Below are 125,890 nucleotides of genomic sequence, written 5' to 3'. Positions count from 1 at the left end.
TAATTAAAAATTTAAAAAATATACATATATTAAAACTATTGGGTTGGGTCGGATACTCGATTATAAAACAATTTCGACCCAGACCCGACCCAACCTGAAAAAAAAACACGGATTGAATAACTTTATTTTAAAAAATTACCCGATTTTTTAGTATTAGGGTGACGAACTAATGGATTAGGTATTTTTGAGCACCACTACTTTTGGCGCAACGTCATCTCGGTGGGATGACGATTCTCCTAGTTGTATCTCAAATGTTCTCGTGACTGATGCCGTTAATGACTAACTATTATCTTCAACATTTCCTCAAATAAATTATTTTAAGTTTTAATAAAATTTTAGTCTTACCTTAATAGTAATTATTAATTTTATAAATCCAAATTTATTATTTTTAATTATGATTTAGCTTTTGTTTTCTAATCGAGTCATTTTATGAATAGAACTGAAAATTTAAAACTCAAAAAAGTATAAAAAAATAAAACTTAATTTGATTAGAATATATAGATTGAATTCATAAGTTATGTATAAGATAGTGACTAATAACAGAAATTTAACCATTTCTCCAACCATTGCTATTCCAGGGGTATTAAAAAATTTATTCAAGGGATGATTAGCATCTGAAAAATAATTAGTAATAATCCTAATTAAAATTGGATTTTTAGTTCTAATTGAAAATTTGGGTAATTTCTTTGTAATCTATTTTTTGCATTTTGGGGTGTTTTTATATGTATTGTTTTTCTTTTCTTTTTCCTTTTAAATTGTAGGGTTTTAAGAATAATTAGTGCAAATCGTAAGCTGTAATTGATGAATGCTAAAGTGATTATAAACGGTAGTATTTGAAATGCAGCTACTTGAACCTAAGACCTCTAGGAACAAGTTCATGTCTATGTAAATATACTCATGCAGCATGGAGAACTTCTTTTGAGTTTTCTGAGTACCCCCTTCACATCTTCTAAGCATTTGTCAAGGATACCCCTGATAGAAACGGAAGTGCCGCACGAATTAAGTGATTTGGTGTTAAATGAATTATTGTTATTTATTGTATTTACCCCATATTAATCAAAACAAAAAAATATGCCCCATCTTTTCTCTTGCTTGGTTCTTTATGTGAACTAAAATGACTCTAATTGGTGGTGGCATTTTGTGAAGTAAATGTATCCTCAAAGACATTATCTAGTTTAAAGAGAAGGTTATAGTTCGAAACTGAAATAAAACAGTATCCCAAAAAAATATTTAGTTATTACCTGGTTTTCTACTGTGAATATAATGTTGTGAGAGACTTTAGTTATTACATGTGTTGCTATTCTCTAAATGGTGGGGGTCTTCAACAACCTTTTTTCAAATTGGATTTTTCAATGCTTCTTAGACTGTTTTTTGAATCTGCAGGCTATCACATGATAAGTACACACAAGTTGTACTTCAAGGTCTGTTTTGTCACGGGGCTAGACTGTCGGTTAGCTGGTCCGTGCGGCCCTTAGATGTTTCCTCCTTTAGTCCTAATTTTTTTTGAAATCCAATATTGCTGTGGCATATTTGTTTCGGTATCTCGATTTGCAATACCTTCCAAAAAGCTGTTGAAGAAGAGATTAAGGACTTGGAGAGTAATGAGACATGGGTACTCACTTAACTATCACAAGGAAAGAAAACAATGGGCTGCAAATGTATATTCAATGTCAAATACAAAGCAAGGTTAATGGCAAATGAGTTCACTCAGTCATATGGAATTGATTAACCTTTGCACCCGTTGTGAAGCTATGCACAGTTTGAGTACTGTTATCGCTTATAATGAATTAAGAATGTTCTATTCATCAGTTAGATATTGAAAATGCATTCTTAAATGAGGATCTTGGGGATATGTACATGGAGATATCTCCATGTTTAGATCATTCCTCATATGACTACAAAGAATACATATTGAATAAGTCATTGTATGACCTAAAATTGTCTTCTCGTGCATGGTTTGACAGGTTTATCAAAGTTTTAATTTAATGTGTGTCCGAGTGATCCTTAAGCTCAAACGATTCTCGATTTTTTATTTTTAGAAAAAGTATAAATCTGAAATCTCAGATTAAATTGAAAAATTAAATTTGAAAATATGGAGTCATGATCGATCATTTAGGGCTAGGTCGGACAAATAACCTATAAAATTATCTTTTCAAAAGGAAAATTTTAAAACCCTTTTTTAAAAGATAATTTTGAGATTCACATTCACCATAAATCCCAAAAGATTGGTTCGGAGATCTATTATATGTGGAGAAAGATAAGTGCCTATACAATACTCAAAATCGATACCTAATAGATTACATGTCTAAATATTGAAATTTGTAAAATTGAATGTAAATTTAGTCCTCTTGCGACTAGTGCTACATTTTATTGTTTATATGCTAAATTAAGTATGATTTACTTTTTATTAGATTGCCTTGGGTCCGAGACAACTTATGTATATACTATTGTGTTGTATGGTTTTTGTCTGCAAGAATGATTTATTTATTTTTATTACACGTTATGCTAGCATACTTAATTCCTAAATAGTAATATAATTGTCGACACTGTTTTTTGCCCTGGCGGGGAAAGATCGATACCGACTTGGGGTTTTCTCTTTGAAAATATTTCAAAATGTGAGGAGTCTCCACCAATCATTTAAGGTGCGATTGGGACAACATAAAAACCAGATTATTTTAATAAAACATTTTATTTTTATCAAAATATCGAGTTTTAGCGTCTACGAAAATCCAGAAATCAAGTTCGGGAGTCAGTTACGCGTGAGGAAGGATTAGCACCCCATAAGCGCCCAAATATTTGTACCTAGTTGATTACCCTATATTTAAAATCGGAAATTTTGAGTTCGATCTTTATTTAATTTAAAAATCATTAGGTATGCAAAGTTGAAAAGGATATTCGTTTATCGAGACCGATAGCATTCGCTCCCAAGCGTAAATGCGGGATATCAACTATTGTAACCAAATATTCCCTGGTTTCTAGAAAACATGATGTAGTTTTGAAAAGGATGTTGACTTATTTCGGGAATAACCAGTGGTCACACCCGGAGCATGATTGCGAGAGATGTACCATTAATTCCTTAATAAGTGAACATTGCCTTAGATTTATAAATAAGATACAATAAGACAAAATTTTATTAATCCTAATTAAACTAAAAGTAAATTAAGACTTTTTTCTAACTTAAGGTGTCAAATTATGAAAGTTAAAGGACATAAAGACACAAACCTAGATGTGTAGGTTCTAATATTAATCCTATCTAATTTTAATCAATTATTGAATCGAATAATCGAGATGGTCCTTCGAGCATTTAGGCGAAGACCAACTCGAATTATTTCCTAAATTAAAAGACTAGTTTGAAATCTAACTAAAATTGGAGGCTATATTTAACTTATTTAATTATATCAATATTAAAGGTCTAATCAAAGTTCGGGTACTAAATGTTAAGGTCTAAAAATACCGAGTTCTAAAAGATTTAAAAGTTTTGGACCTAAACTTATAATTTCCAAAGTTGAGGACTAATTAAAAATCTAATTTTTATATAAATTATTAAACCTATAGTTTTTTTGAAAATATTAATTATTAATAAATTTTAAAAAGTCGAGCAATCGATTCAAGTAATCGGAGATCTTATGCGAAAACTTAACTCGAATCGCTCCTTAATTAAAACTAATGTGAAATCCTAATTTCTAAGCTTGATTCGAATATTAATCTAATTTAAAACTAAATCTAATAAATAAATTATGAAATAAAACAATTAATAATAAATTTAATTAAAATAACAAAAACAAAAAGTAATAATAAAAAACAGTAAAAATAAACAACATAAATAAAAAATAAAAATAAAATAAATACAAGGACTAAATTGCATAAAATCTAATTAGATTGAATAAAATACAAGAAAATAAAAGTTATTAGTTAAATAAGAAATTAAAAAATGACTAAAATGAATAAATTACAAATATCACATCCAAATCATAATAAAATAAGAAGCAAAATCTAAATAGTGGCTAAAATGAATAAAAGTAAAAATCAGTGACTAAATTCAAACAAATCAGAAAAATAATAGTGACTAAATTAAAATAAAATAAAACAGAATGATAAAAGTGCAATAAATCAGAAATGAAAGGTCCAATGATTAAAATGCAACAAATAATAAAATAACAGCTAAATTATAACGAATAAAATAGCAAAAATAATGAGCAAATTGAAAGTTAATAAAATCATTATACATATTCAAAACAAATAATAAAGTAAATGACCAGAGTGCAAAAGAAGCTAAAATACGGGGAGCTTAAACATGATTTTACCCTGATAGTGACCAAAGCATAAAACACTGAAGATTAGAGGACCTGGATTGCGATTTGACCCTCTAGAATAAGTGAACAAAACAGAAAAATCCTAAAAACAAGGGATCTGATATGCGAGTTAACTATTTTTCATAAAAACAAAATATTCCCCCTGTTTCACGTACCTCAACCGAAGCTTGCAAGCTTCACAAACGACTCACTCAGCCACCGCTCACCTGCCCTCACACGCCAGCCACTGGGCCGGTGACCGACCTACACCCACCGGTGACCTCGACCGAGACCGGAAGAGGGCCGACCAACTCTTTGAACGACCGAAAAACCTCCCGTTATCTCCCTCTCTCGCTCTTTCTCTTCACAACGCCGAGAAACTTAAAACCGACCCCTAATGCCGACCACCAAGACTTTGTGACCCCCTCACTCCCTTACGATCGGACTCAATAGACCAGTGAAGCTCTAAATGACGTAAACAACCCCCACCCTTCACTCATCACTCACACAACCGAACCCCAAAAACTAACTCTCCAAACATCGACCTCTCGGTCGAAACTTCCAAAGCTCCTCCGACCACCAACAACAGGTGCCTCCTAGCCATGAGATGGCCTCTATCTCGCACGCCAGCCACCACTCAATGGTGGCCAAAACTATGCAATGTGAACCCCCTAAACCGAAACAAAAACCAAGTGAAAAAGAAAAAAAAAAGAAAGTAAAAAGGAAAAACAATATTAGAGAGAAAAAAGTCAAAAGAAACTGTCTTTTATTTCAATATTTTTGGGGACAAAGGCTGAGTGATTTTACAAGGGTGGTTGGGGTATTAATAACCCTAATTGTAATATTATAATATTAATTTTTTACAAATAAAATAATGATAAAATAAAAAATGGTGTTTACAACTGCCCCTCTTTGCTCATTAATGTGGAACAGAAATAGAACAAAGATAGTAAGCACCATTTTTATCTGGCCTAAACTTCTAAAATCTTGAGCTCCAATTTCTTCTGATCGGACGTGTTCTTTTCATTATGAACTCTTCGCTGGGGATGTCAATCTACTTCTTTTTGTGATGAAATCTAGCAAAAATGACAATATTGACCCACCTCCTTCTGTGATGGAATCAAACATAATGTCAGTGCTGATCTACCTCCTTATGTGATAGAATCAAGTAAAATGTTGAAAAATCTCTTCATTATGAATTCTCTTCTGGCAATGTTGGTCCCTCGAGTGAGGTGTTGTTGATTCAACTCCATATGTGATGAATCGAGTACCGAAAATGTTGAAAACATCCTACCCGAAGGTCTTATGGATGGCCCGAATGTCTTATCATCTTGCTCGAAAGACTTATAGATGACCCGAAGGATTTAAGCATCATGCTCGAAAGACTTACTAATGGCTCGAAGGACTTACTCATCAAGAAAACCTTGAAAATCAAACTTAGTTTCTTATAAAAATTCATTGAAAATCGTCATCAATAAACCCCTGAAAATCAGGCTTAGTTTCTTTAAAAATTATTTTGAAAATATAATGTTATTTGGGTAACATGCCCCCACATCAAAGTAATGATTCTTCTTGGATTGGGCTCCTCAATTCTTGAGGTTTTGCCAATTGGAATATGACTCCCTTCATTTAAGGCTTGAGTTATGTCTTTTCCTTCTCTTATTTTCTTGTAAAATCTATAAAAATATGTTTTGATGCATGAAATGTGAATGCAACATGTATCTAAATGTAATGCATGACTTTATTATATGCAGAAATGTTTATCAGTAATCCTCTTTTGACTTCAAAATAGAGATCTCGGTCTTCCTTCACTTGATCACTCTTGTATGAAGTCTGCCCCCGATATCAGCATGGTCAAACTAATCACCCGGAACAATCATGCCTCTCTCATCTTCTATCTTTTGTCTTTCTTCTTCAACATGATTCTAGAAGAAGTGTTTCCTCCTTTGAATTCTTGTTTCAATCAGGTAGATGATTGAGCACCTTACACGTCTTTGACTCGATTTTTCAATCAAAATTGTTTCTTAAGAGTCCTTGGCTAACTGCAGTGTGAATGGTTCAACTCAGGGTAAGCTCTTTTTTTGTTCATCTTTCGACCCTGACACTCCAATCGACGGGGGTCATTCACCATGTCTGTTTGGTTTGAATCTTGTGATCTTAATGACATATGATTTAGGTAACGCCCTAATGTGGGTACTCGTGGCTCTCTTCGTGCCAAAATATTAATCTCAAATGATCTCGATCTTGTATCGCTAATCAGTAATGTTAACGAATAGTTTGAGGGCTTCTCTTCATAATGCTACAATCAGATGGACACTTAAAAAGTGATCATAAATGTCTTTCATTTTTTTCATGAGCTGGGATATGTGACATCCTCAACTAAGGCGATCATCTACTTCTGAAAACGTCACAAATAAGTGTTAGAAGTTTTGTCCTCTAGTCCTTATGATCTCTCGGACTATTTGCTTTCAAGAAATGTTTCATTGTTCTGGCATCGTTTGCTCTTTTTTCTTCGATAGAGGCAGAATGAGCCTCATCAGCTTCAATGACCTTTTTCACTTGAGATTGTCCTGTTTGAAAATGTTTCTCTTCTTTATTTTATTTTAGAAATGTGAAAAAAAATGTTGAATAAAATTCAAAAATGTTGTCATTTTCTTCCTGCTCACAATCAAAACAAATTGTAAAACAAGAGTTTATTGAATATCAAATAAGTCAAAATTTTCTTTTAATCATTCAAAAATTATATACATTTGAAAAGTGTAAAGATTAATGCTGATAAAAGGCTTACGCTGACTTGGGAAGGTAATGTGTTTCAGGTTAATTTGGGGAGGTAATGTGTTTCAGGTTGGCTTCTTTGGTTGAAATCTTGTATCCTTGATTCTGGTGTTGATGAAGTAGTTGTCATGCTTCTCTTCTGGAAATGTTTACTAGTTCTCGACCCTCATGAGCGCCTTTGGACTGTGCAATGCTTTATCAAAAATGTATAAGATCGTCTTTTATGCAATGGTTGACAATCTTTGTATTCGAGCCGCCTTTTCAGGTTTTCAACTCGAATTCTCCTTTGATTTCAAGACATTATCTAAAATTTTACGTCTTGAACCCTCCTTTTATTATTTTCCCCTATCATGCATTAAAGATTTTAGAAAATATTTACAAATAAAATTAACCCTTAGGGGCGGAATGAAATCTGAAGATAGTCTCTCCACTTAGAAATCCATGTATGATTAGAAAGAACTTTCCAGGCACGTAACGTAGGTCGGGGCTCATGGTTATGAAAGAAATGGATAAATAGGCCCAAATAAGTGTTTAAGGGTTATTGAACCAAGGATCGATTCGTTTTGTTGTCTTCAATCTTGTCTTGCTCGACTTAAATCTTCTCACGTGTCTTTTATTCACTTTTTATTTGGTTTTGGTGTTCTCTGATCTTCTGGCGAATTGATTCTAGATCTTTGAATCGCTCGTCTTGAAGTGTTGGATCTATCTATTTTTCTTTCTTATTTTTTCTTTTTAATTTTTTCTCTCTTTTTTTCTTTTTTTTTCTTTTTCTCATTTTCTTCTATTTTTTCCTTTCTTTTTTCTCTTCTTTTTCTTTCTTGTGGCTTTTTTGTTGCTATATATTTCCTTTTTTCTCTCTGTGTCGTCAAAACGATTTGATCTTCGAGCTCTTCATATTTGGTCTTCCTCGTGGTATCTTGTTATTTCTCACTTTATTTCCTCATGACTTGCTTCTGTAGCAAAATCTGAATTGATTATTTTCACTTATGCGAGCATATCTTCTTCACCTTTTCCCCCCAGTGTGAATGGTGATCCTTGGTTAGGGTTGAATCTAAAGAAACAATATTATAGGCTCAAAAGGGGACAACAAGGGATATAAATATATATATATATATATATATATTTTGAAAGGATAAATGAAACAAAGTCGTGCATCATCTCATACATGGAAGTCTTTGTAAAAGAGGTATCCCCAGGGGGACTAGTATTCAGGATTAACCTTATTTACATGAAAACAATGTAATTAATGCATGATATAATTATTTCAATGATTCTCTTTATTTCGTCTTCTTCTATTTGCCCCTAGTAAGCCCCAATTATTCGAATTCTCTTGCAAAAACTTGATCTGCAACACTCCCTCTTGTCTTTCTCTTAAGAAAGGTCCTCGTCATGCCCCCAGGATTATCGAGGATGGGAAATAAATGTTGGTTATATGTATGGGAAGGGAAATGTGTGACTTTAAAGTAATAATTCTGAAAAAGGTAATTTTATGGGAAGGTTATTTCTGTATGGGAAGGTAAAATTACAGATGTTGGTGCCTTGGGGAGGATAGGGGTATGACTTTATTGTTTTGAAGGGAGGTGATGTCAAAGTGTGGTCATGTGTTATTTTGGGTAAGGAAACCAGTAGTGGTTCTTTCGGCTTTGGATGGGGTATGGAAGGTCTAATCTTGCCACTTGTCAAAGATCCATAATCAATGTAGTAAAAAACCTTTAATTCATTTGATATTCAAAGAACTACAAGGTTAAACTTTATTTATTGCTCATAACCTAGAAAAAGCCATAAGTTCAATCAAAATATTTATTGAGAAAACAAAGAAAGAACAAAAACACGTTCAAACATGACAAAGCCAGTGCCATAAGGTTTCACAGTGGATGAAAGAATTTTTTAATTCGCACCAGGATGTCTCCGTATTAAAGGTTTATGCTCCTGGGTCAAACAAAATATGGGCCTTGCTTCTTAGTGCCCCACGGATCTCGATGATGTGCCTCGAACTTCATACGATACTAACATCACGTCCATAGCTCTTAATTTTTTTCTAGGTACGAATAAGGTGACTTTATTTTACCTCAAAGCTTTTATCCTGATATTCTCTGCAAGTTACTCCCAGGATCCACGATTAATGCATGTTGAGATGCAATATACATCGTGTAATGTACAATATGTATATGTTAATGCAAAGATGCATATGCAAATGCGAAATGGGTGTGCAAAATGCGAGATGCAAATGAAACAAAGAATTGATCCCAAAAATAATTGTTTCTTGAACAATTCTTGAAAAACTGACAATGTCTCGATACACTGGGGTAGTGAAAATCTGGTTCATCTGTAAGTTGTGTAGCTCCTGCGAGCATCTGGGTACTCCATCCTCTTCAAAGCTTCTAATTCATCTCCTACTTCCAGAAATATTTCAAGCTGGTTCGTGATCTTCAACTATTGGCTACAATGTTGAATCATCTCGAGTCCAACTTGTTACCTCAGCAAGCAAATGTCTAGTTTGTCTACTTGGTAGGTAGACTCCTTCTTGACACTACTCGATCTACGTAGAGCATCTTTGAAATCCTAACGATCCATGTGAAAGGCATTGTTGTGGCATTATTTTTCAAGAACCTTCTAAATGACCAATTATTTAGGGATCAATACCTTTGAATGATACGTCATGTTCATGAAAAAATACAACAAGACCAGACGAAAAGAAATCAATGTTAATAAAAACAAGAAAAAAAATAATCAAGTTAGTTGAAATTATTAGTCAAAAAATGTAATCTTAGCATAAATAATTAAATTCGACTCAAAGTCGAGACTGAAAAATAAATCATATAAAAGAAATTAATAATCCTAACCGCATGCGTTCTAGTTCTCCTAGGTTATCCGCAGGCTCTAGCAGGGTAGGTTTACTAAATTCTCTATATAAGGTTGGGTTCTAGCAACGGGTTCCCAAGACATCTTTACAACCTACTATGGATGACTCCGATTCTGGCCCATTACAAACTTAGGAATCGGGTTAAGCTCAGGGGATCACACCATTAAAAGCGTATCTAAAAACTGATATCCGGGTATGCAACTTAGGATGTTTTCCAGAGATACTTGATCGCTTGTAAATGTACATGCTAAGGTAAGCAAATCTATGCAAGTATACACAATCGATGCAAGTAATATAGTAGTGAGTGAGTATCGTCTTCACAGGGATTGGATTAGAAATATATTTTCACCACAACTAGAACTAATGTCACAAACTAAATCCTACTGTGTATTCGAACTAAGAACTAATACGCATAAACTAAGAAGAATGATTCAATGATTTCAGAATAATGTATTCAAGACAAAGGAAATATGAAAACAGATAAAACAAAACAAAACAAGTATTGGTTTAAATATAATGCAAACAACCTCTCATATTCATACGTGTCACAGAGCACTGATGCTAAACTATTGTCTTGATAACAATTATTCTAAGTTTTGAATGAATTATTATGCCTCACTAAGCTGCCCGATAGGATTACTAGGTATTCTTGGACGATTGCTATGGTAATACCTCTCTGCGTTAACTATAGACGTTGTCTTAACCTACTCTAGCAATTATCCCTTTTAGTCACTTGAAACTCACTCATTATCTCTAAGATAGACAAGTTAGAACTTCACCATCCCGGATTCATTCCTTTGCTCACATTGATCTATCTTAATTCTCTCAAATCTAAGAATCACTATCTAAATAAAAGGCTATCTCTCGATGCTCTCACAATGCCAAGACATGTTTTACCTAAACCCCATGCAATCTCTCGATACTCTTACAGTGTTAAGGTAAAATATTTAAACTATGAGCAACAGTCATAAGCAAACATAATTCATCATTCATAAACATAAAAATATTGTTTAGGCAAAACAAAGTTTAACACCAAGTAAAGAATTCATGGTGTTATCAAATATCATCCAAGATTTAACCGTTTAATACAACCCCAAATAAAATAAGAATTAAGAATAAAGGAAGAACGAATCCCAAAACCAGGGGATCTGTCGCGACAATCCTGATCAGCACCACGCCTGCCTTGATGATCACCCTCTCTCGAGGCCTGATCACCGCTCTGCTATCGTCTGGCTATGGAGGAAACCAAGGAAGATTGGTAGGTAGACGGTGGGAAAGCACTGCAGTTGCTTGCTCACGCCTTAGGTAAAGCTCTTCTCTCTTCTTCTTCCTTGCCTACTCTCTTTTGCAGCTACGGCTGAATATTTATAAGGAAAAATATCCTAGGGCTTTGCATTCTTTTGGAGTTTCCTTAATTAGTCGTTATTAATTTTCCAAGCTTAAAAAGGAAAGGCGGCTAGCGGCTGTCAGAATAATCAAGGCTTGCTTGCACGTGAAGTAGTTCATCCAGCTGGCATGTGACATAGGCAGTTTCGCCACACCTGCTTCAGACTTCTTCAGATAAATCTTGCCTCGGCGAGATAAATCTGCTCTTCACGTTCTCTTCTGTTCCGTTGACCTTTGCAACTTTTCATTGTCACGAGTGAAATTTTCTTCCTCTGTAGAATTCCTGCACAAACACAACTCAAACAACATTTTCTCCTCAGCAACATCAATCAAGCCAAATAAATCTTGCCTAAGCAAAACTTATCCACCACAAGCTAATATAACCTATATGCAACTAAAATTACAGTGCATACTTTGGTTAGACAAGCAATAACTTAAGTGAAAAGACTAGAAATTAAGTCTTTTTACGGTGTTATCAATACTTTATCAGACCCACACAAGGAAGCCCAATACTCCTCGTGAGGTGTGACGTTTCTCTCTACTTAGGTAAACCGGGTTTGAGCTCGGGTTTAGAGCTATGATATGCAACAATCCTAAATATTCACATAAGTGTAAGCATTAACCAAAGAGAAAATCTATATAATTGTTTTTTGAAATAACATAATGAACTGTAAATTAAATAAGATCGAACTCGTAATTTCCAAAATCAGAAATACAAGGTAACCAACTCATGGCTCGACTCTCAATTTATTTTAAAAACAAAAGTCCCCAGAATAGTCGCCAAGCTTTCGACATCGTTTTCGCCCGGGCGAGGAAAGACTGATGCCAACTCGAGGGTTTACTCTTTGAAAATATTTTGAAATGTGAGGAGTCGCCACCAATCATTTAAGGTGAGATGGGGACACCATAAAAACCGTGTTATTTTAATAAAACATTTATTTTTATCAAAATATCGAGTTTTAGGGTTTACAAAAATCCAGAAATCAGGTTTGGGAGTCAGTTACGTGTGGGGAAGGGTTAGCACCCCCATAAGCGCCCAAAAATTGGTACCTAGTTGATTACCCTATATTTAAAATTGAAAATTTTGAGTTCGATCTTTATTTAATTTAAAAATCATTAGGTATGAAAAGTTGAAAAGGATATTCGTTTATCGAGACCGATAACATTCGCTCCCAATCATAAATGTGTGAGATCAACTATTGTGTCTAATAATCGAATATTGCCTCGTTTTTAGAAAACATGATGCAGTTTTGAAAAAGATGTCGACTTATTTCGGGAATTACCAGTAGTCACACCCGGAGCATGATTGCGGTAGATGTACCATTAATTCCCTAATAAGTGAACATTGCCTTAGATTTATAAATAAGATGCAACCAGACAAAATTTTATTCATCCTAATTAAACTAAAAGTAAATTAAGACTTTTTTCTAACTTAAGTTGTCAAATTATGAAAGTTAAAGGACTTAAAGGCACAAACCTAGATGTGTAGGTTCTAATATTAGTCCTATTTAATTTTAATCAATTATTGAATCGAATAATCGAGATGGCCCCTCGAGCATTTAGGTGAAGGCCAACGCAAATTATTCCCTAAATTAAAAGACTAATTTGAAATCTAACTAAAATTGGAGGCTATTTAACCTATTTAATTATATCAATATTAAAGCTCTAATAGAAGTTCGGGGACTAAATGTTAAGGTCTAAAAATACCGAGTTCTAAAAGATTTAAAAGTTTTGGACCTAAACTTATAACTTCCAAAGTTCAGGACTAATTAAAAATCTAATTTTTATCTAAATCATTAAACCTAGAGTTTTTAGAAAATATTAATTATTATTAAATTTTAAAAGTTAAGCAATCGATTCGAGTAATCGAACATTTTATGTGAAAACTCGACTCGAATTGCTCCTTAATTAAAACTAATGTGAAATCCTAATTTCTAAGCTTGATTCGAATATTAATCTAATTTAAAACTAAATCTAATAAATAAATCATGAAATAAAACAATTAATAATAAATTTAATTAAAATAACTAAAACAACAAGTAATAATAAAAAAGTAAAAAAAAAACAACATAAATAACAAATAAAAATAAAATAAATACGATAACTAAATTGCATAAAAATAATTACATTGACTAAAATGTAAGAAAATAAAAGTTATTAGTTAAATAAGAAATTAAAAAGTGACTAAAATGAATAAATTGCAAATATCACATCCAAATCATAATAAAATAAGAAGCAGCATCTTAACAGTGGCTAAAATGAATAAAAGTAAAAGTCAGTGACTAAATTCAAATAAATCAGAAATATAAAAGTGGCTAAATTAAAATAAAATAGAATGATAAAAGTGCAATAAATCAGAAACGAAATGTCCAGTGACCAAAATGCAACAAATAATAAAGCAACAGCTAAATTATAACGAATAAAATAGCAAAAATAATGAGCAAATCAAAAGTTAATAAAATCATTATGCATATTCGAAACAAATAATAAAGTAAATGACCAGAGTGCAAAAGAAGCTAAAATACGGGGAGCTTAAAGATGATTTTTCCCTGATAGTGACCAAAGCGTAAAACGCTGAAGATGGGAAGACTTGGACTGCGATTTGACCCTCTAAATAAGTGAACAAAACAGAAAACAACTAAAAATAGGGGACCTGATATGCAATTTAACTATTTTTAATAAAACAAAATATTCCCCCTGTTTCACGTATCTCAGCCGAAGCTTGCAAGCTTCACAAACGACTCACTCGGCCACCGCTCACCGGCCCTTATACGCCGGCCACCGCTCATGGCCCTTATACGCCGGCCACCGCTCATGGCCCTCACACGCCAGCCACCGGGTCGGTGACCGACCTACACCCATTGGCGACCTCGATCGAGATCGGAGGAGGGTCAGCCAACTCCTTGAACGACCGAGAAACCTCCCCGTTATCTCCCTCTCTCGTTCTTTCCCTTTACAACACCAAGAGACTTAAAACCGACTCCAACACCCGCCGCCAAGACTTTATGACCCCCTCACTCCCTCACGATCGGCGTCAACCAACCGATGAAGCTCTAAACGACGTAAACAACCCCTACCCTTCACTCATCACTCACATAACTGAACCCCAAAAACCAACTCTCCAAATATCAAACTCTCAGTCGAAACTTCCGAAGCTCCTTCGACGACCAACAACAAGTGCCTCATGGCCGTGAGATGACCTCTATCTCGCACGTCGGTCACCGCTCAACGGTGGCCAAAACTATGCAACGTGAACCCCCGAAATCGAAGCAAAAACCAATTGAGAAAGCAAAAAAAAGAAAGGAAAAAGGAAAAGCAATATTGGGGAAAAAAGTCAAAATAAGCTGTCTTTTATTTCAACTTTTGTGGGGACAAAGGCTGAGTGATTTTACAAGGGTGGTTGTGGTATTAATAACCTCAATTGCAACATTATAATATTTATTTTTTATAAATAAAATAATGATAAAATAATAAAAATGGTGTTTACAATAATTATATATAACTCAAGCCTTATTAATGTTTTTGGGGTTTGAGATAATTTGGTTGAAGATTCGTCTATTGAGTTCTTCTTTGGAGGTTAACTTAAGTTCCTCTTCAAAGAGTAAGTTCCCTATCATGTTTCTTGTATTAAGTTTCTTTTTGGAGGTTAACTCGAGTTTATCTTTAAAGGGTAAGGTCTCCATTTTGTTTTCTATTTTGAGTTCCTCTTTAGTAGGGATGGCAACGGGCCGGGTATTGATCCCCCCGTCCCTGTCCCCATTTAAAAAATCCGTACCCATCCCCGCTTAAAAAATCGTGAGAATTTAAATGGGGATCCCCATCGGGTAATCGGGAAAATCGTGGGGAAACGAGTATCACCGTTTAGCATAAACGGTTATTTAAACGGGTATCGGGCTGGATATCGGGTCGGGTATATATATTTAAATTAAATATATAAATATTATATATATATATATATATTTTTTTTAATTTAATTTAAATTTATTAATATTATATATATATATATATATAAAATAATTATTTTTAATATTTATCGGGTCGGGTATCGGGCCGAGTAATCGGGGCGGGGATTACTAAACTCGTCCCCGTCCCCGTCCCCATTTAACATAAACGGTTTTTCCCCATCCTCGTCCTCGTTTAGCATAAATGGTTTTTCTCCGTCCCCGTTTAATTCAGTTTTCGGTTTTCCCCATCAGGTTCGGGTTTTTTTGCCATCCCTACTCTTTAGAGGGTGAAATCATCATTCTCTTTCTTATTTGAGTTCTTCAAAGTGTTAGTTCACATCCTACTTTATTTTTTGGGTTTCATCTTCGGAGGTCTCAGGTTCTTTTCGAAGGGTAAGGTCTTCATCTTGTATGATTGTAAGGAGACACGAGGTTATAAGAACCTCATGATATGATGTTCAATTGATAGGTAGTTATGTCTATTAATTTTCCTAATTACTATGTTGTTTGATATGTCATGTTAATTCATGATTTATAATATTCAAAACTAAATGTTACTGTCTGATTGTATTCTGATGATACACTAAACTTTATAGCTCACTCTTTTTTTCTCTTTTTCTCCCTTTTAGATTATCTAAATAAGGCAATTGAAGGTTTGGTCTCCATTTTATATTGCTCAATGGTTAAATATTGATTTTCAATCTTCTTTTAACTATGACATGAGTTTATTTTTACTACTTTATTTGATAATAGTTTTTAAACAATTTTTTTATGTTTTTCTTTCAAGGGTCATTTCGATGACTAATGTAATATTTACGATATGGTCGTGATTTCTATGTCGTGTCTTGAAAGTGACAATTCTCTTCTATTGATTTTTTTGTTTTTTATCGTTGTTTGCTTCTTCTTCTTCTTATTATTATTATTCTTTTTTTTGGGTCCTTGGTCTTTTGACGCTTTTCTTTTTATTTGTGTAGGTTCTTTAAAGAATTTCTTTCGTCCTGTAGCATTATGGGAGTACGAAGGGGAAAGGACCCTAAATTTTGATTTTATACCCTTTTTTTCCTTTTCTAGAATCCACTGCTATGTAGAGGTGGGTATATGGGCTAAGGCCCGCGGCCCGTGCGGGTTTTGGACATCAAAAACTAAAGCTCGTTTAAATTGCGGGCTTTTTAGCCCCGACCGTTAAACCTGCGAGTTTAATGGGTATAACTGCGGGTAGCCCGCAATAGCCCTCTTAATTTAAAATTATAAACTTTTAGAGAAATAAACTTAAAGAATTTTATAGAAAAAGAAAATAAATTACCTATAAATATGATGTTACTTACAACTATTGTAGTTCTTAAATTTATTAGGGTGTTTGTCATAATTCTACTGTTGCTTGATATATTTTTTCATTTAAATATACATCATTAATGTATCAAATTATTCTTCATTTTAAAAAATAAAAATTAAAAGATTTATATAGTATTTTAGTCTTATAAAATTTACATCATTATCACTTTGGTATTTAAAGATTTTTTAATTTAATTTTGACCTTTATTTTTTTCATGAAGTATGTTATCCATTTCGTTCTTTAATTATAAAAAGTCACGTGATATTCTAATAATATATCACATGACACGTAATATTTGGATTAAAAATAAGAAAGAAAAGTAAAAGAAAAAATTGAAAACATACTTTTCAACTTTTAAAGACTTTTAAAGGCTTTCACAAAATAAATATATTTTAACAAATTAATGACTTATATTTTATCAATTTTAATATAACCATATCTTTTAAATTTACTCTTATACTGTAAGTATTTTATTTTATATTTTCATATTATGTTTTAGTCTTTCTCTAAAGTATCCATAAAATACAATTATTAGGACCACTTGACAACTTTCTTGTTAGATTTGTATAATGTTTAATTTTGTTGAATTTTTTATGTTTTAATTTATGATTGAAGACACTTCTGTGTCTTCATATTATAGCCTTGAATAATCGTGTTTTATAAAAGTATAATGTGGTTATTGTTTTATTTGTTTTTCAATTTGGTGATATAAGTGAATATTTTTTTTTAATTTGAGTTTAAGTAATTATTCATTATATATATATTAATGATTAAAAAATTAAAAAAAAATTATTTTATAATCATTTCCGGCTATTTAAAATAAAATTTAAATATTATTTATTATTTTGACGGTGCTACCTTCCTTTTCAAGTTGCTAGATCATTTTTAAAGGTATAGCAAGTTAGAACATTATTTTTTATTGCATTTAAAGCATTTAAAATTGTTGTTATTTAACGGGCCGCGGGTAAGCCCGTTTAGCCCGCAGGTTAAATGGACGGGCCGCGGGCCTTAAAATTCAAAACCGTTTATGAATGCGGGCTTTTTAAACCACTCCGTTTAAGCCCGCACCATCAAAACCCGCGGGCTAATTGGGCGGGTAGCTCGTATACCTACCTCTACTGCTATGTAGTGTGTGGGATGGGGACCAACAAAAGGGTGCACATCAGCGGTCGAGAGTGAGGAGGGGGCCTAGGGTCCTTGATGATGTGGGCAATTTTTCTCATTTTGAGATGATCCTGAGAGGGGGGAAAAACATTTGCATTAAAACACTATTCATCCTCTTAGCGTTTTTTCATATTATTTTCAAGTTTTAATTCTGAGTTTTGAGAGAATCATAGTATCGTCAAAGTCCGAAATTTAAAGAGCCGTACTAATCTCAGGGGTCATTTGTCCATTGTAACAATTATACATATCGGGACGAATTCGTATCAAGACAATGGATTATCACGACACGACTATCATTCCAGTTGATTATTTTATTTAATATTTTACAATCAGTACTAGTGTCTCATTTTGCAACAATCTTTTTTCCCATAAAAAGGTCTACATGATTTATTATGTGTATATATATAATATTAATATTAATTTCAAATTTAAAAGAAAATGATCTCAATGATTTACTTAAAAATAAAGGCTCTAAAAACTTAAAAAATAAAACTTGTCATTAAGGTTCAGACGAAAATAAATGTTAACTTTTTATCTTAGACGTAGAATGAAAATAGACAGTTTGAATCTAAATATGTATGTCTTTATTATTTTGATCTAATTGCTATAATAATAAATCTTATTATTACTTTTAATTTTTAACCTCGTGAAAACCAATCTCATCAATCATCCAAAGGTACCTTAGGGCACCCAAAGTTGATAGAATGGTGCTTGAATGGCCTTTTATAAGATATATAGATTGGGTACTTGCGTACGAAGGTTCAATGTCGTTATACACAAGTTTTGACAGAAAAATATGTTATTTTTGTATCTTATGAATTAGTATGGACACCGATCCAAACAAGATCCATATCTATTAGAAACATGAACATACATACTCAATGCTCAAGTTATAATATTTAAAGTTTTTTTTTACTAATTCTAAATCTAATCCTAATTTTATCTTGTGATGACCATTTTTTCATTTTCATTATAATCGGGCCTCAAGGCCCAAACCGAACCCAACCTGGACATCTCCAAACCAGACCAGACCCGGCCCGAACCAAGACTCGACCTTAATCTAACCTAACCTTGTAGCTGCCCAAACACCCCAATCAGTGGCCACCATCCACTTCCCCCAACCAGAGGTTGCTGGTCTTTGCACCAACCAGAGGAAAGTCACTCCAGCACTCCACGCCACTGCACAACAACAAAACAAGACAAAGTTATCATTTCCTTTTTTCTTTTTTTCTCTGTAAAAGGGTATAAAACCCAAACCAACAGACATTGTATGAGACTATCAGATATTAAAAAAAAAAGCTCTATAATTTGGGTTCTTTTCAAAGCAATAAACCACAAGCATTCAAGGTTACTTTTTTCCTCTCTTTTTTTTAGTTCGAATCGCTTTTAGCCTTTTTATTTTTTAATTTTTATTTGTATTGCTTTCGGTTCTAAATATCAATAAAAAAAAGAGATAGTTTTTTTAGTTTTCGAAATAAAACACCACCCTTTTCTCTAGTTTCGTTTCATACACTAATAGAATTTCGAAATAAAACAAACAAAAATAGCATTTTTTAATCGAACAATAACAAAAACCTAGGCTTTTTTTAAATAGTGATAATCGACCATTTTACGTAAAAAATACAAAAAATAAAAGAGTGGTAGATCGGAACTTACCTGGGTCGTTGGAGACCAAGAAAACCAAATAGTCTCGACCATTTTCATGGCGATGGAGGATGTTTCGCGCGAAACCAAGCCCAGATTTGCGACGATGATCCCGAGACGAGCCTCCCCATAAATTTTGGTGGCCAACGCCAACCAGATACGGCGGCGACGGGGCGGACGGAGGCGCTACGGTTGGCGGCTACCGGGACGGCGACCAGCGAGGGATAGGCGGCCGGCGGCGACCGGTTTTCTAGAGAGGGGAGAGCTTCTCTCTCTAACATTTTTTGAAAAAATGAAAAATTATATAAAAAAGAAAAAATTGTTATTTATAGAAAAGTTTCGGGGGAAATAACGTAGAGGACCCTGGAGTTCTCCCGCGTTTTTGCAAAGAAGTCACAGGTAGCGGTCGTTTTTATAATTTATCCGTTTTTAGTTTGTGCTTTATATTTTTTGGTGAAATTTTGTTTAGTCCTCTTACGTTTAGCGTGTTTTTGTATTTTAGTCATGTGTAGTGACCTTTTAATTTTTTAAAATTTTTTATGGATTGATTCTGTAATTTATACTTTTTAATTTAATAGATTATTTATAGGCTTAAATAAATTAGAAAATTTCCATTTAGCCCCTGTAACTTTAGCATATTTTTAAATTTTAGTCCCTAATCTTTTTTATTTTATTTCTATTTAGCCTTTGAATTTTGATTAGTTTTAATTTAGCCCCATTATATGTTTAATTTATTCCCTTTTAGTCTAGTAATTTATATTTATGGAATTAGGTCCTTGTATGTATGTTTATTTTATTTATTTTATGTTGTGTTTTTTATTATTATTATTTATTAGTTTAATTAGGTTTATTAATTGTTTTGATATTTCATAGTTTAAGTTCTTAGATTTAGTTTTAAATTATATTAACATTAGAATCAAGCTTAGAAATTAGGACGACACTCTAGTTTAATTAGGGAGCAATTCGAGTCGAGTTTTCACAAAAGATGCCCGATTACTCGAATCAATTGCTCGACTTTTAAAATTTATTAGTAATCAATATTTTCTAAAAAAACTTTAGGCTTTGTTCTTTAAATAGGTTAATTTAGATAATAATTAGGCTTTTAGTTTGTTATTTAGTCATCAACTTTAGAAATTATCAATTTAGGTCCTTAAGCTTTTAAATCTTTTAGAAATTGATATTTTTAGATCTTAACCTTTTAGTCCCCGAATTTTAATTAGACCTTTAAGATTGACATAATTAAATAAGTTAAATAGAGTCTCCATTTTAGGTTAGATTTCAAATTAGTCTTTAAATTTAGGGAATAATATGAGTTGGCTCTCGCCTAAATGCTCGAGGGACCATCTCGGTTATTCGATTTTATAATTGGTTTAATAATCAAATAGGGTTAATATTATAACCTACACTTCTAGGTTTGTGCCTTTTGGTTCTTTAACTTTCATAATTCGACACTTTAGGACAGAGAAAGCCTTTAATTTACCTTAGCTTAATTAGGATTGATAAAAAATTTATTTGATTGCATTTTATTTTTAAACCTAAGGCAATGTTAACTTATTGGGAAATTAATGGTATATCTCCCGCAAGTATGCTCAGGGGGTGACTACTGGTGATTCCCGAAATAGATCGATATCCTTTTCAAAGACCGCATCATGATTTCTAAAATTAAGGCAATGTTCAGTTCTTAGGCACAATAGTTGATCTCCCACATTTATGCTAGGGGACAAATGTTATCGGTCTTAATAAACAGATATCCTTTTCAACTTTGCATCCGTAATAATTTTCAAATTAAATAAAGATCGAACTCAAAAAATTCTGATTTTAAATATAGGGTAATCAACTAGGTACCAATTTTTGGGCCTTGTAGGGGTGCTAATCCTTCCCCACGCGTAATTGACTCCCGAACCTGATTTCTGGATTTTTGCAGACCTTAAAACTCGATATTTTGATAAAAAAAAATAAAATGTTTTATTAAAATCACCTATTTTTTATGTAACACTACAATTTAGGGGCTAAATTATAGAAATTATAAGTGGTGGATTTAATTGGTAGTTTGGAAGAAAATTGAGGATTAAATTATAAAATCGTAAAGTTGGAATACCATTTTAAGAAGTCCATGAAGTTCAGTGGCTAAACTCATAGTTTACCCATTTTTCTTTAGGAATGAATTATAACCCCCCCTTCCGTATGTTTTTTCTAATGATTTTATCATTTTCCTCTTCTCCTCAACCCTCCTTTGAACTCCGATCTACTCACCGTCTGACCTCCAATCGACGAACCAAAACCACCATCGTGTTCGTTGTCGACCGAGGAACAAAACCCCTCAAACCTTTCGTCGTGAATCGTCGCTGTTCGTCGTTAATTTCAATCGAAAGTATCATCGGTAATAACTCGATCTTAGTTGGTTTTTCACTGATTCACGATGATCCGACAATCCGTTTTCGACCCCTCCCGCACCATCGTGTTCCTTGCATCGTTCCGAGTCCACTAGTATTCTCTGTTTCTCCGTCGTTCAAAATTGTGAATCGAGCTTTGTAAGTGTCTCAAAATCACTTAAAATAATTTTTAGGAATTTTTCTGGGAATTTTCTGACACCGTATTACTGTTCACACGCCGCACGTGCCACCCCCCCGAGAGTTTTGTAATTAATTTCTATTTGGGTGCTATTTATGTAAAATTTGGGTGTTAGTTTCGTAAATAATTTCATAAAGTGTCTAATTTTGTAATTAATATCTGTTAGGGTGATATTTGTGTAAATTGGTCAACTGTTGACCGTTGACCGACGTTGACCACAGTTGACCAAAACTTTGACCGGCGTTGACCGGGCATTAAACGACCTTTGACTTTGACCGAGTATACCTATCCTGACATTTTTTGACGTTCCAATTCTGATTCCGCAGTCCGTTTTTTGAAATTTGAACCCGAAGGCCTCGAAATATCTAGTCAAACCCGTTGACTTTGACTGGAAATTCAAAATTTTTGAAAAGTCATATTTTATGTTTTTGACGTCCCGAATCCGTTTTTGGGGTCCGTCTTGCCAAACTCGAACCCGATAAGCTGTTTTTGACTACTTTATCACCTGATTTGATATGTTTTTCGGAATTAAGCTTCGTTTTTTATGTAATTTTTTATTGATATGCATCAGAGGAATTATTAGAAGTTGATTTCAAGATCAAGGGCGTTCAAATGGAATTTTTATGGTCAATCAGTATGGCACAAAAATCGAGGTAATATATTACTACCTCTTTATGCTTTATAGAACATGTTGGTATTGGTAAATGTATGAATGGAAATTTTTGGTCTCATATGTGTAAGTAATGAAGTTCTACATTTGATACGAATGCGGTAGAAATTAGGTAACTGAATATGGCTCAGATGACTATTATAAGAAATTGGAGGACACTTAGAATTAAATTACAAGTTCTAGAATTAAGTGATAAAGGAATCAACCATGGATATGTAGATTATAATTTATCTCATTAAAGGTACTTAGATGATAAATTATGAGAATATTTCGATTAGGTAAAATTAGAAAAATTACCCTATGTTGGAAAATGACAAGAATTGTCCTTGGAAGTGGATTAATAAATCTGAAAAGACATATTGATTTGGTAAAACTATTGATGTTAATAAGAAATATTAGTTTTACTTGGAAATTCTGGATAACCGGTTTTTAACCCCAAGAGGGTTTATGCAAGATACTAGAAGTCTGTTAAGGAATCATTTCAAGATCAGAGAATGTTCGAGGAACCATAGGATCTCTAAATTGTAAGTATGTTCGTTAAGTGTTAATACCGAAGTTATCTGGTTAAGAAATTATGAAACTGTCCTTGAGAGGTAAAAATAGTTTGAGTTGATCGTGAATGAGAAAGTACTTTGAGGATTCATACTTAACACGATAAATTACGGATTTAGTTGTTAAGATCCTGTCATTGCATAGAAAAATTCATGATAATTCATTTGTAAAATCTTAAAAGGCACTTGACCCAAAAATATCCGAGTTATGAGTAAATACATGAAGAACAATTTATCGGAGGGTACTCTTTTATCAGAATTATTCGAAGGGACTGGAATAGATGATAAATTGGAATTAAATAAAAATACCGGATTGAGGGAAAATATTGAAATACTATAGATCTGTAAAATGACCAAAATACCCCTGTAATGGAAATGACTCAAGAATATCACCAAGCTCAGGAATGCTTGGATATCCTCGAGCTCTGAAAAGAATGGAATGAAACTGAGCACCAGAATGACCAAAATACCTTTATGACCTAAACTAAGTAGAGGTATTGGATTAATTAAGGAATCTAAATAAACATGGATGAGGTACTGCTATTCAAAGTTATGGATCACATATTAACCCGAGCAACCAATGCTAGTGTTATATCAGTACCTAAACGACATAGATGTCACTTGAATGCATGTTTGTATTCTCAAGTGTGGCTTGATGATAATTTTGGAAGTATTCAGCTCAGCTAAACTCTAGATCGCATTCAATATTAAGAAGTATCTATTCATTTGGAGTTGTTCGATAATCGGATTAATCGTCAAAGATTGAAAAGATTCTGAATACCCTTCAGATTTCGTAGAGCTTCTGAAAATGATCCGAATAAGATGATCCTAATAAATTATATTCTGAATAACTGATGATTCTGTCAGTTATTGAACTCTTCCAATAGTGATTCTAAATTCTGATATTCTATCGGTATATGAAAGATCCTTGTTTCTTCTGCCTGATAAGATTATCCAGTACCTCTGAATAATATATGTAAACTTTGGTGTGTTCCCTAAACATATAAATATTTTAACTGATTTCCGACTTGAATTCTGTTCTAATACATTACCTGAATTTTGTTCTGATTTCTGATCCGATTATGTCCTGATATATGTTCTGAATTCTGTTCTGATATATGTTTTGAATTCTGTTTTGATTTCTGATATCTCCGTTTACTGACGGAAAAATGTTTTAATTGGGGGGTATTGTTTAAGGAAGTATTTCCGCAGGTTCCTCGGCTTTGTGCTCAGGGCCTTACAAGTTGTGTGGGTTGGGTGTATGGTTCTGGGAAACCTACACATTATGTTGTGTTGGGATGGGGTATATATATATATATATATATATATATATATATATATTTTAAAATGATCTGAAAAGTTACATGGTTTTTGTGAACACACTAGATAACCTATTCTGATCTCCTGAACTCAGTCATTTGAAATATTTCTCTGAACTGAAAGCTCATTGTCTGTTACCACCTAAAATATCAGTAGGATCTCTGCTCAACATAAAAATCTGTAAATGTTCGGAAACAATAAGGAAATATATGTTTATATGTATCTGCACGTTCATCAACATCATTTGGTAGTTCTGTATTACTGAGTTTTCCGAAGCTCACTCTATTACTCACCAATGCATGTTAAAAGAATTGTACTAGTGCAGCTATCGACATCAGTAAGGGAGTTCTTCCAGCGTTGTTTCAGAGTATGGTACATGTGATTAGGGGGACATGTAATTGTATTTTGTTTTATATACGAGTCTGAAAATCTGTTTTATTTTTTAATAGTGACAAATGATTTTATAAGTTTACAAGTTTTAATAAAAGTTTTAAATTTTCCGCTATTTTTATAGTGGGTCGCTCCAGTGACCCTAATGTGATACTCCAGATCGGGTCGGGCTACCCGCATTGGTCTGAGGGGGTTAAATTTAGTAGTATCAGAACTATGGTTTGAGTCAAAATTTTCAAGATAGATCGACCGGACAAATTTCAAAATATATCTGATCAGTATATGCCCCTAGACTACAATTGTACTTCTCTGAGTCGGAACTCCAAGGTTGAGTCCTAATCTGTAATGAGCAAACCTAAGTTTTCATATGTTAGGACTCTATCATTCTATAAAGGAATACCAGTAACGTTTATTTGAATTTTGTAAAGTACCACATGAGCCATGTGAGAGTTATTCATCTGAGAAATTCTGACTAGACTCCAGAAATGAAATTTAGATATGCTACTGCTCTATAAGCCTATTTTCATGACCAAGACTGAATTGATTACTTAAGGAAATTTTCGTTCAGATTCTTTTGTTGAAATGAGGAAAAGTTTTGATAAGAATGTGTTCTCAGCTGGTTAAGGATTAGTGGAGGATCCGTAGTTTTGTAAAAGCTACTTAAAGATATGAAAGAACTGATAGAAGTTTCATTTCTGCAATAATGTGACATGAATGAATTTTGAAGACGAAATTCTTTTAAGGAGGGGAGAATTGTAACACCCTAATTTAGGCGCTAAATTTTAGAAATTATAAAGTGGTGGACTTAATTGGTATTTTGGAAGAAAATTGAGGATTAAATTATAAAATCATAAAGTTGGCAAACCATTTTAAGAAGTGCAGGAAGTTCAGTGGCTAAACTCATAGTTTACCCATTTTTCTTTTGGAATGAATTATAACCCCCTTCCGTATGTTTTTTTTTTGCAGATTTTATCATTTTCCTCTTCTCCTCAACCCTCCTTTGAACTCCGATCTACTCGCTGTCTGATCTCATATCGACGAACCAAAACCACCATCGTGTTCGTTGTCGACCGAGAAACAAAACCCCTCAAACCTTTCGTCGTGAATCATCACCGTTCATCGTTAATTTCAGTCGAAAGTATCACAAGTAATAACTCGATTTCAGTTGGTTTTTCATCGATTCACGACGATCCGACAATCCATTTTCGACACCTCCCGCACCATCGTGTTCCTTGCATCATTTTGAGTCCACCGGTGTTCTCCGTTTCTCCGTCGTCGCCGGTGCGTGGAGGGGTGAGACCGTTAAAGTTTCTGACGTTTCGGAATCGAGCTCTCCGCCGTTCAAAATTCTGAACTGAGCTTTGTAAGTACCTCAAAATCGCTTAAAATAATTTTTAGAAATTTTTCTGGGAATTTTCCGACACCGTGTTACAGTTCACACGCCGCACGCGCCACCCCCCGAGAGTGGGCATCGTCTGGGTGTTAATTTTATAATGAATTTAAGTTTGGGTGCTATTTGTGTAAAATTTGGGAGTTAGTTTCGTAAATATTTGCAGAATGTGGCTAATTTTGTAATTAATTTATGTTAGGGTGATATTTGTGTAAAATGGTCGACTGTTGACCGTTAACTTGCGTTGACTGTTGACCGACATTGACCACAGTTGGCCAAAACTTTGACCGGCGTTGATCGGGCATTAAACGACCTTTGACTTTGACCGAGTATACCTATCCTAACATTTTTCGACGTTTCAAATCCAATTTTGTAGTCCGCTTTTCAAAATTCGGACCCGAAGGCCTCGAAATTTCCAGTCAAACCCGTTGACTTTGACCGGAAATTCAAAATTTTCGAAAAGTCATATTTTATATTTTTGACGTCTCGAATCTATTTTTGGGGTTCATTTCGCCAAACTCGAACCCGGTAAGCTGTTTTTGACTGCATTATCACCCGATTTGATATGTTTTTCGGAATTAAGCTCCGTTTTTTATGTAATTTCTATTAATATGCATATGAGGAATTATTGGAAGTTGATTTCAAGATCGAGGGCAGTTAAATGGAATTTTTATGGTCGATCAGTATGGCACAAAAATCGAGGTAATACATTACTACCTCTTTATGCTTTATAGAACATGTTGGTAATTGTAAATGCATGAATGGAAATGTTTGGTCTCATATGTGTAAGTAATGAAGTTCTACACTTGATACGAATGCGGAAGAAATTAGGTAACTGAATATGGCTCAGATGACTATTATAAGAAATTGGAGGACACTTAGAATTAAATTACAAGTTTTGGAATTAAGTGATAACGGAATCAACCATGGATATGTAGATTATAATTTATCTCATTAAAGGCACTTAGATGATAAATTATGAGAATATTTCGATTAGGTAAAATTACGAAATTACCCTTATATTGGAAAATGACAAGAATTATCCCTGGAAGTGGATTAATTAATCTAAAAGGACATATTGATCTGGTAAAACTATTGATGTGAATAAGAAATATTAGTTTTACTTGGAAATTTTGGATAATCGGATTTTAACCCCAAGAGGGTTTATGCAAGATACTAGAAGTGTGTTAAGGAATCATTTCAAGATCAGAGAATGTACGAGGAAGCAATTAACCATAGGATCTCTAAATTATAAGTATTTTCGTTAAGAGTTAATACCGAAGTTATCTGGTTAAGAAATTATGAAAATGGCCTTGAGAGGTAAAAGCAGTCCGAGTTGACCCTGAATGAGAATGTACTTTGAGGATTCGTACTTAACTCGATAAATTACGGATTTAGTTGTTAAGATCCTGTATTTGTACAGAAAAATTCATGATAATCCGTTTGTAAAATCTGAGAAGACACTTGATCCGAAAATATCCGAGTTATGAGTAAATACCTGAAGAACAATTTATCGAAGGGTGCTCTTTTATCAGAATTATTCGAAGGGACTGGAATAGATGATAAATTGGAATTAAATAATAAGACCGAATGGAGGGAAAAGATTGAAATACTGTAGATCTATAAAATGACCAAAATACCCCTGTAATAGAAATGACTCAAGAATATCACCAAGCTCAGAAATGATTGGATATCCTCGAGCTCTGAAAAGAATGGAATAAAACTGAGCACCAGAATGACCAAAATACCTTTATGACCTAAATTAAGTAGAGGTGTTGGATTAATTAAGGAATCTAAATAAACATGAATGAAATACTGCTCTTAAAAGTTATGGATCACATATTAAGCCGAGCAACCAATGCTAGTGTTATATCAGTACCTGAACGACATAGATATCACTTGAATGCATGTTTGTATTCTCAAGTGTGGCTTGATGATAATTTTGGAAGTATTCAACTCAGCTAAACTCTAGATCTCATTCAATATTAATAAGTAGATATTCATTTGACAAATCAACTACTACTACCAAATTGAATTGAACGGAAGTACAATATGTATCAGAAATTCAGAAACGTCTGAATTATTATAGAGAACCCTAAAGTAACTATAAAGGACTTTCCTGCTAAATGAACCAAGTAACCTCAAGGATTGAGGATTAAGTAAGAGATTGGAATAAGTTTGGAAACTCGGATAAGCTTATGTGATGTATCATCCCTATGGATTATGAACCACAAATCAAGTACGTCAGCATTTCCTGGTATAGTTGAAACTTGAAAATGGAATAAAGACCATTAGAATATTTGTTCGTCTCCTTAAGATCTATTCAGTGATGACTCAGAAGTTGATCCATGGATAAGAATATTTGGTATTAAAAAGTGAATAACCTGGAAGGTTAATGAATTGACAAGTTGATAAGTATTGGTTCTGGAAGCTATTCATCTGAAGTTGTTCGATAATAGGATTAATCGTCATAGATTGTAAAGATTCTGAATACCCTTCAGATTTCGTAGAGCTTCCGAAAAGTATCCGAATAAGATGATGCTAATAAATTATATTCTGAATAACTAATGATTATGTCAGTTATTGAACTCTTCCAATAGTGATTCTAAATTCTGATATTCTATCGGTATATGAAAGATCATTGTTTCTTCTGCCTGATAAGATTATCCAGTACCTCTAAATAATATCTGTAAACTTTGGTGTGTTCCCTAAACATATAAATATTTTATCTGATTTCTAACTTGAATTCTATTCTAATACATTACCTGAATTATGTTCAGATTTCTGATCTGGATTCTGTTCTGATATATGTTCTGAATTCTGTTTTGATTTCTGATATCTCCGTTTACTGACGGAAAAATGTTTTAATTGGGAGGTATTATTGAAGGAAGTATTTCCGCAGGTTCCTCGGCTTTGTGCTCAGGGCCTTACAAGTTGTGTGGGTTGGGTGTATGGTTCTGGGGAACCTACACATTATGTTGTGTTGGGATGGGGGTATATATATATATGTTTTAAAATGATCTGAAAAGTTACATGGTTTTTGGGAACACACTAGATAACCTATTCTGATCTCCTGAACTCAGTCATCTGAAATATTTCTCTGAAATGAAAGCTCATTGTCTGTTACCACCAAAAATATCAGTAGGATCTCTACTCAGCATAAAAATCTGTAAATAATCGGAAACAATAAGGAAATATATGTTTATCTGTATCTGCACGTTCATCAGCATCATATGGTAGTTCTGTATTACTGAGCTTTCCGAAGCTCACTCTATTACTTACCATTGCAGGTTAAAAGAATTGTATCAGTGCAGCTATCGACATCAGTAAGGGAGTTCTTCCAGCGTTGTTTCAGAGTATGGTACATGTGATTAGGGGGCATGTAATTGTATTTTGTTTTATATACGAGTCTGCAAATTTGTTTTATTTTTTAATAGTGACAAATGATTTTATGAGTTTAAATGTTTTAATAAAAGTTTTAAATTTTTTGCTATTTTTACAGTAGATCGCTCCGGTGACCCTAATGTGATACTCCATATCGGGTCGGGCTACCCGCATCGGTCTGAGGGGGTTACATTTAGTGGTATATGAGCTATGGTTTGAGTCAAAATTTTCAAGATAGATCGGCCGGTCAAATTTCAAAATATGTCTGATCAGTACATGCCCTAGACTACAATTGTACTTCTCTGAGTCGGAACTCTAAGGTTAAGTCCCTATCTGTAATGAGCGAACCTAAGTTTTCATCCATTAGGACTCTATCGTTCTATAAAGGAATACCAGTAACGTTTATTTGAATTCTGTAAAGTACCACATGAGCCATCTGAGAGTTATTCATCTGAGAAATTTTGACTAGACTCCGAAAATGAAATTTGAATATGCTACTGCTCTATGAGCCTATTTTCATGACCAAGACTGAATTGATTACTTAAGGAAATTTTCGTTCGGATCCTTTTATTGAAATGAGGAAAAGTTCTGATAAGAATGTGTGCTCAGCTGGTTAAGGATTAGTGGAGGATCCATACTTTTGTAAAAGCTACTTAAAGATATGAAAGAATTGATGGAAGTTTCATTTCTGCAATAATGTGACATGAATAAATTTCGAGGACGAAATTCTTTTAAGGAGGGGAGAATTGTAACTCCCCAATTTATGGGCTAAATTTTAGAAATTATAAAGTGGTGGATTTAATTGATATTTTGGAAGAAAATTGAGGATTAAATTATAAAATCGTAAAGTTGGCAGACCATTTTAAGAAATACAGGAAGTTCAGTGGCTAAACTCATAGTTTACCCATTTTTCTTTTAGAATGAATTATAACCCCCTTCCGTATGTTTTTTCTACAAATTTTATCATTTTCCTATTCTCTTCAACCCTCTTTTAAACTCCGATCTACTCGCCGTCCGACCTCCGATCGACGAACCAAAACCACCATCGTGTTCATTGTTGACTGAGGAACAAAACCCCTCAAACCTTTCGTCGTGAATCATCACCTTTCATCATTAATTTCAGTCGAAAGTATCGTTGGTAATAACTCGATTTCAGTTGGTTTTTCGTCGATTCACGACGATCCGACAATCCGTTTTCGAAACCTCCCACACCATCATGTTCCTTGCATCGTTCCGAGTCTACCTGTGTTCTCCGTTTCTCCGTTGTCACCGGAGCATGGAGGGGTGAGACCGTTAAAGTTTCCGACGTTTCAAAATCGAGCTCTCCGCCGTTCAAAATTGTGAACCGAGCTTTGTAATTACCTCAAAATCGCTTAAAATAATTTTTAGGAATTTTTCTGAGAATTTTCCAACACCTTGTTACAGTTCATACGCCGCACGCGCCACCCCCTGATAGTGGGCATCGTCTGGGTGTTAATTTTGTAATTAATTTCTATTTGGGTGCTATTTGTGTAAAATTTTGTTGTTAGTTTTTGTATATACTTGTAGAAGGTAACTAATTTTGTAATTAATTTCTGTTAGGGTGATATTTGTGTAAAATGGTCGACTGTTGACCGTTCAGCTGCGTTGACTGTTGACCACAGTTGACCAAAAACTTTGACCGGCGTTGACCGGGCGTTAAACGACCATTGACTTTGACCAAGTGTACCTATCCTGATGTTTTTAGACGTTCCAATTCCGATTCTACAGTCCGTTTTTCAAAATTAGGACCCAAAGGCCTCGAAATTGCTAGTCAAACCTGTTGACTTTGACTTTGACCAGAAATTTTAAATTTTCAAAAAGTCATATTTTATTTTTTGACGTCTCGAATCTGTTTTTGGGTATGTTTCGCCAAACTCGAACCCGATAAGCTGTTTTTGACTGCTTTATCACCCGATTTGATATTTTTACGGAATTAAGCTCCGTTTTTTATGTAATTTCTATTTTTATGTAATTTCTGTTGATATGCATCTGAGGAATTATTGAAAGTTGATTTCAAGATCGAGGACGTTCAAATGAAATTTTTATGGTCGATCAGTATGGCACAAAAATTGAGGTAATACATTACTACCTCTTTATGCTTTATAGAACATGTTGGTATTGGTAAATGCATGAATGGAAATGTTTGGTCTCATATGTATAAGTAATGAAGTTCTACACTTGATACGAATGCGGTATAAATTAGGTAACTGAATATGGCTCAGATGACTATTATAAGAAATTGGAGGACATTTAGAATTAAATTACAAGCTTTGGAATTAAGTGATAAAGGAATCAACCATTGATATGTAGATTATAATCTATCTCATTAAAGGCACTTTAGATGACAAATTATGAGAATATTTCGATTAGGTTAAATTACGAAATTATCCTTATGTTGGAAAATGATAAGAATTGTCCCTGGAAGTGGATTAATAAATCTGAAAAGACATATTGATCTAGTTTTATTTGGAAATTCTGGATAATCGATTTTTAACCCCAATAGGGTTTATGCAAGATACTAGAAGTATTCTAGGGAATCATTTCAAGATCAGAGAATGTGCGAGGAAGCAATTAACCATGGGATCTCTAAATTATAAGTATGTTCGTTAAGAGTTAATACCGAAGTTATCTGCTTAAGAAATTATGAAAATGTCCTTGAGAGGTAAAAATAGTCTGAGTTGACTCTGAATGAGAATGTATTTTGAGGATTCATACTTTACTCGATAAATTATGGATTTAGTTGTTAAGATCATGTCTTTGTACAGAAAAATTCATGATAATCCGTTTGTAAAATCTGAGAAGGCACTTGACCCGAAAATATCCGAGTTATGAGTAAATATCTGAAGAACAATTTATCGGAGGGTGCTCTTTTATCGGAATTATTTGAAGGGACTGGAATAGATGATAAATTGGAATTAAATAATAAGACTGAATGGAGGGAAAAGATTGAAATACCATAGATCTGTAAAATGACCAAAATACCCCTATAATGGAAATGACTCAAGAATATCACCAAGCTCAGAAATGATTGGATATCCTCGAGCTCTGAAAAGAATGGAATAACACTGAGCTCCAGAATGACCAAAATACCTTTATGACCTAAACTAAGTAGAGGTGTTGGATTAATTAAGGAATCTAAATAAACATGAATGAAATACTGCTTTTAAAAGTTATGGATCGCATATTAAGCCGAGCAACCAATGCTAGTGTTATATCAGTACCTGAACGACATAGATGTCACTTGAATGCATGTTTGTATTCTCAAGTGTGGCTTGGTGATAATTTTGGAAGTATTCAACTCAGCTAAACTCTAGATCGCATTCAATATTAAGAAGTAGATATTCATTTGAAAAATCAAATACTACTACCAAATTGAATTGAACGGAAGTACAATATGTATTTGAAATTCAGAAACGTCTGAATTACTATAGAAAACCCCAAAGTAACTATAAAAGACTTGCCTGCTACATGAACCAAGTAACCTCAAGGACTGAGGATTAAGTAAGAGATTGGAATAAGTTTGGAAACTCGGATGAACTTATGTGATGTATCATCCCTATGGATTATGAACCACAAATCAATTACGTCAGCATTTCCTGGTATAGTTAAAACATGAAAATGGAATAAAGACCATTGGAATATTTGTTCGTCTCCTTAAGATCTATTCAGTAATGACTCAAAAGATGATCTATGGATAAGAATATTTGGTATTAAGGAGTGAATAACCTGGAAGGTTAATGAATTGACAAGTTGATAAGTATTATTTCTGGAAGTTATTCATCTGGAGTTGTTCGATAATCGGATTAATTGTCATAGATTGTAAAGATTCTGAATACCCTTCAGATTTCATAGAGCTTCTAAAAATTATCCTAATAAGATGATCCTAATAAATTATATTCTAAATAACTGATGATTCTGTCAGTTATTGAACTCTTCCAATAGTGATTCTAAATTCCAATATTCTATCGGTATATGAAAGATCATTGTTTCTTCTTCCTGATAAGATTATCCAGTGCCTCTGAATAATATCTGTAAACTTTGGTGTGTTCCCTAAACATATAAATATTTTATCTGATTTTTGACTTGAATTATGTTCTGATACATAACCTGAATTATGTTCTGATTTCTGATCTGGATTCTGTTTTGATATATGTTCTGAATTCTGTTTTGATTTCTGATATATCTGTTTACTAGCGGAAAAATGTTTTAATTGGGGGGTATTGTTGAAGGAAGTATTTCCGTAGGTTCCTTGGCTTTGTGCTCAGGGCCTTACAAGTTGTGTGGGTTGGTTGTATGGTTCTGGGGAACCTACACATTATGTTGTGTTGGGATGGGATGGGGGTATATATATATATATGTTTTAAAAAGCTCTAAAAAGTTACATGGTTTTTGGGAACACACTAGATAACCTATTCTGATCTCCTGAACTCAGTCATCTGAAATATTTCTCTGAACTGAAAACTCATTGTCTGTTACCACCTAAAATATCAGTAGGATCTCTGCTCAGCATAAAAATCTGTAAATTTTCGGAAACAATAAGGAAATATATGTTTATCTATATCTGCACGTTCATCAGCATCATCTGGTAGTTCTGTATTACTGAGCTTTCTGAAGCTCACTCTATTACTCACCATTGCAGGTTAAAAGAATTGTACTAGTGCAACTATCGACATCAGTAAGGGAGTTCTTCTAGCCTTGTTTCAGAGTACGGTACATGTGATTAGGGGGTATGTAATTGTATTTGTGTTTTATATACGAGTATGAAAATCTATTTTATTTTTTAATAGTGACAAATGATTTTATGAGTTTACAAGTTTTAATAGAAGTTTCAAATTTTTCGCTATTTTTACAGTGAGTCGCTCCGGTGACCCTAATGTGGCACTCCAGATCGGGTTGGGCTACCCGCATCAGTCTGAGGGGTTACATTTTATGGTGTCCCAATCGCACCTTAAATGAATGGTGACAACTCCTCACATTTCAAAAAATCTTTTCAAATAAGAAAACCCTCGAGTCGGGAATGGTCTTCCCCTGTCCGGGCGAAAAAAACAGTGTCGACAGCATGACAATTCCGCTGGGGACGTTTTGTTTTAAAAATGACTTGAGAGTCAAGCCACGAGTTGGTTACCCTATATTTAGGATTTGATAAATTATGAGTTCGATTTTGTTTTATTTTATAGTTCATTATGTTATTTCAAAAGAAAAAAAAAAGATTTTCTCTCTGATTAATGCTTACACTTCTGTGAATATATAGGATTGTAGCATATCATACCTGTAAACCCGAGCTCAAACCTGATTTACCTAAGTAGGGAGAAACGTCACACCTCACGAAGAGCATTAGGCTTCCTTGTGTGGGTCTGATAAAGTATCTCTGGAAAGCATACTAAGTTGCTTATTCGGATATCATATCCGAGGTACGCTTTTAGTGGTGTGATCCCCTGAGCCGAATCTGATTCGTAAGTCTGTAATGAGCCAGAATCGGAGTCAACCTTAGCAGGTTGTAAAGATGGCTTGGGAACCCTTTGCTAGAACCCAGCCTCATGTAGAAAATTTAATAAACCTACCCCGCTGAGCCATGTAGATAACTTAGGAGAACTAGAACGCTTGCGGTTAGGACTATTAATTTTCTTTGTATGCTTTATTTTTCAGTCTCAATTTTGAGTCGAATTTAATTATTTTTGCTAAGATTACATTTATTTGACTATTCATTTCAACTAGTTCGATTCTTTTTATTTTGTTTTTACTAACATTATTTTCCTTTTGTTTGGTCTTGTTGCATTCTTGCATTAACATGACATATCTTTCAAAGGTGTTGATCCCTTAAATAACTGATCTTTTATAAGGTTATTGAAAAACAATGCCCACAACAATGCCTTTCACTGGGAGCGGTAGAATTTCGAAGATGCTCCACGTAGATCGAGTAGCATCAAGAGAGAGTCTACCTACTAAGGAGACGAGCCAAACGTATGCATGCTGAGGTAACAAGTTGGACTCGAGATGATTCAATTTTGAAGCCAACAGTTGAAGATCACGAACCAGCTCGAAAGATTTATAAAAATAGGAGATGAAGTGGAAGCATTGAAGACGATGCAATACCCAGATGCTCGCAGGAGTTGTTTAAGGAACAATTATTTTAGGATCAATTCCTTGTTGCATTTGCATCTCGCATTTTGAACTTCCATTTTTTCATCTTTGCATTTACATGTACATCTTTACACCTTTGCATTAGTATATATACATTGTATACATGTTATACATTGCATCTTAACATGCATTAATCATAGATCTCAAAAGTGACTCGCGGAGAGTCTTGTGATAAAAGTTTTGAGGTAAGATGAAGTCACCCAATTCGTTCCAAAAAAGGATTGAGAGTTATGGACGTGATCACCGTATGAAGTCCAAGGCATATCACTAAGAATGGTGGGGTATTGAAGTGCAAGGTCCAGAATTTATTTGATTCGAGGGTATAGACATTCGATTAATGATGGGGCATTCTGATGCAAATCGAGAAAACTCATTGCAGCCACTATGAACTTTTGATGCACTCGCATATTGTCTTGTTTGAATTTATTTTCTTTCTCTTTTCGTTAAAAATTTTATAAGTCACTTGACAATCGAACATTTAAAATAAAATGTTACCTACTCAGGTTATAAGCAATGAGTAATTTTCAGACTCGAAATTCTTTAAATATCCACTAGATTAAAAGCCCTTTTAAGAATCAAATTTATAGATCTTTGACAAAATGGCAAGATTGAAAACTGATAAAACAAAGTCCCTTGACCTTACCATAGATGATATATTCGAACACCATACCCTTCTCTTGCAGGGACCAATATAGTCTTCTCCTCTCATGAGGAAATGATTAAGAGGATTGGCGTTCAGGTATGAATATGAGCGGACAACATGGGGTATCTCTTATGTATGACATTGCAAAATTGCCTAGACTACACTCCTGTTGAAGAGGTTCAATGATTATCCTAATCTTCACAGATGGAATAGTGGAGTAGACGAATTTAGTTTAGATCAATTGTTTGGGAATTGAACTCTAAATGTGGGATTTCCTGACCATCAAGGACACCTAGATTATAACAGGTTTTTCTCGATGAGCTTAAGAAATTCTAAATCTGAATACTCAAAAGGATAATAAATTATTATTATAGATTATACAATAAAGCTTAGCTATTCCACTAAAGCAATTGGTTATAGAGGAAACTCAAAAGTCGTGGCTTTATGAATAGATTGCATTCAATCCATGACATTACTCAGATACTCGGTAGTTCGGTGTTTGCTCCACTCCAATTGTCAAGTCGAAGATCTTATGATGAGAGGAACCCTTCAGCTAGCCCAATGAAGGCGATTATAAAGTTGAATTCAGCTAGCCAAACAATGGCAAATTAAATCAAGTTGATCTAATAATGAGTTCCAATGAAAATGGACTAAGGGAATTGAGGAACACCTGTTATAGTTAACTTCACACAAGCACTCAGGAATCATATGTTTAGACTGATGTCCCTACAATACCTCTTCTAAAGGAAGTCTATGAAGCTTGAACAAATGAAAGATTTTAAAGAACCGAAATAGAAGCGTTCTAGAGGTCTAGTAATTGATTGTGCTAGTTATATCATTTTGTCTACATCTGATTAAAGTCCCAAGCTAAATAAGAGGGTCATGTCGCATGGATCATAGGGACCAAAAAAGAAAGGACATATTTGATGACGGAAACATTAGAAGGTTTAAGGATCTAACCTTAAACCAACCCCTCAATTTTGACACTTGTCAAAGAGATATAACTTTAAAAGATTAAAAGAGTTGTTCATTCTTTTGATATTTCATGAACTCATGTTTTGTGATTTGCTCCAATTGTGAGCCTAAAAGAAAGACATTTTTCTTAAATGAACTTTCCATATTTTGAAAATAAAAAAGAAAGAAAACATTTTCAAGCAGGACAATCTCTCTGGATAGAGTATATCGGAAGTTGAAAAAGGTCCCTCAGACCTAGAAGCTCAGAATTAGAAATTTGGGTAAAGAATTTGAATGTTAGGGAGTAAAGAAAGAAGAGTTTTGCCAAGAAATGCAATGGTACACTTCGGTGTGGGAAAAGAATGAAGATGAACAAAGCAAAAAGAGAACCAAGTTTGCTTGAGCACCTCTTCACTGCTATTAATCAAGAAAACCATGCATTACACCTACATGAATTTGCATCTTTGCATCAAACATCTATCATCATGTACGATAAAAGCTTTAATTTTCCCCTTAATCACATGCACCGTACTCCGTAAGTAACGTCGGTGAAACTCCCCCACTGAAGTCGATAGGTGCACAAATACTATTCTTTTAACCTGAAATGGTGAGTAACAGAGTGAGTGTTTGAAAGCTCAGTAATACAATACTACCAGATGATGCTACATGACATGCATATAAATGTAGAACAATAAAATTTTCTTATTGAATCAGTTATATATAGGTTTTTGGGATAAGTTGGGGTTCCACTGGTAGTTCACGAGTAGAAGCCATGAAGATCTCAGTTCATAGGAAACATTCATAGTATCAAGTTTTCAGGAGATCGAATAGGATGTCTAGTGTATACCAATCAAAACCAGTAAAAATATATAAATCTTTTAAAATAATAGTGAAACCCTCCAACCAAACTCCATTATGTAGTTCCTCAGAACTGCATCCATAAGGGCTTACCCTAGGCACACATCAAAGGGGCCAACCTAAGGGAATGCCTTGGGGCCTAAAAGCCTACCCAAGGTATCCTTAGGTCTGTAAGGATTTACCAACTAGATATGAGTTGTACCTCCATACTCCAGAATCCTACCCATATAAAATTCCCGTAGAAATCAGTTTTAACAGTAAATCGTAATATATGGATCGTGATCCAGTCATACTTCATAACCGTGATAATGAAATAAATCGTATAACCGATCTCCACCTATACACCATAAGTAGTTTCATGTGAGTTCATAACCATAAAAACAGGAAACCATAGTTCATAAACCATAAATTTCCATGATTCCAAAAATCAAGAACAATTCATATTTTTCGGTGAAAACTGAAATCAAACAATATATACCATGTTGTCATAGTTGATAAACCAGTAAATCAATAATTTCGTTAAAACTTACTTCAAAACATATAAAACCATCATGTGGTACATGTAGAACACACTAGAGAATCCAAGTATTTTTCAGAGGTGCTTGGTAGTTTATCTACAATGAAAAACATGAAACTGATGTAATTTGATCAGATTACAGGAACAAGGTCCTATTGAAAGTGACCGATTACTAATGGATCTAATCAGACATTTAGAGTTGATACTTTAAAATCCCGCTATGATCCAGGTGCATCAAGAATGTGTTTAGGAACCTTTATATGGAATAAATTCTAGATTCAAATTTACAGAGAGTGATTCCATTACTCAAACAATCTGGGGTATTCAGGATTTTATTTTGAATTATCAGGATTTAAGTCCAATGAACCAAATGGGGCTATTTAGTATCCTTGCATCTGAGTTACTTGTGTTTTTCAGATATGACCGGAGTAATTAGAGCTAATAAAGGAGAAACGAAGATTCAAGACATTTGCAATATGCATCGATCTATCGAATTATTAAAATAACTCGAACTGAACAACTCCCAGAACTAATGTATGTTGATCGATTAATTTGCTGCCCTTCCAAGGTATTCACTCTTTTATACCAACAATTCTTGTCCATAGATCACCTTCAGAATCATTGCTAAATATATCTTAAGGAGACAAATAGATATTACAATGGTCTTTAATTCATTCTCACGTTGTAACACTATCAGGAAAATGTTAACATATTTGATTCGTGGTTCATAACCCATGGGGACAGTGCATCATGTAAGCTCATTAGTGTTTCCAGACTTATCCAAGTCACTCACTTAGTCCTAAGTCATTGAGGTTACTTAGGTCATTTAGTATTTGAGGTTGATTTATTCTTTTTATAGCTGAAAGTGTTATTTATTATAGGGCTTAGACGTTCCTCGAGTCATTTTACATTTTAGAGGCATTCCAATAGATCTGAAATTTATTTCGATGATTCCAAAGTTCAAATGAATCAAGATATACGTTCTTAGATCGTCTCCAATATCATAGCCATCCATTATGCTTGACACTTAAGTGTATCATCCTCATTTCATTCAAATCTATCACTGACATAATTTCTGATAAACTAAGCTTAAATGCTTTATAGTTCATTTAGGGTTCAGGGTATTTTGCTCCTTTGATCATTATAGGTTATTATAGTTATTACGAAGCTCGAGGACCTTTCAGTAATTACTTTCAATTGGATCATATGCAATTTCTTTATAATTAATCAAATTTATCCTTTCAGAGTTATTTTTTGCCATCCGGAGAAGTCTTGTTCTTTTTCCATTACAATGGCATTTTCGTAATTTTATCTCATTTTTCTCTTTTCAGTAACTTCATATCCAGTTAATCCCGGTATTTAACTTTTTAAGAGAATTTACCAAATTTCATGGATCTTAAAACCAATTCATTTATTATTGGATCACTCAACTTATAATTATTTTCGATTGATCTTCAAATTTCTCTTTATCTAGCCGTCTGAGTCTTATACCATTTTATGTCCTTATTCGAATTTTACGTTTGATTCCACTGATAACTAAATACATCTAATATATGAATCAATTCTATTCATACAATTACCATCCATCAATGAGTCCGATAAGCATAAAAAAGTAGTAGAGTAATACCTCAATTTTTGTGCCATATGGATCGACCATTTAAATTCCATTCGATCGCCCTCGAACTTGAATTCAACGTCCAATAATTCCTCGGATACAAAGCAAATAAATTTACGTCAGAAACTGAACTAATTGAAAAACCACATTGAATTCCGAAGGTAAAACATTGAAAAAGAGCTTATCGGTTGCGAATTTAGCAAAACGGACTTCAGATTCTGACTCAAGACGTCAAAAAACATAAAATAGGGTTTTTCAAAAAATTTAACTTTATGGTCAAAGTCAACGGATCAAAGTCAACAAGTTGACTCGGACGGGTTGACTCGGACCGAGTTGACTCGGTGACTGGACTAGACCAGGCGGGTCGGGCAGACGTGTCAGGTCAAACAAACCCGGTTCTAGAAATTTCTCCAAGCCAAGACAAGCACATGTGCACCGCTGGCGCGTGACGACGCGTGCGACGGAGCTAGGTTTGATCTGCCGAGTACTCACTGCTTCAACAAACACCAATATCAACTCCAATCAACATCAAAACTCATCTAAAACCAATTAAAATAATTAAGGGAGCGATCGGAGGTAATTACCAATGGTGATCAGAGAGAATCACATCAATCCGGGACACCACCGACTGGGTCCTGACCGCGACAGAATGACAAGTTCGTTGGTAAGGGCGGTGTAACACAACGGAAGCATAATCGACGTAAATTTGAATAAATTAAAGGCGGTGGCTTGGTTTCCATCGAACACTTCAAATGTCGATTCACGACGACTGCCACCGTATCACGAAAAGGATGATAGGGTTTTGCTCACACGTGACTGGCGCTTCACCTGGTGCTAGCGGTGTAAGCCACCTTTGACTGGTTATTGCTGGTCATAGATGAATTGTTCGACAATGCTTCCTCCATTCCTCGCGGTAAATTGACGATTGATTCGATAATTACAGAGTCGGGAATGGGTCAATGGCTACTGGTGGCGTCTGAACACTGCAACGACGGCCGGAGGTAGACGTATCGACGATCGAATGATTGAGGATGACGAGGGGGAGAAGTTTGATTAATTTAGGATTATTGGAGCCGAAACACAACATAGGGAAAAGGGGTTATTTTCCATAATTCTAAAATTTTGGTGAATTTCAAGGTTTAACTCATGAACTCCCTAAAAGTTCATATCTAGGCTACAATGTTCCAAAATGTTCAATTTAGTCCCTAATTTCTTAAATAGGGGTATTACACTTGAGATAGTTTCACTCAAAATAGAAGATTTCATCTCGCTTGATATAGTTTCACTCGAAACATAAGATTTTTTATCTCGTTTAAGATAGTTTCACTCGAAACAGAAAATTTTATCTCGCTTAAGATAGTTTCACTCGAAACAAAAGATTTTTTTCTCGCTTGAGATAGTTTCACTCGAAACAGAAGATTTTATCTCGCTTGAGATAGTTTCACTCAAAATAGAAGATTTTATCTCGCTTCAGATAGTTTCACTTGAAACAGAAGATTTTATCTCTTTTAAGATAGTTTCACTCAAAACAGAAGATTTTATCTCGTTTGAGATAGTTTCACTTGAAACTAAAGATTTTGTCTCGCTTGAAATAGTTTCACTCGAAACAGAAGATTTTATCTCGCTTGAGATAGTTTCACTCGAAACATAAGATTTTATCTCGCTTGAGATAGTTTCACTCGAAACAAAAGATTCTATCTCTCTTGAGATAGTTTCACTCGAAACATAAGATTTTATCTCGCTTGAGATAGTTTCACTTGAAACAGAAGATTTTATCTCGCTTTAGATAGTTTCACTCGAAATAGAAGATTTTATCTCGCTTGAGATAGTTTCACTCGAAACAAAAGATTTTATCTCGCTGGAGATAATTCACTAGAAACAGAAGATTTATCTCACTTGAGATTATTTTTCTTAAAACAAACTACGCCTCACTTGAGGGATTAACATTTCCTTTGCTAGATTCACAACACTTCGAATCAGCAACACCCCACCAGAGGGGTTAACATTTCCTATTGCTCGATTCACAATATTTTGAATCATCTTAAGTCCTTTAGGCCATCAGTAAGTCTTTCGAGCATGATGCTTAAATCCTTTGGGTCATCTATAAGGCTTTCGAGCAAGATGATAAGTCCTTCGGGCCATCCATAAGACCTTCGGGCATAATATTTTCACATTTCCTTTGCTTGATTCACAACACTTCGAATCAGTGACGCCTCACATAAGGGACCAACATTTCCAGTAGAGAATTCATAATGAATAAGTTGTTTGACCTATTACTTGATTCACAACATTTTGAATCAACGACGCCTCACTCGAGGGATCAACATTTCTAGTGCAAAGATCATGATGAGAAGAACCCGTAGCTTGAAGAACTTGAGATGGAGACTCAGCCAACATAACGAAGCAAAATGACATCATTTGTAGCAAGGACTCGACGATTTCACATAAAGAGATGAATTGACATTCCCAGCGAAGAGTTCACAGTGTGACAAGAAGAGACCAAGATGAAAATAGTGTTTTTTATCATTGCTTCATTCCCTTTTCACTGCAATAAGCAAAGAGGGGCAGCTGTGATCACCATTTTTACCATTTTCATTACAATCAGGCCTCAAGGCCCAAACTGAACCCAAATCGGGCAGCCCCAAACCAGACCTGACCTAAATCTAACCTAGCCCTATAGTTGTCCAAACACCCCAATTAGTGGCCACTATCCACTTCCCCCAACCAGAGGTTGTCGGCCTCTACACCAACCAGAGGAAAACCACTCCAGCACTCCATGCCATTGCACAACAACAAAACAAGACAGAGTTATCATTTCTTTTCTCTTTTTTTCTCAGTAAAAGGGCATAAGAACCGAACAAACAAACACTACAGGAGACTCGCTAATATTCAGAAAAAAAATAGCTTTGTAATTTGGGTTCTTTTCAAAGAAAAAAACCATAAGCATTCAAGGTTACTTTTTCTGTTTTTTTAGTTTGAATCGCTTTTAGCCTTTTTTATTTTTATTTGTACTACTTTCAATTCTAAATATCAGTAAAAAAAAGATAGTTTTTAGTTTTTGAAATAAAACACCACCCTTTTCTCTAGTTTCGTTTCATATGCCAATGGTTTCGAAAAAATAAACAAAAATAGCATTTTTTTAATCGAACAATAACAAAAATTGTGGCTTTTTTAAACACTGATATTCAACCATTTTACGCAAAAAATACAAAATATTAAAAGAGTTGTAGATCGTAACTTACCTGGGTTGTCGGAAGAGTTACCGGAGCCCAGGAAAGCTGAACGGTCTCGGCCATTTTCTTTGCAATGGAGGTAGTTTTGTGCGAAACTGTGCCCAGATCTGCAACAAGGAACCCGAGATGAGCCTCCCCGTAAATTTTGGTGGCAAACGGCCATCAGAGACGACAGTGACTGGCGAGGGCCAGGTGGCCGGCGGCAATCGATTTTCTAGAGAGAGGGGAGAGCCTCTCTCTCTAACTTTTTTAAAAAATGAAAAAAATTGTTATTTATAGAAAATTTTCGGGGGAAATCGCATAGAGGTCCCCCGAGTTCTCCTGTGTTTTTGCAAAAAATTCACTAGCAGGGATCGTTTTTATAATTTATCCATTTTCAGTTTGTACTTTATATTTTTTGGTGAAATTTATGTTTAGTCCCCTTACTTTTAGCGTGTTTTTGTATTTTAATCATGTGTAGTGACCTTTTAATTTTTTTAAATTTTTCGTGGACTGATTCTGTAATTTATCCTTTTTAGTTTAACATATTGTATATAGGCTTAAATAAATTGGAAAATTTCCTTTTAGTCCTTGTAACTTCCGTGTATTTTTACATTTTAGTCCATAATCTGTTTTTTTATTTTATTTCGATTTAGCCTTCAAATTTCGATTAGTTTTAATTTAGCCCCATTTTATGTTTAATTATTCCCTTTCAGTTTAGTAATTTTATATTTATGCAATTAGGTTCTTGTATGTATGTTTATTTTATTTATTTTATGTTGTGTTTTTTTGTTTATTATTTATTATTTTAATTATGTTTATTAATTGTTTTGATATTTCATAGTATAATTCTTAGATTTAGTTTTAAATTAGATTAACATTAGAATCAAGCTTAGAAATTAGGACGACACTCTAGTTTAATTAGGGAGCAATTCGAGTCGAGTTTTCACATAAGATGCCCGATTACTCGAATCAATTGCTCGACTTTTAAAATTTATTAATAATCAATATTTTCTAAAAAAAACTTTAGGCTTTGTTCTTTAAATAGGTTAATTTAGATAATAATTAAGCTTTTAGTTTGTTATTTAGTCATCAACTTTAGAAATTATCAATTTAGGTCCTTAAGCTTTTAAATCTTTTAGAAATCGATATTTTTAGATCTTGACCTTTTAGTCCCCGAATTTCGATTAGACCTTTAAGATTGACATAATTAAATAGGTTAAATAGAGTCTCCATTTTAGGTTAGATTTCAAATTAGTCTTTAAATTTAGGGAATAATACGAGTTGGCCCTCGCCTAAAAGCTCGAGGGACCATCTCGGTTATTCGATTCAATAATTGGTTTAATAATCAAATAGGGTTAATATTATAACCTACACTTCTAGGTTTGTGCCTTTAGGTTCTTTAACTTTCATAATTCGACATTTTAGGACAGAGAAAGCCTTTAATTTACCTTAGCTTAATTAGGATTGATAAAAAATTTATTTGATTGCATTTTATTTTTAAACCTAAGGCAATGTTGACTTATTGAGAAATTAATGATATATCTCCCGCAAGTATGCTCAGGGGGTAACTACTGGTGATTCCCGAAATAGGTCGGCATCCTTTTCAAAGACCGCATCATGATTTCTAAAATTAAGGCAATGTTCGGTTCTTAGGCTCAATAGTTGATCTCCCGCATTTATGCTAGGGGACGAATGCTATCGGTCTTAATAAACAGATACCCTTTTCAACTTTGCATCCGTAATGATTTTCAAATTAAATAAAGATCGAACTCAAAAATTTCTGATTTTAAATATAGGGTAATCAACTAGGTACCAATTTTTGGGCGCTTTTAGGGGTGCTAATCCTTCCCCACGCATAATTGACTCCCGAACCTTATTTCTGGATTTTTGCAAACCTTAAAACTCGGTATTTTGATAAAAATAAAATGTTTTATTAAAATCACCCGGTTTTTATGGTGTCCCAATCACACCTTAAATTATTGGTGGTGACTCCTTACATTTCGAAAAATCTTTTCAAAAAAGAAAACCCCCGAGTCGGTATCGGTCTTTCCCCGCATGGGCGAAAATTGGTGTCGACACATCTGAAGGGAAAGGGAAGAGGAAGATGATATCCTAGGAAAAGGAATGAGAATGCTCATAGTGAGTTTAGAACTCATGACCTAAGGGAATATGAGGGAACAAAGATGAACAATTTGACCAACCGAACATATGTACTAGCTCTAATATTTTACTTCTTAGATATCGATATTTGATAACATAAAAAAAATGCTTGTTTTTAGAAAGGGTATAGTATCCATACCCGGAGAGTGCGTACATATGCATTAATAATACAAAATTTTCACGAGATGAGCACAAATAAAATCTCAAAATAGACACAATTAATAAAATAAATAAATAATCGAAGAAAAGTGTGATTTTTTCCTAATTTTTCTTTTTCTAGAAGATTGACAATCATTTCTCGATGTGCCCTTGGGTGCAGTTGTTGTACAAGCCTTTCTTTTATTTGCAACACTCTAAACAACAGATACAACTTCAGTTCCAACATAAGGTGGCTGCAAATATAAACAAATAGAAGTCGTAATAACAAAATTAGTACTCAATATTTGTATAAATGTTCACTTTGACCTATATTTTTTTAGTATTTTAACTCTTAACATTTTAATTTTTGGTCAGAATAATTCATGTTGGATGGAAACTATTAGTTGACTAACGATCAACGCATATTGTTAGTGTGTCATTTTCATATGTTTTAATTGATGATGTGGCACAATTGATGATGTGGCACAAAAGATGATGTGGTACATGTTACGTCGTCAAAATGATGATGTAACATGTGTCACGCTACCAAAATGATGACGTAATATGTGTCACACCACCTAAAATGATGACGTGATATGTGTCACACAATCAATTAAACACGTGTGAAAATACTGGGGCTAAAATGTTACCAAAAAAAGAATAAATATCAAAGTGACAATTTAAGTAAACATTTGTTTCAATCCAACATTGACTATTTTGACCAAAAATTAAAACATTGGGGTTTCAAATGCTTTAAAAATAAAAATGACCATTTAAATTATCGTTGTGCTAATTTTTCTACTATGCCTGATAGAAATCATACCTTTAAGTAAACGTCTGGCGTCATGGGGCATCTGGTTCTGTTATGGCCTTCCTTGTGGCAAAAGCTACACCTTAATATGCTTCCAACCCTAGACATTGTCATCTTCTTTGGACCCTCTAAGCCATTTCTCCTCCTCTCTTTCTTTGGAATCTCATTGGGAGTGGTAAACAAGCATCTCTGAAGATTTGCCCAACAAAGAAACTTCGATCACCAACAGACCCTTCGAGCATCATTGGCATCCGATCCATCAGATGTGGTTATATGACTACCTGTATGATCCAAATCGATGAAGAAAGCTTTTGGCAATGGATTGTCGCCAGATTTCTCAGTTCCATCACCAAATTTTTTAAAATGATTTGACAACTTGAGCACACTTTTGTCGTCAAACAACAACTTCAAGCCATCGTCTAAACTCTTTCCCGGTTCCAAAAAATACAACTGCTTAACCTGGTCGAAACCATACTCGAGTTGATGCACCACCATCGATAACAAACTCCAATAACATATCTCTTCAACATCATAATGCTCCATAAGTTGTACTTATTCATATACGATGATTTTGGGTTCCCTTTGAAAGTTCCACCATGATGAACTCTTATATTAACTTTTTTATGAAAAATCCAGCTTGACCTAAAACATTTCAAATAACACTTGTTTCAGAAAATATATACAGTACGGCTTGTATAACAACATAATACTATCCACAAAGTACACCAACACATTTCAAATAACTGAGGTCAGTAAAGCCTTGTGGTATTCATAAAATCTTCATAAAGCATATAAAACTTCAAATAACAATTCATAGCAAACCTAAACCAAATAGTTTATATAACACTTCAACCATTAACCAAACGACCCCGGTGGTTAAGGGATTTTTTTTAAAGTCTCAGGTTCGAGTACCGCATATACCAAGTGTAGAAAAGATTTGACATGGGATAATCAACAGTCCTATGGAATATTAACTCTTTCCACCTAAGAATGACTAGGTGAATTGATTGAGCTCAAGTTAGCTAGAGAGGGATAAGAAGAGATGCAGATATTGTCCCGAAGGCATTCTATTTCCTCATCTCAATGTAAATTCATTGCTCCAGAAAAAAAGATAAAAAATTTAACAGCAATATATCATCCCACAGCAATCACAAACAAAATTTGAGATCCTAATAATGGAGGTAAATATGTGTTGCTTATACAAAACTGAATCCATGAATCTCTATCTAGTCTTCAAGAAGATTCTGCTTCTTGATGGCATTCAGTAGTTTCACTGCTTACAGCGGTTTCATTGCTCTCAACGGTTTCGCTGGTCTCGGTGTTTTCACCTACACCTGTACCTTCTGATGACTCCCCTTGTTCGGGCTTCGAAGGCCCTGGACCAGCTGATACTTTAACCATTGACGGTCGCAACAGCCTGTCTCCAAGCTTGAACCCCTTGCGAAATTCTTGAAGAATGATACCTTCTTCGAATTCAGTGGAATCCTCGCGCATGATCGCTTCATGCAGCTTTACAAGACAATCAGAAAGCATTTTGTAAGAAAGTTATTGAAGTATGTATGAACATAAAAGAAGCTCCTGTGAAGTTTCTTCTTATCTTGTATTTGTATTTACCTGCCTGAGGAAATAAAAAGGTTTCATGCCACAACTAAAATATCATACATATCATATCATTACTCATAAACACGCCGAGTCAGCTCGAATCAATCAAGACTTGGTTTGTATTAAAAGCATATCCAGGTCTTCACAAAACCTGAACAAACTTGTCTAACTTTTTGAGAAAGCTCATCAAGTACTTGACTGAATATCGAGCCAACTCGGTACTTCACCTGCATTAAGCCAATAATCACTATGCCAAATAACAAACCAATGAAACCAGTCACCTAATATACAAATGTAGTGTCCATAATTTGAAGATTAACTTGAATATGCTAAATTATTTGTATAAATTTCCATGATTATTTCATAGTCAGTCTAATTCTTCTCATGAGTAACCAAATGCATAATGTACTGGAGGTGTTAAAGCAATTTGTTCACGAACCGCCTCCTCAGCAGATGGATGGTGAGGACAAGAACAAGGTAAGTGAAAATTTGATGGAGGCTTAGACACACATAATGCAACAAATCATTATTTATCATGTCAACGAAAAGTGGGACAGAAAGGAGTAATAAGTGTTAACTTACCATTGGATCAAAAGGATTTCCCACTGTGTCCACAGGTTCAACGCCGACCAAACCCAAAATCTCCACGAACTGCTTGTATATGCTCTGATAGCTGTTATTGATCTTCTCTTCTCCCTCTGTCTCGACCTTAATTTGGGCTTTAGCTCTCTCAAAATTATCCAAAACAGGCAACAAATTTTCCAAAACCTCTCCTTGGGCATTCGATACCAATGAAAGGCGCTCTCTCTCGGTCCTCTTGCGAAAGTTGTCAAAGTCCGCACTAATCCTAAGAACCCGTTCCTTCTCCGTTGACAATTCTTCTAACAGAAAAGCCATTTTCTTTTCAAGATCAACCTTCTCATCTTCAACGGATTTTAAAGATGTTTCTATGTCAGCAACTTTTGACTCATCATTACTTGCCAAAGCTTCTTTGTATGATTGAAGTAACGATGAAATGGCCGAAGAAGATATTTCTTCAGCATCACTACTCTCATCTGCAGCAGCAGCGTCTTCCGCAGCGACAACACCATCTGAGGAGTCCTGTTACATATATCCATGATGATGAAAAAAGCAGCCACAAATGTCTGACAATGCAATAAAAAAATATCTATGTAAAGAAAAATATCGAGTAGAAAAGGTGAAACCACTTAATTCAAAGAACAATGTAGCATAGTGACTTAAGCTAAAAAGGGTCATGGAATAGAAATATATACCAAGGACTGACAGCAAAAAAAAACTGACACCAAAAATTCCTTCTATGGAAGGTTATACTAGTCGTCTATTTGAGTAAAAATACTCCTTTTCCATCATTCAAGGCTTCTACAGAAATTTTTGATAACATCTCATATCGCATATCGAACAAACCAGCAGCCTAAAACATACCAAATGGAATGTAAAACAAGAAGCAACCATTGAAGATCTTAAAGTTTTTTATTGGCTTAATATACAACTTCAGACATAAAAAAATTGTTAAAACCAATAATTGTGTACAGCAGAATTGTTATTTGCAAACTTGGGCGATGAGTAAAGATTTATCATGATTGATAAACAAGAAGACGGATTGTTAACATCAATTATAAGGTCTTAAAAATTACAACCCACTTTTATATTATCTTGCAATGGATCACCTACAATGACAATAAGTTGCATAGGGGCTGAGTTGGTTCTCACTTAGTGAAAAGTATTCCAACTCAATTACCTTAACTATATTATGTTCATGTGGAAGAAAAGTATTCACGAAGAGTGAAACTTTTTGAGACATAAAATAAAAGTCTCTCTACCGAACATAAACAAGTAAATATAAAGTCCAGAACAATAAAGAAAACAAAGGATTAAATATTAATTAACACTTCCAAACATAGCAATCTAAATTTGCAGGAAGTCTTTTTTATAGATATGCATAGGCAACTTTGAAGTAGGTGATTAATATATCAAAGTTCAGCTGTAAAATTATGGCTCAAATAACTGAAGCCAGGTTACATTCATCTCCAAAAAGGATCCAACCACCAGATTTGGCTATAAATTTCTATCATACAAGGTTTCACTTTCAAGATGGATAGCATAGAACCAAGTATAAAGTTGGCCTCTGTAAATTCGGGTTATAACCTGCCAAGCAACGGTGCAATAATTCTAACAAAGATCAATGCATTCAAAACTCAAGTCCCAATTCCCCTTTTCAACCAAATCCTCATCAGTTTCAGTTTGACCTCATCTCCATGGCCCAAAAGACAATAACCTCTTAGTTCATTGCTAGGCTTCACTAATTCTCCTAATTCAATCAATACAAATTGTGCATTTTCTCCTCCATGTATTTTTTTCAAATAATTTTATTGGCTTCCATTAAAGATCGCGTTAAACTCTCATAACCATAGAAAGCTATGATAGCTAAGAAATAACAAAAAGCATTCACGTTTATAGTCAATGATGACTGGAAAATGCTAAAGTGAACTACATCTTTTATCCAATATTGTATGAGTAACCTCAAAAAGAAAAAGAAATCGTTCAACAAGGTGTAGAACTGGACAACTCATACTAAATAGTAAATGTGGAAAAAGAAGTACCCTAATTGTAAAGTTAGTAAGTAAAGCATATCCAATCCACAAAGCTACAAAGAAAAGAAGATTCTCGACAAGAAAATTCCTTGATATGGCTAAATTCTACACATTATCAAAGTATCTATCTTTTGCCTCATTTCTAGCAAGCTTCACAGTTAATTTCCAAAACCCATATATGTTTATGTCAACTATACAAGAAAAGTATAAACTAGGACAAAATTTCACACCCAGAAAAACTAAACAATTAAAAAAAGGAACTTGGAACCATTGTATGTTACCTCAATTTGGGTTTCTTGAACTTCTTGTTGGGTATCAGTAGTTCCGGTTTCACCAGCAAAAGGAACCAACTTGACGAACCGAAGAGAGGGAGTGAAGCTGAACCGGAGGGGACGGCTCGAACGAGGAAGTCTTTGTTTGAAGCAGACATGGAAGGCCTTTGAAGAGTTTAAGGTAGTAACACGTGGATTTAGAGCAGGAGGAGACTTAAACGGCAGCGTTTTGAGGAGGGTAGCCATGGGAGATGAAAGCTATCCTTGAGAATGCGAGAGTGAGAGAAGGAGAGGTGTAGAGAAGAGTAGAAAACGGTGTGTGACGGACAGATAAAAGAGAAGCAGCTGAGGTTTGATTTCGACCGTGGATGATTGTTTGCTAAGCAGACCTAAGCGACCGTTGGATGATATCCCAATTACTATTTTGGTGCCTGAGCTTTCTATTTTGTACATATTTATCCCCTAACTTTATATTTTTCGAGATTTGATTCTTGAATTTGAATTGTTGTCTTGATTTGGTACTACGAGATTTTTTCCTATCACCACTTGAAAATTTTAGGTAAAAAGGTATTTAAGGCCCTTCTACTTTAAAAGAAATAAATGCGGCCCTCGAATTATTATTGCACCTAATGTAGCTTTTCAACTTATAAAACAAATTCAACGTGATCTTTTCACCAGTGTTTTTCAACGATGATCATCATGGTGTTGATGTGGAAATTCAAGATGATGACGTAGCAGTTCACAGTGTTGGCGTGACGGTCCATGGTAGATGATGACGTGACAGATGACATGGTAGATGGGTTAAATTGATTTTTTGATCTTGTTCGAGGGTCAAAATGATTTTTTAAAAAAAGTTTAGGGGCTTATTTATTTTTTCTAAAAATAAAAAAAAATATTTTTAAATTTTAAATACAAAATATTCAAGTATTAAAAAATGAAATATAAAATACTAAAAAATTAAATATATATATATATATATATTAAAAATACTAAAAATATTATTTATATATATATATATATTAAAAATAATAACCAACAGGAGTTGGTTCAAGTGATAAGGAACTTGATATCACTTATGTAGGTCTCAAGTTTGAGCCCTTGTGTATGTAAAAAATATTTGCTAAGAGACTCACTCACCAAATCAATGTATACGACATTGATCGGTCCGAGTTAATCAGGATAAAGCTCTGAAAATCGAGAGGGCAACCAAAAATTACACTAAAAATATTATTAAAAATTATATATATATATCATAAGCTATAAAATGATAACTTATAAATTATTAAAAAATTAAAAAAATATTTTTAAAAATATTATATTATACATAATATATACTTGTAATATATAGTCATATCATCAACACTTATACAAAGTATTCTTATTAGATTAGTCAAGATTTATAAATTTTATATCTAAAAATAAATAGAAAACAATCAACAATCTCTAGAATAAGTGATTAAAAGCTCTCAGTTGACACCTCCCCTCTTTCCTAAGTTGTGGTTTCAGACGAAGTCAGAACTAAATATTGACAGGGACCAAAATATTAGACCATTTAAAAAAATATCAAGACTTAGTAGATATTTAAACTCAAAATTCAATACGAACTAAGTAATCTTATTGAATGTATTGTTGTTATCTTTGAGGTCTCGAGTTCGAGCATTGAGTATGTAAGAGCATGAGTGTTTATTGTCAAATAGTTAATAGTCTCTGTACATATATTACCTTGTATTCACCCTAGATTTATTTTTTTTTAAAACTCGAAATTCACAAAATAACACTTAATTTGTCTAATTTTTAAACTTATAATTACCTAAATTGTTATTAGATCAAAAATTTTAAAAATATGAGGTTATCCTTCTTTAATTCGATCCTTACTTGATTAAATATTTAATAAATTCTTATATTTTTAAATTAAATATTCATTTTTACATGAATCAAAATACTATTAGACTAAAATTATATCGAATATACAAATTTTAACAATGGACCTCACTAAGCTCCGTCCCTATTCAATATTCAATACCATAGAAGCAAAATTCCTCTTCCCCTCCCATAGGTAGAAATTGTTAATATATATATATATATATATATATATATAATTAAGAAACATGGTAAGTTTTTTGTATCAATACACACAATTAATCATATTGAGGACTATTTGTAACACTTGTACATTGTATAATAAGCTATTATATAAAATGACACTTAAAATTTGTTTGAAATATGATTAGATTTGTGTATTGATGCGAGTAACTTACGATGTTCTCTAACTATATCTATATATATATAACTTGTGGATTTATTTTTTATTTTTTTTATTTTTAAATGATTATTAATTATTTATTAACATATATAAAATATTATTACGTTGACATCACATGTTTGTAGCATAATTTCTAAACTCGTCCCAGACAATAAAATCGAATATAAAATGTCACATTAATTACTGAATCGGCTTAAACTATTATTCAAAAGTAAACATAATATGAAAGCAAAGAATAACAACGAAAAATCAACATAATCAATATGCATATTAAATTAACAGAATATAACAGAATATATGGTTGAATAAAATTAATTAAAAATATCATTGGTTGTTGTTGAAAAAAATAATAATACGAAACTATGAAAAATATCATGTAAGTATCTTCATTTTTTAACAATGATGACTAAAATAAAAATATAATATAATATTAGATTTATAATTCTGAAAAGAAATAGTTAGATGACTAAATTAAAAATGCTGAAATAGATGGATGATCAAATATTATAATATTAAATTTACGTTTTATATCATTATACTTTATTTAATCGTTAAATTTATATTTCATGAATTTGAATATTTATTACTTTTTACATTTGTTATACATATATAATGGTCGTGCTAAAGATTATTTTATATATAATTTACATTTTTAAATTTATTTTACTTTCTCATTTAACATTAAAATCTCTTATTAACTTTTTTTATTAATAAGAATTTTAATATAATTATATTAATTACTAATATTTAGTTAAAACAAGATTTTTAGATTTTAATCGGATTTATCTTAAACTCGAGCTCGGATTAATCTCATGTTCAAACATTTCCAAGATCAAATTCTTAGATTTAAACTATTATGAACTTGTATCGAAGTAAACATACTTTTGAGCTCGAACATATTTCACTAATTTTGAGTGTATGCACGTCGTCAATGAATTACGAAAACTCTAAATAGATACTATCTTATAATAAATAAATAATAATAAAAACTTACCCAACATAAAATCAATTAATTCCACATAATTCCCCTCTCATTTCCTTAAAATGCCATCACTTACTCTTTCCATCGTGTCTTCCGAGAGATTCTCTCCTTTTCTAGGTTTTTGTTTTTATTTTTCTTCCTTTTCAGTTTAATCACCAAATAATGAATTGAGATGTCATGTTTTACAACCACTTTTCTTTTTGGAGATGGACCAAAATTAGAGATAAACATAAAATTTTATGAGTTGAATATGTTTTATTCGAGGACCACATTTTATGCTAGGGGACGAAAATAGATTTTTTATTTTCTTTTCAATAGATTTTTTTGTCGGGTACTGAATTTTACTCTTTCTCCTATTTCACTCATTGTATTTTAAATCTTTTCAATTTCCTCATTGGACTTAATACATTGGGTTTTTTGTCACTTAGCCGTTTTCTCACTAAGTGTGTTATAAATGGACTGTTATATAGATGCAAAACGATGTCGTTTTGGTGAAAATTTTATTTTTTAAAATAATGTTGTTTTAATGTCGTTAACTATTTAACTGTCGAGTGACCAAAAAACTCAATGTTTAAGTTCAGTGAAAAAAATGAAAACTTTTAAAGTTCAGTGAGGAAAACATGAGAGAAATAAATTAAAATTCATTGATGAAATTTGTAATTTATCCTTATTTTAAATGAAGATTTATTTTTCATAAAATTTTAATTATTATTAACTATAACATTTAATTGTATAATGTCAACGCTTCACAAGAATTAAATGTAGGTGTATTAAATAAAAGTGTTGAATTATATAATAGATTTTAGGTTCTAATTTTTATTTTACTATGAATAAAATTTTAAATTTATATATATATATATATATATATATATATATATATATATTACCGTATTCAATTTTTATTATATCTTGTTGCTCTGGAGCACTAGTTTTACTTCTTTTCTTTTTTTTATGTCGCTGTTAGTTATTTTTCTTTTTTAACTTTGTAATTAATGAAGACATTAACTTTAGCGTTGGTCGATGACCATTTATATTTATTGTTTTTCTTTATTTTATTATATCATATATTTTTTCTTTTTTTTAAATTTTTAAATAATTTTACTTTTATGACACGATTTTTTCTTCCTTTATAGCATGTTTCTCTTTGTCCTTTGGTACATTTTCAGTTGTTTGCTTGTTATTTTTGTTTATACTTTTTATCAGAGTTGGATTTGACATTATCACGAATAATCAAGATGGTGCTTTTGTAATAATGTTTATCTTCCCTGCTTTGGACCTTCGGATAAGATTTTGGATACGTGATTTACGTTCGTTGATAGTTTTCTCATGTTGCTCGATTCTGATTTACATTTTACCAGTAGTCTTTCAATAACTTGATCTCCTTTTCTGATTCGTTTACTGATACAATTAGATCTGTTCGTGTCAATCTTTTAATCAAGTTTATTGTATTAGGTTTTTTAACCTACTCATTATATATGGTCTTTGTGTGATATTAAATGACTAGTTTCTTGTGTTAATGATTATAGGAAAATGTCCTTATTATGTGTTTAGTTTACGGTTGTAGTTGTAAACTTTCATTCTAATTTGAATACTTTTTTATTTTTAATAAAACTAGCGGTTTTTATCTTGTCAAAAAAAGTTAATTATATCTCGAGAGATATATAATATCATCTTAAACTTTATTTGTAAAATATTAACATATCTACTACTTACAATCTTCTTATTTAATTTTTTTACGACTTTCACACGAATCAAGCAACTTTGGTGATAAAGAAATTGTTGTTATTCAACGTCAACTGGTTGAGAGTTGTCTTGGAACAAATATTATCTAATATTTATCCCAAATTAATTAAAAACTGTGATATTCAAATATTTAATCTAATATAAAAAAATTAAATCATTTTTATCATGTTTTCTTTCAATTATGAAAAATAAGGTGGAGTTTTCTTCTCCACAACCTTCCACCTAAATGTGAATTAAGACTTAAAAGAAACTTCGCCGTCAATTACTAAATAATAATTATAGTATATCCTTTGTACGCACCAAATTTTTATCTGATAAATAAAAAATATAAATTTACATTTAAAAAAAAACTAGGAGTTGCCACCAATTAGGTGTAATTAAGTAAAAAAAATGTTTAGGTATGTGAAAATAAAAATTGAGTTTTAGGGCATGATTACGTATGAGTAAGGATTAACACTCTTATAACGTCTGTAAAAAACGACTCTTATTTGATCACAAATATTTTTATTTAGAATCATGAATGCAATTAATGCTTTTGTATTAATCAAAATTTTTAAATTCTCAAACATAATCTTGAATTCTCTAACGACTAAGGGAACCAAAATTAAACTTGAATATTCTAAAAATTCATATGTTAATCTATATTAAAATTTCGAAAGCGACATCTTTCATGAGCAATCTCGAACATTCTCCAGCATCTTGGATAATATCGAGAACTTTGCCTCATTAGAAAAACGCTTCAATCTTTATGAATCATGTTAAAAGTCGAGATTTACATGTAACACCCCCGACCCGTACCAGACCCGAATACGAATCTGAGGTGTCACATTGACTTTTTAAAGCTTTGACTTCTCGAAAATATGTTTAAAATTTGAACTTTTTTTTTATTTTAGTGGTAAAGCCCTCATACAAAAGTTAATATCAAAAATATATATTTCACAATGAACATAAATACTTAATATTTTTACATAAACTTTAATTAGTATAATTACAAAACAAATCAAAGCATTTGCGATTTAAACCTTTGTAGTACATTTATGTTACATGACAACAAAATTTCAAAATAACAAGAAGCACATACTGTTCAAATCGTTCTGATATGATCTTCTTCAAAGTGTATGTTGTCATTTCCTAGCTTTACTCTTCGGATCTATTTGACCCTACGTGTGAAAACACTCACACGCTAAGTCGTTAACTTAGTGAGGCATAAATGAGCATAATAAAACATTAAAAACACTTGCTTAAACATTTCAGGAAAAAAATTGAATATGGAAACCAATATATACTTCATAAATATAATTTATGCTATTATACATTGTTCAATTCATATCAATTTGTTTTATTAGCCCAATGCTTGTTACTGAGAACTCAAGGTATGTGAGTACTTTGAGGTTGTGCACTATAATTGCAGTCAAAACTGCTGCATAGAATTTGCACTGAAGTGTTACGTAGAATATGCACCGAAGTGCCACATAGATTTATCCCGAATGACCGCGTAGAATTGTCCCGAAGGACAACATAGAATTGTCCCGAAGGACCGCGTAAAACCATCGACTCTTGGCATGCCAATTATACCTCCAATTCTCATAGTACATACTTTGGGCTTTAACATAAATATTCACATATCCTTCTTCAAATTATCATTCATTCACATAGAACATATATACTCATAATAACGAAATCAAAACAATGCATATGAAATACAATTTAGGTAAAACAATAAAATTTAACATAAAATAATTAAAATAGTTTTCGATCGAAAACCTTTGAGGTTGGTTATCGCAAGCCGTCCTCATATCAAATATAAAATAAGTAAGTTGTACTCACCTTTGCCTCACTTAAGTCCTAAGTAAAATACTTTTTCACTTTTGCTTAATCTCTTTACTACTTCTAGTCGATCGGTACTTGTTCTTGATTGAAGTCTACATAAGAACATAACCAAAATGAATATCGGATCTCAAATAACTGATAACCAATCGACATTTACTTAAACGAAATAAAACACCTAATTCAAAATTTTAAACTGAACAGTATCGGTACTCTACACCCAGTACCGATACTTACCTTCTATGGTACCGATACCCACCTCAGTATCGATACTTATTTTGCATTATGGAATTTCCTTTTCAATTATGGTATCGATACCTTACTATTAGTATCGATACCCCAATATCGATACTACCCCTTTAGTACTGATGTTGTTCATCCGATTCATATAGTATCGATATTGTTCTTCCAGTATCGATACTCTTACCCATAATTCACTTATTTCATTTCAAATTTAGCCCAAACTTCACCTAAATCTCATATTTTTAACTCCATTCATACGCTTAAACTCAATAACACTTATCCCAACCAATTTACATCAAATAAATCCCCTTTAACATCAATTCTCCATAGAACATTTAAAACTAAATTTTACACCCATTCTTCAAACATGTTTCCAATCCTTTCTAATACTTCAAATACCTTATTCAAACCTTTGATAAGTCAAATATGCCTTTAAAATCAAATTACTAATCAAATTTCATCAATGCCCTTAAAAACCCATTTTACCAAATTACCATTAATTCTTCAATCCCAAAGTTTCTAATCATCTTTAAGCTTTCTTAAGATTCTATACCAACCCAAGATTCAAAACAAACTCAAAAATAAAATGAACAACCAACTTCAAATCTCTTACCTTAGCAATTGGGAGCTCACGGTGGAATGAAGAAGATAAGAGGAAGATATAACTCTCTAGGCTTTTCCTTACCTTTTCTATTTCATCACATGTTATATTAAAATAAAATGAATTTTAAATCCATTTCATGCCAAAATAACATTTTCCCTTCAATTCTTACATCTTTGATTAGATATCCTAAAAAAATTTCCAAATCAATCCTTGAACATTTTAATTTATCAAAATCAAACCACTAATTTTAAATCCTTACTCTTTAGTCACTAACCTGATGTTTGGGGTATTACAATTCTCCCCCTTAAGAAAATTCGTCCTCGAATTTTTACTGCACAAAGAGATGAGGAAATTGTCTTCTCATGACATCTTCACGCTCTTATGTCGTCTCTTCCACTTTGTGATTTTTTTAATGAACTTTAACTAATAGAATCGTCTTGTTCCTTAGTTGTTTGACTTCATGTGCTAAAATATGCATTGGTTCTTCCTCATAGGTCAGATCAGATTGGACTCCTATCTCTTCCTGTGCCATGATGTGAGAATGATCTGATCGATATCTTCTAAGCATAGAAACATGAAAATCATCGTGGATCTTCTCCATTTCTGGTGGTAATGCTAACTGATATGCTATTGGTCTAACTCTTTTTAAGATCTCATAGGGCCCAATGAATCGTGGACTTAGTTTACCTTTGCGTCCAAAACGGAGAATCTTCTTCTTGGGCGATACTTTGAGAAATACTTTATAACATACTTGGTATTCAATTTCCTTTCTCTTCAAGTCTAAGTAAGACTTCTGTCGATCAACGACTATCTTAAGGTTATCTTGAATAATCTTCATTTTCTCTTCGACTTCTTTGATCAAATATGACCCCACTATGTATCGATATTTAATTTTAAACCAATTTAATGGTGTTCGACACTTTCTTTCATATAAATCTTCATAGGGCGCCGTCTTGATACTCGATTGATAACTATTATTATAAGAAAATACTGCCAAAGACAAATACTTTTCCCAAAATCCATTGAATTCTATTACACATGCCCTTAGCATATCTCCTAAAACTTGAATAGTCCGATCAGATGAAAAGTTGTTCTAAAGTTCAATCGGGTACCCAAGGCTCTATGTAAAAACTTCCAAAACCTCAAAGTGAACCTTGGATATATGTCAGATATTATTGAAACCAGTACTCCATGTAGTTGAACTATCTATTTGATGTATAATTCAACATATTTATTCATTGAATAATCAGTCTGAATAGTAATGAATTGCAATGTCTTCGTTAACATATCAACAATTACCTAAATTGAATTTTTTTTTTATTTGATGTTAATGGTAGCCCCGTTATGAAATCCATTGAAATTCTTTCCCATTTCCATTGAGGTATGTAGATCGGTTGTAAAATTCCTTAAGGTACCTGATGTTCAGCTTTTACTTATTGACAGGTTAAACACTTTGCAACAAACTTTGCAATAGCTCTTTTTATACATGGCCATCAGTATCTCCCTTTTAAATCTTGATACATCTTGTTCCCTCCTAGATGCATAGTAAACGGGCTACAATGCGCTTCATAAAGTATATTTTTCTTCAAATCTTCATCATTTGGAAAACAAACTCATCTCTGTAGTACAAACATCCATCAGACTTTACTTCAAAATCCTTGATTTCATATTTTTCCACTTATTCTATTCTTGCCAAACACTTATCATCTCTCTTTTACAAGTCCTTTATTCGCTCCAACAATAAAGGCTTTAGCTTAAAGTAGCCACTAGAGCACCACTATCATTTAAAGAAAATTGGGCATCTAACATGCGTAAAGCTACAAAGTCTTTCTGCTAAGTGCATCAACTACAACATTAACCTTTCCTGGGTAATACTATATTATTGCATCATAGTCTTTAAGTAACTCGATCCATCTCCTTTGTATCAAGTTTAGCTCCTTTTGAGTTAGCAAATACTTTAAACTTTTGTGATAAGTGTAAATATAACATCGCTCACCATATAATAGTGGCGCCATATCTTCAGTGCAAACACTATTGCTGTTAACTCAAGATCATGTGTCGGTTAATTCATTTCATGTGGCTTAAGTTATCTCGAAGCATAGGCTATTACCTTTCCATCTTGCATCAAAACACATCCTAGACCATTATAGGGAAGCATCAGTATAAATTGTATAAACTTTGCCCGATTCTGGTTGTACTAGCACTGAAGCCTCTATTAGAACCTTCTTTAAAGATTCAAAGATCTCTTGGCATTTATTCGTCCAAATGAATGACACATCTATCCTTAACAGTTTTGTCAATGAGGAGACAATCATCGAAAAGTCCCTTACAAATATTCTATAATATCCAGCTAATCCCAAGAAACTCCATACTTCAGAAACATTTCTTGGAACTTCTCAATCTATAATAGCTTTAACTTTCTGAGGATCCACTCGAATCCCTTCTGCAGATACTATATGTCCAAAGAATGCCACTTCAGGTAACCAAAATTCACATTTAGACAATTTAGCATAAAACTTCTTATCTCAAATTGTTTGAAGAATCACTGGAAGATGGGTGTCATGTTCTTCATTCATCTTTGAATAAACCAATATATCATCAATGAAGACGAAAATGAACTGATTGAGGTACGATTGAAATACCCTATTTATAAGATCCATAAATACTGCTGGTGCATTAGTTAATCCAAAACGACATTACTACGAACTCATAATGGCCATACCCGATCCTAAAATTCATTTTTGGAATATCATCTTCTTGTATCTCCAGCTGGTGATAGCCAGAGCGCAAATCAATTTCGGAGAACACCGAAGCTCCTTTGAGTTGATCAAATAAATTGTTGATTCTTGGGAGATGATACTTATTCTTTATTGTCACCTTGTTGAGTTGCCGATAATAAATATATAGACGCATAAAACCATCTTTCTTTTTTACAAATATCACTGGTGCACCCCAAGGTGATACACTAGGTCTGATGAATCCTTTCTCTAATAGCTATTGTAACTGAGCCTTTAACTTCTTCAATTTTTTCGGGGCCATTCTATAAGGAGCTATCAAAATTGGTGTCGTTCCAGGCATTACCTCAATTTGAAATTCAACCTCTCTAACTGGAGGTAATCTCGGTAACTTATATGGGATCACGTCTAGAAATTCTCGGACCGTCGAAATATCCTCCAATCTCATCTTCGTGGCTCGAGTATCAATCATATTGGCGATGAAAGCTTGACATCCTTACAGCATTATCTTATTAGCCGGCATTACCGATATCACATTAGATAATGAATTAATTATATCACTGACCACAATTACCTCTGATCCATCAGAACTTCTCAAAACTACCCGCTTTAATCGATAGCCAACATTAGCATGGTAACGATACAACCAATCCATTCCCAATATGACCTTAAACTCGTCAAAGGGTAATTCCATTATATTAGCAGGGAATTCAATTCCCTGAATCCTTATAGTACACCCTCGAAAATCCTGGTTTACCCGAGCACTATGGCCTAGCGAGTTAGTCACAATCACATCATTAATTATAGCTTCTAACTAGATTATGAAATCTCTCACTAGTTTACTACATATATAGAAATAAGTTGATCCCATGTCAATCAATACCAAAACAAGTTTATTGATTAATTGTAAAGTACATACAATGATCTCTGGATCATCACGATCTTCATTAGTCTTAAGGTTGTATACTCGAGTAGTCGCACACATTTCAGGTTGAGTGGCCAATTCATACTGATTCATTCCCCTCCTCGTCATCTACCTCTCTGAAAAATAGTATCAAATCTCTCTGATTGTGCATGCTCTCCGGTCATTAACGGGCAATCCCAAATAAAATGTCTAGTGTCCCCACATCTAAAACATGCTCCGGAGACCACTGGACATACACCACTATGATGTTTTCCACAATGTTGACATTGAATTGGCCTTCCAGCTCCTGATTCAGTTGATTGAGTTTGCTTAGCTCTCATAGGATTTGATCCTCTGTCTGAGGATGCAGCTGACTCAGATCTAGATTAAGGTCGAAAACCTGAAACTTGAATTTTCTACGATTGTGATGCACTCGACGAGGCACCTGATCTCTTACTCAACTGGATATTTTTCTCCCCAAATATTTCATTTTGTGCTCGCTCCAAGGATTTAGCTCGATTCACTACCTCTTGAAATGTAGAAAGATTCAGTGCTATCAGTAACTCATTCAGTCTAGGGCGTAAACCTTCTATGAACCAATCACATGAATCTTTCTCAGTCGGGACCAATTCAGCTGAAAATCTAATCAATTTATTAAACTCTCACTCATACTCATACTCATACTGATACTCTACTGATACTCATACTGATACTCATACTGATACTCATACTGATACTCATACTCATACTCATACTCATACTCATACTCATACTCATACTCATACTCATACTCATACTCATACTCATACTCATACTCATACTCATACTCATACTCATACTCATACTCATACTCATACTCATACTCATACTCATACTCATACTCATACTCATACTCATACTCATACTCATACTCATACTCATACTCATACTCATACTCATACTCATACTCATACTCATACTCATACTCATACTCATACTCATACTCATACTCGTACTCATACTCATACTCGTACTCGTACTCGTACTCGTACTCGTACTCATACTCATACTCATACTCATACTCATACTCATACTCGTACTCATACTCATACTCGTACTCGTACTCGTACTCGTACTCATACTCATACTCATACTCATACTCATACTCATACTCATACTCATACTCGTACTCATACTCATACTCGTACTCATACTCGTACTCATACTCATACTCCTACTCATACTCATACTCATACTCATACTCATACTCATACTCATACTCATACTCATACTCATACTCATACTCATACTCATACTCATACTCATACTCATACTCATACTCATACTCATACTCATACTCATACTCATACTCATACTCATACTCATACCCATACCCATACCCATACCCATACCCATACCCATACCCATACCCATACCCATACCCATACCCATACCCATACCCATACCCATACCCATACCCATACCCATACCCATACCCATACCCATACCCATACCCCCATACCCATACCCATACCCATACCCATACCCATACCCATACCCATACCCATACCCATACCCATACCCATACCCATACCCATACCCATACCCATACCCATACCCATACCCATACCCATACCCATACCCATACCCATACCCATACCCATACCCATACCCATACCATACCATACTCATACTCATACTCATACTCATACTCATACTCATACTCATACTCATACTCATACTCATACTCATACTCAACCTCAACTCATACCCATACCCATACCCATACCCATACCCATACCCATACCCATACCCATACCCATACCCATACCCATACCCATACCCATACCCATACCCATACCCATACCCATACCCATACCCATACCCATACCCATACCCATACCCATACCCATACCCATACCCATACCCACCCATACCCATACCCATACCCATACCCATACCCATACCCATACCCATACCCATACCCATACCCATACCCATACCCATACCCATACCCATACCCATACCCATACCCATACCCATACCCATACCCATACCCATACCCATACCCATACCCATACCCATACCCATACCCATACCCATACCCATACCCATACCCATACCCATACCCATACCCATACCCATACCCATACCCATACCATACTCATACTCATACTCATACTCATACTCATACTCATACTCATACACAATGTGATTCCCTTGCTTCAAATTCATGAACTCCTGCTTTATTTGTCTAATGAACTAATCACCGATATATTTGTTCTTGATCTCGTCCAGAAAGAACAACCACGTCACTTGATCCATAGATGCTCTCATCGTCACATTAGTCTTCCATATATGTGTTTGACCTCGTAGCAATAAAACTAGTCCATCCAGCTTCTCCATTTCATAACAATGAAGACCATCAAGCATGATATTTATGTCATTATGTAATACCCACATACCGATACGGGTGACCCAATTCGATCCGAGGTGTCACATTAGGGCCACCGAAGCGACCCATCGTAAAAATCCCAGAAATTTAAATTTTTGTTAAAACATGTAAAATCATAAAAAAACATTATAAACACAAAAGTAAAATTTAACAATATTCAGAAATAAAAAAGATTCCAGACTCGGATATAAAAATGAAATACAAGCTACATGTCCCTTAATCGCATGTATCGTACTCCTTATGTAAAGCCGGTAGGTTTCTGTTACTGATGTCGATAGTTGCACTGGTTCAATCTTGTTAACCTGAAAAGGTGAGTAACAGAGTAAGCTTTGGAAAGCTCAGTAATACAGTACTACCAGATGATGCTGAAGAACATGCAGATAATAGATAAACATATGTTTCCTTATTGATTCAGACATCTATAGAATTTTATGCTGAGCTGAGGTCCCACTGATATCTCAGATAGAAAATTAAAGTAAGCTTCCAGTTCAGAGAAAATGTTTCGGATGACTGTGTTAAGGAGATCAGAATAATGTGTCTAGTGTGTTCCCACCAAAAACCAGTAAAAAGGTACAATTTTTTTAAATAGTGACAATTTAAAACATATTTTTAAAACCATATTAGAACCCTCCAACCGAACGCCAATATGCAGTTCCCCAAAACTACATCCATAAGGACTTACCCTAGGCCCAAAGGGCGTAGGTGCCAACATAAGGGAGCACCTTGGGTCCATAAAGTTTTACCCTAGCTGAAACGTAGGTGCCCACCTTAAGGGAGTGCCCTCAGGTCCATAAGGTCTTACCCAAACACACATAGCAGTGGTGTCATCCCTAAGGGAGTGCCTTAGGGTCCATAAGGTCTTACCACTAGGCCCATTAGGCCCAGGAGCCCACCCAAGAGTCGCCTTAGGTCCATAAGGAATTACCAGTCGTGTTGAACTTATATAATGAATTACCAGCAGTGACTAAACCTGCCAGTGTCTTCAGTCATACCAGAGTCCCAGAGTACCTCGTATAAAAATAATTTCATTTCGTAAATGGAGATATCACAAATCAGAGTAGAGATCAGAGATCATAACAGAAATTAAAGATCAAAACATATATCAAAGTTCAGAGCAGAAATCAGAGGTAAAATTGTATTTCAGATAACAGAGACATACTTTTAAAATTAGAGAAAACATCCGTATGATCAGAGAACACACTAGAGGTTCCAGATATTATTCAGAGGTACTTGATAATCTTATCAGAAAGGGAAACACGAAAATTCAGTACACCGATAGAATGCCAAAAAAATAGAATCATTATCGAGAAAGTTCATTAGCTGGAAAATCATCAGTTATTCAGAACGCAGTTTATCAGGATCATATAGTATTTGAATATTTTTTAGAGGCACTTTGAAATCAAAAAGGTATTTAGAATCCGTTGCATCTGAGTTACTTGTGTTTCCATATATAACATGAGTGATTCCATTATTCAGGAAATCAGAGACATTTTGGGCATTAGGTTCTTGGAGAATTCTTAGTGATTCGAGCTGATAAGGGAGAAACGAAGATTCAAGCATTTAAGATTTATGTCGATCTATCAGAATATCATGTTAACTCAAACTAATGGATGTCAACCAATCAATTCATTGCACTTCCAGGGTATTCACTCTTAAATACCAATAACTCTTGTCCATAGATCATCTTCAGAATCATTGATGAATGTCTTAGGGAGACGAACATATATTCCAATGGTCTTTATTTCATTTCTACATTGCAACGATATCAGGTAATGTCGATGTGCTTGATCCGGGGTTCATAACCCTTAGGGATTATACATCATGTAATTTTATCAGCATTTCCTAACTTACACAAATCATGTACTTAATCCTCAGTCATTGAGGTTACTTAGTTCATTTAGTAGTCAAGTCTATCCCGATCACTTTGGAGTTTCCAGAGTAATTATATCGTTTTTGAAATTTGAATATATACATTACTTCTATTCCATTTAACTTGGTCATATAATATAGTCATATTGGTATTCGAGGTTGATTTATTCATTTCAGAGCTGAGGGTATTTAGTTATTCCAGTGCTTAGACGTTTTTTGGGTCATTTTACACTTAAGGTAATTCCAATATAATTCCGGAATTTAAATCGATGATTCCAAGGTTTAAGTGGATCAAGATATAAGTTCTCAGGTCATCTACATTATTATAGCCATCTATTGTGCTTTTTACACTTTAAGTGTATCATCGACATTTCATTCAAATCTGTCAGTGACATTACTTATGATATATTATGCTTCAAGTATTATAGTTCCTTTGATCAATGGAGGTTATTATAGTTATCACGAAGTTCGAGGATATTTCAGTAATTACTTTTAATTCAATCATATGCAGTTTTTCTGATAATTAGACATGTATGTCTTTTCAGAGTTATCTTTCACCATCCGGGGAATTCTTGGTCTTTTATGGTACAAGGGCATTTTGTAATTTTACCCTATAGTGCTCTTTTTGGTAATTTCTTATCCAAATATTTACCACATTTAATATTTAACATGATTAATAAGAATTTACGCTTTCTGAGACTGATTGATTTACTAATTAAATCATTGAACTGAGATTTATTTCCGACCAGTCTACCAATTTCTTTTTCGAGCTGTTAGAGTCGTATACATTGTTTTGTTTTTTAATCCAATTTTCGTCTGAGTCCAAAGATAGTTAACTACCCTAATGGTCCAATTATTTCCATTCATGCATTTACCATTTATCAGTGAGTCTTGAAAAGCATACAAAAGGTAGAAAAGTATTACCTCGGTTTTCATGCCATATCGATCGACCATTTAAACTCCATTCGATTGTCCTCGAACTTGAATTCAACTTCCAATAATTCCTTGGATACATTGCACATGAATTTACGTAAAAAACTGAACTTAAATCAGAAACCAACTTGAATCCAAAGATAAAACATTGAAAAACATCTTACCGAGTGCGAATTTGGCAAAACAGACTTCAGATTCGAACTTAAGACGTCGAAAAACATAAAATATGGCTTTTCAAAAAATTTGACTTTTTCGGTCAAAGTCAACGGTCTGATCGGTAAAATTCAATGGTCAATGGGTTGACTTGGTCAAAGTTAACAAGTTGACTCAGTGACTGGACCGGACCAGGTGGGTCAGGTCGGGTCAGATCAGGCAGGTCAGGAAGATGGGTCGGGTTGACCTGTTCGGGCCAGTCCAAAAGCTTCTAGGGCAAGGGAAGAAACCTACGCGCACTGCCGATGTGTGGTGGCATGTGCGGCGACGACAAAAGTTTGGTTTTTCGGACGATTACTCCCTATTAATGTACTTGACAAAATCGATCCAACAACATCAACAATCTGCCAAAATCTATCGGAATTAAAAGAAGAGGTCTGAAACATTTACCCACACTGGCGGTCGGCAAAAACGACGGTGGTGAACGGCAACCTCGGTCGGGTTTTGATTGGAATTGACTGGGGAATACGATGTTGGTGGCGGTGAGACACTACAACCGATGGTTTGGTCGGAATCGGTATAAAACTGAGGCGATCGGGGTTAGGTTACTCGTCAAAGCTTTGCGACTAAATTCACGACGATATACGTCGTTTCATGGCAAAAAGATGGAGGGTATTGGTCTCCGGTTGAAGACGGACTGAGCGGGGGTGGTGGTGCCAAAAATGATGGTCGGACAGTGAAGAATCGGTGACAAAGAGGCCGACGGGCTAGGGTTCAAGGTTGGGAATTTTGTTTCCAATTTGGGAATTTTGGGGGGCAGAATTAACCAGGTTTATTTTTCTTTATCCAATAAAAATGGGTAAATTCAAGACTGGGTCCCTGAATTTCTTACACTTTCTAAAGTTGTCTTTAAGTTTCAGAAACTTATAATTTGACCCCTAAATTGGGGTATGACAACCTTAGCAAATTTTATTTGTTAACTATTACATATTTTTCTTGTCACGACAAAACTTTACTGCTCACTTCACATTTTTTTTTGTCTATACATATTTTTCCATATGTTCATACCATTTGCCACGACTTATTTTTTCTTTGTGAATACCATTAGACAATAAACTTAAGATTAGTTGGTGACACCTAATTCTAGCTGTAGCAAACTTCAAAGATTTCCCCCCAATCCCTGTGGAGACGATAACTCACTTACTACTATATTACTTGCATCGATTGTATATATTTGCACAAATTTACGTGCCACAACACATATATTTACACGCGATTAAGTTTTTGGCCCCGTTGTCGGGGATTGGCAATTGGAGAAATTTTGATAAGTTTTGTCATAGCAAAAAATTTTTTGTCACAATTTTTTTTTGTTAATTTTACTTGTTTGTTTTCTTATTTTTTTGTCACAATTTTTGTCACAGCTATCTATTTAACCGTTGTTGGTACAATTTTGATAAAACTTTTCGATGGGTGTCTTCTAACCTGAGATATGATGCTCCTACTACATCTTGTGAAAATTTTAGTGCAAACGCTATGTCTCATGAGTATGGTTGTGGCTCTCATGCTCAAGCTCGTGTTGTTGGGTTCCCTATGGCTAAGTCATAATCGGATGGTGTGCTAGGTGACCAAGGACAGTGGTTTGTGAACTCTGGTGCTACTCATCACGTCACGACTGACCTTTTGAATGTTAATGATCGTGTTGAGTACTCTGGTTCTGGTAAACTCATTATTGGTAATGGGAGAGGTTTGCCTATTGATAGCGTTGGTCATTCATCTTTATTTACTACTTCATGCACTTTGAACTTGAACAATATGTTACTTGTTCCTCATATTACTAAGAACTTAATTTTCTTGTCAAAGCTTGTTAGCGACAACGGTGTCTTCTTAGAGTTTCATGCTTGGAATTGTGTGGTTCATGATGAAAGGACAAGAGAGATGTTGCTGTAAGGCAGAGAAGTGGATGAGTTGTATATGTTTGATCTCGGGACTTTGTTGAAATGTGTTTTTCATCCTGCATTGTGCTTGGCTAGTATACTCCAATCATTTATGAGTTATGGCCTGATTGCCGTGGGCATCCTACTCATGACGTGTTAATTCATGCTTGCAAAAGTTGTAATATTGAGTAACTTAGATGATAAATATAAGGTTGAGTGTTTGTCAATCGTTTCAATTGAGGAAAAGCTATCAGCTACCATTTGTTGCATCTAATACATCATACTCTAAACCATTTGAGCTCCTTTTTACTGATCTTTGGGGCCCTTCTCACGTCACCTTGAATGGCTATCGCTATTATGTGTATTTTTTGGACATTCACACACGCCATACTTGGCTTTACCTTATCAAGTCTAAAGATCAGGTTGTGTCTACTTTTCAATTGTTCCATAAAATGATTCAAACTCAGTTTGGAGTTGTTCTGAAAGCCCTTCAAAGCGATTGGGTGGTGAGTACCGTAGTCTGTCCCCAATGTTGCTGAAGAATAGAATCCAACACCGTGTTACTTACCCTCATGCCTCTCAACAGAATGACATTTTCGAACGCAAGCATAGACATGTCCTTGAGGTTGTGTTGACTTTGCTTGCTCATACTTCTATGCCGTTTAAGTTTTGGTCCTTTGTTGTTGTGACTGCTATCCACGTTGTTAATAGCCTGCCCACAAAGGTTCTTGATCACAAGTCACCATTTCAGCTTCTGTATGGTAAATCCCCTACTCTTGAGCATCTGCGGGTGTTTGGGTGTCGTTTCTACCCTTACACGTGACCTTTTCATCCGTATAAGTTGGCCTTTCGCTCTCAGTCGTGTGTGTTCGTTGGCTATTGTATGCAACATCGTGGCTACCAATGTCTGGCTCCTAATGGTCACATTTTCATATCTTGAAGTGTTGTTTTTTATGAATGTATTTTTCCATTTACAGATGATGCACTTATGTCATATGGTTTCCCTCAAATTATACAGTCAAGGCCCTCTCTTCACATAATCCCAGTAGCTGAACGTCTGTGCACTACCCCTGACATGCATTCACATTCTTCTACTAATTATCCAGCTCTCGCTCAATACTCTATTTCAAGCTCGGTTGACATGGTGCAATCTCAACAACCTTTGGAGTCACAAGGGCAGCCTGCTGAGTTACAATCTTCTGCTGATGAGGGTTCCATGCATGAAGTTACGTTGCAAGATGGGTATATTTAAACCTCGGTTGTTTAACGACTCTTCTGGTTTTCCTTCCAGTGTGGATGTTGTTGAACCAACCACAATCGATCAGGCGATGACATGTCCTTGATGGAAAGAAATGGTTCTAGATGAATACAATGCCTTAATGAATAATAGAACCTGGGAACTAACTACTTTACCTGAAGGAAGGTCACCTATTGGTTGCAAAGGTTGTTTCGTGTTAAGAAACGTTCTTATGGTGCAATTGCTCGATTTAAAGCCAGGTTGGTCACGAGAGGATTTTATCAAGTCCCAGGCTAGGACTTTTATGATTCTTTCAGTCTTGTAGTTCGCTTGTCAACTATAAATCTAATCCTTGCCTTGGCTGTCACTAAAAGGTGGAGTCTTAGGCAAGTGGATGTGAGTAATGCTTTTTTAAACGGCATATTACGTGAAAATGTGTTCATGTCCTAACCACCTGGGTTCGAACAAACTGCCCCTGATGGTTCTCGACTTGTCTGCAAGCTTAAGAAAGCCTTGTGTAGTTTGCGCCAAGCTCCTCGGATGTGGTATTCATAGCTTCGCCAATTTTTACTTGATTAAGGGTTCAAGGGTTCTACTACAGATGCCTCGTTGTTTATTTCTAACACTAGTGAGGGGTTGGTCTACATCCTTGTCTATGTAGACAATATCATAGTAACGGGGGAGTCCACAACAACCATTAATAGCATTGTTCATCTTTTGGGGAAACGATTCTCTCTTAAAGACCTTGGTGAGTTGAGTTATTTTTTGGGGTTAGAGGTTCACTGTGATAACAACTCGTTGCTTCTTCGTTAAACGAAGTACATTAAGGAGCTTCTTCTTAAAACAAATATGTCAGAGGCCAAGTTTTTCCCCACACCTATGATGTCATCCCCTAAACTCACCTGTGATAGTGGCTGTTCTCTTAATGAACCTAGCATTTACCAGAGTGTGGTGAGAGCTCTCCTTTACTTAAATCATACTCGCCCGACATTGCTTTTAGTGTCAATTGAGTTGCTCAATTTATGCAACAATCATGTGAAGAACATTGGCAGACGGTTAAACGCATCCTTCGATATTTGAATGGCACTTCATATCATGAGATTCTTTGTATTGCAGCATTTGCTGATGCGGATTGGGCGAACTGTGCAGACAATAGTCGCTCGACAATTGGCTACTGTGCTCTTCTAGGTCAGAATGTTATAAGCTGGAGCTCCAAGAAAAAAAATCAGTCTCTCACTCCACTAAAGAGGTTTAGTATCGTAGTATTGTTGGTGCGACATCGGAGGTCACATGGTTGCAGTCTCTTCTTCATGACCTTGGAATCACTTCTCCTGCTAAGTCAACTATTTGGTGTGACCACACTAGTGCCGTTAATATTAGTGCCAATCCAGTATTTCATGCATCATCAAAGCATGTCGAGTTGGATGTGCATTTTGTTCGAGAAGAAAGTTGCTAATGGTTCCCTTCAGGTTAACTATGTTCCTGCAACAGAGCAAGCTGCAGATGGGTTCACCAAATCCTACCTAAAACAATGTTTAGTGTGTTTCGTACAAAGGTGGTTGTCACATATGACATTGCCGAGGGAAGAAGAAGTCGAGACAATATTAGACTATGAAGACGTGAGCTGAAAGAAACGTTCGGTTAGCAAAATTGTTGCAAGATGCTGCTGACTCAGCAGTTTGTTAGGGTTTATTAGCGTGACTATTCACGTGATTATGATGCAGGTTTTACTATTTAAAAGAGCATTCTCTGTATATTCAAATAACGAGTAATACAATGGTTTATTAAAGTCTGTTCTCAACCTATTGTCTAATATAGTCTAACCAACACCAACTGAAACTATTCTTGGTGCTCTTCCAAAGAACTATAAACCATAATTTCTTTCAGATAAATGACTACAATCTATCCAGATAATCATGGAACAAATGATTTATTAAAGCACAAAAAATTGTACTAACGGGAGTTGGTTTAAATAGTAAGTAGCTTGATATCGTTTAAGCAAGTTTTGAGATCGAGACCTTGTGAACGCAGAAAATCCCGGTAGGAGACTCACCTATTAAAGTCAGGGGTGCGACGTGAGTCGGTCCAGATTAATCAAAACGAAGCCCTAGAATCAAGAGGGCAACAAAAAGAAATAATACAAAAAGTGGTAATAGAGAAGCCATTGTCGCAATGTCGCGTAGACTAAATCCTTGTAGGGAAAATTGTTATCGTATCTAGAAAGAATCATGAGTACTTAAATTTAAATTGAAGGACTTAGGACCGGAAAAAAAGGTAAATTATAACAATGGTCACTAATGTTTAAGTAATTTTTTATTGTTCTCGTTGAAGTTTCAAATGTAAAAAACTGGTCGTTAACATTATCGATTTGTAAGAAAATAGTCTCTCCACCATCGTCCTATTAAATTGATGATGTGACAATGTTAATATAAAGATTAATATTTAGGTTTATCCCTAAATTATTACTAAAACATCAAATATGTCCTTGCCAGGTTAGAACCCAATTGTTATAGTTTCATCTCCAACTGTTAAAACATCAATTAGCGTCATCGTTAATGTCCAAGCTCATTATCGGTAACGAGAAACTCCAACAAAACTCCAAACCTCAACATCATCGTAATATAACCAAAATAAGGCCACTGACTTTAATAGCGGTTATTTTAGGTGATGTTTTGGTTCTCGCTTTGGAATCATTAGAATAGCATCCACAAGTCCGATTCATCATAAATATCGATAAATTAGGTGAGGAAGATTTTATGAAAATAATAAATATTGTTAAATAAGATTATATATATATTATATTATCAAAATAAAAAAATACTTAAACATATTTATTATAGATCATTAAAATAAGAACGTATGTTACGTATTATTATATTTTAATAATTTATTATTATAATTTAAGGTATAATTTGGTGAAGTGGTTGGAGTTGCTCTACCTTTTCCCCGTAACTCAGGTTAAACTTTGATTGTAGCTTTGAATTGGTAGTGAGATTCAAGAAGCTTATGAATCTACAATCAGATATTTCGGTGATTGAATTGATGCTTAACAAGGTATGAGTGGTTCTTAAAAAATTACCGTCCATCAAAATTCATTTCGTGGATAGAGGGGCAAACCACGTTGCACACTCACTCGCTCATTGGACTTTGTCGAGAATTAATCCTCTTTATTTTATTTTGGATGAACCGGAATATATTAAAAACCATGGAGATATGCATTCTGTGTAACGCACCACACACATCTCAAAGCAATTTATTTTGCTAATGAAAAACCACAGATTACAAGCAATAGATAACTGGGAGTAAGCCAGAAATTACTCAAAACAAAGCTACCCCATGACTAAATAGTTATACTCATCATACACTCCATTATCATGCAGAAGCAATATCCTGTGAAGAGGTTTTGCAGGAGAATTTAAACGTTAAATGAATCTCCCACATTTGCTTTTCTAAAAAACTCTGTGTGGAACCACAAAAGTTTCTGCCTTCTTAGAGGAAGTTTCATTTGGTGCCCCAAAAGTGTGCACGCCCTTCTTGTTCACTTCCAGTTCTTTCAAGCTGTCAAAGCTGCAAATCTTGGCTCTTTCTTCAACCACTCCTTGTCTCTCTTCTTCCTCTGTGAAAGGAACCCCCAAGAACATGACCAACTCTTTTACACGATAATTGACATCTTCCTTAAGATCTTCATATTGTAAAAACAATATTTTATTTGGGTTTTCTTGGCTTTCCTTCCAATACCCTAACACATAATCAATAAATGGTACAAACTCAAGGACTCCATGGCAGAACATGTCAAATGCTTCATCTATTGATACTGGCTCTAAGCTTTCGTCCCGTAGCTCGTGTCGAAAAACCCAAAGAGAAATGAACATATCCATGGGATTTCTACATATGAAAACAATCTTACAGTCAGAATCTTTAATGGAAGTCGGCAAAGAAGTATAAGGAACTTGAGTAGCGAAAAGCCTTGGATTATAAAGAGAGCTATTGTCGAGATCAGGAAAAGGGTTGTTCATGTAGAGATCATACTCCAAGGAACGAACAAGCTGGTGAGGGTTAGAGGTGAGCAAAGGGTTTTCATCCATGGCGAACTGGTGGCGGTTTACGGTGGTGAAAGTCAAGGCCTTGAGCCAAGTAGTGCCACATTTTGGGAAACTGGCGACGATAATATCAGTATCTAATGCTTGAAATTGTATTTGGAAAGGTATCATACCTCTTAACGCAAGAGGTGCGTGCCAAAAACCTTGATAGCAATGAAGATTCAATCCAAGCCTAGGGATTGCAACGGGCTGGGTTCGGGCCGGGTATTGGTTTCGTTCCCGTCCCAGATTAAAAAACTCATACCCGTCTCAGTTTAAAAAATCACGGGGATTTAAATGGGGATTCCCATCGGGTAATCGGAGAAAACCGCGAGAAAACGAGTATCTCCATTTAGCATAAACAATTATTTAAAAGGGTATCGGGCCGGAAATATATATATTTAAATTAAATATATAAATATTATATATATTTTTCTAATTTAAATTAAATTTATTAATATTATATTTATATATATATATATATAATAATTATTTTTAATATTTATCGGGCTGGGTAATTGGGTAATCGGGGCGGAGATTACCAAATTCGTCTCCGTTTAGCATAAACGGTTTTTCCCGTCTCCGTCCCCGTTTAGCATAAACGGTTTTTCTCCGTTCCCGTTTAATTCAATTTTCTCCGTCGGGTTCGAATTTTTTTACCATCCCTATTCAAGACAGGTTTTATCTTTAACTTTAGGGACGGTTTGCACCAGTTGCTGGAATTCATCTTCCTCCGCATTGCAGATTTCTGATGTATCCATAGTGAAACCAGCAGCTGATCAAGAAAGGAATAAGGAAGAAGAATCAAATTAGTTTCCAATAAAACTTTGTAGGTAAAGTACACAACTGATCGTATAAGATATTATTTTATTAAGTCGCCTGATTATAAAAAATTATAAAATAATATATTGATTATATAGCGTTGCTTCATGGGATCCATTGACTATTAAAGTTACAAAATGGTTATCCAATTATTCATATGTTTCGAATTCATTCTTTTCCGTTAAAAATTGACAACAATCTGAGCTGGACGTTAACCTACTGACTGAGATATAAAATATGATCTCAAAATCTCAAACGACTATTATATTTCAGTCAACATGTTAAAGTCTAGCTCAGATGATCATTAATTTTTAACAAAAATGATGAGTTTAAAATATAATGAATAGTCGGGTGACCATTTTGAAACATTCAATAGTCGAAGGACTCAACAAAGTAACACACTATAATTTGAGGACCCTATAATTAACTACAATCTGAACTAGACGTTAACCTACTGTCTAAGATATAATAAAATATGATTTTATAATCTTAAAGAGTTATCATATCTTAATCAATATATTAACGTCAAACTCATACGACTATTAATTTTTTAGCGAAAAAAAGACAAGCTTATAACATAATGAATAGTCGGGTTACCATTTTTGTAACTTTCAATAGTTGAGAGACTCAACAAATTAATACACTATAATTGAATAATCATTTTGTAATTTTTAATAATCGGAACACAATAATGTAGTATTCTATATAGACGGGACCATTTATGTATTTTACCCTGAATTTTATTCCTTTTCACTATATACTAATTGTTTATTTTATTTACATTATAAAATCACCATACGTAATGGTTGTGGCACCGGAAGAAGCACGTATGCACCGTCTCTGACTCTTATTTGGATTAGACGTGTGTGGCTCTTGTTTAGATTGGATTTGGTTTGACATATAATTTTTTTTTAATTAGTAGGACCATAAATGATATTATAGGATATGAGAACTATATAAATATATTAGATAAAATTTAAAAACAATTGTTTAAATCATATATTATTTTACGTTAGATGTTTAATTTTTTATTAAAATAAATATTTAACGTTTTATTCTGCAATTAAGGTAAATTTTATTATATATGTTACAAAATATATTTTACAATAAAAATATAACATATGATGGTTTTTCAATTTTCTTTTAATATCTTTTAATGTATTTTTTAATATATTAATATGTAAATATATTATATATATTGTATTTCCCTTTTAATTTAGTTTTTATTTGTTTATTAGTTTTACCCATTGTCAAATATTTTAAATATTACTACGTTTTTTAAATTAAAAAAATTATTCAGATGTTTTTATTTTTGAATTCCCTCAATTTCATTTACCTTTTATAATAAATATCTAATCTTATTTTTATTATTTTAAAAATTATTCAAGAAGAATCTTATTGTCTTAGACGTTAGACAAATCAAAATCTTTTGAATTTATTTCATTTTCATAATAATAAACAAATACCTACGTTCCATTTTTAATATGAAGTAAGAATAATTCGAGGTTCTATTTGTACTAAATGTTGAGCAAATCGAAATCTCTCGGTTTTATTTTTGTCACATTAAATATTAATAATTATGTTCTGTTATAATTTTTCTTAATATTTTAAAGGAAAACCCAGTTTATTCTGGATGTTGGGCAAATGGAAGTCTTTCGAATATTAGTTTCCTTCTTTATAAGTTGAAAATTAATTATTGTATATAATCATAATTATTCGAAAAAATCCTTCTTACTTTAGATGTTGAGTAAATAAGAATCTTTCAAATTAATCATATTTCGGTCCCGTCCTTTTTTTTTACTTTCATTCGCCCCATCATAGTCATTTAGGGTTTAGAGACCTAGCTAGAAAGTTTAATACTCAAATTAAATACCTTTTGATTGCTTGAATTTTTCGTATTTAGACTTAAAGTCCGATAAATTGTTTTCAACACACTAAAGCATAGTTTAAAACCTAGGTATTATTTCAAGTTGAATGTGTCACACCCCAATTTAATATTTAAAGCATACTTAATTTAATTAAGGGACCATAATGGATATATTTAAAAAAAATTGGGTTAGTTTTGAAAATTAGGAAGTTCAGTGACTCAACCCTGAATTTTCTCATTTTTCTAATCACTAGAAAAAAATTAGTGGTTGTGATGGTTTGAATCCACATTCAAAGTAAGGAAGGCCATACTCCTACTGATTATGTTAGGCCATTATTAAATTTATAAATAAATAAAATAAATTTTGTGGTTTAGGCTCATGTCAAAATAACTAGAAACCATCTCCCATATCAGACACCAAACCCATTTTCCCCAAAATTAAATCCCCCAAATCCCTAAGTTGTCACCGCCCTCTCCACCATCGATTCGACATCATACAGCCGCCGTTGAGTGCACTGCCACCCCTATCGTGATCGTCGTCTTGCTCCGACTAAAACATGACCACAATCCTGCCGTAAGACAACCCACTCATCGTGGAAATCAACATGAAGCTTCACCAGAGAAACAAGCCTTTGCCTCGATTTTCTTCGTTTTCCGTCGGATCCGGTGGTCGTCTCAGCTCACCGCCCTCACCCTTGCATTTCATAGGTGATTCCGATCAAAACCCAGGTGGGTTCGTCGTCTCTCCGTCGCTGCTCTGTTCAACCACCATGGGTGAGTTATTAGTCACTTTTATGGTCATTTTAATTGTGATTGTGGCTTGTATTGGATTTAATTCGTGTTGTTTGGCTATGTGGATGCTTTTGGAGTAATCGGATCACCTCAACAACCCCTGTCATCGTCGTACGCACTGTCGGTGCGCGTGGGACTTCTCGACCAACCAATGAAGCTATAGATCTGGTCTGGTCAGACCAAACCGATTCAAATCGGTCCAAACCGACTCGACCGATTCAACTCAGTTGAGTCAACCTATTGACTTTGACTTACAGTTGACCTTACCATTTACTTTGACTAGAGTTGACTTTGACATTGACCAGCGTTTACTTTGACTTTGACCAAAAAGTCAATTTTTTCAAAAAAACATATTTTATGCTTTTCGACGTACTGAATCCAAATTCGAAGTCTTTTTAGCCAAATTCGAACTCAAAAGCCTTTGAATTGACCATTAAACCCAAAATGCATATGTATTTAAGTATTTTATTTAAGCGCATTTTAAATTATGGACAATGATTAATTCGTGTGTTATTATTTGAAGGTACTCGTGACTCTCCCGATCGTTCGACAGCTTAACCCAACTCCTCTCGATCCATTTGACCCCGTCAGCCAATGATTACATGTATTATTTTTAAACCCTAAGAATAATCGAATTAAAATATTATTCCGATAGTAACTTTGTTGCATTGTGAATTAGGTTCGAGCATTGTTGCAGAGCATGACGAGACAGGTGCTCAGTAGACTCACTGACTGTCCCCTTTTTGCTAAGTGTGTTCCCTATGTGCTATATGATTATTTTATCTGTTTTGATATGCGATTTACCGAAACTACTAATATATTGAATCTTTTCGATATTATGATTTACTGATTTACCGGTTTACTATTTATGTAATATGACTGCTTGATATATGTAATCTGGTTACTTATTTTCACTGGGAAATATGATTATGTCGATTTATGGTCATGGAATTTACTGCTTACTATATGAATTTTTTTATTGAGATATTGTTTGGTAGGATTCTGGAGTAAAGAGGTTAAGTTCTGATTAAGCTGGTAATTCCTTACGGACCTAAGATGACCCTTGGGTAGGCTCTGAGGCCACAAGAACTTTCTTGGGTAGGCTCTCAGGCCCCAAGATGCTCCTTTAGGTTGACCCCTATATCCAATGGGTATAGGATAAGTTCTTATGGATGCAGTCTGGGGATTGCATTATGGTGTACAAGAGGTGGGTAGTTATGATTTTAAAATATAAACCCAACAGTTACTTTATGAAACGTTAATTAATTATTTTCTAAATACTTTTCTATGACGTTCTATTTGCACTATTGGAACACACTGACCTCCCTAGATCATTCCCCAACCTTTTAGATACTTTTGGACAGGCACCCCTGACTTGGCATATAGAAGATCGACAAATCACTTACAATACTTTTTGTTGTAATATTTTTATCTTCTAGACTACCTTTACTTGGTGACATGTGCTTGCATTATTTTAAATTACATGTTTTATGACGTATTTTATTTTACTACTAACGCTTGTGATATATGTGATACTAGATATTTGGTTTACTTATGTTATTCGACATTTTTGCGATACTCTTCAAACTTTATGTTTATATTACTGATTTGGGTAATATAATGAATTTAAAGTATTAAAGGATGTTTTGAAAATTTCAATATAATCCACTATATCTAGTCGTAATGTATAGACTGGGTTTAGGGGTTATAAAATGGACTTTCGATATCCTTCTAAACGTCGGAGGATTTAAAGGCTATTTAATAATAGATTTTATCTTTGAATATTCTAAAATCATATGTAGCCATAGAGAATATTTCTAAGCTTTCTTTGACGTTAGAGAATTTCGAGGTATTTTAAATAGTTGTAATGTAATACCCCAAACATTGGGTTAATGACTAAATAGTAAGGCTTTAAAAGTAGTGGTTTGATTTTGATAAATTAAAATGTTTAAGGATTGATTTGGAAATTTTTGTTTAGGATATATATTCAAAGATGGAAGAATTGGAAGGGAAAATGGTATTTTGGCATGAAATGAATCTAAAATTCATTTTATGTTAATATAACATGTGATGAAATAGAAAAGATAAGGAAAAGCCTAAGAGTTCTCTCTTCCTCTTCTCTTCTTCATTCCACCGTGAGCTCCCAATTGCTAAGGTAAGTGATTTGAAGTTGGTTGTTCCTTTCATTTTTGAGTTGGTTTTTAATCTTGGGTTGTTATAGAAGCTTAAGAAAGCTTAAAGATGATTAGAAACTTTGGGATTGAGGAATTAATGGTAATTTGGTAAAATGGGTTTTTAAGGGAATTGATGAATTTGATTAGTAATTTGATTTTAAAGGCATATTTGACTTGTCAAAGGTTTGAATAAGGTATTTGAAGTATTAGAAAAGATTGGAAACATGTTTGAAGAATGGGTGTAAAATTTAGTTTTAAATGTTCTATGGAGAATTGTAGATGTTAAAGGGGATTTATTTGATGTAAATTGGTTGGGATAAATGTTATTGAGTTTAAGGGTATGAATGAATTTAAAAGTATGAGATTTAGGTGAATTTTAGGCTAAATTTGAAATGAAATAAGTGAATTCTGGGTAAGGGTATTAGTATTGAAATAACAATATATATACTATATGAATCGGATAAACATCATCGATACTGAAGGGGTAGTATCGATATTGGGGGTATCGATACTGATATTAAGGTATCGATATCATAATTGAAAAGGAAATTCCATAGTGCAAAACATGTATCGATACTGAGGTGGGCATCGGTACCATAGAAGGGAAGTATCGGTACTATGTAGACTACCAATATTGTTCAGTTTAAAATTTTGAATTAGGTGTTTTATTTCGTTTAAGTAAATGTCGATTGGTTATCAATTATTTGAGATCTGGTATTGATTTTGGTTATGTTCTTATGTAGAATTCGATCAATAGCAAGTATCGATCAACTCGAAGTAGTAAAGAGATTAAGCGAAAGTGAAAAAGGATTTTACTTAGGACTTAAGTGAGGCAAAGGTTATTGCAACTTACTTATTTTATATTTGATGTGAGGACAGCTTGCGATAAGTCAACCTCAAAGGTTTTCGATCAAAAATTATTTTAATTATTTTATGTTAAATTTTATTGTTTTACCTAAATTGTATTTCATATCCATTGTTTTGACTTGGTTACTATAAGTATATATGTTCTATGTGAATGAATGATAATTTGAAGAAGGCTATGTAAATATTTATGTTAAAGTCTAAAGTATGTGCTATGAGAATTAGAGGTATAATTGGCATGCCAAGAGTCGAGGGTTCTACACGATCCTTCGGAACAATTCTATGTGGTCATTTGGGACAATTCTACGTTATCCTTCGGGACAAATCAATGTGGCACTTCGGTGTATATTCTATGTCGCACTTCGGTGCAAATTCTAAACGACAGTTTCAATTGCAATTACAATGCACAACCTCAAATTACTCACATACCTTGAGGTCTCAGTGATATGTGTTGGGCTAATAAAACAAATTGATATGAATTGAACAATGTATAACAATATACGTTATTTTTATGAAGTGTATGTTGGTTTCCGTACTCAATGTTTTTTCTGAAATGTTTAAGCAAGTGTTTTTAATGTTTTATTATACTCATTTATGCCTCACTAAGTTAACGACTTAGCGTGTAAGTATTTTCATACGTAAGTTCAAAGAGATCTGAAGAGTAAAGCTAGGAAAGATCATCATACACTTTAAAGAATATCATATCAGAACGATTTGAACAATAGATGTTTCTTGTTATTTTGAAATTTTATTGGCATGTAACATAAATGTACTACAAATGTTTAAATCGCAAATGCTCTGATATGTTTTGTAATTATACTATTTAAAGTTTATGTAAATATATTAAGTATTTATGTTCATCGTGAAACATATATTTTTATAGTAACTTTTGTATGAGGGCTTTCCCACTAAAATAAAAATAAAAATTCAAAATTTAAACAGATTTTTAAAAAGTCAAAGCTTTAAAAAGTCAATGTGACACCTCATATTCGTGTCCGGGTCAGGTACGGGTCAGGGGTGTTACATTTATTGGTAATAGAGCTAAGGTTTAACTGATTTTAAGCTCAAAATGAAGTAAATTATGTTTTAAAAAGTATACATGCCAACGAAATATTAAAAATCTCTGATCTGATAGGGTAATGAGTATGTTGTCCTTGCTAATATAGTTCAGTAATTATATCTTTATAGATGTTAGACTACGAGGGCTCCCGATGTGAAGTGGGAATAGGAGCTAATGAGGGTAGTTGCAATTCACATGCCTCAGTTAGGCAAGGTGAAGAACATGCACCTCAGGGAGTGCCTGTGCAAGATCATGGAATATTCTTCTGGACGTTGGACGCGATTCTGACGCGTTTCCAACCGTATGTTTCCCTATCTCCTAAGATAAATGTTGCTAAAGTGCTAAAAAGTTTATGAGCACCTGAGTTTATAGGAGAAACTGAGGAAGGTCCCGTCTCTATGGATCTTTGGTTTAATGTGTCACACCCTCATTTAGGGGTTAAATTATAATTTTCGGATACTTATAGATAGTTTTAGAAAGTGCAAGAAATTCAGGGACCCTTTCTAAATTTACCCATTTTTTCTGGACAAAGAAAAATAAAACTAGTTAATTCTTTCCCCCAAAATTCCCAAATTAGAAACAAAATTCCCAACCTTGAACCCTAGCCCATCAGCCTCTTTATCACCGATTCTTCACCGTCCGACCATCGTTTTTGGTGCCATCACCCCCCGTTCGGTCCGTATTTGACTGGCGACCAATACCCATTTATATTTCTACCACGAAACGACGTCTATCATCGTGAATTCAATCACAAAGCTTTGACGATTAACCTAACCCTGATCGCCTCAATTTTACGTCAATTCCGACCAAACCGTCAGCAATAGTGTCTCACCGCCCCCAGCATCGTGTTCCCCAACTAATTCCGATCAAAATTCGATCAGGTTGTCGTTCACCGTCTTCATTTTCGTCGAACGTCGGTGTGAGTAAGTGCTTCAGACCTATTCTTTTATTTTGATAAATTTTTGGCTGATTGTTGATGTTTTTGGATCGATTTTGTCAAGTACGTGTGACAATATCTTCGAGTAGCATTTACAGAAGTATGTGTCCTCAACTAATCCTTAACCAGCTGAGTATACATTCTCGTCAGAACTCTCCCTCATTCCAATAAAATAATCATAATGGAATTATCCTTGTGGAATAAATTCAACATTGGTTACGAGATTAGGTTCATAGATCGGTAACATCTCCCAATTTTATTTCTGGAGTCGGGTCAGATTTTCTCGGATAAGTAACTCTCACATTACTCGTGAGGTACTTTATAGAATTTGTACAAATGTTATTGATATTCTTTTATGCATAGGTTGAGCCCTAACACATAGAAAACTTAAGTTAGCTTATTACAGAGAAAAACTCAACTGTGGAGTTCCGACTTAAAGAAGTACGGTTGTAGTCTAGGGGCATGTACTGACCATACATCTTTTGACTGTCCACTGACCGGTTTATCTATAAAAATTTGACTCAACCTAAGCTCTAATACCACTAAATGCAACATTCATTGACCGATACGGGTGACCCGATAGGATCCGAGGTGTCACATTAGGGCTACCGGAGTGACCTACCGTAAAAATCCCAAAAAAAATAATTTTTTTGTTAAAACATGTAAAATCATAAAAATAATTTATAAACACAAAAGCAAAATTTAACAATATTCATAAATAAAACAGATTCTAGACTCGGATATAAAAACGAAATACAAGCTACATACCCCATAATCACATGCATTGTACTCCGCAAGCAACGCCTGTGAGACTCCCTTACTGATGTCGATAGTTGTACTGGTTCAATCCTTTTAACTTGAAAAGGTGAGTAATGGAGTGAGCTTTAGAAAGCTCAATAATACAGTACTACCAGATGATGTTGAAGAACATACAGATAACAGATAAACATATGTTTCCTTACTGATTCAAACATCTACAGACTTTTATGTTGAGCTGAAATCCCACGGATATATTACATAGGAAATGATAGTAAGATTCCAGTTCAAAGGAAATGTTTCGGATGACTGTGTTCAAGATATCATAATAGTGTGTTTAGTGTGTTCCCACCAAAAACCAGTAAAAAGGGTACATATCTTTTTAAACAGTTACAATTTAAAACATATTTTTAAACCATATTAGAACCCTCCAATCGAATGCCGATATGCAGTTTGCTAGAACTGTATCCATATGAACTTACCCTAAGCCCAAAGGGCGTAGGTGCCAACCTAAGGGAGCATATTGGGTCCATAAGGTCTTACCCTAGTCGAAGCATAGGTGCCCACTTGAGAGGATTGCCCTCAGGTCCATAAGGTCTTACCCAAAAGCACATAGCTGTGGTGTCATCCCTAAAGGAGTGCCTTAGGGTCCATAAGGTCTTACCACTAGGCCTATTAGGCCCAGGAGCCCACCCAAGAGTCACCTTAGGTCCATAAGGAATTACCAGTTGGTGTTGAAGCTATACAAGGAATTACCAATAGCGACTGAACCTGCTAGTGTCTTCAGTTATACCAGAGTCTCAGAGTACCCAGTATAAAAATAATTTTAGTCAGTAAATGGAGATATCAAAAATCAGAGTAGAAATCAGAGATCAGAACAGAAATAAGAGATCATAATAGAAATCAAAGTTCATAGCAGAAATCAGAGGTCAGACTGTATTTCAAATAACAAAGACATACTTTTAAAATCAGAGAAAACATCTGTATGATCAGGGAACACACTAGAGGTTCCATATATTATTCGGAGGTACTTGATAATCCAATCGGAAAGGGAAACACAGATATTCAGTATACCGATAGAATGCTGGAAAAAGAGAATCACTATCGAAAGAGTTCATTAGCTGGCGGAATCATCAGTTATTCAGAACCCGATTTATCAGGATATATAGTATTTGAATATCTTTTAGAGGCAATTTGAAATTAGAAAAGTATTTAGAATCCTTTGTATCTGAGTTACTTGTGTTTCCAGATATAACAGGAGTGATTCCATTATTCAGGAAATCAGATGCATTTTGGGCATTAAGTTCTTGGATAATTCTTAGTGAGTTGAGTTGATAAGGGAGAAACGAAGATTCAGGCATTTAAGATTTATGTCAATATATCAGAATATATACTTAACTCGAACTGAACAACTGCCAGCACTAATGCATGTCAACCGGTCAATTCGTTTCACTTCTAGGGTATTCATTCTTTAATACCAACAACTCTTGTCCATAGATCATCTTCAGAATCATTACTGAATTTCTTAGGAAGATGAACAAATATTTCAATGGTATTTATTTCATTTCTACATTGCAACGATATCAGGTAATGTCAACATTCTTGATCCGGTGTTCATAACCCTTAGGGACGGTACATCATGTAAGTTCATCAGTTTTTCCAGACTTACACAAATCACTTACTTAATCCTCAGTGATTGAGGTTACTTAGTTCATTTAGTAGTCAAGTCTATCTCGGTCACTTCGGTGTTTCCAGAGTAATTCTATCATTTCCGAAATTCGAATACATACAGTACTTCCATTTCGTTTAACTTGGACATATAATATAGTCATATTGATATTCGAGGTTGATTTATTCATTTCAGAGTTGTTGGTATTTAGTTATTCCAGTGCTTAGACATTCTTTGGGTCATTTTACACTTCATTGAATTTCAATATAGTTCCGAAATTTAAATCGATGATTCCAAGGTTCAAATGGATCAAGATATAAGTTCTCAGATTGACTACATTATCATAGCCATCCATTTTTCTTTTTACATTTTAAGCGTATCATCATCATTTCATTCAAATCTTTCAGTGACATTACTTCTGATATATTAGGCTTCAAGTATTCTAGTTCATTTGATCAATGGAGGTTATTATAGTTATTACGAAGTTCAAGAATATTTAAGTAATTCCTTTCAATTCAATTATATGCAGTTTTTCTGATAATTAGATAAGTACGTCCTTTCAGAGTTATCCTTCACCATCCGGGGAAGTCTTGGTCTTTTATGGTACAAGGGTATTTTCATAATTTTACCCTATAGTGCTCTTTTTGGTAATTTCTTATCCAAATATTTCCCACATTTAATCTTTAACGAGATTAATAAGAATTTACGCATTCTGAGATTGATTGATTTATTGATTAAATTATTGAAATGAGATTTATTTTTGACCAATCTACTAATTCCTTTTTTGAGTTGTTAGAGTCGTAAACATTGTTCAGTCTTTAATCCAATTTCTGTCTGATTCCAAAGATTGTTAACTACCCTAATGGACCAATTATTTTCATTCATGCATTTATCATTTATCAGTGAGTCCCGAAAAGCATACAAAAGGTAGAAGAGTATTGCCTCAGTTTCCGTACCATATCGATCAACCATTTAAACTCCATTCGATCGTCCTCAAACTTGAATTCAACGTCCAATAATTCCTCGGATACATTGCACATGAATTTACATCAGAAACTGAACTTAAATGAGAAACCAACTTAAATCCAAAGATAAAACATTGAAAAACGACTTATCGGGTTCGAATTTGGCAAAACAGACTTCGAATTCGGATGTCAAAAAAACATAAAATAGGGCTTTTTAGAGAATTTGACTTTTTTGGGCAAAGTCAACAGTATGACCGGTTAAAGTCAACGGTCTAACCGGTCAAAGTCAATGGTCAAATAGTTGACTCGGTCAAAATCAACGAGTTGACTCAGTAACTGGACCGAGCCAGACAGGGATGGTCGTGTCGGATCGGATCAGGCGGGTCAGGCAGATGGGTCGGGTTGACCGATTTGAGCTGGTACAGACTGGTTGGATCGGTCCAGAAGCTTCCAAGGCAAGGGAAGAAGCTCACAAGTACTGCCGGCGCGTAGCTAAGCGTGCGACGGTGATGGAGGTCCGATTGGTCAACCGATTATTCCCTGTTCATGTACTTGACAAAATCGATCCAATAACATCAACAATTACCCAAAAATATATCGGAATTAAAAGAAGAGGTCTGAAACACTTACATACATTGGCGGTCGGTGAAAACAATGACGGTAAATGGAAACCTCGGTCTGGTTTTGATCGGAATTGGCTGGGGAACACGATGTTGGAGCGGTGAGACACTATGGCCGAAAGTTTGGCCGTAATCGACGTAAATCTTAGGCGATCGGGGTTAGGTTACTCGTCAAAGCTTTGTGACTAAATTCACAATGATAGACATCGTTTTAAGGTAGAAAGATGTAGGGGTATTGGTCGCCAGTCAAAGACGGACCGAACGGGGGTGGTAGCGCCGAAAACGATGGCTAGACGGTGAAGAATTGGCAACAAAGAGGCCAATGGGCTAGGGTTCGGGGTTGGGAATTTTATTTCTAATTTGGGAATTTTTGGAGGGAGAAATAACTGGGTTGGATTTACTTCGGCGAGAAATTATTTTATGTCTAGGATGATCTAGTATGCTATGCCTATGTTACCCGACATGATATATAATATTGTTTTAAGAGTATCTCTAACATGAAACCTGATAAACTATTGATACAGTAATACTACTCAACGTTAACTGCATCCCTTGGTTTGTCAATCTATTGCTACGGCAATACCCCTTAGCGTAAACAGTAGCGCTAGCATATCTACTTAAACATTTATCCCTTTTAGTCGAATGAAATCTTCTCCTTATCTCTAAGGCGGATTAGAACCTCACCATCTCAGATAAGTTCCCTTGTTAACGTAGATCTAACCTAACTATTTCGAATATTAGGTATCAACTCCTAGAAAAATGGCAATCTTTCAAAAGTTCTTACAAAGACTATGAATGTTTTACCCTGACACTAGACAATCTTTCAAAAGCTCTTATAGTGTCAAGGAAAAAGATAACAACAGTGAACAAAACAACATTTAACAAAAATATACTTAATCATTCATTAACTATCAAATAAAATATCATCCAAGCATTTCCAACACCAAATAAAATAATTCATGGTGTAAATAATATCATCCCAAAACAATATCCATTAAATATAAGCCCTTTAAAGATAAGAAATGAAGAACAAGAGGAAGAAAAACTCCCAGAACAGAGCTCTACCATGACATCAGACCACCACCATGACTGTTCTAGCGCACCAGCCTCTCTCGAGGGCCTGGCCGCTGCTCAACCGAAGCCTGGCTATGGAGGGCACCAAGGACGGGCAAGAGCATAGCGGTGGAAAAGGAAGAAGTTGCAGTCTCCTTTCTCCAAGCCTTTTTGGTAGGGTATATGTCTATCTTTTGGAGGGTATAATGTGATATTTATAGTGGGAATTTCTAGGGTTTAGTTCCCTTGAAATTTCCCTACATACCCCTAAAATTCATACCCATTGTTTGAATAAAATAGCAGCTGGCAGTGGTCCCAAATTCTTAGTTGGGGAAGGGGTTCATGTGAGATGCATTGGAAAACTGACTACACGATGTCAGCAATTTTATATTGTACTGTGTCAGACCTACTGATATAGTCACGTCTACACCAGATCCGGAGGTCATGCCACACGGTCCCATTACTAGGTCAAGGGCCAAACAATTCAGGGAAGTTCTCTTAACTAAGTGTCTTGAAGCTTTTGATTCATTTGATAACTTAACACTCTCTAATGTTATGTTATATAATGTTTTAATAGCTAAAGAGTAACTTAGTATGAATTCATATTACACATTGTTATTTTAATATGTTAATAATGTTAGGATAGTTTTATTATCATATTATGCATGATTATTATATATACATCAAGGCAGCATACTTATAATGCATTTCATTAGTTTATTTGCATTCATGTTAACTCTTAGGCTTTATACATTATCTTACACATATTAGGAGATGATGTACTTAGCTCATGACCATCATACTTAGCTCACATTACCATAAACAAACATGGCAGCAAGGTATTTAGCTCGTTTTAGCTCAATATCAAGAACTTACCTTGTTTCCTTGCACATATAGGTAAAATGGAGTATGATGCACGTTGAGGTAGCTTGGTGAGCGATTTGGAAGTCACATACAGCTCACAAACAGCTCACAAAGTACAAGGCAGCTCATGGAATGCTAAGGGAAGCTCGATTCAGCTGGAGAAGCTTCAAGCTAGCTAAACATAGCTAGTTGGACTATTTGAAGCTGAGTTACTAAAAGTGATGACAAAGGTAGCTGAATGTAGCTGAACATGCTGTTATGGAGCTCAAAAGGACTCGGCTAGGAAGATCATTCATAAACAGCCCCATTCTTGCTAGCTAGCTCAACACTCAAGCTAGCTTGGAAGGAGACACATGCACGCCCAAGATGGAGCACATGACCAGCCATCATTCCATGCGCAAGGCTACACCACAAGCATCCTAGAGAGGCCATGTTCACGCCTTGTGACCAGACCACCATGTGATAGGCGTGTGACTTCATTTAGGCGCCAAGATGAAGAGTCCTCTTATCATTCAGCCAAGCACTCCTTTCTCTCCAATTTGGCGCCAACTTGAAGGGGTACAAGCACTATTCGGCCAAAGGATATTTTCCTCCATTTAAACCGAACCATCATCTCTATTTGTAATTAAATTATGTCATTTTATAGAGGCACAAGGGCTGGTCGAATCCTCTTGTAACCATTCGGCCATATCCTTCCATTTCCTATAAATAGGAAAGCATATTTCATTTGTAAACAGACCTTTTATTCAATTAAAGTGAGATTATTCTCTTCTTAAGTCCTGGTGACTTTTTATCGACTTATCAAGTATTTTATACTTGTGGCGTCAACCCCTTTTCTTTCATCTTGATACTTCTGGTTCCTAGTTCATATAACTAGTGGGTCAAAGTACTTAACACCACCCCTTGAAGAAGCAATATAAAGATTGGGTCTCTGCTCTCTATAGCATTGGTTCTTCTTTGAGATTTCTTCAAGATACTATCCTCACAACCATCCTTTTATTTCATCTCCATAACCATAGCCTTATCAACTATCTTCCGCTTCCATTACTCATTATTTAAATAGCCTACCAATTCACCCACACGTCTACCACCCTTAACCATTCTATTTTGAGCCATTCACTTTGCAGGTTGTTTTGCTTCCTTCCTAGATCCACAATCATTTGAAAAGGTACAAGTACCTTACATCAAGCGGTAATCAGAGCTTTGGTGGAAGAAGCAACGTGCAACAACAACAAAAAGAAAAATACAAAAAGAAGTGCAAAAATGAAGTGCAAAGTCAAAGAAGAAAAAAAAATCAGCAAAGAAAAATTGAAGGACTCAAAATTCAAAGCACTCAAAAAGAAGAAAAAGCAAAGAAAAGAAAGAAAAGTTGGAAGCACTCATCAACAATTCTCATCACCAAGCATTTTCAAGTAAGCCTTTAAAATTGATTGTGGTGATAGAAGGTTGTGAAGTGACTTGTGTAAGTAACCCTTTCATTCTCTTCTTTCTAATTTCTAAGCCACCTTTTCAATTATATTTGTTTTTCATTCCTACTAACCATTTGCAGCCGACGCCAAACAAGTGAAATTACTCGATATAGTCTTGAGTAAAAGTTCATTAGAACTTGAGACAAGAGAATTGAGGGAAAAAAGGCTGGAGCGTGTGTGAGATCAGAAGAGGACAAGTAAAAGCCATTAAAAGTCCTAGAGTGCAAACACGAGCGGATTGAGTGACATCAAGTTTTTCTTGGAGTGACTCGTGAGGCTTTGTGAGAGTATATTCTGGTAAGGTCCTACACACATTTCAATTTTTCCTTATTTGCTAACATGTCTTTTCCATCCAACATTTTTGTAGTCAAAAGGACTTTGAACATTCAAAGTCAAGATGATGAACAAAGAGAAAACATCTTCCATACCAAATGTCACGTGGGAGATACAATTTGTGTGGTGATCATTGATGGAGGAAGTTGTACCAATGTAGCAAGTACTCACATGGTAGAAAAGTTGGGTCTCAAGACTTCCAAACATCCTCATCCTTACAAACTCCAATGGCTCAACGATGTGGGAGAAGCCAATGTAACCAAGCAAGTGATTGTACCTTTCTCAATTGGAAGATACAATGATGAAGTCCTTTGTGACGTGGTGCCAATGAGTGCAAGTCACCTTATACTAGGACGTCCTTGGCAATATGATAAGAAAGCCACCCATGACGGATTCTCTAACAAGTACTCATTCCAACATCAGGAAAAGAAAATCATATTGGCACCTTTGTTACCAAGCCAAGTTCAGGAATGTCAAGTGACCCTCAAATCACGCATAGAAGAATGGGAGAAAGAAAGAAGGCCAAAGAAATCCATACTCCAAAGATGAATATCTATGCCAGCAGAGGAGATATTCGGAAACATTTATCAACTAAGAAAGCTCTACTTATACTTATGTATAAGGAAAGTTTTCTTCTTACTAACCCTCCTAAAGGTTTGCCTTCTTCTATTTCTAATCTTTTGCAGGAATTTGAGGATATGTTTCCTGAGGAAATTCCCGATGGATTGCCACCGATTAGAGGAATTGAACATCAAATTGATTTCATTCCTGGAGCCACCATTCCTAATAGACCAGCATATAGGAGTAATCCTGAAGAAACAAAGGAATTGCAAAGACAAGTCAAAGAACTCCTAAACAAAGGTTACATTCGAGAAAGCTTAAGTCCATGTGCTGTCCCCGTTTTGTTGGTACCAAAGAAAGATGGAACTTGGAGAATGTGCGTGGATTGTAGAGCAGTGAATCAAATCACTATCAAATATAGGCACCCTATACCTCGGTTGGATGATATGCTTGATGAACTTAGCGGGGCCAATATTTTCTCCAAAATTGATTTGAAAAGTGGCTACCACTAGATAAGAATAAAGGAAGGTGATGAGTGGAAAACTGCGTTCAAGACCAAACAAGGTTTGTATGAATGGTTAGTCATGCCTTTTGGCTTGACTAATGCCCCTAGTACCTTTATGCGTTTAATGAATCATGTCCTTCGGCCTTATATTGGTAAGTTTTGTGTTGTTTACTTTGATGATATCTTGATATACAGTAAGTCATTGAAAGATCATGTTGAACACTTACGATCTATTCTTAGCACTTTGAGAGAAGAGCATTTATATGCTAATCTCAAGAAGTGTGATTTTTGTACTAATCAAGTTACTTTCTTAGGCTTTATTGTAAGTTCACAGGGACTATCAGTGGATCCAGAGAAGATTAAGGCAATACAAGAATGGCCAAAACCGGTTAATGTCAGTCAAGTTCGAAGTTTCCATGGATTAGCCAGTTTTTACAGAAGGTTTGTACCAAACTTTAGTTCCATTGCTGCACCCTTAACAGGGATTATTAAGAAGAATTCAAACTTCTCTTGGGGCAATGAACAAGACAAATCTTTCAACGAACTCAAAGATTGTTTGACAAAAGCCCCATTACTAGTCTTGCCAAACTTTGAGAAAACATTTGAAGTTGAATGTGATGCTTCCGGAATTGGAATTGGTGCTGTTTTAAGTTAAGAAGGAAAACCCATTGCCTATTTTAGTGAAAAACTAAATGGTGCAACTCTGAACTATCCAACATATGACAAAGAGATGTATGCACTCATTCGAGCATTGGAAACTTGGCAGCATTATTTATTGCCAAAGGAATTCGTGATACACACTGACCATGAAGCATTAAAGCATATCAAAGGACAACACAAACTTAACAAGAGACATGCCAAATGGGTTGAATTTCTTGAGTCTTTTCCCTATGTCATCCATTATAAGAGAGGAAAGGATAATGTCGTGGCAGATGCTCTTTCACGCAGGTATGTCTTACTTAACACTTTGGATTCCAAACTTCTTGGTTTTTCATTCATTAAGGAACATTATGCTACTGATTTGGACTTTGGAGAAAGGTATAAGTTATGTGAAACAGGTGCTCATGATAAGTATTATCAGCATGATGGATATCTTTTCAAAGAATGACGATTATGTATTCCACAAGGTTCCATAAGAGAAGTGTTAACCAAAGAAGCACATGAAGGAGGACTTATGGGACACTTTGGAGTTGAAAAGACTCTTAGCATTCTGAAAGAACACCTCTTTTGGCCAAAGATGAAAAGGTATGTGAAAGGTGTTTAGTATGTAAAAGGGCAAAATCAAGAGCCATGCCTCATAGATTATACATGCCTTTGCCAATACCAACCATGCCTTGGATAGATATTTCAATGGACTTTGTTTTAGGTTTACCAAAAATAAAGAGTGGAAAAGATTCAATATTTGTGGTGGTTGATCGATTCTCCAAAATGGCTCACTTTATACCATGTCACAAGACTGATGATGCTATTCTTGTTGCCAACTTATTCTTCCGAGAAGTGGTAAGGTTACATGGACTTCCTCGAACCATTGTGTCAGATAGAGACGTTAAGTTCCTAAGTCATTTTTGGAGGACTTTGTGGAGTAAAATAGGCACAAAACTACTATTCTCTACTACATGTCATCCTCAAACGGATGGCCAAACTGAAGTAGTTAATAGAGTTTTATCAACACTACTACGATCCATCATCAAGAAAAATATTAAGACATGGGAAGAATGCCTACCACACGTGGAATTTGCATACAACCGAACCATTCACTCGGCAACTAAACATTCTCCATTTGAGGTAGTGTATGGTTTCAATCCTTTAACTCCTTTGGATTTACTTCCTTTACCTTATGATCAGATAGTAAACAAAGATGGAAAGAACAAAGCATAATTTGTTAAAAGACTCCATCAACAAGTCAAGGACAATATTGAGAGAAGAACAAGACAATATGAACAACAAGCAAACAAAGGAAGGAAGAAGGTAACTTTTGACGTAGGAGATTGGGTTTGGGTACACTTTAGGAAGGAAATATTCCCAAACCAAAGGAAGTCTAAACTACTACCCCGAGGAGATGGTCCATTTCAGATTATAGAAAAGATCAACGACAATGCCTATAAAATTGAATTGCCCAGTGAGTTTGGTGGCGTCAGTGCTTCATTTAACATCACTGACTTATCTCCCTTTGAGGATGGACACGATTTGGGGACAAATCGCTTAAAAGAAGGGGGGGATGATATAGTCACGTCTACACCAGATCCGGAGGTCATGCCACATGGTCCCATTACTAGGTCAAGGGCCAAACAATTCAGGGAAGTTCTCTTAACTAAGTGTCTTGAAGCTTTTGATTCATTTGATAACTTAACACTCTCTAATGTTATGTTATATAATGTTTTAATAGCTAAAGAGTAACTTAGTATGAATTCATATTACACATTGTTATTTTAATATGTTAATAATGTTAGGATAGTTTTATTATCATATTATGCATGATTATTATATATACATCAAGGCAGCATACTTATAATGCATTTCATTAGTTTATTTGCATTCATGTTAACTCTTAGGCTTTATACATTATCTTACACATATTAGGAGATGATGTACTTAGCTCATGACCATCATACTTAGCTCACATTACCATAAACAAACATGGCAGCAAGGTATTTAGCTCGTTTTAGCTCAATATCAAGAACTTACCTTGTTTCCTTGCACATATAGGTACAATGGAGTATGATGCACGTTGAGGTAGCTTGGTGAACGATTTGGAAGTCACATACAGCTCACAAACAGCTCACAAAGTACAAGGCAACTCATGGAATGCTAAGGGAAGCTCGATTCAGCTGGAGAAGCTTCAAGCTAGCTAAACTTAGCTAGTTGGACTATTTGAAGCTGAGTTGCTAAAAGTGATGACAAAGGTAGCTGAATGTAGCTGAACATGCTGTTATGGAGCTCAAAACGACTCGGCTAGGAAGATCATTCATAAACAGCCCCATTCTTGCTAGCTAGCTCAACACTCAAGCTAGCTTGGAAGGAGACACATGCACGCCCAAGATGGAGCACATGACCAGCCATCATTCCATGCGCAAGGCTACACCACAAGCATCCTATAGAGGCCATGTGCACGCCTTGTGACCAGACCACCATGTGATAGGCGTGTGACTTCATTTAGGCGCCAAGATGAAGAGTCCTCTTACCATTCGGCCAAGCACTCCTTTCTCTCCAATTTGGCGCCAACTTGAAGGGGTACAAGCACTATTCGGCCAAAGGATATTTTCCTCCATTTAAACCGAACCATCATCTCTATTTGTAATTAAATTATGTCATTTTATAGAGGCACAAGGGCTGGTCGAATCCTCTTGTAACCATTCGGCCATATCCTTTCATTTCCTATAAATAGGAAAGCATATTTCATTTGTAAACAGACCTTTTATTCAATTAAAGTGAGATTATTCTCTTCTTAAGTCCTGGTGACTTTTTATCGACTTATCAAGTATTTTATACTTGTGGCGTCAACCCCTTTTCTTTCATCTTGATACTTCTGGTTCCTAGTTCATATAACTAGTGGGTCAAAGTACTTAACACCACCCTTTGAAGAAGCAATATATAGATTGGGTCTCTGCTCTCTATAGCATTGGTTCTTCTTTGAGATTTCTTCAAGATACTATCCTCACAACCATCCTTTTATTTCATCTCCATAACCATAGCCTTATCAACTATCTTCCGCTTCCATTACTCATTATTTAAATAGCCTACCAATTCACCCACACGTCTACCACCCTTAACCATTCTATTTTGAGCTATTCACTTTGCAGGTTGTTTTGCTTCCTTCCTAGATCCACAATCATTTGAAAAGGTACAAGTACCTTACATCACCTACGAGATAAAACTCGTCGCGGTAAAAATTATTCCTCACGGTCATCGTCTTTTGTTCCTTTGGCCCCGGCACTGAATTTGTCTCATCAAATAAATTCTTCCTCGGTCATTTCCTATTACCTACATCATCACATCCAACACACAACCCTTCTCATCAACACCATAAGTTTAATGCAATAAACCTTTTCGTGGCAAAACTTATCCACTACATGCAGAAATGCAACTATATGCAACTAAAATGCTATGTCAATGCCTTTTAGACAAATCAATAACTTAAGTAAAAAGACCTAAAATATAATCTTTTAACGGAGCTATCACACCCCAAAACTTAAGCTATTACTTATTCTCAAGCAATAGATAATGAGCAGTAGAAACATAAAGTGTCCAGGCATAGTATAAATTAGGACAATCAAGTGGTTTAAAAATTTAGCCCCCAACAACAAGTTTGGCCTCAACATGGTACATTGAATGAGAAGTCAAGTACCTTTCCCTATGTCAGGACTCTTTGACAGTATGTGTGAGTGATCATATCTAGTCTATGCTTAACGAATTTAGAAAAATCCTAAGAGAGTTCTTCTAGTTTTCCAAGGCTTAAAATTATTCATTAAGCACAACATCACTCCTATTTATTCAACATTTAACGTCAGTTTTTTTAATATTGCTACGAGGGGAGTCAGTCTATCACTCCTACCATCCCACACTCTAGGTGAAATGAAGTATACCTTCCACTCCCGAGCTAGTTAGGTAGAGTCATCCCGTGACTGCTTTCATTCACTCATGTGTGAAGAAGTATCCCTCTACAGTTATGCTGAGGCATTTATTTGTAATTCATAACACTAAGGAGGTCAACTTATTCTTCTCAATTATTTTATGCCTCGATGCTCAAAAGTTCTGACCTAAAAATTTTCTAAGTACCTTAAGAATAAAAAAGATACAATCGTGTTAAAAGGATCACAAAGAATCAAATCCTAATTTGGCTCTATCATCTTCAACAGTCATGTACAATAATTCTGGCCTAGTTAATAAAAAATTTCTTTCATCATCGGGCATCCTTAACTCATCTAATTAACTACCCTAATCATAATTTCTGCCATGAAAAAAAATATTTCTACTAAACATTATTAATGAAATTAACTAAGTGAAACAAAAATCCTCCCCCAAACTTGATGGATGCAGTGTCCTCAATGCATGAAAATTAAGGAAAGTTAAATTAATCTAAATGATGTGCAAATGCAAATGTGGAGAGGTACCTCATTGTGGTGGGCTGACCTTACTGGATGATCTGGTGCATCGTCTTTTGAGAGGGGATGGGCTTTCAGATATATATTCTTTAGAGGGGAACAATGATGTAGGTGGAATATTAGTGTGGTTTGTTGAGTGTTTGAGGCGACAGCTATTCCTGGGGTGGACTAACTTGTCATGGCGTCTTCTCGGTGCTCTCAACTGGAACTTCCAAGGGCTGGATTTCTTCAGTATCAACAAAATGCTTAGTATTTAGGTCAGGGGTTTCTTCAGTGGTATTCTCTAGATTGGGTTGTTCACCAACCGCCACAGTAACAACTTTTGTTGGGGAAATCTCTTCATCGAACAATTCTTGTGGAAGTACCTCGGTGCTCTTCGAGGAAGTCAGACTGAGGTACTCATCAGTCTGTCCTTGTCCTTCTTCAGGAACTGGGGAGAATTATATGGCAAGTGGGGTGGCATCAAGTGGAGAGTTATGAGGGAAATTATGCGTCGCGCCAAAAAATGGGCGCTCGCCTGTTGGTGTTGGCTTTGTCAAGATCTCGTCAGGGAAGTGCGGGAGATCATCACTGGAGATCGGTAGTAGCTTCTTGAAAAATGCATTAAGCTGGGCATCACTTGCCTTAACATACACAGAGAAGGTCTTCTTGTGCCCTTCCAGATGCTCCATCCTTTCCTACATCTCTTGAGTGACAGTCACCACGGCAGTCATCCTTGTCACGACAACTGATTTTACACCGCACTCAAGACCTTCGTCTGGGGCATCATCATTGAAACTCAACAACTCTGGCACCTTCCTCTTTGTAATGCCCTCCTTGGGCCGAATAAATTCCTTCAAGTGCTTCTCAGGCACTTTCTTCTTCCTACACAAGGCAGTAATTAAATTTGGAAAAATTAAGTTACCTCTAGCCTTCTTGGCATACTCATGAATTTGTTTGAAGATGATCTCTCCGGCATCTATTGATCGTGTGTAGATGATTAAGTGAAGAAGCATCAGTCGCCTCAATAACACAGTAAAGTTGTGAGATGTGGGCATCATCTTGCCCTTGAGGAAGTGGTTCCAAAGCTTGGTCATGGGCTTGAGAGCACAACGATCAACTTTCTTGTGATTAGGGGTGTTTCCCTCATATTTTTCCCATTCAAAGAATAAATGTTCAAGGACTCCGTCATATGTTTCAGAATCTGCCTCAACAATGAATTTCTTATGCTAGTTTTTGACTTTGCCAAGCTTGAAGTAACGGTTTATGGAGGATAGGGAGAATCGGATAAACTTGCCTCGAACATACATCGAGTGCTGAGACATGTCTCCTAGATGAGCGTAAAACTCCTCAACTAACACCGGTGCCACAACTTTTGAGTGTCTAACAAATTTTTCCCAATTGTCCTTCTTGATAATTTCCATCATTTCAAGATAAAATAACTTTTCATCATCTGCGGGAAACACAAAGCTGTCTTCAAGGTAAATTTACCGACACTACAGTGCCTGAAATTTTTACTCGGCTTCAACGCTCTGCAAATGTTAGAAATTTGTAGCCTCTGCAGATGAAGCTGAGGCACAAAGTTTGGTTTTAAGCAGACCATGGTGTTGCAACGACACTTTTTTTAACGGAGAGAACAAATATTTTTGGGCTTGGTGCGGTGGCTATGGAAGGTTTTTAGAAGAAAAAAGGAAAAAAAAAAGGAAAAATATGAAGAGGTAGATGAAGAAGAAGAGAGAAAATCGGTGACAGAAAAAAAATAGAGTGGGTGATTTTTGAGAAAACAGTTGGTGAATGGGGTGGTTTTATGGGGGTAAATGAAAAGTAAAAGTAAGATTGGGGTAATAAATAAAAAAACTATTTTGATTGGATGGTTTGAAAATAAAAAGGAATAAAATATTAAAGAAAAAGATTTTCCCCTCTCAAAGTTTCCGCCCAAAATAATTTACTAGGGTTTTGCTCTTCCTATAATATGTGAGCCCCATTCCTAAACTGCCATGTATAAAAAATATCTAAAAAACAAAGTTAGTGAATAAAATATAAAATAACTCGTGCAAATTAAAAGAAAGGAAAATTATTTATGTACATAATGCAAAATATTTTTGCCGAGAAAATAATTATTCAGATTGTAGGGGTAAACTCTTAGACGTCATGGAGCAATAATGATGACTTATCTCGCAAGATGGATGCTTCATTATAGGCCTTCAACCTTTTTTCATTCACTTTAAAGGTTGTCACATTCTCCAAGTTGTTGATTTATATTGCGTCGTGGCTATGCACCTGGTGTACTAAGAAAGGTCCTGAACATATTGACATCAACTTGCCTGGAAACAACTTGATCCTTGAATTGTAGAGTAGTACTTGTTGGCCAGGAAAAAATTACCGTGGCAAAATTTTTATATCATGCCACTTTTTTGTTTTCTCCTTATAGAGATGGGCATTCTCATATGATTGGGCTATAAATTCTTCCATCTCAATTTGCTCCAGTAACCTCCTTTCTCCGGCAAGTTGTGCATCTATGTTAAGTTTCTTGATGGCCCAAAATGGTTTGTGTTATAGTTCCACAGGCAAATGACATGCCTTGCCATAAACTAATTTGAATGGAGACATCCCTAATGGTGTTTTAAATGATGTGCGATAAGCCTACAATGCCTCATTGAGCTTTGACGATCAATCTTTTCTTCTTGGGTTGACCACCTTCTCAAGTATCTACTTGATCTCGCGGTTGGAGACCTCAGCCTTCCCTTTGGTCTTGGGGTGGTTTGCCGTGGCAAATTTATTACGCACCCCGTATCTTTGCAGCACCTTGGTAATTAATTTGTTGTCAAATTAGGTGCCCTCATCACTGATAATTACTCTTGAAAATCCAAAAAACGTGAATATGTTTTTGTGCAAGAATTTTTGCATGGTCTTTGAGTCATTTCTATGTGTTTCCACAACCTCGGCCTATTTGGATACGTAGTCCACAGCTAAAAGTATGTATAGATCGCCAAAGGATAATGGGAATGTTCATATAAAATCGATTCCCCACACATCGAAGAGTTGAACTTCCAAAATATTTTGCCATGGCATCTCATTTCTCTTCGATACATTATCGGTGCGTTGGAAATGATCGCATGACTTATAGAAGTCTTGCACATCCTTGAATAAGGTGGGCTAATAGAAGCCAAATTGGAGAACATTTGCAGTAGTCCTCATTCCACCAAAGTGCCCTCCACACGAGGATGTATGACAATGAAATATAATATCATTATGTTCCTCTTCGGGGACGCACCTCCGGATTATTTGATCTCCACATTGTTTGAATAAGAACGGTTCATCCCAATAATAATGGAGCACATCATGTCTGAACTTTTTTCGGCCTTGGTAAGATAAATCTGGAGGCACAATACCACTAACAAGTAAGTTAACTATGTCAGTATACCACGGCACTACCGTGGTAAAGAATATTTTCTCGTCAGGGAATTCCTCCTTAATATCTTTCATGTCATAGAAAATGTTTTTGTTCTCTAGCCTAGACAAGTGATCTACTACTTGGTTCTCTATACCCTTCCTATTCTTCACCTCTAAAGCAAATTCTAGCAGCAAGAGTATCCATCTAATAAGCCTAGCTTGGCATCTTTTTTATTCACTAGGTATTTAATGGTAGAATGATCAGTGTGTACAATGACCTTAGTTCTTATAAAATATGCCCTAAACTTATCAAAAACGAATACCACGACAAACAATTATTTTTCAGTGGTAGTATAATTAAGTTGTGCATCATTTAGGGTATGACTAGCATAATAAATGGCATGGAAGATTTTACCTTTTCTTTGTTCTAGCACAACCCCTACTGCATAGTCACTTGCGTCACACATCAGCTCAAAAGGGGCATCCTAGTCAGGTGGAATAACATTTGGTGTTGAGGCAAGTTTTTTCTTCAGATCCATGAACGTGTTGAGGCATTCATCATTAAACATGAACGATTGATTTTGCTGAAGCAAAATACATAAAGGCTTTGAAATCTTCGAAAAATCCTTGATAAAAACACATGTAGAATCCTACATGCCCTTGGAAACTTCTTATTCCCTTCACACTAATGGGTGGAGGCATGTTCTCAATCACTTCCACCTTGGCCTTATCAACCTTGATGTCGCGGTGAGAAATTTTGTGTCCCAACAAAATTCCTTCTGTCACCATAAAGTGACATTTCTCCCAGTTTAGTACAAGGTTGGCTTCCTCGCAGCACTTCATCACTTTAGATAAATTGTCGAGGCATCAGTTAAAGTAATCACCCGAGACAGAAAAGTCATCCATATAAATATTTCCAGGAAGTCTTCCACCATGTCTGAATAATGGCTACCATACACCTCTGAAAGGTTTTCGGGGCATTACATAATCTGAACGACATCCTTCTAAAGTCATAGGTTCCATATGAGCATCTGAAGGTGGTTTTCTCTTGATCTTGTAGTTCTATGGAGATCTGATTATACCTAGATTTTATGTTAAGGAAACAATAAAATGTATTGCCTGCCAAACGATCAAGCATCTAATCGATGAAAGGAAGAGGAAATGGTCTTTCTTTATCACCTTGTTTAGCTTCCTATAATCCATACTTCTCATTGTCAAATGATCGTCATTCTTATTATTCACCATGATCACGCAAATTTTTTTGGCATGCATTGAACCGGGCTGACCCAAGAGCTATCAGATATAGGATAAATCACCCCAAAATCTAGCCATTTGATGATTTTTTTTCAACACCATTTAATTCATTATCGGGTTAAGTCCTTTTTGGGGTTTCACATAATTATCATGGAAATCATCTAACGGGATCTTGTACATGCATATTATAGGATTGATTCCCTTCAAGTCTGTCATAGTCCACCCAATAGCTTTTTTATGCTATGGAAAAACATTCACAAACTACCCTCTTGCTCGGGGGTTAGACTAGAAGAAATTATAACTAGCAATGTATCGTCACTACCTAGATAAGCATATTTCAAATATGATGGCAAAGGTTTAAGTTCTAAGGTAGGTGTATGCTGCAGTGAAGGTTTTAGAGGATTGAATTCATTGAATTCAAGGGATTCAAATCTCATACATAGTCTATCTTGAAGTAAGCTAGATTGTTCCATCTCCAATGAATAGTCCTCAGGCTCTACATTTAATTCGTCTTCAGTAAATCCTTCAATCGCTTTAATAAAAAAATTGCCTAGGCAAACTTTGTTGCATTCCTCATTCTGGACAAATTTGCCTTGACCAAGATCTTTATGTTTCTCCAGCTGTAAAATATCTTCGTGGCAAATATTTTCACGGTCTTTCATCTGAAAATTTTTGTCTTGGCATAAAGTATCATATTCTTCTAGATGTAGAAATTTGCCATAACCAAAAATGTTTGTCCCAGCTTCCTCCATTGAATCAACGTCTTCAATGTAATGGCATTCTTCAGAATAATCAACATATTTAAGAGTGTTGAAGACATTGATTGTAGCGCTTTGATCAGTCACCCTCATCGTGAACTCTCATTTCTCACAATCTATTACGATGCACCCAGTGGCTAAGAATGGATGCCCTAGAATAATAGGTGCATTGTTGTCGACCTCACAATCTAGAATGAGGAAGTTTGCTGAGAAAACAAATTTGTCCACTTTTACATTATCATCTTTAATTCTACCCACAAGACGAATGTGTGATCTATCAGCTAGTTGCAAAATTATGGGTTGGTCGAACATTACCCATTCCAAGTTCCAAAAATATGGATTTGGGCATTAGATATATGTTGGATCCAGAGTCACATAGGGCTCTCCTAACATAGTTGTCACTGATGGAGCATGGTATAACAAAGCTATCAGATTTTTTTGCTTCGGCGGAAGTTTTCTCAGTGCAGAACAATATTCCTTCGTCGTGGCAACAGTTTCTAGTTTTTCCACCTTTCTACTCTTTTTTACAATACCCTTCAAGAATTTGGAATAGGAAGGCATCTGCTCAATAGCTTTGAGTAGTGGAACGTTGATATATAGCTTACCAAGGATAGCAACAAACTTTTTGAACTGGATCTCTTCGTTATGTTTATTCAACCATTGAGGGAATGGTGGCAAGGGCCTGATTTTATCTGCTGCAGGTGGGAGTGAAACTTTTTCCGTGGCAATAAATTTTTCTCCATCATTATGATGACTTATTGAACCCTCGTCCTTTTTATTCTTCATAGGCAACTCTTCTTGTTCAATAATTTCATCTTGACTTTCAGATTCTTCATGTGTCATGTCGAGGCGAGAAATTTATTGCTTACGTATCTTCCAAATTAATTTGGGTACCACTCCTCAGTGTAAGTGCACTGCGTTGCTCTTTTCCATGAGGCTTAGTGACCTTAGTGTCACTAGGGAGGCTTCCTTGCGGGCGAGAAAGTTTAATATTTGACTTCTTTCACCTCGCTGGAACGCTGGAAATTTTTTAATATATTTGATATGGCAGAAAGTTGGGCAGACACTGAATCCTTGGCATCGAGTTCAAATGCCCCATAAATTTTCCTTCCAATTTCAAGCCTTGTAAATATGAAATGATAATCATTAATGGTTATCCTATCAAGGATATTAAAGGCTTCGTCAGGTGATTTCTCAAGCAGAGTACCATTCGCCGAGGCATCTAACATCATATGAGTGGGTGCATTGACTCCATTGTAAAACATTACCACTTGAGTGCAGTAGTGGAATCCATGTTTGGTGCACTTGCGAAGTAAACTTTTGTATCAGTCCCAGCATTCGTACATAGATTCATCATCGCCTTGGCAAAAACTTGCAATATCATTGCAAAACTGGGTGTTTATGTTAGGTGGGTTATAACAAAGCAAATTGGTTTTGCATAAGTCAGCCCAAGACTCCATTGAGCCGAATGGGACTCCACTAAGCCAAGCTCTTTCTCGATCGCATAGTGAATAGGGGAACAATTTTAGTTTTAGCTCATCCTCGTGCACACCTTGTTGCCTAAACGAATCACACACTTCAAACAAATCATGCACATGTTGTCTAGCATCTTCATTAGGAGAGCCACCAAATTGACCGATAGAATTGAGCATATTGAACATCACCAATTTGAGTTCAAAGTGGGTTGCCTATATTTTCGGTACCATGATTCCAGAGTTGAGATCATCAAGAATGGGGTTTAATTGATCTCATATCGCTCGTGGTCTTGTAGCATTTCTGGGAACATTATTTGCCACGACATCGGGATCTACCTGACCCTCCATAGGGTTATCAACCTGTTATGGCAGTTGATTCATATTGCCTCTGGCACGCTGAGCACGTCGCCTTTGTCTGAACAATTTCTCAATTTTAGGTTCGAATGGTACTAATGGTTCGTCAGCAGATCTTCTGGTCATGCAACGACAAAAACCTATAAAAGAAAATAAGAAAATAAACAAGTAAAACTAACTAAAACATTGTGACAAAAAAATAAAATTTACTATGACAAAACTTATCAAAATTCCTCAAGTTGCCAATCCCCGACAACGGTGCCAAAACTTGATCGTGTGTAAATGTGTGTGTTGAGGCACACAAATCTGTGCAAGTATACACAATCGATGCAAGTAATATAGTAGTAAGTGAGTTATCATCTCCACAGGATTGGGGGAAATCTTAGAAGTTTTCTAGAGCTAGAATTAGGTGTCATAAACTAATCCTAAGTTTCTTGTCTAATGGTATTCACAAAGGAAAAATAAATCGTGGCAAATGGTATGAACAAATGGAAAAATATGTCAAGGCGAGAAAAGTGTGAAGTGAGCAACAAAGTTTTGTCGTGGTAAGAAAAATATGCAATAGTAAACAAATAAAAGTTGTTAAGGCTAAATATGTTTGAGTTTCGAATATATACTGAAATCTCACACAATCAGACCTTTAACGGAGAACTTGGGTTGGATTTGCTTCAGTGAGAAATTATTCTATGTCTAGGATGATCTAGTATGTTATGCCTATGCTACCCGACAGGATTTACTAAAGTGTTCCAAGAGTATATCTAACACGAAACCTGATAAACTATTGCTACGACAATACTACTCAGCGTTAATTACAACCCTTGGTTTGTTAAATTGTTGCTACGACAATACCCCTCAGCGTAAACAGTAGCGCTAGCCTATCTACTTAAGCATTTATCCATCTTAATCGAATAAAGCCCTCTCATTATCTCTAAGGCGGATTAGAACCTCACCATCTCAGATCAGTTCCCTTGTTCACGTAGATCTAACCTAACTCTTTCGAATATTAGGTATCAACTCCTAGAAAATGGCAATCTTTCAAAATCTCTTAAAAAGACTAGGATTGTTTTGTCGTGGCACCATGCAATTTTTCAAAAGCTCTTACAGTGCCAAGAAAAAAGATTACAACAGTGAACAAAACAACATTTAACTAAAGCATACTTAATCATTCATTAACAGTCAAATAAAATATCATCCAAGCATTTCCAATACCAAATAAAATAGTTCATGGTGTGGTTAATATCATCCCAAAAATATCTATTAAATACAAGCCCTTAAAAGATAAGAAATAAAAAACAAAATGAAGAAAAACTCCCGGAATAGAGCTCTGTCATGACATCAGACCACCACCATGACTATTCTAGCGCACCAGCCTCTCTCGAGGGCCTGGCTACTGCTCCGTCGAAGCTAGCTATAGAGGGCACCAAGGACGGGGAAGAGTGGAGCGGTGGAAAAGGAAGAAGTTGCAGATGCCTTTCTCTAAGCATTTTTGGTAAGGTATATGTCTCTCTTTTGGATGGTATAATGTGATATTTATAGTGAGAATTTCTAGGGTTTAGTGCCCTTTAAAATTCCCTAAATACCCCTAAAATTCACACCCATTGTGTGAATAAAATGGTAGTTGGCAATGGTCCCAAATTCTTAGCAGGGGCAGGGGTTCACGTGAGGTGCATTAGACAGCTGGCCACTCTACGTTAGCAATTTTGTCTTGTACTGCATCAGATATGCGAGATAAAACTCGCCGTGGCAAAAATTATTCCTCACGGTCATCGTCTTCAGTTCTTTTGGCCCTGGCACATAATTTGTCTCGACAAATAAATTCTTCATCGATCATTTCCTATTACCTGCATCATCACAGCCAACACACAACCCTTCTCATCAGCAGCTTCAGTTTAATCTAATAAACTTTGATGTGGCAAAACTTATCCACAACATGTCGAAATGTCCTAAATGCAACTATATACAACTAAAATGATATGTCAATGCCTTTTAGACAATCAATAACTTAAGTAAAAAGACCTAAAATATAATCTTTTTACGGAGTTAAGCATCTTGCAACAATTTTGCTAACTGAACGTTTCTTCCAGCTTACGTCTTCCTAGTCTAATATATTACGAGAAAATCAATTATTTGTAAAAAGAATTTCAGTTCATGGGGCATATCATTGAGAAGGGTTGTATTTATATGCAAAAGAATAAGGTGAAAGCAATCTAATAATGACCAACTCCACGGATTGTTTTCATGTAACACCCCAATTTATGAAGTATAATTTCAACTACCCAATAATAAATCATATCTTATGGTACCATAGTGGCCTAGTGGGTCCTGTAAATTAGATTGTTTTATCTTCAATCTTCTTTGTTATCTCATAAAATAGTAGTACCAATCTTTTATATTACAGAGCATTCATAAACAACCAAAGCCACATACATCCCTTGCTCGATAGCTTCACCATCGTGACCAGCTTGCTTGTTTTCTTATGGCAGCAAATCAACTACCAGAACCGTCATAGGAGGAATTGCTCGGTAGAAAAAAATAAACTGAAACTCGTAAACCCGACCCAACTATCTTATCGTTCTTGGATTAACGTTCCAATGAAAACCCCATTAAGCCGAGTGATCAATGACAAGAAGCACATACATCGAAAGCAACACCGTTCAGCGATAGATGAAGAAGATCGGACTGGTTGAAGCTCATGAAGATTGAAACTTCTTTTTTAGATCTACAGCTATCCACGGGGTTTCTCGACTATCGAAGGTCGGATTCTTGATGTGGAGACCAAGATGCTTTGGATGATAAAGTTTGGGCTTAGACCGACGATCAACGACGATGGCTGACGTGGTGGTTATCAGAGTTTGGAGGTCGGTCGACGAAGCTTCTCTACCTTCCTACATAGTCTTTCATTGGTAAAAAGTAAAAGGAAATGAAATGTTATATAAATGAGAAATGCAGGGAGATTTTGGCTTATAAATGGATACTTACATATTAACCAAAACTACGTAGTTTTGGAAATAGTTTGAGAGCTTGATATAAATGCATTTTAGAGATTCTGACGGTGGAACACAATTCTTGGCAACAGGTAAATTACAAGGTAAGCCATCCAAGTTGTTAAAAGCTCAAGCTTGTCTCTTGGCTTTCATATTGTTATGATTATGATGTAATGGTTTTATTAAGATCGATTTAGTCCTTAATTTTATTAATTAAAAATTATATTGACTCTTAAAGTTTTTAGTTTTAACAATTGGGTCCCCAAATTATTAATTAGATTCTAATAAGTTATTTTTATGGCGAGGAAAATTATTTGAAGTCGTATTTGTACGATAGATTGTTCGTGTTCGTTAGAAAAGATTGGAAGCTAGAAATCAAGTTGGTGAGCTGGAATTCAATAGTAATATTTTGGGTTTTGTTGACATCCTGATTCTGACTCCGAAGTCCGTTTCGCCAAATTCGAACTTGGTAAGTTATTTTTCACTGATTAATCACCCGATTCGATCCATTTTTCATAATTAAGCTCTGTTTTTATGAAATTTATATTGATATGTATTTGAGGAATTATTGGAGGTTGAATTAAAGATCGAGAGCGTTCGAATGGAATTTAATGGTCAATCAGTATTGCACGAAAATCGAGGTAATACTTTACTACCTCTTTATGCTTTATGGAAATGTTGATATTGGTAAATGCATGAATAAAATAATGTTGATCACTTTTGTGGAGTTAAATAATTTATACACTCGATATGAATGTGGTAGAAATTCTGTAACTGAATACAGATCGAATGACTAATATAAGAGATTGAGGAATTGTTAGAATTAAATTACAAGTTTGTGATTGGTGATAAAAAAATCAGCCCTGGATTTGTAACTTATATTTTATATCATCAAAGGTTAAATGTTAAAGGTACTTGGATGGGAAATTATGAGAATACTCCAATAGGGTAAAATTATGAAAATACCCTTATGTTGTAGGATGCCAAGAATTGTCCCTGAAAGTTGGTTAATAACTATAAAAAGACATATTGATCCGATATAATTACATATGTGCATAAGAAATAATAGTTTTGTTTAGAAAATTTGAATAACTGGTTTTTAACGCCAAAAAGGGTTTGTGCAATATACTAAAAGTTTGTTAAGATGCTAAAAGTTTGTTAAGGAATAATTCAAGATCAGAGAATGTTTGGGAAAGCAATTAACCATAGGATCTTTACATTATAATTATTTTCGTTAAGAGCTAATATCGAAATTATCTGGTTAAGAAATTACGAAAAATGCCCTTGAGAGGTAAAATAGTCCGAGTTTACCCTGAATGAGAAAGTACTTTAAGGATTTGTACTTAACTTGATTAAGTACGAATTTAATTGTTAAGATCCTGATTTAGTGCAGAAGAATTATTGATATTCTGTTGGTAAAAATCTAAGAAGGCACTTGACCCGAAAATATCCTAGTTACGAGTAAATACCTGAAGAACAATTTATCGGGGTGCTCTTTTATCAGAATTATTCGAAGGGACTAAAATAGATGATAAATTGGTATTAAATAATAAGACAGTGTGGAAGGATATGATTGAAATACATCGGATCTATAGAATGACCAGAATACCCCTTTAATGGAAATGACCCAAGAATATCACCAAGCTCAAAAATGATTGGATATCCTCGAGCTCTGAAATAAATGGAATAAAACTGAACACCAAAATTACCAAAATATCCTTATGGCATATTCTAAGTAAATGTCTTGGATTAATTAAGGAATCCAAATAAGCATAGGTGTTGGACTACCTTTAGAAGTAATGGAACAAAGCTTAAGTGAGTTGATCAATCTTAAGGATATGTCAGTACCTGAATGACATAGATGTTACTTAAATGCGTGTTTGTCTTCTCAAGTGTGGTTCGATGATAATTTTGAAAGTACTCAGTTCAGCTCAACTTTATATCGTATTCAGTAATAAGAAATGGATATTCGTTAGATAAATCAACCACGAATACCAAATTAAATTGAACAGAAGTACAATATGTATATAAAATTCAGAAAAGTCTGGATTACCCTGAAAACCCCGAAGTAACTATAATAGACTTGACTGCTAAATGAATTAAGTAACCTCAAGTACTAATGATTAAGTAAGTGATTTGGATGAGTCTAGAAACGTTAATGAACATACATGATGTAATGTTCTTATGGATCATGAACTACAAATCAAGCACGTCAGCAGTTCATGATATAGTGAAAGTTTGAACATGAAATTAAGAGCATTGAAATATCTGCTAGTCTCCTTAAGATCTGTTCAGTGATGACTTAGAAGATGATATATGGATAATAATATTTTGTATTAAAGAGTAAATACCTTGGAAAGTTAATGAATTGACAAGTTGATAAGTATTGTTTCTGGGAGCTATTCATCTGGAGTTGTTCGATAAACTGATTAATCGACATAGATTGTAAATGTCCTGAACCTTCATTTCTTCCCTATTAGCTCAAGTCTTATTCTGAATAATTGATGATTCTGTCAGTTATTGAACTCTTCCAATAGTGATTCTAAATTCTGATATCCTATTGGTATAATGAAGATTCATGTTTCTCTATCTGCTAAGATTATCCAGTACCTCTGAATAATTTTTGTAAACTCTGGTGTGTTCCCTAATCACCTGGATATTTAACCTGATTTCTGATTTGATTTCTATTATAATACCTGACCTGGATTCTGATCGGATACTTGACCTGGATTCTGATTGAATACTTGACCTGGATTTTGATCTGATACTTGACCTGGATTATGTTTTGATTTTTGATATATCTGTTTACGGACGAAACATGTTTTATTTGGGGGGTAATGTTGGAGGAAGTATACCTGAAGGCTCCTCGGTTGTGTGCTCAGGGCCTTACTTACCGGCTCCTCGGCTGTGTGCTCAGGGCCTTACTGGACTTGACGGTGAGTGTATGGTTCTGGGGAACCTACACATTTTGGACTTGACAGATGGGGGTAGTGTTCATGTTTTTTTTAAAAACATGTTACATAAACTGATTTTACTGAAATATTTTATCTGTATCTTTTCACTGGTTTTACGGGAACACATTAGATAACCTATTCTGATATCCTGAACCTAGACATCCGAAATATTTCCATATGAATTGAATATTATCTGTTACTACCTGAAATATCAATGGGACCTCAACTCATCCAAAGAAATCTGTAGATATCTGAACCAATAAGGAAATATATGTTTATTTGTATCTGCACGTTCTTCAGCATCATCTGGTAGTTTTGTATTACTGAGCTTTCCGAAGCTCACTCTATTACTCACCATTGCAGGTTAAAAGAATTATACCAGTGCAGTTATCAACTTCAGTAAGGGAGTTCTTCCGGCGTTGTTATCAGAGTATGGTACATGTGATTAGGGTCATGTAATTGTATTTTGTTTTAAATATGAGTCTGTAAATTTATTTTATTTCTGAATATTGATAAATGATTTTATGAGTTTACATGTTCTGATAAAAAGTTTTAAATTTTCCGCTATTTTTACGGAGGGTCGCTCCGGTGGCCCTAATGTAACTTCCCGGATCGGATCAGGTTACCGCATCGGTCTAAGGAGGTTACATTTCAAATATTTTCTTGACTTGTCAATTACTATAGACAATTTTTCAATGGCTACTTTCAAATAATAGCAACACTCATTAGTTTATTAAATAAAGGGAAAGAGTGGATATGGTCCAAGAAATGTCAAGAAGTCTTTGAGAAAATAAAATGCATGTTAATGAGGTATCTAGTTCTAGTCCTTCTAGATTTAAAAAAAAAAGCCTTTGGAAGTCAAAACTAATGTATCACATTGTGTTAATGGAGGGGTACTTCTATAAAATAATCACTCGTGGTGTTTGAGAAAAGAAAGTCAAACGACACAGGAATATGATATATACACTCGAGAAAGAATTCTTAGCAGTAAATCATTGGTTAAGGACTTGACAACATTAGTTGTTAAGCTTAAAGTTTATGGTAAAAACAAATAAGAAAGTGGTTAGCCACTTCTTGAAGTAACTGAAGTTGACGGTGAAATAAACTAAATGAAAAGTTTTTAATAAAGTTTAACTTCAACTTCAAACATAAGACTAGAAAGCAAAATCAAGTGGTTGATGGACTTAGTCAAAAGGGAGATCCATTAGTACTCAGAAGTAGAGGTGTGCAAAATTACCGACTCGGTTGACCCGACCTGCCGACTCGTAGACCTGGATAAAAAATCGGGTAATTTTCTATTAAAAAACCCGGTCGGGCCGGGTCCCGACACTTTCTGGGTCAGGCCCGGGTCAAAAAAATTGATTTTTCCTGCCGAGTTTAAGTTTTGCCACCCTTTGCAGATGCACTCTGGTTTGGCCCTTTTCTACCTGCAACCATACCTTCAGCAGCCTTGCCTTTTCCACTGCATTTCTGGCTCAGATGAATTTCACCTATGTTATTTTCTTTCCCAAAACCTATCACTTTGCTGCCAACTCCCACCTTCTCTCTAGCTTTTGTAGCACCAGCAAGTGACTTTTGTTCATTAACTTTGTTTAGCAATGAAAGTTTGGAACGATGAGTCTGAGAACTAACCTGCAAAAAGTTACACCAATGTGTTCTTCAACATGATCCAGTGTTTGGAATATGGTTTATTTTTCATCTTAAAGTAACTTCTAGACATACATAAACCAGTTGAGAAAATTCTACATCAGATAAAGCTTAAATTATGTAAATTCTATGTGTCCCTCCCGTATTAAGTATCTAAGTTCAAAACTGTGTATTTTGCACAGAAAGCACAATACATACAAATGTACATGCACAAGCACACAAGTTTCTGAAGGTACCAAGTGCTTCATACCTTTGATTTTATGGCTTCCTCCCAAGTTTACTTTGTAACTGTTACTAATCTGCTTGTCCTAGAATTACGGCTCCCTTCCTTACCTCTAAGGTTTCACTTTGTATAGATTACAGTAATCTATACATGTTTTCTTTGACTTTTAGTTTGTTGACAAATGCCAGACTTTTTTTTTCCAGATAATTCAATGATAGGAGAAAATATTCATGATATAGAGATGTTGTCTTCATCAACTAAGCCGTCTAAGGAATCCGAAAAGATTAATGTGTTTGAGATTTTTAGTGTGGTTTCTCATGAAATTTTAGTTTCGGTATAATAATTTGTGTTTTTTTGTGTTTTTTTATTTAATAATTTGAAAGAAAAAAATCCGGGTATTCGGGTACCCGGAACATTCGGGTCGGAACACGGGCCGAGAAATCGTTAACCCAGATGTTCTGGGTACCCGGTTTTCTGGTACCCAAAAATTTGAGTACCCGTATTTGCACACCCCTACTCAGAAGGTTAGCCCTACGTCTGCTAGTACGTAACTAATAACATCCGTCAACTCATTATTGACAATATAAATTAGACATTCAACAATCCTACATTATACCATTAAATGGTATACTATGGGATTATTGAGTATCGATATACTATATACTCTTAATAGTATAATATAGGATTATTGAGTGTTTATTTACTATATACTCTTAATGGTATACTATGAGATTATTGAGTGTCTATATACTACTAAACAGTATACTATAGGATTATTGAGTGTCTATAGAGTATATAGACACTGAATAATCTCATAATATACTGTTTATAGTATAATATAAATTTATTAAGTGTATATATTATATATTTTGTCTCCAAGAAAGAAATTAGACATGAGAAGAGAAAAAAAAGAAAAAAATGAAGGAGAGTGGAACTTCTCAATTCGATAGCTCATGACGGTGGTGATGAAAGCGTCAATATCCTTAGATCTACAATAGAGACGATATTATTTCAACATGTTGTGGTCGAATTTACGTTAGGAAAGGTAAGATTTATATTTTGAGACCTTTCTTGCCTCGAACGGAGCAAACGAACGGTGGAAGACGACTGGAAATCAACTTGTAATGATCGACAATTACTCCACACTGATAAAAAATTGCTTAGGGATAGCAAGAGAGAGGGAGGACTTTGAACGGCAACAAAAAAAGATGAACAACGTGGAAAAAGTTCCCTATTTATAGTTGGGCCTTTAAATAGCCCAAATTTAAACTTTAATATTAAAACCATCCCCACCATCCATATTAAGCCTTTTATGCCCCAAATTTAAACTTTAATATTAAAACCATCCCCACCATCCCTATTAAGCCTTTTATGCTATCATGCATGCATTCATTCCAGTCCCCAAAGTTAACAAAATCTTTTCAATTATACCATCATTTTTATTTTCCTTTGATTTAGAATCTGTGTACTTATTATTTAATTCAATTAAACCCCTCAATTTTACAACCTTTACAATTGGATATTAAACTTTAAGAATCATAATTTTCCGAACTAAATTTCGGGGTGTTGCATCATAAATCTACTTCACCTTATCCTCATCTTCTCAAATCAAGTCTGAACCCACAATTTGACTTTCATTCGGCTCTATGCAATACAACAGGCACACCATCAAAGAACAATGTTGTTAAACGAAGAAATTGTTGCGGAATACGGCTATCGGATAGAGCAAAATCGTAACTGATAATTTGAGAAAATAAAAAGGAGAAAACAACTCTTAAGAAAACTCTCTAAATTCTCTAGTATTGGGAGAAAGCTAGAATGATTTGGGATAGTTTTGAAGCTAAATGGGTTAGGGTATTTATAGTTGAAGCTTAAGGACTAATCTTCTAAATACCCTAAAGTACAGGGACTAAATTTGGTAATTTTCCCTTGCCAATTTCAACAAAATCATGCTATCTAATTTTATTGAATCATCTAGCCGCCGGTTGCTATGCATCCATTTTTGACTTTTCAACAGAAATATAACACTAATATATTTGCGAAGAATATGCTGAGTTTCTTTGAATGGTCAAGAGTTATTATAAGGTATTATATGTTTAAAATTTCTTAGCATATCGACAACTCACGCACATTCTATAAACGCAACTGCTCGAACTCTAGTCCTCTACGAAGAAAAGAATTCATTTTTACAACTAAGATCACTGAATGAGTTCAACATAATTCTGATTAAGATGGTTCTAAAAGCCTCACTTGAACTATGAAAGATTGAAAACTAATTTTAAGATAATGATGTGTTTGGGGTATCTAGCTGAGGTACAAATTGATAATATGCAAGAGAATAAACTATATCTTTAAGATAAATGATAACACTCTTTATGAAGTAGACAGTTGGACGTTTCCCCTAATAGGATGAACACTAACTTTTATTAACTCAACTTTCAAAATGTTAAGCATTTATCATAAGCTATTGCTTGATGGAACAGTGCAGTTTTGGAATTCATCTCCGGTCACTTTGTACACATTGTGAACTCCTGCCGTGTATTGGAAAACTGTAACAACAAAAAGAACATAAAAACGAGTCTTTGATCTCCAAGGGAATTTATGGGAAGTTCTGATGTGCGACAAACTAATCTAAGGTTAAGGAATGATATGAAATAGGCACAACCGAAAATGTTATAAACATAACATTTTTTGTTGAGAGCAACCTAAAATGTCAACTTTTTAGCATTTTCAGTTGAACCGAAAATGTTATGAAGAATGTAACATTTTTTGTTGTCAGCCGCAAATGTTATGAAGAATGTGTACAACCGAAAAATGCTTAGAAAAAGTTAACATTTTAGGTCACGCTCAACCGAAAATATTATGTTTTTTATAACATTTTCAATTGTCATTCCTTGGTTTTAAATTAGGATGTCATCCTCATACATTCTTAGAATTTATAGATCAAAAATATGTCTAGTGAATCATATTCCTACGTCAATGTTTATGCAAACACAACATAAATCTTATTAAATATGTCAAAACCTTAGAATAAATATAACACACCCTGCATATATGTAGTGTGTGCGCATTATCAAAGGTTAAGAAAATTCTTAACCTATACTAAGAAAATTATTCATCTTAGACTATTTAAAAAAAATATTACTAAGAATATTGGATAGAAAAGTAGACCAAGATTGTCTCTTACAAAGAATTGTTTGCCTTGAGCCCATGCATCGTAATCGACTCCTAGACGCCACCCTTGATCATCGCTGACTATGAAATCGGTAGCCATCAATATCGACGGGGACATCAAAGCAGCAATTGCGAAAATGAACGATAAACTCCCATTTAGTTTTGTTGCTTTAATTGTGGAAAACCATGGGTGGGGAGTAAGTATTTATAATGTTGCAACGATTTGTTGGTCTAGAAACGTTCAAGATTAAAGTTAAAAACTCTTTTTTTTTTTTCCTTTTTTTTTTGGGAAGGAAAACGATACCTTACATTGCCGATTCAGTACGAGACAATTTGCAGAATTCTAAAATGATTACAATATGTAAGACTTCCTAATTAATCCGCACCGATCCCTTTTGCACTGATCCTTTTCGCACACCAAACTTTGGTAGATAAGTCTCTTAACAGAGATTTTCTGCATATACAAGACTCAAACTCGATACATACTTAAGCGATATCAAATTGTTTGTCACTTAAACCAACCTGTTGATGAAAAATTATATAATTTTAATACAATTAATAATTCATTTTTTATTAAATAAATTTAGTGTTATATATATATATATATATATATATATATTCATTGATTCTATATAAATCCGTTCTAATTGAAGATTTTTTAAAATTAAATATAGGACAACACATGTTCTCAAATTATAGTGTGATGTTTTGTTGAGTATCCCGGCTATTAAAAGTTATAAAATAATCTTCCAACTATTCATATGTTTATCAATTCCCTATAATCAAAGAGTACTTTACCCCTAATTTGTTTTTAGAAGAATTAGTTTTAAACTTAGACACGTGGAGAATACGTTACTCGAACCTAGATTATCAAGGAAGAATTAAATTCCCTTTAACTGGGATTACTTCCTTTGCGAGTTCAACAAAGAGAAGTTGTAAGAATGTCGTGGCTCGACAAAACATTTCCATGATACTGTTAACATGTTAATATCATTTCACAACTCACAAGTTAATAATTACTTTTCAAAAAAGCTACTGTTAGGCGAAAACATAGGGATTTTTTTTTAACATATAAATGAAATTTTCATGTAAATTTTTATATGTACCACATTTCAAAAGCTGTTTTATATGTAAGTTTGCAAGACATTCATGTCTGAAAGTAAATTTGAGATTAGAAGAAAAAAAAAACAATGTTTCTGGAAGTACGGCTTGACAACTAAAACTGGTAAACAAGCATGCAGGGGAAACACTATTGGAGGATATATCAGTCCATACATCACCACCTACATATATTTTTTGAGACAGAAAACAGATCATCATCACAAGAATGAATGAAGTCAAAGCCAATTCAAATGATGCATATGAGTTCATTCAATCTCTAATGAGATCACATGCAGGTTTGAATCTATATAGAATGTCGGTACAAAAGAGAAAGAGAGAAGAAACAAACCAAGGCCGTACAGTTCTATTGCTTTTGCTTTTTCTGTGCCGGCTCCGTCGAAGTCCCAGCCTGCCAAATAAAAAGACAAAAACAAGCTAGGAGTAATGTTCCTCTAGTACAATCCAATAACACAGTCGTTAAGAGACGGAAATGAACGAAAATTCAAGATTCCAAATACAATCTTGCAAGTATGGTGGTACACTAGAGGACTAGGGGTAGCTAAAATGTTCAAGAACGAAAGCATGAGAAGTAGTATGCAATGGCACTCGAAGAACACCTTGAACACCCAAAAATCGAGTTCCTAATTCTCAAAAGCTGTTCTAGTAACCATAATATTCAGATCCATAATAATACAGAAAGGCACTCTTACCGTGTTTGAAAGTTGTTCACTGATGTAAGTCAATGATCTCAACATGGCTTCAAGTGTGTCTATAGTCAGCTGAAATTTCACTTCTATCTCATCTGAAGGAGATTTGGTATAATCTTGAAGCTGCTAACAGGCATGAGAAAAGAAATAAGTCATTAACCACAGTTAAGAATTTACACTTAAATGGATGAGAAACTTGATAGTGGCAGCGGAATTCTCATTCGAAGAAAAGGCCTCATACATCAAAGAACCAAAGTAATTATTTCAACGACCCATGATTTGCAGTGTTGACCTTTGTTTCAATTACTATGCATCAAACAATTTAAAGGAAGTGATGGTAACCATAAGTAAAAGGCATTTGTTAAATAATATTATTTCCTCCATTGTGTACTATTATATCTAAAGTCAGAATGGAACATTCATGCAAGAATCTAAATACTCCCAATCATTAAAATCAATGCCTATCTGCCTAAGGGAGCTCTTAATCAGGCACCATCTGGTAATAATATGTCAATTTGACTTTTATGCCTGCCTTTAGAGCATCGGCTGAAACTTTGTGTTACCCTAAAGCTGATGAGTAAAAGGGATTTGGGAACAGGAAGGTAAGAAGAACCACAAATCATTTTTCCCCCTTCTATTTTGTGGAGTAGCTGGAAGGAGAGGTATAAAAAAGCACTACAGAGGATAGACTCCAGAGCATTTTTTATTTGGTCATAACAACTTCAAGAAACTTATTTTGTCAATATCCCTGATGCCGTTAATATGTAAGCATCATTAATTCTCTAATTATTCTTGTTATTCTTCCACTGGAAGTTAATAGCACATAGGATAATGGAAGAATAGATGTCTTTGTGTTGATGACATGTAAAATGTTATTCAAATAAGTTCATTTGGGACATCAGAAAAACGGAACTATTCGGTAATTTGCAATGATGCAGTCAGAATTGCTGCTGCCATATCGATCACATACCTTAAGATGGATAATAGCTACTCTATTGGCTGGTGCTGAGTTGAGATTCTCCATGGTCCATGTCATTGATTTAAGGCGGGGTAAAACTTCCTATAACCAAATTAAGAAAGTCATATCAAGAAATTTTAACAACATAAAATGAGCCATAAATGAATAGTAAGTACAATAGCATATTCATTTACAACATTTGGGCTTAAGGAATCCAATATCTTAGTTTAAAATGGCAGCAAGATGAAAATACGTATTACAAAAAAGCTAATTAAATCTCAGTCAAGAAATAAACCCAAGTAGGAAAGTCAGACCAGCAGCCATATCAAAAGAAATAGCATCCTTATGATTCATGTGTGTACAGGTAAGAGTCAGAACTTCCACCTTTTCAACAATGAGATGAATAAACCTTTAACTAAAGCAAATTACACCAAACTCCTTTCCCTAACACAAAGATAAATTGTAATAAGAAGTATGTGTTCCCTAACACAAAGATAAATTGTAATAAGAAGTATGTGTTTGATTTAGACTGCTGGATGATTAATGGTAATGTGGGGAAAACGTGCTGCATAAATTTCATCATTGTAAAGAAAGACAGAAATCCAAGAGGTAGCTGGCAAAGGGAGATGATTAGTTGAAGAGTACATGTACATGAAATGATATGTTATGAAATTAACTGATTATACTTGTATTAATTGAAAAAGAAAGTAATGAACAAAATAAGAATTAATATTATACCAGATTGCCTGGAGGATCGGCATCCTGTTGCATTGACAAGGGAGCCAGGTGAAAACCAGGAGCATCAGCAATGATTGGTAAAGCTCCAAAATCACCAAGGTTAATGCGGGAACTAGGATCATGTTGACGAGGCCACAAGGATGTCGGAATATCAGAAGATGGCAAAGATGTGAACAATGGTGGGGTGTTTGCCTTTATCTGATAGGAAACACTGGTCCTTGGCAATGAATGTGGATGCTGGACAAGATGAATATAATGCATTACAAATATATATATATGATGAGAGTTCAGGTGAAAAAAGAGAAGAGTAACCATTACATTACCTAGCAAAACCAGCTTTTGATAGATTCCGTTAACAGTCTAAAACTACTAATTTGAGTATATTATATTTACATCACAAGGCTCTGGTATAAAATTTCACTCCCACCTTTTCAAACATAAGCTTTTCAGGACAAATTGCAACATTCTAAATCTTTTTTGAGTTTGTGCAAAAGTAACAAGCCAGTAATAAATCAACTTATATATCCTCTACATACATTAAATAAAAGGTTTTGAATTTGGTATGAATAATCATTACAAACATCCTCAAGGTGCAATACTCTTTGCAGCTTGCAAAGACCTCTGAATAACACAGCTTTGAGTAAAAGTAACACGTAACTAATGAATCAACTTGTATGTCCCCAGTTCTTATTCAATGGAAGACAATGGATTTAATTTGAATCACCATCATAAGCTGCTTAACATGCAATGTTTGCAAAAATAACAACACCCATTTCACCAACGCACATTAGCATAGAGGTAAACAGGCACATATATCATCAAATATTTTTCGAACAATTTTGAAAGAAGTTACTGCTCACCTGTTCTTTTGCTATTTCTTCCTTCCATTGACTCTGATATTTCCGCAACGATAGAACTAGAAGACTTTGCAAATCAAGTGACAAATCAGGCGGAAATAGCTTCAAAAGATCATCGCCATTGTAATTTTCGTGTACGGATTTCCTGATAAGCAATCGAAGGCATGCCAATACCTATTCATCACAGTTCTCTGCACATCATTATTCATTTAACAATTATCACTACAAACATGACAAGAAAAGAAGTGTCCGCGGCTCACTTATTCCTGGACAAATACTAATTTTGTTTTTAGCAATTTTTGAATTAGTAAATGGCAAAAAGAAAAAACAAAAGAAAAGGCGTAATCTTTTCAATGATTTTGACTTTCAAGTTTCAAGGTTTTAGACTGAGACGAAGTAACCATGCTAAAAGGGGGGAAATAATTGAAAGAGGCGTGTTTGGTTGCAGAGAAGCTGGGAATGAAAATTACGGGGTCGATCTCGGGGAGTGAGAGGAGAGATTGGAAGCGAGACTTGTCGGGCGGAGGAAGACCGGAGCGTCGGGTTTTCCAAAGGGTAGTGAGAATTTGGTCCATAATTTCCTCCGACTTTACAGATGAAAGCTTGTGCAGTTGAACATACAACGTGTCTTCCGCCATTGTTTTCTTTGCTTTCCGTTCTCTTGTTTCTGGCTGTTATGAGGTTCAAATGAACAGGTTTAGGACTTGACCCGTTTTATTAGGGTCGATTAACAAATCAATACGAATACCAAGTTCTTGGGCTTAATTCAATAATACAAAGGTAAGTTATGCAGATAATTTAATTTAAGATTAAAAAATATAGAAATGAGTATAATTAAAAATATTATATAAATAGTCCCCAAATTTTTAACACACTTGCATTTTGGTCACCTAACTTTTGAAACTTGTAATACAATCATCGAACTTTTAGTTCGTTTTCAGTAAGGTCTTTGTCGTTACCTCCAATTAGTTTTAGTTGACATAACACTTAACTCCCATTAACCCCTCTTCTTCTTCTTCTTCTTCTTCTTCTTCTTCTCTCACACACATAAAAATAACTTTCGTTCACCCCACCTTCAGTCAACGGTGGCTCACACCGCCATCACCATCGTCATCGGCGTAGCCTCCTGACCACACCCCGACCCTCGATTTATACTCATCGTCCACCATTCATCCCAAATCACGAGAAGACCGTTCGAACACCCATCCCGGTCTCTGTAGTGGTAACCGTCAACGCCAATACCAGTAGGAGTGTCACCCCATTCTGACCAAAACCTCGTTAGCTACTCGCCGATACTCACCTCTATTCTCTATGGAGAGGGCCCCGATCTCGTTGGAAAACCGCAACGCCCTTTTTCTGTTTTCATCATTTTTTGACCAATTGAGCAGTTCGTTCACCACACCACCATCATCGTTGAAGTCCTCATATTGTTCCAACCAAAACTCAGTCATCGTGCCTCCTCGCCGTTGTCCGTCGTTGGTTAAAAATAATGTAAGCATTAATGCAAAGGAGGAGAAGAAGGAGAAGGAAAAAGAGATGAAGAAGAAGAAGAAGAATAAAGGGGAGTAAATGGGAGTCAAGTGCCACATCAACTAAAACTAACGGGAGGTAACGACAGAGACCTTACTGAAAATGAACTAAAAGTTCGATGATTATATTGCAAGTTTCAAAAGTTAGGTGACCAAAATGCAAATGCCCTAAAAGTTCAGGGATTATTTATATATTTTACCCTGAAATTTAGATAGAATAATAATTTTTGGGGTGAGCAAAACTAGACTCGACTTAAAAAATAATTTTTTTTCAATTTCAAATTATTTAAGTTGAGTTATTTGATCCAATTCGAACCATCGAGTCAATTTTTGAGTCGAGCACATCAACTAAAACTAACGGGAGGTAACGACAGAGACCTTACTGAAAATAAACTAAAAGTTCGATGATTATATTGCAAGTTTCAAAAGTTAGGTGACCAAAATGCAAACGCCCTAAAAGTTTAGGGATTATTTATATATTTTACCCTAAAATTTAGATAGAATAATAATTTTTGGGGTGAGAAAAACTAGACTCGACTTAAAAAATAATTTTTTTTCAATTTCAAATTATTTAAGTTGAGTTATTTGATCCAATTCGAACCATCGAGTCAAATTTTGAGTCGAGCTACAATTTAAAATTTTCGAGTTAATTGAAAAATAAAAAATTTATTGAGTATTTTGGTATTTTTGCAATTTGATCCTTGATTTCCTTATTTCTTCGATTCCTTTTTTCATTTTAACTCTATCTTTTACTAAATTTGAACCACATACTCCTAAAGCATTTTAAAATACATATGAATCTTCAATTCCTCTTTTTAATAACAAATTTTCTATTTTTTCAACTTAGTCCTTCAACTTTGCATGATTTTCTCATTCCTTCAATTCTTCATTCATTTTAAGTTCATTTTTAACCAAGTTTGAACCACATGCACCTAAATCATTGTAGAACACCTATGTATATTCAATTTCTCTATTTGATAACAAATTTTATATTTTTTTCAATGCAACCCTTCAAATTTGCATGATTTCTCATTCCTTCGATTGCTCATTCATTTTAAGTCCTTTTTGTTTTGCCAAATCTTGACCATATGCTCTAAAATCATTGTAGAATAACTATATATCATCAATTGTTATTTTTATAATATTTTTCAATTTTCAATTTAGTTCTTACCTTTACATGATTTCACCGTTTCTTCAATTAATCCTTCATTTTAAGTTCATTTTGATCAAATTTAAATCATATGCTCCTCTATCACTATAGAATACCTATGTGACTTAAATTCCTATTTTTAACTACAAATTCACTCTTTTTTTCAATTTAGTCTCTTAACTTTGCATGTTACTTAATTTGATCTTTTGTCTATAATTTGTTTGCAATTCTTTCTTCTCATCAATTTCTTGACTCATTTATACTCGCATCAACACTTTATCTTCAAAATACCTTCTTTGAAAAATAAAATTATAAATATAATTTACTAAAATTTTATATTATTTTGATTTATGAAATAATTTTATAATTTGAAAAAGAATATGAAAAAATATATATGAATATCTTATATGGTTAGAGAAATTCGATAAATTAGAACCCAATTTATACCATAATATTATAAATAATTATAGTTAAATTTTTATAGAAACTCAAACAACTTGAATCGACTCGAATTTCATAAACTAATCTCGAATTGAAAAAATAAATAAAATTTGAGTCATAAAATATGACTCGCCAACTCAAATAACTTGTTGTTGAACTATGTTTTGATATAATAATTTATGGTAAAATGTTTTTGGACTTGAATTGAATTCATTCAAAGTTTTCAAAGTTTACAAAAATAATTCAAAATCCATTAATTTGGAATTGAGCACAAAAATGTTTTATGAATATTATTATACTGTATAAATAGATCGATATTGTATGAATAGTATCAATATTGTATGAATAGTACCGATACTGTGTGAACAGTAATGAACATTATCGATGCTCAAAATTCCATAATGCAAAATGGGTACCGATACCGCTACAGGGGTATCTATACTGCTACAGTAAAATTAATCCCAACGGTCAAAAATTTCAAATACTATGAAGGGGTACTGATACCCATTGAAAGGGTACCGATACTACTTGTTATGGCAGTTTTATTTTGCAGAAAATGAATCCCAACAGCTATATACGACTTCAAACTAATTCCAACTTATAAATACATGTTCAAGACACTTGAAGAACATAGAGAACAACTATCCAAGCAATCAAACACAAGAGAAGATTTTTTCATTCTTATTTCATCTTTCTCTTGTAAATATTTCTGTTCTTGTGAGCTTAATTCTTGTAAACATAAATTTTCTTTCATTGTAAAGGGGTTTTGGTTCTAGCTAAGCCTGCTAAAAGCTAGGGAAAGGTTCTAGTTTAACCCGTGAAAAATTAGGGAGTTTGTAAATGTTATCTCTTAGTCCTTGAAAAAGAAAGAACAAATTAATGAATTTGTTGGAAAATCCTTGGTAAGGAGCTAAGGTAGTGGATGTAGACTTGGTTGAGAAGTCGAACCACTATAAATCGTTGTGCAATTCTTTATCTTTCAATCTCCTTACTCCCTAAACACAAAAACCGATCACAACCCTCTTTGTAAACCATTCCGATTATCGATTCGAGCTTCTGCAAATCCCAATAATTGGCATCAGAGGCTAGCTCGTTAAAAGGCTTAACATCCTTGAGACGATCCTCGAAGAAGCTATAACGATTTTCGACGCAACCGGCAAAGAAATGGCTTTAACCACTGGTGCCTATTACAATGAAGATTCACCTATTATGGATTCGTAATCGGTCAACAAGCCACCATTCTTCAATGGAGCAAATTATGCACATTGGAAGAATAAGATGATGTTATTTATTCGAGCTTATGATCTAGGAGCTTGGAACTCGATCATGAGGGGTTACTCCACTCCACCTGGTGAATACGACGATTGAAGTAATGAAGAGAAGAAAAAGTTCCAGCTTAATTCTAAGGCTATCCATATTCTCTTTTGTGCATTAGGCCCAAACGAATATGGAAGAATATCCTCTTGTTCTACTGTCAAAGAGATTTGGGATAAGCTCCAAGTCACTCATGAAGGAACCGATGAAATGAGGGAATCAAAGAAAAGTCTTCTCAACCATAGCTACGAGAACTTCAAAATGAAACCCGATGAAGACATCAAAGCTATGACGGATATATTTTCCATGATTGTCAACGGTCTCAGGGGATTTGGAGAAGTAATCTCTAATGAGGAGCTTGTAAGGAATATGATCTACTCTCTTCCATGTTCGTGGTAATCGAAGAAGACCGTCATTATCGAAGCCAGAGACCTAAAGTCTCTTACTCTCGACGAGCTAATTGGTTCCCTTCTCACTCATGAGATGATGTTGAATGAAGAAGAAGAAGGTGAAAAGAAGAAAAACAAGAAGAAGAATGAGGTAGGAATTGTCTTCAAATCCACCAATGAAAGCTATCAAGATTCAAGTGATGAGGTGGATGAAGACGATGATGAACAAGAAGAAGAGATGACAAAGCTCTTCAAAGAGGTAAAGAGATTCATGGCTTCCAAGGAAGTGAGGCGTGAATCAACCAAGAAGAAGAGTCCCCCGGTGTGCTTCAATTGTCAAAGAAAGGGACATGTCAAATATGAATGTCATCTTCTAAAGAAAAAGGGGTCAAGCAAGAAGAAGGCATTTGTTGCATCTTGGAGTAATGAAGATGATTCCAATGATGAAGATGAAGTAGTCAACCTATGCCTCATGGCCACCGAAGAAAAACCTGAGGTATCTTCTAACTTAAATGAATTTAATTCATTTTCTTTTGATTAGTTACAAGATGCCTATAATAAGTTGTATTTGGGATTAGAGACCATGAATTCCAAATATAAGAAATTAATTTGATTTTGAAAACAAAAATTGATTTTGAAAATCAAAATAAAATTTTTGAAAAATGTTTTAGAACTTTCAAAAGTAAAAATCAATGATTTAGAAAAAGAAGTAATTTCTAAAAATAACTTATTATGTTTAAAAATGGAAAAATGCTCACATTGTCATTTTCATGGTCATATGGAACATACTTGTCCTTTGAAGAAATGAAAACGTTTTAAAGTTAGACAAGTATGGATTCCTAAAGAAACAAGGGACATTGAAACTAATGTTCAAGGATCCAAACCAATTTGGATACCAAAATCTACTTAAATGTCTCTTGTA

At 34.6% G+C, this 125,890-nt stretch overlaps 4 protein-coding genes and 2 long non-coding RNA genes across 8 annotated transcripts; 2 read left to right on the top strand and 4 right to left on the bottom strand.

Moving 5' to 3' along the window:
• Positions 1 to 47,795: 47,795 nt before the first annotated feature.
• LOC120208198 (protein GrpE-like) lies at positions 47,796 to 51,547 on the bottom strand. 2 transcript variants are annotated; one of them, XM_039207532.1, is made up of 4 exons: positions 51,246 to 51,547; positions 48,935 to 49,453; positions 48,440 to 48,579; positions 48,156 to 48,259 (listed from the first exon to the last, which is right to left on the bottom strand). In XM_039207532.1, exons 1-3 carry the CDS (start codon positions 51,480 to 51,482, stop codon positions 48,475 to 48,477), a joined length of 861 nt encoding a protein of 286 aa, XP_039063463.1. In that variant the 5' UTR covers positions 51,483 to 51,547; the 3' UTR covers positions 48,156 to 48,259; positions 48,440 to 48,474. The 2 variants fall into 2 exon arrangements, with proteins under 2 accessions (XP_039063461.1, XP_039063463.1); XM_039207530.1 differs by lacking the exon at positions 48,440 to 48,579 and having other exon boundaries at positions 47,796 to 48,259.
• An 11,681-nt stretch (positions 51,548 to 63,228) lies between these two features.
• Positions 63,229 to 64,922, bottom strand: LOC120208176. Its single transcript, XM_039207515.1, has 3 exons — positions 64,787 to 64,922; positions 64,195 to 64,280; positions 63,229 to 63,750 (listed from the first exon to the last, which is right to left on the bottom strand). Exons 1-3 carry the CDS (start codon positions 64,920 to 64,922, stop codon positions 63,229 to 63,231), a joined length of 744 nt encoding a protein of 247 aa, XP_039063446.1.
• A 9,420-nt stretch (positions 64,923 to 74,342) lies between these two features.
• Positions 74,343 to 75,937, bottom strand: LOC120208175 (cytosolic sulfotransferase 15-like). The gene is made up of 2 exons (XM_039207514.1): positions 75,887 to 75,937; positions 74,343 to 75,386 (listed from the first exon to the last, which is right to left on the bottom strand). The coding sequence occupies exons 1-2, from the start codon at positions 75,935 to 75,937 to the stop codon at positions 74,547 to 74,549; spliced, it is 891 nt and encodes a 296-aa protein (XP_039063445.1). The 3' UTR covers positions 74,343 to 74,546.
• Positions 75,938 to 78,251: 2,314 nt separating this feature from the next.
• Positions 78,252 to 79,498, top strand: LOC120208179. Its single transcript, XR_005524276.1, has 3 exons — positions 78,252 to 78,883; positions 79,181 to 79,261; positions 79,337 to 79,498. It is a non-coding gene; the product is annotated as an uncharacterized LOC120208179 (long non-coding RNA).
• A 12,853-nt stretch (positions 79,499 to 92,351) lies between these two features.
• LOC120208163 lies at positions 92,352 to 115,151 on the top strand. Its single transcript, XR_005524275.1, has 3 exons — positions 92,352 to 92,362; positions 96,105 to 96,109; positions 115,075 to 115,151. It is a non-coding gene; the product is annotated as an uncharacterized LOC120208163 (long non-coding RNA).
• A 1,844-nt stretch (positions 115,152 to 116,995) lies between these two features.
• On the bottom strand, positions 116,996 to 120,837 carry LOC120208197. Of its 2 annotated transcripts, XM_039207529.1 has the most exons (7): positions 120,616 to 120,837; positions 120,149 to 120,319; positions 119,289 to 119,525; positions 118,563 to 118,652; positions 117,596 to 117,715; positions 117,246 to 117,294; positions 116,996 to 117,067 (listed from the first exon to the last, which is right to left on the bottom strand). In XM_039207529.1, the coding sequence occupies exons 1-6, from the start codon at positions 120,781 to 120,783 to the stop codon at positions 117,250 to 117,252; spliced, it is 831 nt and encodes a 276-aa protein (XP_039063460.1). In that variant the 5' UTR covers positions 120,784 to 120,837; the 3' UTR covers positions 116,996 to 117,067; positions 117,246 to 117,249. The 2 variants fall into 2 exon arrangements, with proteins under 2 accessions (XP_039063460.1, XP_039063459.1); XM_039207528.1 differs by lacking the exon at positions 116,996 to 117,067 and having other exon boundaries at positions 117,166 to 117,294.
• Positions 120,838 to 125,890: the final 5,053 nt, after the last annotated feature.

Source organism: Hibiscus syriacus, unplaced genomic scaffold, assembly GCF_006381635.1.
Source record: "Hibiscus syriacus cultivar Baekdansim isolate YM2019G1 unplaced genomic scaffold, ASM638163v2 tig00016004_pilon, whole genome shotgun sequence".
Taxonomy (NCBI): domain Eukaryota; kingdom Viridiplantae; phylum Streptophyta; class Magnoliopsida; order Malvales; family Malvaceae; genus Hibiscus; species Hibiscus syriacus.
The sequence above is the reverse complement of the archived record's forward strand: the minus strand, read 5'-3'. Positions and strand labels throughout refer to the sequence as shown.

Bases quoted from the DNA above. Each gene is read 5' to 3' on its own strand.
- LOC120208198 (XM_039207530.1), bottom strand. From the start codon at position 51,482: ATGGCTACCCTCCTCAAAACGCTGCCGTTTAAGTCTCCTCCTGCTCTA. The intron at 49,454-51,245 runs GTAACATACAAT...TATATGTAACAG, and splicing joins TTCAAGAAACCCAAATTGAG to GACTCCTCAGATGGTGTTGT. The intron at 48,260-48,934 runs GTAAGTTAACAC...TGTCTTGTAAAG, and splicing joins GAAATCCTTTTGATCCAATG to CTGCATGAAGCGATCATGCG.
- LOC120208176 (XM_039207515.1), bottom strand. From the start codon at position 64,922: ATGGAGAAGCTGGATGGACTAGTTTTATTGCTACGAGGTCAAACACAT. The intron at 64,281-64,786 runs GTGATTAGTTCA...TATGGGTATGAG, and splicing joins GATCAAGAACAAATATATCG to TTGAGGTTGAGTATGAGTAT. The intron at 63,751-64,194 runs GTATGGGTATGG...GAGTATGAGTAG, and splicing joins ATGAGTATGAGTATGGTATG to GAGTATGAGTATGAGTACGA.
- LOC120208175 (XM_039207514.1), bottom strand. From the start codon at position 75,937: ATGGATACATCAGAAATCTGCAATGCGGAGGAAGATGAATTCCAGCAA. The intron at 75,387-75,886 runs GTGCAAACCGTC...GCCCGAACCCAG, and splicing joins AAGATGAATTCCAGCAACTG to CCCGTTGCAATCCCTAGGCT.
- LOC120208197 (XM_039207529.1), bottom strand. From the start codon at position 120,783: ATGGCGGAAGACACGTTGTATGTTCAACTGCACAAGCTTTCATCTGTA. The intron at 120,320-120,615 runs GTAATTTTCATT...TGTGATGAATAG, and splicing joins CACTCCCCGAGATCGACCCC to GTATTGGCATGCCTTCGATT. The intron at 118,653-119,288 runs GTATAATATTAA...ATTTGGTTATAG, and splicing joins CCGATCCTCCAGGCAATCTG to GAAGTTTTACCCCGCCTTAA.